This window comes from Lycium ferocissimum, chromosome 9, assembly GCF_029784015.1.
Source record: "Lycium ferocissimum isolate CSIRO_LF1 chromosome 9, AGI_CSIRO_Lferr_CH_V1, whole genome shotgun sequence".
Classification (NCBI taxonomy): domain Eukaryota; kingdom Viridiplantae; phylum Streptophyta; class Magnoliopsida; order Solanales; family Solanaceae; genus Lycium; species Lycium ferocissimum.
The window spans coordinates 44,028,854-44,135,652 of NC_081350.1; the positions used below are offsets into that span (position 1 = coordinate 44,028,854).

General features: G+C 32.9%; 6 protein-coding genes and 1 non-coding gene across 12 annotated transcripts; 4 read left to right on the forward strand and 3 right to left on the reverse strand.

Annotated features, from left to right (window-relative positions):
• Window positions 1-14,755: 14,755 nt before the first annotated feature.
• On the reverse strand, window positions 14,756-19,384 carry LOC132030998 (auxin-responsive protein IAA27-like). Its single transcript, XM_059420827.1, has 5 exons — window positions 18,813-19,384; window positions 17,232-17,440; window positions 16,255-16,396; window positions 15,306-15,367; window positions 14,756-15,120 (listed from the first exon to the last, which is right to left on the reverse strand). The coding sequence occupies exons 1-5, from the start codon at window positions 19,211-19,213 to the stop codon at window positions 15,086-15,088; spliced, it is 849 nt and encodes a 282-aa protein (XP_059276810.1). The 5' UTR covers window positions 19,214-19,384; the 3' UTR covers window positions 14,756-15,085.
• Window positions 19,385-33,104: 13,720 nt separating this feature from the next.
• Window positions 33,105-33,188, reverse strand: TRNAM-CAU (transfer RNA methionine (anticodon CAU)). The gene is given in 2 exon segments: window positions 33,105-33,140; window positions 33,151-33,188. It is a non-coding gene; the product is annotated as a tRNA-Met (tRNA).
• Window positions 33,189-47,280: 14,092 nt separating this feature from the next.
• Window positions 47,281-53,971, forward strand: LOC132030999 (protein NRT1/ PTR FAMILY 1.2-like). Its single transcript, XM_059420828.1, has 5 exons — window positions 47,281-47,711; window positions 48,546-48,763; window positions 49,574-49,815; window positions 52,263-52,571; window positions 53,077-53,971. The coding sequence occupies exons 1-5, from the start codon at window positions 47,615-47,617 to the stop codon at window positions 53,966-53,968; spliced, it is 1,758 nt and encodes a 585-aa protein (XP_059276811.1). The 5' UTR covers window positions 47,281-47,614; the 3' UTR covers window positions 53,969-53,971.
• A 1,449-nt stretch (window positions 53,972-55,420) lies between these two features.
• LOC132031000 (rac-like GTP-binding protein ARAC7) lies at window positions 55,421-58,433 on the forward strand. Of its 4 annotated transcripts, none has more exons than XR_009408154.1 (9): window positions 55,421-55,680; window positions 56,352-56,439; window positions 56,529-56,638; window positions 57,101-57,164; window positions 57,268-57,332; window positions 57,422-57,487; window positions 57,616-57,722; window positions 58,077-58,177; window positions 58,257-58,433. XR_009408154.1 is itself a non-coding variant. In XM_059420829.1 (8 exons), exons 1-8 carry the CDS (start codon window positions 55,582-55,584, stop codon window positions 58,105-58,107), a joined length of 633 nt encoding a protein of 210 aa, XP_059276812.1. In that variant the 5' UTR covers window positions 55,422-55,581; the 3' UTR covers window positions 58,108-58,433. The 4 variants fall into 4 exon arrangements, 2 of the variants coding, with proteins under 2 accessions (XP_059276812.1, XP_059276813.1); XR_009408153.1 differs by having other exon boundaries at window positions 55,422-55,680; window positions 58,074-58,177; XM_059420829.1 differs by having other exon boundaries at window positions 55,422-55,680; window positions 58,074-58,433.
• Window positions 58,434-59,835: 1,402 nt separating this feature from the next.
• Window positions 59,836-64,828, forward strand: LOC132031001 (cyclin-dependent kinase F-1-like). The gene is made up of 2 exons (XM_059420831.1): window positions 59,836-60,365; window positions 63,533-64,828. The coding sequence occupies exons 1-2, from the start codon at window positions 59,880-59,882 to the stop codon at window positions 64,457-64,459; spliced, it is 1,413 nt and encodes a 470-aa protein (XP_059276814.1). The 5' UTR covers window positions 59,836-59,879; the 3' UTR covers window positions 64,460-64,828.
• Window positions 64,829-70,619: 5,791 nt separating this feature from the next.
• On the forward strand, window positions 70,620-84,147 carry LOC132031002 (protein tesmin/TSO1-like CXC 6). The gene is made up of 8 exons (XM_059420832.1): window positions 70,620-71,529; window positions 74,729-74,839; window positions 75,669-75,846; window positions 77,047-77,403; window positions 77,707-77,807; window positions 77,882-77,976; window positions 80,038-80,460; window positions 83,697-84,147. The coding sequence occupies exons 1-8, from the start codon at window positions 71,210-71,212 to the stop codon at window positions 83,942-83,944; spliced, it is 1,833 nt and encodes a 610-aa protein (XP_059276815.1). The 5' UTR covers window positions 70,620-71,209; the 3' UTR covers window positions 83,945-84,147.
• An 893-nt stretch (window positions 84,148-85,040) lies between these two features.
• Window positions 85,041-95,749, reverse strand: LOC132031003 (peroxisomal fatty acid beta-oxidation multifunctional protein AIM1-like). Of its 3 annotated transcripts, XM_059420834.1 has the most exons (19): window positions 95,520-95,749; window positions 95,370-95,441; window positions 93,408-93,470; window positions 93,261-93,317; window positions 93,056-93,123; window positions 92,891-92,972; window positions 92,736-92,791; window positions 90,618-90,920; window positions 90,348-90,434; window positions 89,426-89,600; window positions 89,132-89,253; window positions 88,788-88,951; window positions 87,913-88,167; window positions 87,076-87,197; window positions 86,881-87,002; window positions 86,615-86,763; window positions 86,051-86,189; window positions 85,294-85,373; window positions 85,041-85,250 (listed from the first exon to the last, which is right to left on the reverse strand). In XM_059420834.1, exons 1-18 carry the CDS (start codon window positions 95,611-95,613, stop codon window positions 85,329-85,331), a joined length of 2,175 nt encoding a protein of 724 aa, XP_059276817.1. In that variant the 5' UTR covers window positions 95,614-95,749; the 3' UTR covers window positions 85,041-85,250; window positions 85,294-85,328. The 3 variants fall into 3 exon arrangements, with proteins under 3 accessions (XP_059276817.1, XP_059276816.1, XP_059276818.1); XM_059420833.1 differs by having other exon boundaries at window positions 85,041-85,373; XM_059420835.1 differs by lacking the exons at window positions 95,370-95,441; window positions 95,520-95,749 and adding an exon at window positions 95,191-95,214 and having other exon boundaries at window positions 85,041-85,373.
• Window positions 95,750-106,799: the final 11,050 nt, after the last annotated feature.

Below are 106,799 nucleotides of genomic sequence, written 5' to 3' on the forward strand. Positions count from 1 at the left end.
CTCAGGGTAGAACCCGAAAATCTTGGTTAAGGATAGAGAAGTCTCGTTCATGCCAATGCAATCCTTGATGGAGATAAAATAAATTGACATACAAGCTAAATATGTATCTATATTTATATATAAAATGCATAAATATCGAGCGCGAATAAATTTTTCGGGGAGGGTAGGGGAGCTGGCATGCAAAACCATATCAAATCGAGCTGTTACACGCTGTGATTTGTGGGTCATATATTATGAGTTGTTTTGTTGTGAAAAAAGAGAATAATCTCATTTGTTAAATGGACATGTGAACTCAAGCAATTACAACAAAAGAAACCATCAATTGCTTAAAAGGATGTCATTCTGTTGAATTTTTCTTTTCTTTTCCTTATTTAATTTTTATATTTAGATGGTCGTCTTTCCAAAGGATGTCATTTTTTAAGGGTCAATTCTTGAAGTTAATTTGAATTACTCAATATAAATCAAGATTGAACAACTTACAGCAGGTCAGGGGTTAGCAAAAAATAATGGGAAAAAAACTTAGTCCAATTAATCTTTATTTATTCACATTAACTCTTATGAGAGGATTTTCCTATATATGAGATTTAATTTAGCTCTTAAATTAGATGATTTTAATAAGAAATGAAAGACAAAAGGAATCGCCTACTTTGAACTTGCAGTTTTCCTATTTTATTCTGATATTTTCTTTAGTTTGAATTATAAACGTTAGATATAAAATTCGTGCGAGTGTGTGACTATATATATGCACACTGAAGTCAATTAGGCATAATATTTCGTTTGCTTTTCAAGTTTTACTAGTCAAACTTTGATCCCAATCTATAAATATAAAAAAAAAATAAAAAAATATAGGGTCTTCTGTATCAGTTATTAAAAAATCACTTTGTATATTATTAAATGGTTAATTATTCCATAAAAATGTGGTTTTCTTACGTCCAAGAAGTAGCCACGCCCTAACACCAATAAAGATAGTACTATATTAATTAATAATAATTATAAAATTCAAAGATTATGACTGACTACTGCGACCAATCCAGATGGTAATCTTAAAATCAGAATCTGCAAGAAGCATAAATTCCCTAATACCAAGAAACAAAAACAGTTATATATACATTTTTTTTTTAAAATGATATATTTTTTTCTTTGGATTGAAGCTAGAAGACATTGATTGCGTGGGGTTACTCAAATGCCTAATTGTAATGTACATCTTAGTAATATCAAATATCAAACATCACCAATCATGAGATGCTTATATAAGTAGAGAATGAAGGGTTTAAATTTTATGTACTAACGATGTAATATCTATGTAATTTGATTATTTAAAAACAATTTACAGGTTAACATTTATACTAACATGGATTAACTAGTAACCTGAATTTATCATGTATTGTAGCTAATGATAGGACTAAATGGAGAAAAAAATATTCAAACGGATCATATCTACTAGTTGTGAATATGTTTTGTCTTGTATATAGAGGACCTCTAATATTATTATTATTATTAGTATTATTGCTAATATTTAAGTTAATTAAACTTTTATTTTTATGTGGCATGATGATGGCACGAGTTGAGCTTAAACAGAAAATTGGGAATTCATATATCCGACCCCAACTTATTTATGATTAAGACATATATATAGTTATTATTTTTATTGATGGTGGTGTTGTTACTGTTGTATGAATTAGTAACCTGAAAAAGATGATGAATAACTTGTCCGGAACAAATCAAAATAAACTGATAATTTAATTGCTATGTATCTCTCTCTCTCTCTCTCTATATATATATATAGTATAATTTAAATATGGAGAATAATGCCTTAATATTTTTATCCTAGAAATTCTAGACAGAAAGGAAACATAAAGAGAAAATAGCTAGGGGATTTCTCTTTTCAGGTTAGCTTCAATAAAGGTGCCTCTTTTTCATTCCTTTTTCTCTTTGGGCTCCAAAATCACCATAAAATATCTACTTAGCATAATGTGAAAAGTGGATTAACTTAGACATGTAGAGCCCAAAGTTTGCCTCATAAAGCGTAATTAATACTTTAATAGCATTAGAGAATCACCTTTCTTTCATTCATAATCATGATTAAAAAAATATGCTTATGCAGAACCTAATCTTTTTATGGCGTAAAACATAATAATTATAACAAAGGATCAATAAGTACAATAATAAATCTAAACAAACAAATAAAGCAATCGTAGGAGAAAACAAAGGGATTATGTTGATTAGGTGGCGATTTGATCTTAGTTGTTAGTAGTAATGATTTGATTTGGAGAAGAACATAGCACATTTGGTACCTCGGTTATTGATAATTCTGATTTTAATCTCTATAATATCTAACTAAACACATCAAACCTTTAATAAATTGAATTGTTCACATTTGATCACTTTGCTCGTGAATACTCATAAATTTACCATAATGATTAATAGTTTCATAGTTATTAAAATTTTATTATTACTCTATATTTGACGGTAATATAGTTTTATACATAGTAAAAAATAATTATATTTTCTACATGGAGGCACAAAAATACATATTTTAATCAATTGAAGGTTAATTATATGCACTATATGTATTAGAAGGACCAAAAGTAAAATTTATTAATAATATAGGGACCAAACTTGCAATTATCTGAAAATATTAATTAGGAAGGAAATTTTAAAAACAAAGGAGAATATCTACTATAGATTTGTGGGCACATGCAAAACTACAGTATACATTACTCTACAGGATTTCCAAAACAAAATCCCTTGGAAAGAGAAAAAATATTTTAAAACATAAGAAAAGAGAATAACCCAACATCTCCATATCAATCCAACTAGACATCATATCAACCATAATCTAATAAAATAATGATACTCTAGTTAATAATGTTGTTAAACTAATCAAACCCCTCTTATAAATAATTGAGGGTCATTGTGTTTCTTCATGTCTAGGATTACATTTTTTATGTAACTTTGTTGTGTTCCCACCTCTATGAGAAAATTAAGAATATAACATGTAAATAAAATTAATATTAGACGGAATAATTCAACTCCAAAACTAGTTCATGAGATAATTAACCAAGACTATATATATTAGGGATTGGGATTCTCTGGCACGGATTGGACACATGATGTGTCTCCATGTCGCTTCAAAAAAAAATTGGACGTAGTTAAAATTATCCATGATGTGTACAACATAACATGGGGCCGAATTTCCAACTTTCAGTAAATTAAAAATATGAATGGGTCTGACTCGAATCACTACAAGAAATTAGGCAATTTGCCATAGATATATCTATGAAAAACTAGTGAGAAATCTCCGAGATTTCACTGAAAATAGACGGTCGCAAAACGTCTCGTCGAGAAATGTTTCCTACAGATTTAATGAAAAATTTTGCACAAATTTTCCACGGATTGTTAATTTTAATTCCGTGTGAAACTAATTAGTAACTCGTGGTGAACACAGTGATTCAATGAAATTTCCGACAAAATCTATGGAAAAAAATAAAATGAACCTTTGACTTAACTCGTTTAATTAATCTAATCTGAATTTCTGCTACGAGATTGAGTTTTGAATAACTTAATTCATATGCATTTGTTTATTAAAAAAAAAAAAAAAATAATAATAATAATAATAATAATAATAATAAAAAATATAAGTCGATGTTAGCTATAATGACCTACGCTTAAAAAAAAAATAGAGTACGAGGTAATTAATTAACGATGAATAACTTCAATCGTTAAACAGTAAATTGGGAAGGTGCTCATTTGTACCTGTTAACTTCTTTCCGAATGGACTAATTGGTGATGTTGTGGTCCACTTTGTTTCCTTTGTCCATCGTACATGTCATCACTAATTGTTAAACTGTTATCTTAGTGCCTGTTTATTAATTAACACAATACTATATGCTGTTTAAAATATAAGCTAGGCCTTGTTCAATGAACTAATCAAGTGATTATAAGTGAAATTAAGTTCACCTGCACCAAAAAGACAGACAACTATTAGTGATTAGGACTTGATGTTGTCGAGAAGAAAAGCAAAAATATAGTAATAAATAAAATACATTTAGAAGCTTTCCTCTATTTCTCTTACTACACAAGTTTAATGTGCTATTCAACTTGTGCTACACAAGTTAATCTAATTCAAGGAGTTAATTAGATTGTATATCCTTATTAATCAGTAGTAATATTTGGCGTTCAACAAAAAGTGGATGTCTATAATCTGTTGAATTTAGAAGAATTTTCGACATTTGTTAATATTGGACCTATTTTTGTTTAATTAGAACTCTATCTTTTTATATTTGTTGAAAACGGTGGCTGTAAGCAACAAAATTGAGTCTAATAATCGCTTCAAAATAAAACATAAAATATAGTTTGAATGATTGGTTATCAAAATATTTAAATCAATTTTTATTGACCACAAGAAGCTGAAAAAAAACACAATTCTCCAGAAATTAAATTATATATATTAGTTTATTTCCCAAACACATCAACCCACGCCCACCTAATTTGACATGAATACCAAACACATTCACAAGATTTGCATGCAAATGAAGGTATAATATTTTTGTATTGCCATATTGATAGGTCTTGGGATTGTGGAATCACGTGGGAGCATATATTTTTTTTGGTTTGTCCCCCTATATTTCCTACTTGTAATGGAGACCCGATTAATCTGGATATGTGCCAAGTAAGACCAAAATTAAGGGAGACAATCCTTAACCCTTAACAAAAAAAATTTCATATCCAAAATTCGAATCCAAAACCTCTAATTAAAAGTCTAGGGATCATATTCATAACTTATCACAACCCTTGATGGTGGTCATGTGGGGGCATATATTAGTTTAGATGTTACAAACAAGAGAAATAATTTAGTGCATTATTGATCCTAAGGACTTTAGAGATTCCTAGATCTCTTTTGTTAGGATTGCTGCCACTAAATATTTACTTAGTAGCCATAGAATCGAAGATTAATAATTTCATTTGCATTGACCAAAAATCATAAATAAACAAATAAAACTAAAAATATTCAATTAATTAAGTCCAAATGAGTCTATGTCTATGTATTCTTGTATCATATCATAGAATTAACAAGTGAAAATGGAATCTTGGAAACCACAAAGAAAGTCCTGATCCTGATCTACGCGTTAAGAAATGAAAGGCAATTTCAATAAAGAAATGAAGACCGTGTGTTTGGTTTGGTAGAAATCATGTGAAAAATATTTTTCAAAAACAAGTAATTTCCTTTATCTTTGACACTTTTCGCTTATCGAGAATCAATCTGACTAGTTTTTGAACCAAAATTTGATTACATTAATTTAAAGACATTAAAAAACTATATGGGAAGTACTAAAAATTACAACTTTTTTCATGTCAATATGATGAAAAATTTTTTAAAAATATTGATTAAAATTCACATAGTTTGAATCCCGAGAAACAAAAAGAATCACATACTAATTGAGAATATTAACAGATTTAGGTATTTCTTATAAAACTTTTTAGTACGAAAGATTAATAATGGAGTTTTGTTGTATCAAGTATATGGAATTAAGATCAACATAGTTACACTGCTAAAAATAGAGATTTTTCTCACCGACATTCTGTGAGAAATTTATATTATAAGACATGATTTTTTTTTTCCATTTCATTCTCACCGAACTAGCTCACTGGTAAAACGCATGATAGGAAAAAAGTTTCCTTTAAAAGGCCGGAAAATTTTCTAATTTTCCCGTGTTAACACTACTATTTAGATTTTTCCCACTAACATTCGGTGAGAATAGCCACTGAACATTTTTTAGTGGGAAAATAGTGATTTTGTATTACTGTTACAAGGAGAATGACTTCTTGCCACAATTAAATAAGGAAAATCATTTTTTAAAATTAAAATATAGATTCACCTATGCTTTTGGTAAAATTGGATAAGCACGAATAATAACCAACCCAACAACAAACCCAATGAGGCTATCTTTAAGCTCAACACAGATAGTACATGCCTAGAGAATTTTGGGGCAGTGGAAATAGGAGGTGAAATGAGAAACATCAATGATTGTAGTTCAACATGATCTTGCCCCCATCAAAATATATTCAGACTTATCAGAGGTGGCTACTATATATATATATATATATATATATATTTTATGGGATTAGTTGTCGCATTTTTCATATGAGATAGCTAATCTCATCATTTTAGTATAAATAGTGGGATAAAATAATCTTGAGACTAATTAATACCAATAATCAAAAGCAGGATAAAACAATCTCATAGGTTATTCCGGGATTATTATTCTTATCCCACCAACCAGACTACTAATATAATTAATGTCCACCGTATTATCAATATCATTTTTAAATTCTTATTTTATGATGTTGTTTATTCATAATTCGTTTATAATGATGGTGTTTGACAATTCGTTCGCACCTCGACTATTATCATCTACGTAGCATCTGCTGTACCGATTAATACAGACACGGATAATTCTACTAACCAAGGTAAGCTTCTTAGTAATTGATCAAACATTTATCAAAGAACTTGAGATCAATATTCTCTCTCCAGGCAACAACTCTATCAAAGAGTACTCAAAGCATGCACATCCGATCTAACAGATTTGGTCAAATATGTTTATCAATTAGGGTGTGTTTGGTATGGAAAGGTTTATTTTCTGACTTTTTAAATATTTTGTTGGTCAAGATGTATTAAAAAATATTTTCTCTAAGAAAATAAGTTTCTCAAAAATCAGAAAAATGATTTCGATAGTGGAATTAGAAAACATAAGTTTCACAAGTATCATTCCATATTGATTGTCTTCCCACACCACTAACATTCCACCCATCCCCATGCCCCCTTCCCAGGGGCGAATTTATATATTAAATTTGGGGCACATGAACCCATAGTCTCTCCGTAAAATTAGTATTTTATGTATATACTTTCTAAAATTGATATATTATTATCTGCCTGACTAATGTCCTTGACTTCCATAAGCTGTTTCGCATTATTTTGATACATGTCTACTAATATAATTAATGACATTCAAAGAGTACTTAACCGTTTGATATCAATATCATTTTTAAGTCTCTTATTTTATGATGTTGCTTTATTCTAATTCGTTTATTAATGATGTTATCATGTTTGACATTATTCACCGAGTCCCTCACTGGGGGCGGGTACGTTATATGATGATATGATGATACGATGATATGATTAGCAGCTGCTGTACCGATACGGTATATGTGTACACGGAGTCCCTACTAACCGGGTATGGTATATGATAATGATATGCATGATTTCATTAATTGATCAAACAATTGTCTCAAAGATGACTTGAGATCTTTATATATATTCTCTCTCCAGGCAACAACTCTATCAAAGAGTTTTTGTGATCCCCTCTTAGGACTTCTAAGCATGCACATCCGAGTGCTCCAACAGACTTTTTTAGTCTTTTGATGTATATATATGCTTATCAATTAGGGTGTGTTTGGTACGGAAACATTTGTGGGTTGTATATAGACTTTTTAAATATTTTTGCGTTGGTCAAGATGTATTAGATATATATATATTGGGATGTTGTAAGTCGGCTTGCGTGTATATAGTTGGGACGTTCCCAAAAATCGGCTTGTGTACTATGTTATCTTTTAATTGGTCGTGACTCCTCAGGAGACAGGTTACCTATATATATATATATGACGTTCTGAGATAACGTCTTGTCTTTACAAGTTTCCATATTATGTTTGGTTTCGGGTTGATTATAGCTAACAGGTCGGTATACGAGTGTCCAGCTCGAGCACTAGTCGAACGGGGTTTATGACAAAATTTGGGGAGTTCATCCTCGGAGTGTCTGAACCGTGTCAGAAGTCTTGTTTATCGGTGTGTTGTCCGTAAAATTAGATATTTAGGATGTTATATCTAAGATTGCGATAAAGACATGATATATTATACTAACTCTTGATTTCGGCGGAGAAGAACGACATCGACAGAAGAAAGTGACTGATACACCCATACTACAAGAAGGCTATATGATACACTTGGTTGAAGGTTGAGTTATTTACCTAGAGGAGTAGGGATCAATTTCCCACTTAATAGTACATTTTTTTCCTTTTTTTTTTTTTTATTTTTAGTGTTGTACCCATGTTCTAGAAATCCTAGATTCGTCTCATGCCCCTTCCCCTCACCTCGAGGAGTCCGGAACCAAAATATATAACCTCAGAAAAAAGTGTTTGAACCAAACTACCCCAACCAAAAAAAAAAGTTACAAAAGCGCTTTAGCGCGATGAAATTATCGCGCTAAAGCACTTAAGCGGGACGGCCGTTAAGTGCTTTAGCGCAGTAAGGGGTCCATTTTTTTTTTTTTTTTTGGCCCTTTTGGTTAACCCCTTTTTCATTACACTTTTTAACGTACTTTCACCATAGATAATCATGCTTCGGGACCAGAAACTTCAATATTTTATATAGAACCCTACTTATTTTTGTGCGATTAATAAGGTAGGCTCAATACATCAAGGATAAGAAAATCTTCGGATTGCCGTTTTAGTGGTTGAAAAGTGCTCGAACGCCATTTTTGTTTGAAGGCTTGGTGTCATTAACTTTAAGTTCTTTACGAATACTTAAACTTGTTCATTAATAATAAACCAAAAGTAGTAAAAATACAATCATCAAAAAAAAAAACTTAAAATACATTCATCAATTCATCCCTTGAGTTGATGAAAAACTAAACATACTAATATTCTTCAAAATAACAACATCATCATAAATTAAACTTAAAACTAAAATCACAACATTCTTAATCATGCTTGTTCTCTACTGAAAAAAGATGTGTCTTAAGAAACCGCCAATATTTTTCTGAGGACGATATTGAAGACTTCTATTCTGATGATGATTAAGAATATTGTGATTTTAGTTTTAAGTTTAATGTATGATGATGTTGTTATTTTGAAGAATATTAGTATGTTTAGTTTTTCATCAACTCAAGGGCATGAATTGATGTTTTTTTTTTTTTGACGATTGTATTTTTACTCCTTTTGGTTTATTATTAATGAACAAGTTTAAGCATTCGTAAAGAACTTAAAGCTAATGACACCAAGCCTTCAAACAAAAATGGCATTCGAGCACTTTTCAATCACTAAAACGGCAATCCGAAGATTTTCTTATCCTTGATGTATTGAGCCTACCTTATTAATCGCACAAAAATAAGTAGGGTTCTATATAAAATATTGAAGTTTCGGGTCCCGAAGCATGATTAATCTATGGTCAAAGTACGTTAAAAAGTGTATTGAAAGAGGGGTTAACCAAAAAAAAAAAAAAAAAAAAAAAAACAGGGCCCCTTTAGCATAGTAAATTCTTTGTGCTAAAGCACTTAACGGTGCCGTCCCAGTTAAGTGCTTTAGCGCAGTAATTTATTGCGCTAAAGGCAGTTTTGTAACTTTTTTTTTTTTTTTGTTGGGTTAGTTTGGTTCAAAAACTTTTTTCTGAGGTTATTTTGGTTCCAGACTCCACCGCGAGCTCCGCACGCCCGACCCTCTCACTACTCCCCCCACCCTCAACTCAACCCAACCCATCATCCTCCTCCTTCCATCCACCCCACCTACACCCTTAATTTTAGTGTTTGCCTAAATTGTACATAAATGCTCTTAGATAATATCTTATATTTACTTATCAAACACTAGAAAATATGTACGTGAAAACATTTTCCTTTATGCCAAACACATCCTTAGAGTATCTAGTTTAGAAAAATTCAATCTCCTGATGAGCTTGTTGTTAAAGGTGATGCATAATTATATTTCAATATGCGGAAGCAATTTTATATTTCAATATGCCGAAGCAATGAAACTAAGTACTCCTAAAAGATTGATCACTACAAATTAAAGCCTGCCAAATTAAAGTACTACATCAAGAAAGATTCATGAACACATGGAGTGACTCACGAGTGATGGTAGCAAAAGAAGCAAGTTGCTTCTTTAGGATGAGTCCTTTTCTATTTTTATTCAGCATGTGGGATATATTTAGTACTTTAAAATGGTATCAATGTACTAAAAAGGAAACTTCCTAAAAGAACTTTTTATTATCTTTTAGAATGGTGTTTGTGAAGTACTGTAACACTTGATCGATGATGGCCATAATGTTTGTTTTTTCAACACTTAAAGCTTTTGAATGATGAAAATTCTGATGTCGCTTTAATATGCTTTTCCAAATTGTATTAGTAGTATTAGCCAAGTTGCTTGTGAAAAGTGAAAACTCGCCATTCATGCAGCTCACGCACGCCATATAAGCAAGGGCGGAGTTAGCGGGGGGCGCGACAGATTCACCGAACCCTCTTCACTGAAAAATTATCTTTTGTGTAGACAAGGTCAAAATTAATTTTTATTAATTTTTAGGTACAGTGTATATTGTAAATCTTTGGATTCCTTTGGCATCTTCATGTGTTTACTTCTTCATAGTGTAAATCTCCTTAAAGAAAATTCTGGCTTCGTGCGATATAAGTTTGAGTTGAAGAATCTATGGTTTTACATTGTTTATTTGTCAAATTGTAAGATCTATGCTAATTTACTCTTTAATTTAATAAATATAAATCCCTTTAGTAGGAATATACCCTAAACCCTTTTAGAAAAACACACTCATAATATCCCAAGTTGGTTGTGTAAAAGTTCACAAAAGAGTAATAATTTTACTTCAATTCACTTATTGCTTAAGTTTAGAGTTAGATGCTCATATTTTTTCACATACGTATGTAGTATTAATCGGTAGCATAAAAAATGTTGAACAAATAGTTAAATTTTGTCAAATATACTGACTGTAAAAAATCAAAACTTTTACTGCGAACAAATTCATACAATTCAAATTCATAATTCAACTAGTGAGGTTATGCCCGGGCTACGCCCTGGCCCAACAACTATTATATGTGAGCAATCTTCCAATAGTCCTATGTAACAATCTTCCAATAGTCCTATAGGTTACATGATTTCCAATTTTTTGTATTAAGACAGTTGCATGTATATATTTTTGTCCTATGTCCCTGGGATTTCCAATTAATGTAAAGTGTAAGTTTTTTATGAAATAAATCTTATGATAACAATAGTAATTAAATTAAGCTTACAATGAAATCGAGTGCATACCTCTTGAATCTAAGATTTTATCCTGCTGAAGATAGAACACATGTGTACTGTGCATTAAGCAGCTTAGCCCTTTAGTAGCTTTTAAATAATGTTACAATATGGTTTTGCTCCTGGTTACAACAGAACAAAGAATAAAACCTTGATTTGAAGCCTTTGATTAAGTTTTCCCCTTTTGATTTCATATTGTAGTAATTTTCTTTTTAACTGTGTTATTTTTTTTTAATTTTTTCCCGGTGCAAAATTGAGAAGGAGCTTATTATCATCAATATATCTTACAACTAGGGCTGGGCATAAAACACCAAAACCGAATTATCGAATCGAACCGGGGATTTTGATAATTCGGTATTCGGCATTTCGGTTTTTGGTTCGATTTTCGGGAATAAAATTAAAAAAAATACGGTATTTGGTATTCGGTTTGAGATAAAAATACCGTTCTAAGTTTACGTCAGATTATAAGAAAAGATTTCTACTGCTAAGTTAATACTATTACAGAGAAAGATGAAGGTGCAAATATATCTTCTAGTTAAGCAGCATCCATAAACAAATGTTACAGAAATCATTGTTCTGAGTGCAAAAATTTACACTACATATTGAGCCTAACTTGATAAACTGTCCATCTTGTCAAAGATTGGTTGCTGCAGGCAATTTTCTTTGTTTTCAAAACCACATGATTCCTTTGCCCATATCTCCTATACGAAAGAGGCTGCATAAAGTGCTTCACTAGAGTTTTGCCTAGAGGATCGGATTTGATGGAGCACTCGTTATTTAAATTGAGAGACAATGCGATCGCGACATGGAAAGCAACAATTCATATAATCGATTGCTCAAGCTTGCTTAGAATTAAGACATAGTTATTTCCCATAACTGGTTGTGTTAAGGACACTGTCAGTTGTCATCCCTAAATTGAAGATCTGTGCTTTAGTTGATTTAACGTGATCATTGCAAACTAGAGGTTGGTTTTAATTTCAAATCTTTTACCTTTGCACTTGGAATGTTAGATATATGAGAAAAGGCAGGGATTGTTTCTTACGTGATTATGTTATTGGAAACATTTATCCTATCAAGCTCGTTAACGGAAGCTGTTATATATCTGGGCGAATGAGCTTGGCCAGTGATAATCTTTGACTTCAATATGGTATTATCAAATACCATACCGAACCAAAGTTTGATTTGCCGAATTACCGAATCGAAGATTCAAAGTTCGGTATTTGATATCTACTTTCAATCACCGATTACCAAATTACCGAACCCGAACTTTGAAAATACCGAACCGAATACCAAACGCCCACCCCTAAAATTGCTGATCTTTAATTTTTTCCCTTCGCTTAAAAAAGTGGCCAAAAATATCCCGAGGTTCTTGGTTCAAATTTTCGCTCAGTCAAAAAAAAAAAAAAAAAAAAAAACAAGGCAAGGCTTTCGCAAAACCTCCGCCTTAAGGTCTAACATTTGCCCAAAATTAGGCCTATTCGAGCTAAAGTTAAGCCTTAAGGCAGAGGTTTGTCTTAAAGCCTAATTTTAGGAAAAAGTTTGCCTTAAGGCCTAATTTTGCTACAAACAAAATATATATATATATTATATATATATATATATATATATATTTTTTTTTTTTACTAAGCTCGAGTTCGAACCCAAAACCTCGGGGTATTAGGCGAAGGCAAAAATTAAAGACCACCCCCGAATAAAGGCAAGAGTGCAAATTGCCCAATGTGTTGAATGGGGGCTTTTAAGAAGTAGCAAATGTATTGATTAGGGCAACTTACATAAATAACTATCTTCTAGTGCTTGCTTTCAATTCGTAACTACCTTTTTGTTATTTACAATTCGTAGCTACATTTAAGCATTTTCATTGTATTTGATGTATTTCAGTGTATTTGAATACACTGTTCAGTTGTATTCAACATTATCTGATGTCACACGTATTTGGTTATATTTGGATACATGCAACCTTAAGTGTTCTGAATACATGTGTATTCAAAATGTTGTATTTAAGTGCATTTAAATATACGACGGGGCTGTGTATTTTATTGTATTTATATATTGATGTATCCTTTTGTTTTGGTTGTATTTGATTGTATATAGATCATTTAAACAACACATACAGTCAAATACACCTAGTTTTCCCAAAAATACAATCAGCCAAATACATTAAACTTATATTTACACTCAAAATACGACGAAAATACACTCAAATTCCGAGATACAAGAAGGAGAAGAAGCCATGGATTCCGGTCAAATACAAAAAAAATACACTCAAAAAATGACGAATACTCTCAAAATACACTCAGATCTGATATACATGGAGGAGGAGAAGCCATGAATTCCGGCCAAATACAAAAACATACATTCAAAAAATGACGAATACGCTCAGATCCGATATATAAGAAGGAGAAGAAGCCATGGATTCCAGTCAAATAAAAAAAATACACTAAAAAAATAACGAATACACTCAAAATACACTCAGATCTGATATACAAGGAGGAGGAGAAGCCATGGATTTCGGTCCAATCTCCAGTCAAGTATAAAAAATGATGACTACACTCAGATCTGAGATCTCATGTTGTTCGTGAATTCCGGTTTCTCCGACGTGCGTGAATCTCCACGCGTCATCACCGAGTCTGAACTCCAAAACGAACAGCCACTCAACGCCACCAACAGCTGCACCGCCCTCCTTTCTGATTTTCCATCATTAGCCGCTGCCGCCACCACCAAAACAAAGACAAAAAAGCGATTCGCACACGTGGACCGGTTAGAAGCATTAAGATTTCCTCAGGTGTTAGGGTTTGAGATTGAGATTGTTTAACGACTATGTAGATTGAGAACTCTTTAAGTGATATGATTTTTCTAATTTTGGAGGAGAGAAAGGGGTGAGGGAGAAATACAAGCCATAATCCTAATGTATTTGGTATAGCTATGAATGGTAATTTACAAAATCACTGTAGCTACTAAATATAAATAAATTAAAAGGTAGTTACTATGAATAATTACCTCTTAGAGGTAGCTATGCCAAGTAATTATTACTGTTAATTAACCTTCATTCTTTGGTTCATTCCTTACACTAATGAAATTACAGGTAATTTGTACAAATAAGATAATTTAAGATCGTTGTTCTAATTTTGTAATCGTTTAAGGAATTTCTGCAAACATAATCTCGGCTCTATATATTCAGAAGAATAAAAGTTAACTTTTACGAGTTATGTCCAGTTGGTCATAACCTTGGTAAAATCTTGATTATAGATCATGTTAAACTTCTTGAAAGTCTTGCCGAATTGACAAATCTTGCCTTATTTACAAGTTACGTCGGCAGGCCGTAACTTTAGTATATTTTAATTCTACTTATCTGGTTTAAATTTGAATTGCTTACGAATCATGCCAGTCTAACAAATCTTCCCTGTGTTGTTCAATTGTTCATATGCTTTGCTGGAGTTGGCAAGACTTGGTACTAGTTTTGTTCTACCTACCTTGTTAATTTCACAAGTTTATGTAGAATTGGATAACTTTTTAGCTTCCTCAACAACAATTACTTCTCTATAACAAATGACTGAAAGGATTTATTTATATCCATTGAAAGTTTAGACAAATGTTTACAATTTAACCTCATATAGAAGGCTAATTTCCCTAATTTTTTTCAGTTTACTAATTCCATTGATTAAGGATAGATGCACATATAGATAGAGATAAAGAGACTTCTATAAACAAACAAAAGTAAGACCATTTACATATCTGTCATTTAAGCCTTGGAGACTCAAGCAGTTAGAATACAGAGAAAAATAGCATAACATTCCTACAAAGGCTAGAAACTAGAATACTCTTGCATATTATGAATACATATGTAACGCAAATAGTTACACTAAAGACTTGTAAAATAAAGAGAAACTCGAAATCCTGGTGCCAATCTTCAAATCTAAATTTGGCCTTCTACCTTAGCATATACACCTGAATTTCCATTTCTCATTGCTTATAGAGATTTGATTGACATGTTTCATCGAGAGTACTGCAGATTCTAACGATTTTTGCACTTCTCCGTGGCTCTCGGAGCTGCAGGAAACAGGACATATACTACGTGTCATATGTCGGATAGTACAAGATTCATTCTCCATTGTTTAGTTTGGGACATTTACTTTTGGAAGTAGTCTATGTACTAGAAAAATTCACATGCATTTCTCACATGATTTTGATAATTATGCAAATCACAAAGGGAAATGTCAGCAACATGTAATTACCTAGACCATTTGCATCTGAACTCTTCATGATCCTCAGCTTCTTGCAGGTCTCCGTAAACATCCTACAAAAGATCAATAATTACATAGTAAACATAGGTTATAGTTCAATGGCACCTTGGTTGCTCAAGTATCTAGATTATGGGAGAGGAGAAAATATAAGCAGAAGCATTCAGAATGCTAAAGATCAGGTACCCCGTGGAATTAGTCGAGGTGCGCACAAGCTGACCCGCTATATTGCTCGAACTTTCCAAAAATGTTGTCGCGCCAGTGTCAGGTCCTCCAAAATGGATTATTTTTAGAGGATCTGACATGCAACCGTCCGCATTTTTGAAGAATTCGCAACATAGCTGGCACTGACACCACGGTTGTAAGAAAAAGTATTCAAAATGCCAAATATCAGCTATCCATGGAATTAGTCGAGGTGCGAGCAAGCTGGCCCGAACACCATGGCTATAAAAGAAAAAGCATACAGAATGCTAAAGATCTTATAATTCAAAAACAACATCATAAATCTCGCATGATTTCAAATAGCATATTAGCAATGTCCGTTCTAGATATTATTGTTCACTACTAAGTCACAACCTATCCGTTTAAGAAGATATCTGGCAGGTTGACGGAAATGAGCAATTAAACTCTCTAGGACAAATATTTTAAGACTCGACGAGAATGATTCTGATCTAGCACATGGCCTGGTAGAAGTAGAAAGCCTCTGTTGGGATCTTTACTGACAGCAAAAATAGGTTAACGTAGATGATAAATTAATTAAGTTTGAGAGGCAAGTGTAAATTGTAGAGTGCGCGGGGGTTTACACCTATCCTCTATCATCAAGACAGGTCCAAAATCAGATTAATGCATTAGAGCTCTAATGATCTAACCTGTTCATGAGCTCTAAGAAAGTTTTCAGGAAATTTTTTGAATTTTTGAAGTCAAGATAAGATGTCAGACTTACTCCCATGGGACATCACCGACAAGCATCCAATCACCATCCTTGTCTTCATAGGTAAGAACGTATTCAGATCCATGTAAAAGATCCACCAATTTGCTTTCGTTTAATCCATCACTGACCGAAATGCCTTGAGTTTCACATTGACCTAAATAAATTACAGATAAATCTCAAAAGTTAACAGGCACTTAAAGCAGATGAAAAAAGAAAAGCACGTTAGTAAAATTTAGCTAGTGAAGTTGGTTAAAACAGCATATAAATGATAACAATTTTACTCAAATATTTACTTCAACCTTATTTAAACACCTTGTCATTCTTTAGCCTATCAAAGAGAAGCTTTTTAAAGATTTGCAAGCAATTAAAGACCAACACAGCCCAAACCGAGCAGCATGGTTAGCTTCTTTTAAGGGCGTAAATCCTTAATCAAGATAAAGAAATACTGAAATTTCAGAGAACTAAAAAGAATATAGTTTCAACTTGGCACAACAGAAGGTACCGATTTTGAGCTTTTCAAGGTCAGTTCAGTGACAGCATATAACAATTACTCCTCTAGCAGACGGTAAATTCAGTACAAAGAATTATATGGAAGTACAGAACAGAAATTGTGACCAGTCAAAGCTTCTCATCAGATACCATCAAATTCATTCGACATCTCAGAGTCGAAAAGGAACAAGGGATAATTACCTTTTTGGACCGTCCAAACGATAATAGCCGGCAAATGTATATGTTTTGTATATTAAGTTAAATATACATATAATTACATATTTTACACATAAGTATAAATATAATATACATAATCAGTGTATATGTTTTGAACATTTTGTCTAGCGCCCGTAATTAATTTCGGCCAACGGGCCAAAAATGAGAAAAGCCCAAATAACAATGTCACGAAGCGTTCGTGGAGATTCCGTCAACGGTAAAACTTATAACAACCCAAAAAACAAAGAATTAGCATGTGCTGCTTTCATAAAGCATTATATTACCGGCTTTGAAGCAACTGAACATTTTCTCCAGGGCTGAAGATAGATCCTTATAGCTGTTGTAGATAGTAAGATCAACTTTCCTCAGGTAAGGGGCACCATCCATGCTAACTTTGACATAATGACAACCTGCAATTTCCTCGGTCTTTGGAGGATTACTAACCATATTCTTCCGGGAAGATCGAATTGGTGGCCATCCTACTACTTGTGCCCTGACCAGACAATAAAAGGGGCTTCAATTCATTTGTGGTTCTAATGATCTTGCTTCTACAATTTTACAGATCAAAACTGAACAGCTAGATGCAAAAGAAGAGGAAGATTAAGCCTGGTTGGTAAGGACGGGCAAATTACAAGTATAGCAAACAGAAAGAAAAGAGATAACAGTACAAACAATTTATCAGAAATTTAATTAGCCAACGGTGTGGCCTAGCAGCCGTGAAAACCATGGGAAACCAAGATCTAACATCAAAGATACAGGATGCTAAGTGATTTTTTTTCCATCTGCCTAAGCACCCCGTAGAATAGTCGAGATGCACAAATACTGACCGGGACAACACCGTTGTCAATAAAAGTATCAGCGATTCAATTAAAGCCATGGCTACTATAAATCATGGGATTTACAACAACAACAGCTATGCCTCAACACAGAAGTTGGGGGTTAACTATATGAATCCTCACTAACCATTTCGCTCCATTTTAAGCTCATCTAAGACCAATATTATACCAAAACAAATAAAAACTACTAGAGGGTTGCTTTAGACTGACTTCTAACATAAAACTAGTCAATTTATGATGAATCCTCACAATACATAACAAATAATAAGATTCTCCAAGAAAAAAATTCCGATGGTTGAAGTTTGAGCACACAAAAAACAAAATTAATCTGCTGGACACAATCCTCAAAGGCAGTGAATCAACTGAAAAACAATTTCTTCAGTGTAACCTAAGGAGAGACAGAAAAAAATACTAAAACATACTTGCTTCATGCTATGCTATCTAGTCGACTATATGAATCTTCACTAACCATGACGCTCCATTATAAGCTCATCTAAGACCAATACAACAACAACAACAACAACAACATACCCAGTGTAAGCTCATCTAATACCAATATTATACTAAAAACAAATAAAAACATAGATAGTAGTAGAGGGTTGTGGTAGACTAACAACCACTCAACCAGCATAAAACTAGTCAATTTATGACGAATCCTCATAATACAGAATAAATAATAGGATTCTCCAAGCAAAAAATTGTGAGGTTTGAAGGTTGAGCACATAACAAACAACAAACACCAACATACCCAGGGTAATCCCACAGGTGGGGTCTGGGGAGAATAGGATGTACGCCGACCTTACCTCTACCTTTATGGAGTAAAGAGCACATTTCAAAAGAAACACAGTCAATGCAAAAGAAATACAGTCAATGCAGGATTGCAAGAGAAATAAGACAGCAAAGAGCAACACATAATAATACACACATAAGGAAGAAGGTTGAGCACATATAACAAAATAAAACATGCTTGCTTCATGCTATGCTTCTAGTTATAACTCATAAGGAGAGGTAAAAAAAAAAAAAAATTACTTTACAGTTGGAGCAACACCATGGCCATTATTATTAGTACTAGACACTAGAGACATTTTCTCTTGCACTTTTCTTGGTGATTTTGGAGTTGCCTCTTTCACAGAATCAAGAATCTTGGTTCCAACTTTGACACTATTTTTAGCCTCAGATCCAAAACCCCATGTACCAGAATTTCCATTTATAGTGTCAGAGAAACCCCTTTTAGCACCATAAGGGAAATTTTTCAAAACCCCAAGTGAGTTTTCATTCTTGTTTTTTGGTGACTCAGAACCAGGCAAACCTAGTCTTAGTTCAGTTGCCTTAAAGTTCAAATCTTTACTTTCCATTGAAGAAACACAGCTCTTTTCAGAGTTTTCTTTTGATATGCCTATGTAATTATGCTCCTCTATGGGTATAGACATCAATAAATTCAAGAAATGTTAGCTTTTAGAGTAATAGTGAAGTGCAAAGCTAGTGGAAGTATGCTCAAAATAATGAGTGTGCTTTGAGTTATTGATTGTAGAGAAGAAATCAAGAAAAAAAGGGTTGTTTGGCCTTTTTTCTGTAGCTTCTTTAATTTAATACTGCTCCCTCCGTTCAATTTACGTTAACATATTACTATTTGGCAGTCTACCAAATAGTTTTTTTATCACATTTTTGTTACATTTTTAAATTTTTAATTATCATGATTTATAGTCTTTTTAAGGGATCATTTGGTATGCAGATTGAATTATCCCGAGATTATAATCTCAGGATTGATTTATCCCATCTAGGAGATGGGATAAAATAATCCCAAAGTTAGTGGGATAAGGTGGAATATCTCATTCTTAAGATTGTGTTTCATTTTATATTCTATTGGATAGAAGGTATATATCAAATATGGTATAAAAAATTAGTGTTGGGATATAAAACTATACCACGACCAAAAATCCATTTATGTAGTTTCTAAATATATAAATTTCATTCTTACAAACTTTAAAAATACATGTCAAAATTTACGGTCAAAGTTATAAAGCTTGACCCTCACACTCCGAAAAGATTAGTATAAAATTGAAATGGATGGAGTATAATTGTGCTATTTCTGATTTCTCACCTATAAAAGAAATACACAGAGACACACACTCTGCTGTAGCAGAAAGAGATAGAACTGAAGAGGAATAATAATGGAATTACATATCACATACATACATAAGAAGGGGAGAAAATGACAAATATGGTCCCTTATATAGAGGGAAGTTCAAAGGAGTCATTTAATTATGTATTGAACAGTTTTGGGCACTTAAGTTTATCAAAAGTTGACATTTTTAGTCTCCGTCAAATATTTACCGACTCTATTAGTTAGATTTGATGGAAACTATGAGGAAAAATTAACTAGAACTCACATTTACGTGTACATTTTTTGTAGTTTTTGCTATTTTTATTTATTTTTAAAGTTTGGTGCAGCCTTTTAAGGTGTAATTTTTATTATTTTTTATTTAGTGTCTAGTGCAGTTTTTATTGTCTATTTAAAAAAAATCACTGTTTTCGTCAATTCTAACATTGTTATACATTATACAAATATTAAAAATACTACTAGCAATTTTTGACAAACTTGACTGGAACTGATAAGTGCGTATGTAAAGAACTGTTTTGAAACTACCCTCAAACATAAGGGACCATCTTTGTCATTTGGGAGCAAATTTAACACAGCTAATCCTTTCAGTTAAAAAGTGCTTTAACTTTCTTGCTTTCTTTTTCCCCCTTTTTTAACCACATCATTATCTTGTGGTAAATTAAAAACAACAAAAAGCAAGTGTGGAAAAAGGATAATGGTCTGAATCAATAATATTTTGGAAGGACCACCATTATTATGGCTAAAAGTGCCGTTTTTGGTATGTTTCCAAAATTGGTAACGTGAATTAACATCTTTAACTTCATAACAAAATCATAGTTGTTGGTATATTTCCAGAATTGTTGAAAATAAACTTTTACAATTTGAATAGAAGAAAATGATGCTATAAAGATTTCTCGTACGTTATTTTTAAATTTTTTATATCTAAAAATAAAAATCTAAGATAAATATTATAAAACTAAATATAAATTTGTCAAGAGCTCCAAATCTTAACATATATCAGTATTTGCTCGTGGGGTTTTCTATAATCTATGTACCATGATGAATAATATTATATTTCTTGGTTTTTTAATTTCTTGAATAATGGATCTTGTTTATGTGTTCCCAAAACCAGAAGAATTAATGTTCCTCCAATCTGCATGGTCGCACATGTTTGAAATATTAAAAAGTCTTGTTATCTATAGACTTTCACACACTATTTTCTCTCTAAATATCTCTATGACAAGCTTAATTGGCCTAATTTATTAGAGAGCAAAAGCATATACCAAAATATAGGGTCTGGTTTTAGGGGACAAGACGGCGTTATGTCTGTTAATTAATTCATAGGTTCATACAAGTTTTTAGGAACTCAAGATTGCATTTATTTAATTAAAAATGTCATTAGTTAGTGGATTTTTGTCCTTGAAGAGTGAATAACCTACAGTATGTACTTGTGGGTAAAAATTTCAATCAAAAAAACGCTACTCCTATGACGTTTCGAACATGAAATAGTGACATTAGTTGAGGAGGGGGAGTTTTAAGTTGTAATTTATTTGGCGATTTTTTTTTCTTATCATCCAATATTTAAAGTCAGTGAATTCATGTTGGGTAGGTCCACTAAGAGAGTAAAAAATTTCTTATCAAAAAATTCTTTATCCCTAGAAATCGAATTTGAAATCTGAATTCCAAGTGTCTCACTCGCACCCCTCACTAGTATTTGGCAATTATCAATTAATTCTCTTAATCCTTTGGAGTAAAAAGCAGGTTTGGTGATAATATAATCATTACAAATATTCTTTTATGTATATGAAAAATTTCACATGAATCCTTATGTTAAGACTCATCACATCAATAATATAATACATGAGGAATCTCAATATGATTAAAAAAAAAAAAAAGTTGTAACTTGTCATGTTATATACGATTTTCCTAAAAAATGCTCATTCACGAGTAGCTCAGTTGGTGGCAGAATTAAGATTATCACTAATCAGATTCAATATAAAGAAGAATACAAAAAAGAAGTCATGGATTCCACACCTACTGCATTTATATAAAAAATAATTTTAATCTTGTATAGACAGTGTAAATTTCAGGCAAAAAGGATTCGAGAATATCCTTGCGTTCCTAGCTTCGCCCTTGGCTCGATGCATTATGCTCTTAATTATTGTGTGTGTACGCGCGCATGTGTTTATTTGTCACATTGGTACACAAACTTGTGTTAGCGATGCGTCCAAACGTTAAAAATTGACAATTCATGATATTTCGATGACATTCCTCAAAATGTTTGGCCTGAATCCATTCAATAATTTTGTGTTACAAGAATGTTAGGGGAAAATCCCAATCAAACCTTATCAGAATGAGACAGCAGTGACTCTAAATAGCTTGGAATTAAAGTGTAATTGCTATGGTTGTTGTTATAGTTTATACTTTATACTTACTTGAGTACAATCCTTTTGTCCCATTTGCCCAAACGTGACAACAACAATAACAATTATATATGTGGTGGTATGTTATATGACACAGTCCATGTCGCTCAAATTAAGCTCTGTCTTTGTTTAATATTATAAAATATTAGTAGTCCTTTTAGCATCATAATTTCTCTATTTTTTACTGACATATAAATCTTTACCAAAACTAATTTTTTTTTTTTTAAGCAAACATTGAAACTAAAGTAAAGTACTAGCGTATGTAGCTAAAACTTAATCCCAACTCTCTTTTGTCAAGACTTAGCTTAATTATTACAACAATTTCTTAACACACACACATCAATCGTTTTACTTGCAAAGTTTTGCGCACAATCATGAAGTAGAAAATGGGATACAAATTGAAGGAATCTTTACTAAAGCAATCTCAAGAAATTATTCAGAAGAAGAAATAAAAAAAGAAAAGCAAAGAAAATGGAATCTTTTCCCCCTCTATATAAGGAAAAGCTTAATCAAGACTCAAGAGTAGGGAAAGTAGTCTGCTTATAGCCATGGAATAGCAAATTAAAAACCATACTCTGCATAACTAAAATACCCTACCCTATTCTCGAACCCTCTGCCGAGCTCGCTAAATATCTTGATAACATAGAGAAAATGGAACAAAAAATTAGTTATATGCCACGAGGAGTTTCAAGTAAAAAATTAAAAAAAAATGGAAATAGAGAGTTGATTTATCCCTCTGTTTCAATTTATGTTTATTTTTTTCCCTTTTAATCTATTGCAGAAAGAATATTACTTTCTATATTCAGTAACTTTTTAGTTACAATATCTCACATGACATGTTTAAGCTACAAGAGTCAAAGGATATTTTGACACATTATTTACGTATAAAATTACAAGATTTAAAAGTCTCATTTACTTTTTTTAAACTCTGTAATAAATCAAATGACGACACATAAAATGAAACTGAAACAGAGAGAATAATAAAAACGGTTAGAAATTTTTAGGAGTATAGTGTGAAGTGAAATATGCAGCAAGGAAAGTGCTATTACAACTACCAGTCACTGAGCGTGAAGTATGTAATAAATGGATGTCATAATCATAGGGGAAGACTTTAAGTAGTTAGAAATAGGGGACAAGATGAATCTGGAAATGACATGAAACTGACCCCATTTGAGATTTGATTAAAACGTGAGAAATCCTAACTTTTAGGTCCTACCAAGAAATATCATGTTGCCGTGTCAATATCAGCACAGCTACATCTAGCAGGAGCGGAGCTACAGTATTAGGTATAAGTCGAATGAATCGAGTAGCTCTTGTTTAAATCTATCTAATATCTAAAATGAGTTATAAATTCAATTACATATTTAGTATCCATAAATTTTAAATCGTAACTCTACGTACCTCTGACACATGAGTATAAATATGCGGTGAGAGACCACGGCCATCGGAGACTGACCTAATAAAATGATGGGAGTGATTTCAAATGAACTAGTCGTGTTCATCATATGTCATAAATAATGAAATCCTCAGAAGTACATTAAACAATAAGGGTCGTTTGGTGAGTTATGCAGGTATTGGATTCTGCATAACTAATACCACGTTTGGTAGCTAGTTAAGAGGTAACTTGTTCGTGTATAAAATTAACACGATGTTTGATTTGCAATTTAGAAACCCGCATCACTAATACATGTATAAGTTATAAGAGAATCTATATAGTATTTTATGTAGGATAAAAGATGAATAATTAATACTCCACATGAATGACTAAACGCTGGATAACTAATCTTTACATAAAATAATATATAGATTCCTTCATAACTAATTCATGCATTATGAATACCTAGATAACTCTAACCAGCTACCAGGAGACACCTAAGTCTACAAATTGAATAAGGTTTAACAGGTGCACAATGACTAAGATTGGAGTGTCTAATAGGTAGCATGCTCAATGCCTCAATTAGACGCGTCGCCAAATTTAGAGGTTGCGTATGTATTCTGCCTAAAATTACAAATTTTTCCCTAGTTTAAAAATGCCAATTATTCATCTCTTGTCTAGTGCTTTTGTGATATATCAGGAAGATAGCTGCATGTAATGAAAGGAAGGGGTTTTAATTGAATCTCTTCTTTGAAAAATTATACTACGCAAATTAAACAGGGAAAATATATTTTTCCGTATATAGATTACGTTTTGAGTCCCCTTGTAGTAACAAAGGTAATTAAAAAATTGCTTGAGGACATAAGTTTGAATTTTTTTTTTTTTTTAAATCTCTTTATACCCACTAGTTTCTTGTGATGGGCTTGTTGATTAGGAAACATGAATTGTATTATGGGAAGAGACTGAACTTCTACTGCTACTACTAGTGTCACAACTTTCAGCAAATGTTTTTATTACAGAACATAAATATAAATACATAAATATAAATATATACGTAAATATTGAAGTAACTAAATTTTCAGTTAAAATTCTGAACCTCATTATTTCGAAGTACAATGGATTTAATGATAGGAAGTTAGAATATTACGTATGTCAAGTTTAAAATTCTACATTTGCCTTTACTAATTATATAATCAAGACTTATTCAAGGATCTGATTTTCATATAAAACATTCATATGTCTAATCTCAACTGCGAATTTGTAGTAGTTGTCCTAAGAAACTAGAGTATCATAACAATCGGGAAATATAGCAAGAAGATTAATTGCTAGTGGATGTCAGTTGTCACTATTGGAATCTTAAAAGCAATTGAAAGTGCAACGTGCATTGTCTAAAAGCTCTCATGATCATGTCCAATCATCCCAACATGATATATATGATCTACAAAAGTTATTTGCAATTGAGCAGCTAGATTAATTGAATTTGGACATAGCCGCCATGATACTATTTTCAAAATATGTATGTGTCACATTTTAGTTATCAGAAGCGGATTCAAAATTTAAAGTTCGCTTAGGATGTTATGTGCACTCTTTTTTCAACAGCTTGCTAATCTAACAGCCTGCCAGTCCTCTTTTCCAACTCGCACTGCGTCATGAATGTCACATGATACGCTTAGTGGTGAACCTGATAAGTGCAGGTCACTACCCTAGTTTATCTGTACCAACCAAAAATAACGGTTATTTTCATCTTTACAGTATCTATTTACTAAAATCTAGTAAGTATTGATTCTAAGAATCTAAGTATCACGTGTGATTGGGAAATTAAATGTCTCAACCCCTCAGAACAAGAAGCCAAATACGGTGTGTCTCCCCTGGCCAAGAATGTCACATGATAAATCCAATGAATACTTGTCAGTACCTCCTTAGTGTACTGTGTAACATGAGTTTTTTTTCTAAAGCCCTTGCGTGGAAAAGGACCTCATGTCTCTGATGAGTCTGTATCAGTCTCGCAACCAAAAATTAATAATGGGTTCAACATAAAGCAAAACCTGCATGAATTATTGTACTTGTTAGCTTCCACTTGCTTCTTGTCATGAGACCCTTCAGTGATAATAAGCGGCGAAACAAGAATTTTTACTAAGGAAAATTAAAATATAAAGAAATAAATACACCAACACATCAAAGAGATTCAACATAAAGTAAATATACATAAAAAAAAAAAAAAAAAAAAATTACCTATCTGCATAGTATAATATTTCAACGAAGGTGTGTCAATTAACACCTATAGGACAAGAATAGCTTTGCCATTGGTGATAACTATGCATAAATAATTTTAACACTAAGGAAATACTTTTTCTATTTCATTTTATATGACGATCTTTGGCTATGCATGAAATTCATGAAAGAAAAAAAAACTCTGGTTTATATCAGGAGTATCCTTAAATTTGTGATTTGAGTGACATGACCAATTTACTACTATAATTATTAATACGGTAAAGGAAAATGAGAGAATGTCAAAGAATGAGAAGAGGATAATCACAAAGGCTCAATAATTTGATGTGATTCACCTCTTTGTACCAGAAAATCCAATAATGGTTAGAGGCGGGTTTGTGGGGTGAGGGGGTTTAAGCAAAAGGATTGAAGTAGAGGGACAAGAAAATTTTGCAGACTGATAAAAATTTAACAACCAAAAGACTAGTACATTTTTGTGGTAATGCCTTAACATTGACAATGCATGTGTTAGTGACTTCCATGACCAAAAAAGTGAGCTTTAACTTGGCGACGAGAAAAATTTTGTTAGAGATGTTCAATATTTAATATACATGTATACAAAATAATTCTTGGCCTGCATATATATGTGGCTCCGTCACTTCTGAGATTTATATATCTAACTAGTTTTAACATACGTGCGTTGCACGTGTCTTTCACGTCAATCAATAATAGATTGCATATCAGAAGATCGAATTATGTAAAATAATAGTTGACGTTAAAATAGATATAACATTCATTTAAATGAACAAAAACTAATGTTAGTACATAAATGTGACAGTTAAATAAAAAAATTAGTTTTCTTCATAGATGATTTTTTTGGTGTATGTTCCTTTTTGTCACTTTGATTACTTTGTCATGGCGAAAGCTCTAGTTGAGGACATCAATATTCATCTCGAGATTACAACATACAGTTAGCTATGTGAGAAAATATGTTGTAACAATTGTACAGTCCAACACTAAGAATTGTTTGAAGATGCATTTTACTTCAAAATCAACCTGAATACAAAACAAATTTATTTTTAAGTTGGTCAATTGATGAATTAGCATGAAGACACAAGATTAATATCTGACAACCACGCTTAAAACTAATTTTAATACTGCAAGGGCATTAGTACCTTTATTGTAGCCCCACAGTTCAAACCATTTTTTTTGGGTTGTAGTGGTGGGGCGGGGGAGAGGAACCACACCTTCCCACTAATATTCTTAAAGAGCTTATGATGAAAATGTGGAATGGTGACTTCTTCTATAAAAGTGCTCAACTCCTCCTAAATGTATTTATTTTTTAAAATTTTAATCTCAAGAAATCCATCAACAAAAAGAATTAGATTACGATTTAAGTCTAAATATCTTTTAATTCTAATATTTTTTCATGTTGACCTTGGTCTGATTTCATTAAATTCTAATCCCATTCAATCGGCATCAGTTGCCTTCTTAATGTATTTTCTTTTCTTTTCCGGTATATACCAACATAATAAAATTATTAAAAGTTTCAATTTGATGTGTAAAGAAAGTCTCTAAATCTTACACCGCCGTTAAGAATTGCAAATATTTTGGAGCTATAGTCCATAAGAGCTCAAATTAACTCACTAAGAATAATAAGAGTATACATAGAGCTAACATAATGACAAAAATAACGACCATCGAGTAATAAGAATATACAATCTTATCATGGTTCTTTGGGTTCCTAACACACACTATGATGCATAGTACCACCAAGCAAGCAGCTTGTAAAGTGAAACATAAAGCTAACATCTTCTGCTTTGCGAACACAACATTCAATATCTACAATCTACATTCTTCCTTCTGCTCCGCTATAGAACTTGAAATCTAAAGCATTGCATCGACCAACTAACTACGTCCATACATAAGGAATAAGACTCCTAGTCCTAGAGCTGTAAAGTATGAAATAAAAAAAACAAAAAAAAACTTGCTGATTCATAAAAAGATCTAAAAGGACTCCTTGTCCTACTCGGACTCCAATCGGTTTGTTTACTAAATATGCCCAGGAAATTCAGAAAAATTGCATTGTTAAAATAACAAAGGAAGAGAAGCAGCTGTAGACATTGAGAATTGAAATGCATAAATGGAATTAATCTTTGGATTTAAGAGAGAATTTATGTGATTAAGAAAAAGAATTACCTTAAACGGGACCGATATTCCATGCATGTAACACTGTTGATTAAAAAACCTAAATACAATGTAATATGACAATTACTCAAAAGATATTACAGATAAATCAAGCATGCAACATGAAGATCAAAATCTCAATAAATTAGCCATTATTACACAAAAGCAGAAAAATCAATATGTTTTACAAAATACAATTTAAAAAATGTAATTTAAACTTTCCTTTTAGAACTCTGAAGCAAACATCAGTCTTTCACGATGCAAAAGATTAAGAGAAAATTTTCAAAGGCTGGCTGCAATTAGGATTAAATACTTGACATGACTTTATTAAAATAAAAAAGGAAGCAGAAATTGAGAATTGAGATGCATACATGGAATTAATCTTTGAATTTAAGAAAGAATTTGTGTGATTAAGAAAAAAATTACCTTAAGCGGGATTGATATTACGTGCATGTAACAATAGTGAATTAGAAAAAACCTATGAACAAGCAATACGACAATTAGTTGAAAGATATTACAATCGAATCAATCGTGCAACCTGACGATCAGTATTCCAATGAATTAGCCTTGAGTAATCGATTTAGCATTAGCAGTAGCTATATCCATTGTAAGACAAAGCTATGACAGATTTTCTCTGCAACTTACCATAAAAAATAAAAAAAATAAAAAATAATAAGAACAAAAATTTAAAGATTTTAAAGGGAAAACAGTAAATCATAAGTTAGACAATCTGCCAGCATGGATTAACAAATATTTCTCATCAAACATGATTAAGAGACAAAAACCCAAAGAAATTAGGAGGCTGAGAGCATATCTATGAGGCATGATAGACATTTATTAGGGTTAAAGAAATAAACTCAATTTCAGAATACCGTGCAAAATTAATGTAAAAGGCATAGCATTTTATAGAAAATAAATCTTACTTGATTTAAAATCCTAAATCTTAGGACTTCTTATATAGTTCAAATAGCAAAGATTTAATGTAATATTTTAGATTATTTAAAATTTTAAATATTAGGAAAAATAGTAAATGATAATTTTGTCTATTGCAGAGTCTTTTAATGAAGGGCAAAAAGTTCAATCAACATTTCTAAGGCCCTTCATGCTTTTAATATAGTATAGATTAGATAAGATCAGTGTATTTTTTTTATTGGGTTAGCAATTTGCACTTGAATAGAGAAATACACAAACTAATTACCATAATATCAAAATTCAAATCACAATATTTTCCTCTTTATTTTATGCATTTATCTACTTAAAACTTTCTAAAAAGTGATATTAAAAGTCTGTAGAAACATGTTTGTTTTTCTCCCAGAGAATTAAACTTTCTTTCTACGTTCTTTTTATCTTCTACCTTTTCGTCTCATGCTCTAGGTTTTTGTTTTTAATAATTTGATTCTTAATATTATATCATAATTGATCTTTCTCTACTTTGTTTTTCACTATTAATGCTCTTTTTATGTAAAAAAAAAAAAAAAAAAAAAAAAAAAAAATTGTAGTACCCTGAAAGTTGTGTCAACCTGGAAAGACTGTTTTTTCTTATATAATGAATTCAACAAAGAGATGAGTTGAATTCTTTTCTAGTAAGTTAATTCAAAAATTTAATTACATGTTGTCAATATTAGAAAAGATTGTCTTTTGATTCAAATTCTTAATAGATTATTTCAAATTTAAGAGATTCAACTGTAACTAAAAAAATTATCAGTAAAAACATTATTTTCAAAGGAAATATGATTAGCATTTTAATTTTGGAATCTTTGTGATTGTATAATCGTTAGAGTTATTAACTTCTGCCAACTGTTTTTTCCTCTTTTTATATTCTGATGAAACATATTTAAATTATTTATTCTAATAATTGAGTGTAGTTCTAAATTTTGTGGAAAAAAATCCATGATGACCAAAAATATTATTTCAATAGAAACACAAAAATGTTTACCGTAAGGGAGACTAATGATTTTATATTTTGAAATATTGTCCCAAATGAATGTAAGTAAATATTTTACTTTATTTTTAAAAAGTAAATATTTTACTTTATTTTAAAATCTCGTCCATTAGGGAGAGAACCTTTTATTCAACTTTCCCATATATTTATCATATTGTATTGATTGCTTAGATAAATCTTAATCGATTTTAAAGTCCTAGTATATTAGGATTTTTTACATAATTCAAATAAATAAAGATTTAATAATTAGCGTTTTAGTTAATTTCAAAGTGCTAAATATTAGGAACTCTTACCTCTTTCAAATAAAAAAATATTTCATAAAATAATTAAATTACCACTTTGTCCAACATAAAATCTTTTTTAAAGGGTAAAAAAAATGAGTGGAATGTCGTGCTTTTAATATAGATAGATACTAATATCTATGAACGTGTTTTGCACATTAAGAATGACACGTGATGTTCAACCAATTATATATATATATATATATATACTTTATTTTAAAATCCCTCTATAACAACATCGATTTGGGTCCAAATAAATAAAGATTTAAAATTTTTTTTTTAAATTTATAGAGAGTAATTTCTATGAAAGTTATACAACAATTATATATATATATATAACAATATTTACCATTAAAATAATATGTGGCTGTTATAGGCAAAAAAGATGCATAAAAACCTATGCTTTTTATTTTTAATGTTGTAAAAAATAACAAATTATTTAAAATTTAAATCTCAAAGATATGAATACTTCACTAACTAAACATTTAAGAAAGTTAATACAATTTCAATAAATTCATAACTGAATGTATAAAGTTTTAAGCTCTAAGACAGACATTTTAAATCTATAGAAATATAGTATATTAAAATATCAAATTAAATATTTTTCCATGAAGCTCTTTTATTTATTGTAAAAAAACAATGATATTCATATGTATATTAAATAAAGTTATAGAAGACAATGATATTCTTAGATTACAAATATGTATTCATATGTAATATTCGTCATAAATATAGTATATTAAAGTATCAAATTAACTATTTGATCAAAATCTATACACTTATTATTGATAACCATATATATTCTATTTTTTATAAAGATAATTAACTACTATACCAAAAAAGCAGATAGCTGTTATATGGGGGGGTAATTTTACAAAGAGCGTACTGTCATAAAGTTGGCCGTTGCCATTATAAGTAATATGCTGTTATAGAAAAGTAAAATATAACATAAAAGATCGGTTCCAAAAAAATCTTAGCTGTTATAGAGAGGTGTTGTAATACACGGATCTTAGTTATAGAGAGGTCTGACTGTATATATATTCTACTTCCTCCCTCTTCCTACAATGCACAGTATAAGTGAGATTTGACATTATCCCAAGGGCAATTAACGTAAGATATGTTGTGAATATACTTGTTATCAGAAAAGTAAATACATTGTATGATATCAATAGTCAAATCTAAAACAACTCATGATTATCATGCAAATCTAAGTCTATTCATGCTTACCACGTAATTTGTGTTAGATAGGAGAAGAAATTTTGAAATTACCTGAAATCAATGATATTCACGCAAAAATAGGAAATTTCCAGTAGAATCATCTGTAACACAAAGATAAATTTAAAAAGTTGATAAATCCGATTAGCATTACAAGGAGAAAAGTAATACGCTAGCCGAAATCTTAAAGAGATAAAAATTGCAAGTTATATGCAATTTGCATATAAATGATGCATATCTAATCGTACCATGAAAAGGAAAAAAAAAGATTTATTTTAGTGTTTCAAGCGGCAAACGTGAGAATGCAATATGCTAATGAAACGTTTTATATAGATTGATGTGTTTGTGTCCAAGTGAGATTAATAAAGAAAAGAAGCCGCACGTTAGTATTAGACCTAAAACAAATTGTCCCTAAAATATAATACAAAACACCAGTTAAATAGAATTGTAGCTCAAGAATGAAACTTTTATTTATTACGTCGTTCAAATAAATAATTATATAAGGCAATATTTAATTGATTTGCAAGTGTAAATTATTAGGACTTCTTACATATTTGAAATAAGAAAAGACTTAATAACCACAATTTTAGTTGATTTCAAGTTTCTTTAAATAGAGATCCTAAATATATTACTTATTAAGTTTCCTTCTTATGCTATTGTTCTTTTTTCTTTTTGAACCTACGCCAATCTCACTTTTTCTTTAATAGGGATATTAAATAGTATAGTAATAAGTTTCTTACTTGTTCACCAATTAATTCCTTTTTTTTTTTCCCTTAACCTGCGACAATTGATTCATTAACGTACTTCTTCTTCTTTTTCCTTTTTTAACTTGTACGACAATTGGTTACCTATTAATTGTCATTAATTTATAAAGTTAAATAATTAAATAATGATTTGAGGAAAATAGTAAATGACGGTTTTGCCTATTGCAGAGTCTTTTAATGAAGGGCAAAAAATTCAATCAATATTTTTAAGGTCCTTTGTGCTTTTAATATAGTATAGGTTGTATCTATGTTTTGTATTTCACACTAGTGTATGAGGTTCAACTACGGGGCACTAAATTCTGTTAAACCTGTGAACGCATTGTTGAATTAGTCATTGCTATCCGGTGATCTTTAGATATAATGTAAAAATCTTGAAATTAAATCCATATGTATTTGTAGCTATTTATGTCTACTTTTCTCATTACAATCTATAAATAGAACCTCCTATATACATTGAGAGAAGAGGCAGCAATAAGAAAGGTCACAAAAAAGAAACCAAAAGGGGAATGGGGTGAGAGTGTTCAACTGACCATCCTTCAATTCATGTGTGGCTCCGCCACATCTGATAAAAAATAGATATACTTCTATCTATGCTTTGTTTTTTCACACACTTATATGATATTCAACTCCGAGACACTAGATTATTTTAAAACCTGTGAACCGATTGTTTGAATTAGTAGTTATTGCTATCTGGTGATCTTTAAATATAATGTAAAGATCTTGAAATAAAATCCATATGTATTTAATAGAACCTCCTACATACGTATTCATTAAGAGAAGAATTAGCAATAAGAAAGGTCACAAAATAGAAAAAAAATAGGAGAATGGGGTGAGAGAGGCTCGAACTCTCGACCTCAGGATTACTCTTAGCTATGAGACCTACGCGCTAGCCAACTGCGCCACCACCCCGTTCTTGTTTAGCAGTTCACAATATCTTAATTATATATTGTTGGACAGCTACATCTGTTTGATACTCTCTCCGTCTCAAATTATTTGTCGTTTTTTTAGTTTTACACGTCCCATAAGAAATACGTAATTATGAGGGTAGTTGACTAACTTTACCTTTATTTATGTCTAAATTATAATCTCTCTCCATAAATGTTTACTCTATTTATGTGTCATCTCCATTAATGATAGAATTCTATTAAGGGTAAAATGGAAAAAATAATTAATTGTGCCTAAAACAACAAATAATTTGAGACGACTATTTTTAGTAATCACGTCAGATAATTTGAGACGGAGGGAGTATTTGGCTAGAGGTATCTCCGGGACTATAAATGAGTGTTAGAGTACCATTACATTATGTATGATTCTTTAACAAACTATTTAACAATATTAACGGAAATTAATGATTTTGTAATAAAATCATAAAGAATGATATGTATTTTAGTGAGCGTTGGATATAATAATATTTAAAACTTGCCTAATTAAGCCCGAAAATTACGCCAAATTATAATTAATTTATCTTACGGAGGAGACGGAATTTTGATAAAAGCATGTGAACCCGAATACTCTTTGAAAGAGAGTATGGCCTCATTTGTTTTCATTAAGATTAAGACGTCTGAATCTGAATGCACATCTAAATGATTAAGATGTTGTCTCTAGATCTGAATACTGAATAATTCATACTGTTTGCTTTTCAACATCTGTGTGCACAATGTATTTATTTAAATATAATAAATATGCAATCCAAATAAAAAAGTAACTAAATATTAGAAAATAAATATAAATTTAACAAAATAAAAATATTATTTGATAAAAAATAAAACATTTATGTTTGCTAGTAATGATGGAGACGTTTGTAGTGGTGGTGCGGTGGGTCTGGGAGTCGGAGTGGGGGTAAGGTAGATGGGTGATGTTGGTGGGGGAGGGGGTTGGGGTGGAGTGGATAAGTGGGAGTTGGGGGGGGGGGGGTGGAGGTGGAGTTGGTGTTGAGTGGGGGGTAGGGGTTGGGGGTGGGTGGGTAGTCGTGGTGGTGAGGGGTTGGGGTGATGTTGGTGGTGGTAGTTAGTGCGGGGTGGGGTGGGTAGTAGAGGGTTGGGATGGGTGGTGGGAGTGGGGTGGAGCCAGTGGTAAAAATTAATCCATATAAAATACCTCTTAATGATATTAAGACTTTCAGATCTCAATGATTAAGATCTATTCAGACCAAATGAGTACTTTGATCTTAATGTAAACAAATCCATTTCATGACCTAAGGTCTGAATCATTCAAATTCAGACCTCCATCAAGTGCAAACAAATGAGGCCTGATACTCCCTAGATAACGTGTTTAGAAGATCACTCACTAATTTACTAGTTGGGTATATAAGACACTTTGAAAATGTAGGGTGTGTAAATGGTTGCCCGTGATAAAGAGGTGTGTCACAGGGATTTGTTCTCAAGGTTAGAAGGTAAATTATGTATTCTCTCAATTAACTACTCCCTCCGTCTCATTTTATATGAAGGTGTTTGAGTCGGCATAAAGCTTAAATAAAGGAAGAGTTTTAAACTTGTGGTCTAAAACAAGCAATAGAAATTTATGTGGCTAGAAATCATTTCATTAAGGGTGAAAAGGTAAATTTGAAGTTGAATTGTTACTAAATATAGAAATGTGTCATTCTTTTTGCCTTTTGGGACAGACTAAAAAAATAAAGAGTGTCATATAAATTCGGACAAAGGGAATATGATTCATTGATACTGACGTATGTGAAAGTATGTTGTCATGTATTCTCTAAATTGGTATAAATATCGGGTGCGTGTAAGATTTTGTCGATATAATATAGTATTGATATGACATATTGCCTATTTTTATTGAATACCTAAAATGACCGGACAAGGAGAGGAGAAAGATGCATATATTTCCTATAACAGAAAGGCACAAGCCCACAATAAACTAAGTGGAGGTCATTTATAGAATATTTTAATTTGAGGCACAAGATAAGAAGCAACATGATAACCACAAAGTGAAAGAGTCCTAAAAATTCAATCTTTGCATTATTTGATACACAGAAAAGTCACTAAGTCTTCCATTTTGAGTTTTGACAAAGACTTTTAAGCAGCCACTTCTTCTAGTGCTTCCTAAAGAAAAATGTTTCTTTAACTAATTTAACTTACCGATAACAATGTGTGTGTGTGTGTGTGGCTCTTTCTGGTGTTCAAAATTAAAATAGTGGTCTGAATTTCGAAAGTGATCACATAGTGTGAAGTTTTAAGTTCAAAATTGATACTTTCAGACTAAGCGTTTAATTTTGAAAAAGTGGCTAACTTAATACAAAGGTCGCAAAAGGTGGCCACTTGATGTAAACAACACTATATTGCTTTAGCAATTTTGTATTTGAAATTCATCGAATCAATTAATTCGAATTCGCATTGCATAAGTTTCTTTACGAAGTTAAGATGCTCCCCACCAATTAAATGGTTTGATATATTCATGTTTTATTGAGATTGATAATGAGGCTTAGAAAAAAGGGGAATTTTCATTATGGTGCATATGAACATGTGTAAGAAACAAATATATGGTTCTATTATGAGCACGAATAAAGAATTATCTAACATATTTTCGTAAAGGAAATAGTCGATAAAACTTAAGCCAAAAATAATAAATATATGATTACTTCTAAGTCTGTCAAATTGATATAATAATAGATAGCAAAATCATTTGAGATGCCTTCAGAGTTCACACTATAATTAGCAATAAATACTCTTTGCTTTTACATATCCAAAGCTAAGAAAACTCATCATTTATCAAGAGATTTATCTGCATTTACTTCAAATTTATTTTTAAGTGTTGATACATATTATTCCCGATGTATGTAATGTAATTAACATGTTTCAATTTTTATTTTCTTTTGATTTATTTTATGCAGAGGAATTCACCCTTTGATGGGTCAGCCAAAGGATGAACATATGGACTGGACTCTGCCTTGAAGTGGGCTAGTTTCCCAACAAGGGCCACAATGATACCAACTGATAAGATTTATTTTGAGGATCTTTAACATTTTTAGTAAAACGGCAAAACAAAAATAATCAAAAGACTTATTTCGTCTTTGTGATTATTTCAAATAAAAATTATCTACCAATAGGATTATTCGTATTGTATAGTCTCTTCTGAAGCCACTCTTTTTATTTTTTTATTTTTTGGAGATCCTATCTATGTTAACTTAGTAGGTTAAATTTCACCATTAAGAATAAGAGGGTGAACTTTTATATATTTTTTAGACAAATTTAGCTCACCTAGCGAGGACAAAAGTTAAATAGTAGCTTCAAAAGAGGTCAGCTGTATAAGTGCCTCAGATCAATATGTGAAATGGAATGGATCCTTCTTTATGATTTTTCACCCGGTATTTCATATCTATTGTAGGACGTCAATTAATCAAAACTCGCGTCACACATAAGCTTATTAAAATGAAATGGTTTTGAATAGAACAGTACGATTGAAAACAGAGAATTTATATAGCCAATATTAACTAATTAATTTGAAATTGAAGCGCAGTTGATTGATTGATATATTTGTTGTATCGTTTATGTATACCCTTGAAATTCGGTTTCACGAATTATTACTCTATGTGCGAAGTATATAATTAAGCTTAGATATTATTTTTTACAGTGGGCACTTACGATTTAAAACGATATGATACTTGAACAAAACATGCAAACTGAAAAAGAGGGTGGAGAAAAAGCAAACTAACGAACAACACGCAAAACTTGTCCTCAAATTCATTTATAGCATGAATTGTAGTCACTTTACAAGTTTGGCATGAATTTTATACAATCTAACTACTAAAAGTTAGCTTAATGTATGTTCCACATCTAGCTAGTCATTCGAAAAGCTTGTTCAACCTCGTTAAAAATCATCTAAAAAGGAAACAAAAATATTAGTCTTTTTCTTCCTCAAATATTTACTTTTAAGTGCTTGTAGGTTTGTTGAGTTGATTGCTCAGATGGTCATTCAATTTTGAGTGTTGGCAATCAAAATCTTTTTTTTTTCTTTTTTTTTTTTTGTCTTTCAAAAGCCACTTTACTTTACCTAGTTAGCTTCAATGGTCATCTTCACTAAATTTTGTATTTTCAAAATAAAACACTAATTAAGAATTTGACTCATTTATTAGAATCCAGCCCCACCCCAAACCGACCTAATACTGACCAGACCCAACACTTTTTATTCAAAAAATATGTTCAGGCCCTGCTCAAAGATAACTAGTTAAGAATGACGGAACATTTAACATTCCGTCGCACCCCCTTCAGTGGTACTAGATTGCAATTCTACTACTTTCCCCGTCCCAATTTATGTGATATAGTTTGATTATGCACGGAGTTTAAGAAAGAAATGAAGATTTTTACAATTTGTGGTCTAAAACAAGCCATAGATATTTTTGTGGCTGTAAATCATTTTATCAAGCTGTAAAAGGGGAAGTTTTAAGTTACATTATTTCTAAATATAGAAATATATCATTCTTTTTGGGACAAATCAAAAAAGAAAGTGTATCACATAAATTGACATAGAGGGAGTAGTATATAGTTTGGCTAAAGATTCTGTTATGCTAAATGGTAATGGCAAGACTACAAACTGTTTAGAGCTAAAGTTGAACATGACACTTCATAATTTTGGGACCTCAGCTAGAGTCAATTGTTGCTAATACTATTGCTCCATTTTTCCCTCTTGATTTTCACAAAAAGAAAATATTAGCGCTTGAGTCTTTTTTTAAAATGATCGAAAAGAATAGTGAGCCGAGTCAGATATTGGGTCTGTTTAGGTTTGGTTCGCATTTTAAATTTATCCAGGTTTTTAAATTTCACTGTCAAATATAAAACCCGGTGAAGATGATCATTGAAACTAATTAGGTGAAGTAAAATGGCTTCGAAACACAAAAGAAAGATAAAGTCATAAATGACTTTAATGCCAATTACCAAGGGTGGAGCCACGTTAGCTCCAGGGGGTATCCGAACCCCCTTGGTGAAAAATTACAGTGTATTTTCAAAGTTAAAATTATTTTATTATGTATATATAGTAGATGTTGAACTCCCTGACTTCTTCGTCTATTTACCTTTTAGAATTTTTGAACCCCCTAGATGAAAATCCTGGCTCCGCCACTGTCGTTTGGTCGATTATATTGGAGAAATTAGTTCCATTGTAAAGTTTTGCATTAGATAATAATATTCGGTTAGACTCATAATAACAAAATAATTAATCGCCGTATGATGAATGCAATATACTTTGATTGGCGATATTAAATAATGTATGCTCTAAATTATTCGTGAATACATATATGCGGGAAAAATATGAGATAAGAATATGTGTATCAGCAATGCGCGGGGTATTAAACTATATAAAGATTAAAAAAGGACAAAAGTGTAAATATACCCCTCAACTTGCGATTTAGAGCAGATATATCCCTTGTTAAAAAAGTAGTGCATATATGCCCCTCTCGTTACACAAATGAACCAAATGGTGCAAATATACCCTTTTATTCGAACAATTAAAAAAAAATTATTTAGCTTATTTTCAATTAAAAAATATCACGCGGCTTTAAAAAAATAATAATTCTATCCATTTTCTTTAGTAGACTTATTTTTTAAAAGTCACGTGACAATATTTTTCTAATGGGTTGTCTGGTTCGTTTAAAAAAAAATCTTTGTGGTTTAAAAATTACAAGTCTACCATTTTTTAAAGGGTCATTTGCACGATTACCCTTCAAAGGCACTGGTCTTTAATTTTTTCCCCTCAAATTGGTGGTCTTTAATTTTTGCCCTTTGTCAAATACCATGAGGTTTGGGGTTTGAACCCCGTCTCAGTAAAAAAAAAAAAAATTAAGCTTCTTTATGATTTTTCACCCGGTATTTCATATCTATTGTAGGACGTCAATTAATCAAAACTCGCGTCACACATAAGCTTATTAAAATGAAATGGTTTTGAATAGAACAGTACTATTGAAAACAGAGAATTTATATAGCCAATATTAACTAATTAATTTGAAATTGAAGCGCAGTTGATTGATTGATATATTTGTTGTATTGTTTATGTATACCCTTGAAATTCGGTTTCACGAATTATTACTCTATGTGCGAAGTATATAATTAAGCTTAGATATTATTTTTTACAGTGGGCACTTACGATTTAAAACGATATGATACTTGAACAAAACATGCAAACTGAAAAAGAGGGTGGAGAAAAAAGCAAACTAACGAAACACGCAAAACTTGTCCTCAAAATCATTTTCAGCATGAATTGTAGTCACTTTACAAGTTTGGCATGAATTTTATACAATCTAACTACTAAAAGCTAGCTTAATGTATGTTCCACATCTAGCTAGTCATTCGAAAAGCTTGTTCAACCTCGTTAAAAATCATCTAAAAAGGAAACAAAAATATTAGTCTTTTTCTTCCTCAAATATTTACTTTTAAGTGCTTGTAGGTTTATTGAGTTGATTGCTCAGATGGTCATTCAATTTTGAGTATTGGCAATCAAAATCCTTTTTTTTTTCTTTTTTTTTTTTTTTTTTTTTTTTTTTTGTCTTTCAAAAGCCACTTTACTTTACCTAGTTAGCTTCAATGGTCATCTTCACTAAATTTTGTATTTTCAAAATAAAACACTAATTAAGAATTTGACTCATTTATTAGAATCCAGCCCCACCCCAAACCGACCTAATACTGACCAGACCCAACACTTTTTATTCAAAAAATATGTTCAGGCGCTCATTTCATGAGCTCAAACCCGAGATAACTAGTTAAGAATGAAGGAACATTTAACATTCCATCGCACCCCCTTCAGTGGTACTAGATTGCAATTCTACTACTTCCCCCGTCCTAATTTATGTGATATAGTTTGACTATGCACGGAGTTTAAGAAAGAAATGATGGTTTTTGAAACTTGTGGTCTAAAACAAGCCATAGATATTTTTGTGGCTGTAAATCATTTTATCAAGGGTAAAAGGGGAAGTTTTAAGTTAAAATTATTTCTAACTATAGAAATGTATCGTTCTCTTTTGCACAAACCAAAAATGAAATTAGAATGATAAGATAGTATATAGTTTGGGTAAAGATTCTGTTATGCTAAATGGTAATGGCAAGACTACAAACTGTTTGGAGCTAAAGTTGAACATGACACTTCATAATTTTGGGACCTCAGCCAGAGTCAATTGTTGCTAATACTATTTCTCCATTTTTCCCTCTTGATTTTCACAAAAAAGAAAATATTAGCGCTTGAGTCTTTTTTAAAATGATCGAAAAGAATAACGAGTCCGAGTCAAATATTGGGTCGGTTTAGGTTTTGGTTCGCGTTTTAAATTTATCCAGGTTTTTAAATTTTACTGTCAAATATAAAATCCGGTGAAGATGATCATTGAAACTAATTAGGTGAAGTAAAATGGCTTCGAAACACAAAAGAAAGATAAATGACTTTAATGCCAATTACCTAAACTCGGATGATCAAATCTAGTCGCTTATTATGCATAGACAACATAGTCATGTAACTGGTTTTACAAGAGTCACAACAAATTTTTTATGCTAACACCAATGCGGCAAAGGAGTCGAAATTAGTTCCAGTGTAAAGTTTTGCATTAGATAATAGTATTCGGTTAGACGCATAATAACAAAATAATTAATCGCCGTACGATGAATGCAACATACTTTGGTTGGCGATATTAAATAATATATGTACTAAATTATTCGTGAATACATATAGGCGGGAAAAATATGAGATAAGAATATGTGTATCAGCAATGTGCGGGGTATTAAACTATATAAATATTAAAAAAGGACAAAAGTGTAAATTACCCCTCAACTTGCGATTTAGAGCAGATATATCCCTCGTTAAAAAAGTGGTGCATATATACCCCTCTCGTTACACAAATGGACCAAATGGTGCAAATATACCCTTTTATTTGAACAATTTTTTTAAAAAATTAAAAAAATATCACGTGGCTTTAAAAACCTTACGTAAGCCTTACATACGGCGGAAAATGGCAAGTGGCGACATGGAAAGGCCATAAGAGTAAGTCTGAATATATTTGTTCTGTCGGAAACAGAAAGTTCTGGACGGCGGGGATGTGATATATAGTCGTATGCTTTGTAAGGTATTGTTGGTATTTGCTGCATACAGATTTCGAATGATAAGAATTTGTAAAGGTGACATGGAAGACCGAAAAAGGTAAAATAGTAATTGTACAAGAAAGGATGTGTTACGAATATGCCTCGAAATCTGAAACCTTGATCGCTCCAGTATTATGTAATAAAGGCCATACGAAAAAGCGTACGCGATTATAGCAAGATTAAGGCACTGAATTCCACCAAAGTTTCGAGTTAGCCGTGCTCAGGTGGGAGCAATTCATGATGGGTGACCCCGGGAAGTATGCAAGAAATTCCAAAGATTAGGCTGTAAAAGAAAAATGAAAAACCAGTAATGGCCTAAGTGAAATTAGAATATACGAGATGGAGACCATAAAAGGCCACGTAACGCGCAACGGGCTAGACTAGAGAAAAGATAGAAAGTACGTCACGGCTCCGAATTGGATAAGGACGGAAGTATTTTGTGGGTTAGTTGATACTAATTATATGTGTATATGTATATGAACATGTATGATATCTCATATGTGAGGGTATCGACGAAAGTAAAAGGAAAAACTTATGATAAGAAATCTTGCTATGTTGTACACGGAGTTGAAAAGAAGAACTGTTGGCATATAAGGAGCCCTTAAAGGGGGGGAGACTATATTATATTAGACCAAAAAGGGAAACCTATGACATAAACCGAGGATTTGTGTAAAGGCTGAGAATAAGTAAGTGGAGAATGGGCATAAAGAGAAGAACGACCACAAACGGGACCCCCGAAGTGCTATAAGACCTATAAGATCGGTTGAACATTCGAGGACGAATGTTCTAAAGGGGGGGGGGAGGATGTTATATCCCGTATTTCATACATTCGGATAATTCGAGAAAGTCGTGGCAAGTTAAGGACAAGATCATTTTCAAGAATTATTTTAATGTACGAGTTGCTAGGAATATTATTTATGAACATTAGTAGTATGGAAAGATTTGGAAAGGCCATGGTAAAAAGAGAAATTTGCAAAATGACCAATGGAAATAATGTGGAAGTGTTAGGGGTAAGTGGTAATATTGAGAAAAGTCGAAGGGCAAAACGGTAATTTTACACAAGGTTCATGAAAATTCCAAAGAGGCCATATTGGCCATGTGACAAAAAAAGGGAAAGAAAAAGGATGAAAATGATGACAATTAAGTCATCTTTTAATTTCAAGAAAATTCTAGAAAAGGAAAGAATGGGCATGTGACTAATTGGGATGGAAGGACTTAAGTGTAAATATGAATAAGTGATGGAAAAAAAAAGGATAAATAAAGCATAATTCTCTTCATCTTTTAGAAGATGAAGAAACTTGAGAAAGAGAAGCGGGAGACATAAGGCCATTCCTACCATATGGAGGAAAATGGACCATGGGAAATCTTGAGCAAAAAAATTTATTTCTCCTTGAATTCCTACTAATTCGAGGGTCCTCTCCAACGTGGGATAATTATTTGAGCAAGAAAGTTACTCTTGGTTGCAAGTTCATGATCCAAGACAAGAAGAGAATCAAGGAAAAAGGTAAGCATTAGCCTTCTCTTATATGTATGGATGGTTGTATATGTGTGGTATGTAGAAAATGAATGAAATTCATGAAACCTTGTGTTGAGAACGCGGGCCGTGTATGCGGTGATGTGGCCGTGTGCATGTGTGATTTGTAGGAGCAATGATTCAATGATTCTACTTAGTATTTTAGTTGTTGTTGTCGAGAATTCTATGTTGACAATGAAAGTGCGATGGTTTTAGTTAGAGTTGTAAAAGTGGAGCTTGGCCGTGTGGTGTATAGGTTGTGTAGGAAAATGAATAAATTTCTATGTAGTAATTTGATTGTTGTTGATATGTATTCTATGATGAAAATGAGAATTTGATGGTTTAAATTGCATGTTGAATGGTTACGGGTTGATTTGGAAGCCAACATGATTTTGGTGTCGTTTCCTTATTTATGAGAATAATGTTGCTAATGTGTGTGTTGTTGGGATAATTGATGAATTGGGAAGCAAGAAATGCATTGTTGTTGCTCTTAGGGGAAATTGGGAAGATAGTATGTGGTTGGATTATTGCGAATAATTGTTGGTATTATTGTTGATCCGTGGCCGAGTTCCATTCTCGGATTTTCTCGTGGTATTGTTAAACCGAGATAGAATCTCGGGGATGGTGCATCTATTAGAAATGCCGCCGAAATTTTAAGAATATAAGTGAATTTATTTGAAAGATTAAGACAAGTATTGATTAAGATTGAATTCTTAAAGCTTTGTGATTAATATTTGGTAAATATGACCAATTGTAGATTTTGGAGGAAACGGGATTTGAATTTGGAGAAGCGTAAGAGACAAATAAGGTATGTAAGGCTTACTCTTTTTTTTCTTTGTCATGTCCTAGTTGTAATAGGCTTGATTACAAGTCTCGGGGACGATTCTACTCTTAGAAATCCGAGCTTATGTTTGACCCTTTTTCATTCAGTATAATTGAATTAGGTATATTATGTTTAGTTAAGAAAAGTGGGTTTGAACATATGTAACTTCCACCAACGGAATCGATTACCCGAACTTTCGTAGATGACATTATAAGGCCAAATGTTTATAATTTACGTATGCCACCTCGACTTGACCCGAGGTGGGCCCACAGTTCCCGAGACCTATTTGTATTGTTCTATTTGTCCTTTTACCGTACGATAATTAAGGAAATCTTTGACTATTGTTCCGAACTTGATATAAGTATTCTGGTTTGACTATTCTGATATAAACGCTTCGGTACGAATGATCTGATTTGAATATTTTGATATAAGCATTCCGATGTAAATATTCCGATATAAGTATTCTGATATAAGCATTCTATTCGATATATATATGTTCGACATAAGCATTCGATCTAAGTATTCTCGGTATAAGCATTCCGATACGATAACTCCGATATGAGTATTCGGCATGAGCGTCCGATATAAGTAACTCCGTTATGTATTTGGATATGAGTCGTCCGATCCGAGTATTCTAATATGAGTATGCTCTATAAGCCTTAATGTTCTTCATGTCCAATCTTGGAACGCTTAAAAAGTCCGAAGAGGTTTCTGTACTACAAACGCTCATAACTTCCGATACTAACTCGGTAGAACCCGAAATTCGTTTCTGAGCCTTCGAATGTCGGTAAATGTACGTATTCATCGAGTCTGGATTTATGTGCATATGGTTTCTCATGACTCTGCTCGTGCAAGGCTCAATGTATCTGTTCACTGCGTCCCGGGCCAGGATCTGTTATCGTGCGCATGCCTCTGTGTCTGTCCACTGCGTCCCGGGCCAGGTTCTGTTATCGTGCGAGTTCCCCTGCACGGTTCACCGCGTCCCTCATAGGCGGGCCGGTTCGTTGTTTATGCTTATGATATGATGATATGGGGACGGCGGCCAGGATGGCATATGTTCTGTCTGTTCACCGCGTCCCGTACTAGAGGGCCGGGTTCTGTTACCGCGTCCCTCACTGGAGGGCCGGGATCTGTTATTAGCATATGTATATGATAATATATGGTCTGTTATGCATAATTTGTGATCTGAAAGTATGCATTTTGATATTCTGGATAAGATATGCATTTTCTGTACTTCTGATTCTGATAATGACTCTGTATGTCTTACTCCTGCACTTCTGATTTTGATAAGGCTCTGTCTATTATGCCTCTCGTATTTTAGGTTCGACCACGAACCGTCCGTATATCTCTACGCATGTCCGCTCGATTACGAATGCGTCCGACACGCCTTCCGTACGTCCGACTCGATTACGGGTCTGTTCGATATAGCTCTATACGTCTGCGTCCGATATATGACCTCATCTGAGCATTCTGTACGTTCGGTATTCCGTCCGATATATGACCTCGTCTGAACATTCTGTACGTTCTGCCCTCCGTCTGACGCGTGACATCACCGTGCGCTCCGTATTTTCTCGCACCTCTTCGACATGCGATCCGTAATTGTAAAATAAGCATTTTAGTACTGCTGACTTACTTACCTTCTCGTACTCCTTTTCCGATATACGAGATGTGTATGTCCGATTTGTGTCGAAAAATAAGCGTCCGATATTTTGACTAATGTATTTATCTTTTAGTCCCGTTTGTTTCGCTTATGGTTCGTTTTCCGTATTGCATGCCTTACATGCTCGCACATTTTCCGCATCGACCTCCTCGTTTTCGGGGGCCGCGTTTCATGCCACGCAGTACTCCCTGCATTTAGCCGAAGTTATTATAAGCGTGTTCCCAGCACAGAGATGGCAAGCTCCATTCTCCCGTGAGGGTCGCCAAGTCGAGTTTGTTTGTTATGATTTGACGATGATGTTAGAGACTTTGTAGACGGCGTCGCGGGTATTGTTGTCGGTCCGTAAGTTGGCTTCGTCACAAATTGATATGTCGGTCCGTGTTATGTATTGAATTTTGTATGATTATAAATTTGTTCGATTTGAAGGCTACGAGAAAGAATATTTCGAAAAAATTTTGCTATGTATTTTATCTCATTTGGTTTAAGAAGTTTGGCGTGATTTGTACGCAAGAAGAGTCCGAGGGTTCGCTAGCTAAGTATGGTCGGGTGCCCATCACACCCTAATAAGATCAGGGTGTGACAAAAAATAAGTAAGTCTATCCATTTTCTTTAGTAGACTTATTTTTTTAAAAGTCACGTGACAATATTTTTCTAATGGGTTGTATGGTTCGTTTAAAAAAAAAAACGTTGTGGCTTTAAAAAACACAAGTCCACCATTTTTAAAGGGTCATTTGCACGATTACCCTTCAAAGGCACTGGTCTTTAATTTTTGTCCTTCGCCTAATACCATGAGGTTTGGGGTTCGAACCCCGGCTCAGTAAAAAAAAAAAAAAAAATCGCAAGGCAGAGTTTCGTAGCAAAATTAGGCCTATCTGCCTTGCGAATCCAAACCTCTGCCTTGCAAAGTTCCTTTTTTTTTTTTTTTTGTTACTGAGCTGGGGTTCGAACCCAAAATCTCGGGGTATTAGGCGAAGGGAAAAAATTAAAGACCACCAATTTGAGGGGCAATCCACACAAAAAAATACTTTTTAAACGAAGCAAACCGGACCCACCAAAAATAAAGTATAATGTGGCTTTAAAAAAATAAGCCCACTCAAAAAAATGGATAGACTTATTTTTTTAAAGCCAGGAGACATTTGTTTAATTAAAAACAAGCTAAATGATTTTTAAAAAAATTCTGTAAGCGAAAAGGGTATATTTTTCCCATTTGTGTAACGGCAGAGGTATATATACACAACTTTTTTAACAAGGAATATATATGTTCTAAATCGCAAAATCGATGGGCATATTTGCACCTTTTCCGTTAAAAAACGCCCATTTAAAGCGTGTAATTCATGCACATCCCTATATATTACAAACTAGAGAGATATTTCTGGAGTTGCCATAATTAGAGAAACGTACGTAATTAATTAAGTCAAAAAAGCTAGACGAACAATGAAAACAAATTAAGATTAGTTTGAAAAGAAAATTAAGTTGATGCCGTAAGTCCGTAACGTTAACAATATGTTCATAACACACTTCCAAAAAATTGAATGACTCATAGGACAGCGATTCATTGTCATCATCTTAGCTGAGATTACAAAGCAGGTAGTGATCATTCGAAATTAATGACGTCTTGGTAGGTCCTACGTGTTGCGAATCCGGATTAATCAGATTAGCGAGTCTTGAATATTGATGTAAAAAGCTAGAAAAAATTAAAGTTAAATATATATACACCTTTATTATACATAATTTTTTACATTATCAGGCCACTCGAAAAGGATATCTATGGCCTACAAGCAAGCTTCTTATGAGATTTGTAATGTTGAAAATAAGGCATGTTATCTGTTATAATAGGTAAGAATGACCTGTTGGTGTAAGAGTTACTTACACTGACAATTGTATATAAATTAAACTCGAAAAAACATTATTGACAGCATAAATGTAAGTCATGGCATATTATTGGCAATATACATGTAGCTTTATTATTTTGTTGAAGGGGTGCATTCTGTGATACCAAAGTTTTTCCATCAAGACAAATGGCATTGTGTTTTGTCGAATTTTTGGAAAAGGAAAATTTCAACTTATGAAGGAATCCGTTTGCATAAGGCAAAAACAAACAGTTAAAAGAGGCTGAACAAAAAAAAAAAAAAAAAATCTCATTAGCTTAATTTCATCATCTTTCTGAACGAAAAACTCACCCTTTCTTTACTCTCTCATTGTCAAAAGTTTTGTATAGGGGAACAAAAAAAAAAAAAAAAAAGACTCTTTCTGAATCATAGTTTTGTGGTGATGGAGAAAAAGGAAAGCTATTCAGAAATAGTGAAGACTTCTGAGGATGTCTCAGATGTTAAAAAAGGTGGCCTTAAAACCATGCCTTTTATTATTGGTAAGTATTTCATCTATTTTTTAGCCTTTTGGTATGGATTTCTTCTCTTGAATTAACGGTATGTTTGGTATGACAGAAGTCATTTTTCAGTAAAATATTTTTCACGAGTATATCATTTTCTTGTGTGTAGTTAAAGAAAAAAAAAAGGTGGGGAGGGGGGGGGTGGGGGTGGGGAATGACTTCCATGATCACTCTTGGGCGGAAGTCATTTAATTCCTTGTAGCTATCTTAATTTTTAACTTCTGCTTATTTGCACCCACAAACACTTAAACATAATTATTACTGTTTCGTACTAAAAATATCCATTTAAAGACTCTCCAATTTACAAATATTATTATTAGTCTTTAGTATATTGTTATACATTACGGAAAATTATTATTATTATTATTATTTACATGAAAAATTAGTATATTTTTATATATAACGGAAAATATTTTCCCCCTCCAACCAAACACCAAGAAAGAACTTCTAAGGAAAATATTTTACATGAAAAATGACATCATAACGTCTTCTTGAATACCAAACAGATGCTCATGTGTGAAACTACTAAATATTGGACTCGTCTTGTAGAGTTCTATTTCAAATACGGTAAAATTTCGATGTCTACAACGTCATACCAAACAAGCTCATGAAACTACTGAATACGTGAATTTTCAATGGGTGTTCTCGTCTAAACGCCATTTGGAAATATGATTTCTGACGAATAGTTCATCGAAAATGTTTTTGACAACCTAATTTTCGTCAGAAATTCGTGTTTTGTAGTAGTAATACATAATTTCTTCTCTTTTTTTCTAGTTAAAGATTATGATTTATGGTTTTGATTGATGATGACAGCAAATGAGGCATTCGAGAAGGTTGCAAGTGTAGGACTACATGCAAATATGATTTTGTACCTAAAAAATGAGTATCACTTAACTAATGCAACAGGGACAAATATTCTTTTCTGGTGGGGTGCCATATCGAATTTCACACCTATTTTTGGAGCTTTTCTTGCTGATTCTTACTTGGGTCGGTTTTATGTGATTACTTTAGGGACATTCATCAGCCTTATTGTGAGTATACATTAATTCTCTTCTTTTACTATTCTAGTCCTTTGTTACTTTAATTGAAATTTATTATCTCAGAGAACGGTCTAGGACAGATTCTGTGTGTTCAATGAAAATCATTATTTTTTATTCTAATTATGTATTATTAAAAGGATAGTTTGCTGCACGAAGCATCATGCATTCACATAGAGTATGGGAAAGTGTTGCACCCCAGGGTCGTGTAATGTAGGTAGTCTAATTTGACACACTACTAACAAATGGGAATTTCCGTCGGGCATTCCTGATGGTATTGATCGTAAATCTGTTGGAAACTTACTGACGACCCAAATTCCATTGGATTTTTCTACCAAACGCCCGTCAGAAATTCCCTTTTTTATAATAGTGGCACAAGGATTATTGATTGATTCCACGGCTCAAACTATATATACAATACAAAAAAAAAATCAGGATAGGCGTGTGGACAATATTTGGTTTCTATATAACCATTTGGACGATATTTGGTCGAAGTTGAAAAAAAGATTTCTTAAAAGAGTACATATTTGAAAGTTTAAAATTATGTTTCAACATGAATTTCACTTGAAAAAAGAAGTTTGATTCTGTCCGTAAAAATATTACCTTCACTTGAAATACTCCTTAGACAAGTTTTAAAATATTTCACTAGTATTTCAAATAATGAAGTTATTTAGCGAATAATGGACATATCATTTATGGTCAACCATAAACTCACTCTTATTGAGCTCACTGGCTCTATATATTCTGAATTCGCCTCTGTGGTTATTATCCAAATCAAATTTAACAATATTTTTTTGCTTGTAGGGAATGGTGGTCTTGTGGTTAACAGCAATACTAAAAGAAGCAAGGCCATATCCTTGCAACTTAGAATCTAGAAATTGTTCAAAACCAAGCCTTGCCCAATTTTCATTTCTCTTTTCAGCATTTGCATTGATGTCTATTGGAGCTGGTGGAATTAGGCCATGTTCATTAGCCTTTGGTGCAGACCAATTTGACAATCCTAAGAATCCCAACAATGGAAGGATCTTGCAGAGTTTCTTTAATTGGTATGTTATGCATTTTTTGTTTTGTTTTGAAAAGAAAAAAAAAATGCATTTATTATAACGTCACGTTAAAAATTCTGGTGTCCTCGTTTCTTTTTGAGAAATTTATGTATGCTTTTAGTTCTTAAGATACTGATAATTTTTTTTATTGTGATTGATCTTTGTGATATCTGACTAAACATATTTAGGAGCCATTTGGACATGGTTTGAAACCATGAGATGAAACCATGATTTGTTTGGAAATGCAATTTGGATTTCTTAAGTTGTATTTTTTCTTATAGGCATAAAAACCCCACAAGTTGTGAAAACTATCAAAATATTCTCAATTCTTATACAATCTTACTAAATGAGCAAGTCATAGTTCATAACAAAATTAACACGCTACTAGAAGGCCATTCTAAAAATTACAACATCAATTGATCAAACTTTAGTTCAATAAAAAAGAAAATTTAACATGAATAGTAATGTAACTACTCTTTAATATAATCCTCCCACATGGTAGACATAAATAAAGGTTGGTAAATGGTTGGTGGGAGTAATTGTTAAAAATATCTACCAACTTATGGGTATTTTTTTTTTACAAAATATAAACTTATAGGTCTTTTTTTAACAAAATATAAACTTATGGGTCAAGTTTTATATTTAAAATTTCTGAAACCATGGTTTGAAACCCCAAATCATGCCTTTTTGAATGATTTCGGATTTCAAATCATGGTTTGAAACCATGAGATGAAATGCATGTCTAAACGCTGATTTCATCTAATGGTCTGGCGAGATTGACAACGATGTCACACACCGTATTGGAGCGGGATGGATGAAATGGAAGCTCGCATCGGGAGTGTTGTGCGATAAGAAGGTACCGCCTATTATAAAGGGAAAGTTCTACAAAGCGGTGGTTAGACCGGCTATGTTGTATGGGATGATGGAATGCGGCCGCTTAAGAAAGCGCATGTCCAGAAGATGAAGGTAGCTGAGATGGGGATGCTGAGATGGATTTGGGGGCATACCAGGAGAGATAGGATTCGGAATGAAGTGATTTGGGATAAGGTCGGTGTGGCCCCTGTGAAAGATGCGGGAAGGGAAGTTGAGGTGGTTCGGCCAAGTGCAGCGGAGATGCGCTGATGCGCCAGTGAGGAGGTGTGAGAGGATGGCAGTGGTGAGCCTGAAGAGAGGGAGGGGTAGGCAGAAGGCACAGGAGAGAGTGATTCGGCAGGATATGGCATTACTCTAGCTTACCGAGGACATGACCGGTGATAGGAGGGGGTGGAGGTCGAGTATCAGGGTAGAGGGCTAGTGGGGGGCCGAAGGTTTCCTTTCTTGCATTAGGAGTATTTTATCCTGCTTCTATGTGTTGGTCTTGCCAATCTTTGCTATTTTATAATGACTTCGTTGCTTTTGTTATTTCTCATTTTCGCATTGTTTTTATTTGCTTGTCCGTATCTAACTCTTTTCCCTTGTTTGCCTTGTTTTCTTTTGGTGAGGGTCTTTGAAAATGTTCTCTACTACCTTCCAAGGTAGGGGTAAGGTCTGCGTACACTTTACCCTCCCCGGACCCCATATTGTGGGATTTAACTGGGTATGTTGTTGTTGTAAATCGCATGTCCAAATGCCTACTTAATCTTCATTAGCTGAAATTTGTACTTTCTGATCATCTACTTGTGAGTCTTTAGAAATCTACTGAATTATTAACCGGAATACTAGAAAAATCAGAATTTCCAACTAACTTTCCTTAGAACCGTTTGGAAATTTACTCGTTGCAACGGTCAAAGGCGGATCCAGGATTTTTAGTTAGTGGATTCCCAGCAAAGATACTTCGGAATACAAAAATGAGCTTAATAGGTAAAAAAACCCACAGGAGGGGCTCTATCCTGCATCTCTAGCACGGATGCGCCTAGTTACTTTTTGTCACTGAGCCAAGCATCCATATTGTTATTGAGTTCCCATCTAATTATTATTATACCTTGAATATATTTTTCTATACAATTACAAGGTGCCGGAAAAGGTTATGGGTTCCCGGGAACCCCCACTAACCATTGTGGATCCACCCTGGCAATGGTTACCGATGGATGTTATCTGTCGGAAATTGATTTTTCTAATAGTGTGTTATACCATTTAACTACCTAGTTGTCATGTTAACTTTTTACTGTTACTTCATATTTGAGGATAATATAATTTTAAAAATACTCTAGAATATATAATATGTTTTCTACATAAAGGGACAAAAAAATCAAACATTTTAATTATTTAAAATGTGCTAATTATAATTAGTTATATATCACGAGGATCAAAATTAGAATTTATCAATAGCTAAGTGACCACAAGTGCTATCATCCCTTTTTTTAAAAAAAAAAAAATTAAAAAAAATCTCCTTGTTTGTTGGTCTTGGTATATGTTCTCTATTTCTATTATTTATCGTGAATATTATTTCTGTATGCTATTTTTTTCGACAGGTATTATGTAGCAGTAGGGATATCAATATTGATTTCAGCAACTGTCATAGTGTATATTCAGACACAATTTCACTGGGTGGTGGGTTTTGGAGTGCCCGCAGGACTCATGTTTTTGGCAACAGTTTTTTTCCTTTTGGGTTCTGCACTTTTCATTAGGATAAAACAAAATAAGAGTTTGTTTACTGGATTTGCTCAAGTTGTTGCTGTGGCATGGAAAAACAAACACCTTGCTTTGCCTCCTGTGGATTCTAATGGATGGTATCATCATGAGAAGGGTTCAAGATTTACTTTCCCAACCCATAAACTAAGGTATTTTATTTGAAATATTTTGGTTATATATGAACTGTCGAATCCCTTAGACATAAGGAATTAAGGTATATTAGTGTAGTAGCCAAAGGAGTCCAAAATTGCTTCAGATCATATGTTCCAAACCTAGGTATATGTTTTAATCCCCTACGAACTTCTTACTCCGTATCTGATTGTAGTAAACTCAAAAATAAAATGGTGTCAAACTAATTTTATTGTGGCTAATTACGTGCATGTCAAACTTTAATCAAGTGCATTTTGCGGAAGGATTTAAGTCACAGCTGACATTATACAAATTATTTACATTATCAATGCAGTTTAGTATATCATATAGTTGATTAATTATCATTTTTGTCATGTACAAATTAATGTTGTTGTGATTGTGTAAATTATTTTGCACTGTCAGTGCATAAAATGTGAACTCTTTGATATTGGTTTCATTGAATCTTGAATTACAAAGGTTGATTGTCTCATACTCATGAATCTTTATTTTTTTTTTCATCCATAGGTTCCTAAATAAGGCATGTACCATTAGAAACCCAGAGAAAGACTTGAACCCTAGTGGAACATCTTCAAATCCATGGAACCTTTGCACAATTCAACAAGTAGAAGAATTCAAAGCATTGCTCAAAGTAATCCCAATTTGGTCCACAGGCATTATAATAGCAGTAACACTAAGCCAACAAGCCTTTCCAGTGCTACAAGCAAACACAATGGACAGACATTTAATAAAAGGAAGTAATTTCCAAATCCCAGCAGCTTCTTATGGTGCATTTGGAATCCTCACATTGACAATATGGATAGCCATCTACGACCGAGTCCTCGTGCCCTGGATCTCCAAATTCACCAGAAAACCACGAGGTCTCAGCTTCAAACAACGTATGGGGATCGGGCTGTTACTTTCCTGTGCGGCCCAAGCAGCGGCCGCACTAGTTGAAAGAGAAAGACGTTCGCGAGCCCTTAGTCAGGGGCTCGCAGACCATCCACTGTCAGAAGTGGACATGTCAGCAATGTGGCTAGTTCCGCAACATTGTTTAACAGGAATAGCCGAGGCGTTCAACGCGATCGGACAAATAGAATTTTATTATTCTCAATTCCCTAAGAGCATGGCTAGTATTGGAGTGGCGCTATTTTCACTAGGCATGGGATTTGGAAATTTGGCTGGAAGTTTAATTGTTGAAATTGTTGATCATGCTTCAAGAAGAGGAGGGAAAGTGAGTTGGGTGTCAAATAATTTAAACTTAGGTCACTATGATTATTATTATTGGGTTATTTGTTTGTTGAGTGTTGGGAATTTTTTCTACTTCATTGTGTGTGCTTGGGCTTATGGATCTGATGAAGATAAGAGAATTTGGGAGGAAGATCAAGCTGAAAAGAAAGGAGAGATTGTTATGTTATAGACATTTTTAGTATCAAAAATTATTTTTCAGTTTCTTGATTATACTCTGTTGTAACTTAATCCTTTTTTTTCTTTTTCTTGTGCACTCATGAAAAGTGTGAAAATGACATCAAAGTATGTTTACATTTTATATATAACTTCTTCTTTTTTATTAATTTTTAATGTAGGACTCCTTCGTACATCCAATACATTCCTTTTTGGATCCGTTATAGAAGAGTTCTACTAATTATAAAAGGCTAAAGCCTGTTTGGATTGACTTATTTTAGGTGCTTTTAAGCCAGAATAGCTTTTAAGCATTTTTGAAGTGTTTGGATAAAATAAAAAAAATGCTTTTAAGCACTTCTTTTTAAACCAAAACAACAAAAATAAGTAAAAAGCCATGTTTCAAAATTAAACATACGAACTTTTAGGCTTATAAGTCAAAAGTCATAAGCTCATCCAAACGGCTCAAAAATCTTGAATTACAAGTCAGGTTGTCAAAATTAAACAGTGGACTTTTTAAATTTGTCTACTTTGGTTAGAGGCCCCAGAAACGGCATTTTCTATTAACGGTCATGTGATTTGTAATATTTTATGTAGTCTTTAGATATGGACTTTCATTTCAAAAAATTTAAGACGTTCATGTTTAAATCACTTTAAGAATAGAATATCGTTCCTTGTATTTATGCCTCAGTCATTCGTTTTAGACAGAAAAGCAAGATTTTTAAGATTAAAATTTCGCATACGAAATAGTAACAAGTAAGGAGCAATGCAATTTAATTGGCAAATGAATAAACTTATCTACATTCAATGATTATATCAAACTACAACAGTTTATTATAATCAAGTTATAAAACTCTTCTTTTGGTACATAATCAAGTTATAATCTGAGATGAGAATGTGTGTAATAATTAACAAACTTAATTGATAACAGTGCATGCATATAAAGACGTATTCTATCCGTTTCAGTTTATATGATACTATTTTCTTATAAGTCAGTCCGAAAAAGAATGACAAATTTCTATATTTTGAAAGCAAGTAACTATATATATTTTTTCATTTGATCCTTAATGAGAAGCTTTCTAGTCAAACGGATGTTATAATATGTTTAAGACCACAATTTTCAAACGTTCATAATCACACAAATACTATGATATGTTTAAGACTATACATTTTAAAGTTCTCATTTCTTTATTAAACTTGATATCATTCAAACTATATCACATAAATTGGAGCAATGAAAGTATTTCATATATTTATTGAAATTTGGTAAACATCACATGCCAATAAATTTCTCCAATGTGCCCAAATAGAACCCAGCTAGTTATCACCAAACTCACCACGAAAGCCGTTTGTAGCCGTTAGTAACATGCATGATTGATGGTCCCATTTTTTAATAAAAGTAACCTTTAATTCTATCATCTCGAAAATTTTCAAATTTATTGAGAAGCTTTAATTAAAAGCCAAATCACACACCTATATTGACCCTTCACTTTATTTAATGTTTTCTTTTTGAAACACAAAAGAGGAGTGAACTAGTATATACATATCCATTTGTTTTTCTTCTTCTTTTCTGCTCTTCTTGAATCCTTCTTTAGAAAAGATTTTGTTTCTATACAACTTTTGTAGTTCAAGATGAATGTGTCAAAGTTCATCAAATGTGTCACTGTAGGTGATGGAGCTGTTGGAAAGACATGTATGTTAATTTGTTACACAAGTAACAGATTTCCCACTGTGAGTTTCTTGTTTGTTCCTTTCCATACTAAAGAAGCCTCTTTTTTTAGTCTTTTTTCTTATAACCGAAAAATTCTTGACGAAGCATAGTTTAAAACTCGGTGGATAATGAACCTGACTCCTTTAGGCTGATCTCCATTTAAATATGAGACTCTTATCAGATTTCGAACCCGTGATATGCGTCTAACATACACATCACACATGACACATTGCACTCTTACTGCGTAGAAGTAGCGCCCACTAGCCACTTTTCGTCTTGTCTTTGAAAATAGCCATTGCCATGGAATTTCGTATTCTGCTGCTGAAGCTCCATGACAATGCGGTGGAGTTTCGCATGTGAAATTTGGAACTTCATGAAGTAGCTATTTTTCAATTATAGGAGCAGAAAAATGGCTAGTTGTGAATATCACCCATCTTATTACTTCAACAAATCCCTGAGGACCTTTTTCTAATAAGCAAATTAAATACCTCAGTATTTTTATATATGCACCTTTGTTTTATGGTCAGCATATTTATGCATTTTCAAATGTGGGATTTCATGTTTTTTTCTCCAGGTTGTTATTTTGTCTTGGGAATTGATTTTCTTGATTTGCATTGAAGCATCCAGCTAGTATACAATGCAGTTAGTCTTGAAAAAATTGCATGTCTTTATAATTTGGGCATTTTTGCAGGATTACATTCCTACAGTGTTTGATAATTTCAGTGCTAATGTGGCTATGGATGGGAGAATTGTCAATTTGGGATTGTGGGACACTGCAGGTACTTCTTTAAATAGATTTAATTTCTTAAGTTTTGATTTGGGTGCTTAAGTATTTATCTTATGGATTTTATATTTGTGTGTTTGAAAGGTCAAGAAGATTATAGCAGGTTAAGACCATTAAGCTACAGAGGTGCAGACATATTTGTATTAGCTTTCTCTTTAATTAGTAGGGCAAGCTATGAAAATGTTCTCAAAAAGGTACAATCTTTTAAAACTTCAATTGCTTAATTTCATAAGGAAAATAATCTATTGTACGAAAGTGTCTTAATTTTATCATTTGTTATACTTTGGACCATTCATACCCTTGTTGTGTGCAAATAATCTCGTATTTTCTCTTGAATTTAACAAAGCTCCAACCTGAAATAGAAGTAATTCCAAATCATTGTCGTAAGTTGAGAAGTACATTTGAACCTTTTTCCTAAAGTATTTTGACATGTGCTGGAGCTTCAATAAAATCAAAGGGCAAATACAAAAACAATTTGCTAACAGTAAGGGTATAAGTAGGCCTAAATTATAAAGCTGGGTAAAATTAAGGCATTTCGTAGAGTAGAGCGGTATTTTTTACCCTTTTCCTGTTTCATAATAAAACCTTTCATTGAACAAAAATATGGTCACATCTGCAATTTTATTATTGAGTAGCTCTTTTTACTCTGTATGCAGTGGATGCCTGAACTTCGTCGTTTTGCACCTGATGTTCCAATTGTACTCGTTGGAACAAAGTTAGGTAAGCATCAAACTGATATAAATTTAGTAGGATTTTACTGTATTTCGAATTCCTAGTATCAAAACCTGAGATTTTGTGTCAATGTTTTTACTTATATGTACAGATCTTCGAGATGACAACCAATATTTAGCTGATCATATGAGCTCAAATGTCATTACACCTGCCCAAGTGCGTGTCGCCGTAGCAATATCATTTTCAAAATGCTTAATATAGATGGCACATCATAAGTATAACTCAATTCGCTTCAATTAATGCAGGGTGAGGAGCTAAGGAAACAAATTGGTGCTGCAGCTTATGTAGAATGCAGCTCTAAAACACAACAGGTATTTCAATTAACCTTATGGAAGTACATGCTATCGGCTAGACATTTTTTTGACATTTTGCTAGTATTTACGAAAGTTGTGTTATTGAACATCCCGTTCACTAAATTATTTTGTATGAATTTTTTCAGAATGTGAAAGCTGTTTTCGATACTGCAATCAAGGTTGTGCTTCAACCTCCTAGGAGGATGGAAGTGGCAAGTAAGAAAAGACACAGAAGCACAGGTTGCTCAATTGTGTAAGTGTAAACATTTTCTTATTCTGTGAAAGCTATAGTACTCTTTATCCATATTAGTCACTCCCTCTGTTTCAATTTATGTGACATAGTTTGACTAGACACGGAGTTTTAAATAAAATGAGAGATTCTTGAAACTTTGTATTTAGAGCCAGAATCTTAGTAGTGACAGACTTTAGAGTATTGTCTACTAAATGCACATTGTTGATCTTTTTTATGAAAGGCATTCTTACTTAAATGTTGAACCTTTATCAGCTCTCAAAAGTATTGTCTCAATGTATTAACAACTCCATGTTATGTTGATTCTCTATCTTCAACTTGTTCAATATAAAATGTCTCGTTTCTTTGCCATAGCAGGGGGATCGTATGCGGAGGCTGTGATGCTTAGGGAAACGTTAGGTGGATTTCGATGTTACATTATCCTATAGACTATTGAAACGAGCTTGGGACTGAGGCGTGTTCGAGTTCATCATGCAGGTTGTTTTTGTGGCACCAGAGGCTGGAGCTCATCAGAAGGAAATTAGCATTTCCTCCTTGGTGTGATGGCTCTAAGCTTGAAATATCTTGATAAAGCATTAGTTTTGTACCATAGCTAGCTTGTACAAAAGCATTGACAATTTGTTGATTCCCTCAGTCATGTCCTTTAAATATGTATGTGAGAATATTTGACAATGCGTGACCTGCTTTTAGTTCAGCTGACTGTCAATTTATGGTGTTCATACTTTCCAAAAATACCTCAAGATATGTATCGCATCCTCCAAATGTAGTACATTTTTGGAGGATCCAACACATACTTCTAAACAACGCCAAGACTTGGATCTAATGTCTGTTCATATAATTTTTATTTGCTCACACAATATTAGACTAAGGTACCACGTTCGCAATAACTTAAAATATTTAAATCGTGATCTTGCTAAAAAAGAATTAAGTCCGTCAATTACAAGAGAAATAACAAAAAAAGGGTCAGTTACTAAATACAACTAATACAAACACGAACAACAAGTGGAAATTTCACTATTATTCCACATAAAAAATGAATGACATCTTTTTATATTTAGTACTCCCTCCGTCTCACAATAAGTGTTACCTTAGCAAAAAACACGCATATTAAGGAACTAATAATGCAATGTGAAGTTTACTAAATTACCCATATATAATAAACACAAATTACTTTTTCCTCTTAGTTAAAGCATGCACAAGTAGTAATACTTTTTAACATTGGGAATCCAATAACACCAAGTTCCTACGTGATTTTTTCAATCATCATTTAGATGTTAATTTAACTTTTCAATTTCTGTCTAAAGGTAGAGTTGAAAAAACTAGTCAACTTATGTCTTGGTTTCCTAAGGTAACACTTAATATGGGACAAATTTTTCTGGCTAAGGTGACACTTATTATGGGATGGAAGGAATAATAATTTCACTTTAAATTTATCATTTTAGCCTTAATAAAATGATTTATAGCCACACAAATATCTATATTTTTTGGACCATAAATTTCAAAAATCTTACTCCCTCCTTCCTAAAAAGATTATTTTAATTTCCTCATTAGTTTGTCCAAAAAGATTGACACATTTCTATATTTTGAAAATAATTTAACTTTATGAGATGATTTACAACTGCAAAAATATCTAAAACTTATTTTGGACCACACATAATTCTGAAATTCTGTATCAAGTCAAACTAAGTAGGCGTTTGGCCATAGAAACCAAAAAAAAAAAAAATCACTTGTTTTGGAATTTTGGAGTTAGAGTTGGAGTTGTGTTTGGTCATAGTTTTTAAAATTATATTTTTTGTTGAAATGTAGTTGTTTTGATTGTGAAAAAGTTAAATTTTTTGAAAAACAATTTTTTTTTTTTTTTTGGAATTCCAAAATATCACTTCAAGTCATATTTGAAATTTTCATGACCAAATGCTGATTTAAAAAAAAAAGTGAATTTTTTTTTCGAAATAAAGTGAATAATTCTTATGGCAATCTTTTGACACAAAGGGAATATTACTTTCCTCCGTTCAAACACCCTGGTTATAAATGGGACTGAGGGATTAATATTTATGCTTAATCCATTCCAATTTCAATCTTCTTCTTCAAAAGTCAAAAAACACACCACCCCCAAAAAAAAAAAAAAAAAAAATCCAAGAAGAAGAAATCTCATCTCACAATATGGAGCAACCATCAACAAAGAGTTGGAGCATCTATACCCGACCCGAAATCACAACAAAATACGAAATCTTCAACCGTATCGGTGCCGGAGCATATTCCGATGTATACAAAGCTCGCCGGAAATCAGATTCCGTTACCGTTGCACTTAAAGAAATACATGATTACCAATCTGCTTTTCGTGAAATTGAAGCATTACAAACATTACAACATTGTCCAAACGTTGTCGTTTTATACGAGTATTTTTGGAGAGAAGATGAAGATGCTGTGCTTGTATTGGAATATTTGGATACGGATTTAGGGTGTTTGATTAAAGAAGCGAAGAATTGGGAAAATGGGTTGAGTTTTGGTGAGATTAAAAGATGGATGGTTCAGATTTTATGTGGGGTTGATGCTTGTCATAGGAATTCTATTGTACATAGAGATTTGAAGCCTCAGAATTTGTTGATTTCTAATGATGGGATCCTTAAATTAGCTGATTTTGGACAGGTGAGAGTTGTATCTGCTTTTTTACAGCTCCGTCTCAAATTATCTGTCGTGATTTCTAAAAATAGCTGTCTCGAATTATCTGTCGTGATTTCTAAAAATTGTTGTCTCAAATTATTTGTTCTTTTAGAAGTTCAAGACTAAATTAATTATTTTTTTCTCATTTCACCCTTAGGTGTTGTTTGATAGTTGGTTAGAGTAATGCATGTTGTATTAGTAATATATGGATTAGTTATGAGGGAATGTATGTATTGTTTATGCAGAGATTAGTTAGTTATGCAGGGTTTAGTTATTCCACCTTTAATCCAGCATAAAATAATACATTGATTCCATCACAACTTATACATATATTAGTTATGTGGGTTTTTAAATTGCAAACCAAACACCGTATTAATCCATGATTACCAATCTGCCCTTTGGGAAATTGAAGCATTACAAACATTACAACATTGTCCAAACGTTGTCGGATCTTACGAATATTTTTGGAGAGAAGATGAAGATGGTGTGTTGGAGTTAGAGTATTTGGATACGGATTTGAGTTGTTTGATAAAAGAAGCAAAGAAACGAGAAAATGGGTTGAGTTTTGGTGAGATCAAAAGATGGAGTCATAGGAATTCTATTGTACATAGAGATTTGAAGCCTCAGAATTTGTTGATTTCCAATGATGGGATCCTTAAATTAGCTTATTTTGGACAGGTAATCATTTTTTATCTGTCGTGCTTTCTAAATGTAGTTAGAAATTATTTGTTGTATTAAAATTTTAAAATACAATTAATTACTCCCTTTATCCCATTTTATGTGGCACACTTTGGATTTCGAGAGACGAACAGTTTAATTTTGCCTGTAAATTCAGGCATGAAAGCATTTTTTTATCTGCTTTTTGTATTTGTCGTGCTTTCTAAATATAATTATCTCATGTTATTTGTTGTTTTAAAAGTTCAAGATACAAGTTAACCACTCTCTCGTTTCAATTTTTGTTTGTCTAATTTTGACTTTGCGCCGAGTTTAAGAAAGTAAAAAGGACTTTTGCATCTTGTGGTCAACTAAAGATGAATATACCAAAATGCCCTTTAATTCTGTGGTCTTAAATATGCCACGTGAAAAGTTGAAATTAAAGAGTTGTCAAAAAAAGAAAAGAGACGTTCTTTTTTAAACAGACTAAAAAGGAAAATAGGACAAACAAATTGAAACCCTTCAGCATTGTCCAAACGTTGTCATTTTATACGAGTATTTCTGGAGAGAAGATGAAGATGCTGTATTGGTATTGGATACGGATTTTGGTTGTTTGATTAAAGAAGCGAAGAATTGGGGAAATGGGTTGAGTTTTGGTGAGATTAAGAGATGGATGGTTCAGGTTTTATGTGGAGTTGATGGTTGTCATAGGAATTCTATTGTACATAGAGATTTGAAACCTGAGAATTTGTTGATTTCTAATGATGGGATCGTAAATTAGCTGATTTTGGACAGGTAATCATTTTTTATCTTTCGTGCTTTCTAAATATAGTTGTCTCAAATTATTTGTCGTTTTAGAAGTTCAAGATTAATCATTTTTTTCTCATTTCACCCTTAGTGGTTGTTTGGTGGCTAGTTAGAGTTATGTATGTATTAGTAATACGTGGATAAGTTATGAGAGAATCTATGTATTATTTTATGCAGGGATTAGTTATTCATGTATTTGTTATTCCACCTTTTATCATGCATAAAACAATAGAGATTTGAAGCCTGGCAATTTGTTGATTTCTAATGATGGGATCTTCAAATTAGCTGATTTTGGACAGGTGATCATTTGTTTTCTGCTTGTTTTGGCTGAAGGATGTTAAATTAATCAATTGAATATTTGAGGGCATTTAATGATATTTCTGATTTATTTGAGCTTAAAAACAAGCTTTCACTTGGCTTAAAGCTCGCGAAGGTTTGAATTTTAATATTTGATTCTCTTATAATTTTCATTTTTTTATTACTCCCTCTGTCCCAATTTATTTGGTACTTTTCGCTTCTCGAGATTCAAACTGCATAAACTTTGACTAACCTAAACTTTGACTAACATTTTTAGATGTATTTTTTAATTGATATGAGAAAAATTGCAACTTATAGTACGTTTCATATAGTTTTCAAATATATAAATTTTAATGTTAAAATATTGAGTTAATCTAATCCAATTTAGCTTCAAAGTTTAGTCGAATTGACTCTCGAAAAGCGAAAAGTGCCACATAAATTGGGACGGAGGGAGTAGTAGAATTTTGATTGCAATGCTTACATAACTACAGGTGCAGATCGCTTCAATTACAACTTCTTAAAAGACCACTTTAAACAAGAATCTTAGTAGGCGTTTGCATATAGATTTGGTTGAAACTTGGAAAAAAAAAAAGAATTTGTAGTGAAGTTGAAAAACGGTTTTTGGAAGTTGAAGTTGTGTTTAGACATGCATTTCACTTGAAAAAGAGTTGAAGTTCTGTCAGGGGGCAAACTTCTGACTTGAAAAACTCATCTTCAAAAACTTACCAAAAGAATCATTCTAATGTATAACCAAACAATGTTCTGAAAAAAAAAAAAAGGAAAAAATTATCTATGTCCAAACGGGCTCTTAGGATATAAATCTAAAGATATCCTCTGAGGTACCCATTCAGGCATTCACTAAGCTCCTCATTTGAGTTAGTAGCTTTATACAAAAAGGTGAATCGGAATATAGAATCACTATGTGTGATCTTATTATATATTTATACATTTCCCGTTTGTTGCAAATGTAATCCACGTAGACCTAGCCAAAGACAGGACACAGTGGAAGATACTAATTAGTTGAGTATATGTTTTAGTCATATTACTATGTTACTTTAGATCCTATGCTTTCTAGAAGTCTTTTAGCCTTGTAAGAAATTTATGTGTCAGTAGAAATATAGAGAACTTATTTGTATAATTTTGGTCTAAGATGAGTTTAAATGGAGAAACATGGTCATTGTCGATTCATATTGCAGACCCTAACTTGTTTGAACTGCAGCATAGTAGTTGTTATTGTTGATTGTATGTGTACATAGTCCCGACCAAAAGCAATAGGTTCGATTGATCCCCTCTGGCTTATATGCGTAACCTTTTTTCTCACAATTCTTGGGCCCATGTGGGTTAATGTTCTTTTCCTTCTCAATACGTGATTTTGCTTCTTCTTATCAACACAGGCTAGGATACTACTGGCCCCCGGGTTCGTAGCTAATGACAATCAACAGCCATATGTACAGAGCACTCCTTATCAGGCAACTATGGCCGGTCCATCACATTTCAAACACATCTCAGATGTGTCTTCTGAAGGAGGTCTATTTATTGAAGGGCCTCTGGTTCAAGCAGACCGTCCTGGAGAGTCGGATGAGTTGAGATTCAAGTCCTTCGATGACACTGATAAAGATAGTAATATTCAAGATGGGGACACTTCCTGTCTAGCTACAGGCACCATGAGTAACGTCGAGGAAGATCTCTTACCGGGTACATATTCCTATGATGTTGACGATGGCGAACACGATTGTTATCCTCCACTTACGTCCTGTGTCGGAACTCGTTGGTACAGGGCACCTGAGCTACTATATGGATCCACGAATTACGGGCCGGAGATTGATTTGTGGTCACTAGGTTGTATTTTTGCAGAGGTTTTGCGTTTGGAGCCACTTTTTCCCGGAAATTCTGACATAGATCAACTAGGCAGAATTTTTAGCGTTCTGGGGAACTTATCTGAAGAAGTCTGGCCTGGTTGTGCAGATCTTCCTGATTACAAGATAATTTCATTCGGTAAAGTAGATAAACCGACTGGTTTAGAAGCATGTCTATCCAACAGGTCGACTGACGAAATTCTTCTCGTCAAAAAGTTGCTGTGTTTTGACCCAGCTGGTAGAGCTACTGCAATGGAATTACTCCATGACAAGTATCTGAATGAAGCTCCTTTGGCGGTCCCATCGTCTGAACTGAGGATTCCCTCCAAACATAGCTCTCAGTATGAAGATTCGCCTGATGAATTGGGTGGTCGTAGTGATCTAAACTCTGACTCGGACTTTGATGATTTTGGCCCAACGAAAGTTTCGACCACCAATCATGGTTTCTCAATTCAGTTTTCTTGAGCTGGAAAGTCCATTTTTTTTTCCAGAATTTGTTTTCTTTTTGCCCAAAATACCGTGACCTAAACTGTCCTCACAGAATGGTTGAGTTCCTGCGTGCCATGGGATGATCACGCGATCGTCTTTTTCTGCAAACTATCTATAACTCTGCAGCACTTCATATATTTGTTGGAGGAGATTCTTCTTAAGGTTTTGCAAGTTGTAACAATTGTTGCTTCCACTGTTGGAATAGCAATAGAGAAACTGAGACATATATATGTACTATAATACTATATATTATCATTGTTTATGTGCTGAAGGAAACTTCTTAGGTTGTGCTACTCTACTTGAATAAAATGGTCCCTGTGCTTCAAGGGCATTCCTTTTCCCAAATCTTTTGGTATTAAATTTTCCTCAAAGGTTATCATCAGCATATGTTGCTCGTCTCAGACTCTCCAAAAATATTGTTGTGTACCCCTGTCGGATTCTCACTGCTTTTGGAGTATCCCATATGCACCAGCGTCATTTGTAAGAGTCGAGCAACAGAGTCAGTACCTTTGCTTGCAGCCTCTAAAGCACAATAGAGTAAAGAATTATGTAAAGCAATTTATTCCTTACAAATTGCAGCCACTTCTTAGTCTTAAAACTCAAGATTTTGCTCTCATTTTGCACGGGAAATTTTATTTTCAAATTGCCATGAACTCCTCAAAATTTGAAATGTGGAAGTGATCTTGTTTTATTCAAAACACTTTATCTTCCTTTAGTCATGTTAAAGATGTTCTCAGAAACTTTTGTTTGGTGGAAGAAAGTTTGTGATTTGAAACAACACATGATTGACATATTTATACCCTGGTAACATTCATTTATTTCTCTTTCTCTCACTTTCCTTGGTAGGGAAAACAATTTTTCTTCTCAAAATAGTCCCTCAAGTCTGAGGTTTCACTCAAAATGATCCCTAATGTATGGGTGGTTTGCACAAATCGCATCTTTTAGTATCATCGTTTAAATTTTGACCCCGTTTTTAAAAGTATTGCAAGAATATAATCGCGGCCAACATTAGGTAGTAAAATCCTAATGATCGCCGGAATCTTAAATTGATAGGCAAAATTTGCCCTGTCATTAAACGTAGAGGATTCTCGAAATCTATGGCCAAATTCTAACGATCATTCGGGATTTAGCCACAAATCCTGGTGATTCCAAATTGATGGATAAAATTTGCCCTGTCAGAATTCATGGTGGATTACGACCACAACACTTGCAAAGAAGATGAAGGAGGAGGATGAGTAGCAGCAGCGCAAGTTCTACATATGTCTATATTTGCATTACTCTTCTTAACGGGACCAAAAGTTAAATATCGATCCTCAATGAAATGAAAATTCGTACTAAATGTATCACATTCATGTTCAACGTCAACTCACCCGACGAATTTACCCAATTTAGCTCTCCCTAAAAAGGAATAATTTCCATTTTCGAAAGTAAAATTCGAGATTTTTGATTAAGGGCGGTCATCTTTCGTCTTTTCCTCTTTCACTATTTACTATCGATTTTTCAAGAAAAAAGAAACAACCACACATTCTTTGCTCCCATTTGAATTCCTAGTTAATCACCATTCACCAACCATGCTCATAATCAAGTAGTAGTAAAATTAGACAAAAGTCAACATTTACCCTGTGTGATAAAAAATAATCACGTGTTCTCGAGCCCACACATTTCCCGCTCTTCTCTTCCCAAGTTAACATCGTGCTGAAAGCCATGACACGTGTCATAATTCCATTGGTTACTGCATTTTATGGGTGTAGTGTCAGCTTATATAATGCTACTCTCTTCATCATTTCAAGAAAATGCAGATTAATTAGGAATTGAAGATTCAACGCAGCTAGACGTTCTTTTTAAAAAGAAAATTAAAAAAACAAACTTTATATATATTCATAATGTACGAAAAAGGAAGTTACTACTCCTGAAAGAAGTGTCTATGTTTTGACTGATACAGAATTAAGAAGAAAAAAAAAAGATTTTTTGTAACATACCCAAGGTGCTCTTAGTTTTCACTTTTATTTTATTTAGTAAGCATTTGGCCATGAAAATTACATATTTTTCACTTTATTTGAAATTTTGAAATTGGAGTTGAAGATGGAGTTGTGTTTGGTTATAATTTGTAACATATCAAAGGTGCTCTTATTTTTCACTTTTTATTTTATTTAGTAGGCGTTTGGCCATGAAAATTAAATATTTTCACTTTATTTGGAATTTTGAAGTTAGAGTTGTGTTTGGTTATGGTTTTTGTAAAGAATATTTGTTTGTTTGAATGCACTACAAGTGAAAAAAAAATGGAGGGAAATGTGAAAATATGGTTTTAGAAGTTTTTCAAATTCTAGATATAATTGTATTTGAGATTTTCATGATCAAACGTTGGTTTTCAAAAAATTCTGAAAAAGTGAAAAAAATTCATGGCCAAACGGGTGTTTAGTATGATGATTATCATAATTGAGAACTCATATGGTAGACCTCAACTTGTTATGACGTATTTATTCCTATACAAACATATCATTAAATATAAAATAGGAAGTTTAAAGTTTTTTCTCCGTTAACAACATAAAAAGAGAATCACATAGAATGAAATATAGTACATCATAATTTAGTGTGTTTGGTGTTGAGGGGGTGTATTTTATTTTCTTTTGAAATTGTTTTTAATTTTGGTGCGTTCGGTATTGCGGCAATATTTTTTTCTTTTTGAAATTATTTTCTAGTATTGTACGAGGATGCTTTATGACAAAACAAAAAGTACTTAGGATGCTATATATTTCCTTTAAGAAATAATTTTCAATGAAATAAAAAAAATAGCTTCTCTCACTTGTGACATTTTAATTTTCCTCTAGCACAACCTCTATATAACTTGCTCTAACCAATAATTAGATATTTACTTCTCAAGAGTTTTATCAAAACACTGTTCAGCCGTTGATATTGTTATTAATTGTTAAAAATATTTTTTCTTCCAACTAATCAAACACGCTGATTATAAATAGAAATTAGCTTCTTCTTTTTTTTAAAAAGAAAAATCATATTTCTTCAAACATAACACACCCAAGTTGCAATTTGTAATAACTCAATTTTCTGATGAATTAGAAGAAAAATTTTAATGGTACTCTTTATCAAATAGTAGTAATGAAATTGTCATCTTATTTAGATGATGAAGGAGCATGGGGAAAAGACAAAGAGCCCGTGTGGCTTAGCTGATTTTAAGTAGATGATAAACATTAGCGCTGATGAGTACTTTTAAGTGTTGAAACTGATTTAATAAGTAAGCAGTTATGTGTTTAGGTAAAAGTGCTGAAACTGATAATAAGCAGTTGAAGTGTTTGACAAAAAAGTGATGATAAGCATATTTTTCTGTTAAAATGACTTTAATGTCCTTAAAGTTATTTAAGGTAATAAGAACATAATTTTACAAGATTTTAAGTTCCATTTATTTCAAATACGAATAATTTTTGTCTCGCTTTAGTTTTACTACAAAATTGATTAGATAAAATTATTTTTATTTATAAATTATCTTATAAATAAGCTAAAATATAATCATAAGCAATAAAAGTTCACAACAAAACATATCTTGTTTATCATCACTGCAAATTATATACTAATGCTAAAAAGAATGCACTGGAACGCAAGCATAAGTAAAAAATACATATACGACATTATTTATCAAGAAGGAAACAAAAAAATATGAGAGGTTCAAGAAAAATTTGAAAATGCACCAGGATGCATCTTCATAAAACAAAATGCAAGAGAAGAGATAAATTTATTACCCCAAATAATACTAATGATAGAGCTGTTGTTAACGTTTAAGGTATGGATAGGTTTGGAGAATTTGCAGAACAGATGCTAACGGGTTAGGGGTCTTGATTTAGGAAGATGTATTTAAGGGATTGCATAAGATTATTAGGGATAAAATTTTAAAAGGATTGGTCAAACCAAAAGTGCTCATAAGCTATAAAATCATAAGCTGGGGATGACCAACTTATGACTTATGACTTATGTCTTATTTTGACTTATAAGCACCTAACTTATAAGAACTTTTAACGTCTACCAAATGCGTAGATAAGTTAAAAAGTGCTTATAAGCTGGTCTCAGCCAAACACTCTCAAACATGCATTCTAATCCTCTTGTGATGACGGTCAGATATAATCCTATAAGGCTTCTATCAATTAAAGCCGTTAGATTAATTCTCCCCTTTTCCTTTTGTATATACGTACACATACACACACATATACGATTGTCTGTCGGTATTTTCGATTGAATTTTTATTGAATTAGGTGAATAAGTTAAGTGCAAATTTAGTCTTGTTTTGGAGCAACCGTTAATAGGAAAGGTATTTTTAGAATTATTGGATAGTTGAGGGCATTTTTTTGCCAAAAATATAACGACAAAGATATTTTTAAGCCAATAACCTAACATTGTGTAAATTTGATTTATTTCAAATAGTTCAGGGGTATTTTTAGCCCCTTTCGCAATAATTAGAGGGTCATCTTACTTAGATTATGAAGGAGCATGCACACTTTCTAATAATCTCATGATCAACGGTGAGATATAGTCCCACAACTAGAGCTGTCAATATGGGCTTGGCCGTGGTACAATTTACCAACAACCCTTTATTTAAGTAGGGTTGAAATTTAATATTTCTTTGGCCCGTATAGAAGTGAGGCTCAAAGCCCGGCCTCTCGCCGCCTCAAGGGTTGGGTTGAGGCCAGAAAAGAATAATAAATTAATTAATTTTTTAAAAAATATAAGTAAATTAAACAAAAAGATAAAAAGTAGTGAGAAAAAAAAAGAATGTATTTACTACTAAGTAGTAAATTAGAAACTAGAGTAATACTTTTTAGTCTTAGAATTTATATTATGTTTAATTTCTTTAGAACGTGATCTGAATTAGTGATAAAAAATAATAATTTATATTTGTTCTCTTAAATTTTTTTCTTCTATGATATGAATTTGCGCAAGAATGGGTTGTAGAAGATTCTATTTCATATTACAAACGTCTCATTTTCAAATTGTACCAAAAATCACTTAGAAAATATTATTTCGGAAGAAGAAAAAAACTTAAAAAAATTTCGTCTAGCTCTAGGCCGCTTTTTAGGGTCAGGCATTTGAAAGCCGCCATTTTTGTGCCCTTCAATTAGGGTCGGCCCGTCCCTGGCCCCATTTATTTAATGGGCATACTTTTGAGAATTTTGGATTGAGTTGGTACAGGTCCCATATTAACACCTCTACCCACAATGCTTCTATGAATTTATGCCGTTAGATTAATTCTCCCCATATCAACCGCACGATTAAAATCGTTTACAAAATCATACCGTCTAGTAATTACAAAATTGAATTTCAAAAGCTAGAGAGAGTAGGAAAAAGACATATATGCTTATTCATGTTTTTCAATCGAACTTTTGTTGAATTAGGTGAATAATTTAAGGGTAAAATCGGTCCTTTTTTCCTTGTTTTTGAATAAACGTTATTAAAAAGTTTTTTTTTTCCAGCTATTTGGATAGTTGGAGGGCATTTTCGAGCCAAAAACATAATAGGAAAAACATTTTGAGCCAAAAATGTAACGGAGGATAAATAAGTGTCACCTTAGCCAAAGTCTTTTGTCCAATAATAAGTGTCACCTAGGAAAACAAAACATAAATTGACTAGTTTTTTTCAATTCTATCCTTGGACAATAAAGTAACATTTAAATAATGATTGAAAAAGTTACATAGTAACTTGGTATTATTGAATTCTCAATATCAAAAGGTTTACTTCTTGTGTATGCTCTAATCAAGAGGTAAAAGTAATTTATTTTTCTTATATAGGGATAATTTGATAAACTTCATATTGCATTATTAATTTCTTAATATATGTATTTTTGGCTAAAATAACACTTATTATGAGATAGAGGGATTATATTTCAAATAATTCGGGGTATTTTTGGCCATTTCCTCAATAATTGAAGGGTCATCTTGAAGGAGCACACACGCATAACGCATTCTAACGCTCTACTGATGAACGGTCAGATATAACCCCACACAACTTCTATGAATTTAAACCGTCCGATTAACTCTCCCCTTATCAACCGTACGATGATAATTGATACAAAATCGTACCGTCCAATAATTACAAAATTGAAATTTCAAAAGCTTAGAGAGGGAGTAGTAGCAAAAACACAAAGGCTCTCTCTTCTTCTTCTTCTTCAAAAAAATAAAAAATCCCTTCTTTGTATATACACACACAATATACACAGATATACGCTTTTGTGTGTGTGTTTTTCAATCGGTTTTTCGTTTAATTAGGTGAATTTTCAAAGCCAATGTTCGGTAAATTTTTTGAATTTCAAATCTGATTAGCGAATGACACAACTTAGCGTAATTTTTTTTTTTGAATTTTTCAGTATTTTTTTTTTGGCTTAATTTAATGGATATTTGCAGTGGATGATAACTGAAAACTGAATTTTCAAGTTTTATTCAGTTTTGAGATTTTTGAATTTTTTTCAGCAGTTTTTTGGTTTAATTTGTTGAAAATTATGGAGAAAAATCGTGATATTTGCAGTGTTTGATAACTGATAAGTTAAATTTGAAATTTTATTGGAAATTTTGAGATTTTTTAGCAGTTTTTTGGTTTAATTTGTTGGATATTATGAAGAAAAAAAAATCCTGATATTTGCAGTGATTGATAATTGATAACTGATAATTGAATTTTCGAAAATTTGATTTTTTTTTTTTCAGTCGACAATTTTTTTTTTTTTTTTTTGAAATGGAGAAAAGTGAGGGAGGAGAGTCATCGGAGACAGCTGTTACCTCCGCCGTAGCTACGGCGGCGGTAGATTTTCCGGCGAAGAAGTTAGCTAGACAGCTGGATTTCACGGTCTTTGGTCAAACTCCGGTGACAGCTGTGACGGAGCCAGGTCAGCATAGTCAAGTGGGCCCACAAATAGTGCCAGTGAAGTTAACAAGGCCACAATTACAGTTACAGTCACTGCCACATCAGCAGCAACAACATATGGTGTTGATGCCAATGAAACAAAGTGTTGCGGTGGCAAATTCAACTACTAGTCTTCCTTTAATTAGACCTCCGTAAGTGTATATATATATATATATATATGCTCGGGAGTTTAAGGAATAAAAAGAGACTGATTGAATCTTTGTGTAATTTGTTTGTTTGGTTTTGACTAGGATGTTTGAATTGTCCAACTGTTACGGAGTTTAAGGAATAAAAATTTATAGCTTCGATTGAATTTGTTTGTGTAATGTCGAGTTTTAAGGAATAAAAAGAGACTGATTGAATCTTTTGATTCTAAATTAAAAATGTGTATAATGTACTAAAATGTCATTTGAATCTTGTGTTTTTAAACTTGCCGTGTAGAGTGTTTGAATTGTCCAACTTACTATTTATAGAAAGAGACGGTCTTTTTGGAACAGACAAAAGAGAAAAGTAAGACATTTAAATTGGGATAGGGGAATCATTTAAATCTCTTTGTGAAAAAAAGGTGTCTTTTGAGCTTATTTTACTGGAATTTGATAGGTTTAGAGCGAATGGTGGTTGGAAGTTTGTTATAAACTGTATAATTTGTTTGGTATCTGCTAAAGAATGCATCTTTGAGCATGTAGGAAGATAATACTCCCTTTGTTTCAATTTATTTGTCTGGTTTTGACTTGATACTGAGTTTAAGAAAATAAAGGATATGTTTGAATCTTGTTGTCTTACATTAAAGGTATGTAGAATATATCAAAATGACTTTTAATCTTGTGGACTTAAACATGTCATGTGAAAAGTTGGAATTAAAGAGTTGTCAGGAAAGGAAAGAGGCATTCTATTGAAACAGAGGGAGTATATGGTTCGTTTTCGTTTTTTTTTTATTTTTTAAAACAGGTGTCTTTTCAGCGCACTGAATTTTGATAGAATTAGAGGGAATGGTGGTTGAAAGAATGTTATAAACTCTATAATTTTTTTGTTTTCAGCTAAAGAATGCATCTTTGAGCATTTAGGAAGAGAATATGAGATACCTTAGGGCTTTGGTAGTTTGGTTCATTCAAATTTCATTGAAAAACGTTTATTTTGAGCTCATTTAACTGAAATATGACAGGATTCGAGGAAAAGTTTGTTATAAAGTATAAACTCTATAATTTATTTGCTATCTGCTAAAGAATGCATATTTGAGCATGTAGGAAGAGAATATGAGATACCTTAGGGCTTTAAGGTTCATTCAAATTTCTTTTTTAAAAAAAGGTGTTTTTTGAGCTTATTTAAATGCCACATCAGCAACATATGATGTCGATGCCGGTGAAACAAACAGTAGTGGCAACTGGTCGTCCTACAATTAGACCTACTTAAGTGTGTGTATATATATATATATATATATATATATATATATATATATATATATATATATATATATATATAGTTTGTTTGTTGAAAAAAAAAAAAAGGTTTCTTTTGAGCTTATTTTAGTGGAATTTGATAGGTTTAGAGGGAATGATGGTTGGAAGTTTGTTATAGAATCTATAATTTGGTTGCTATCTACTAAGTATCTATGGTTCGTTTAAGTTTCTTTGGAAAAAAGATGTCTTTTGAGCTTATTTAACTGAAATTTGATAGGATAAGAGGGAAAGGTGGTTGGAAGTTTGTTATAAGCTCTATAATTTGGTTGCTATCTGCTAAGTATCTATGTTCCATTTAAGTTTCTTTGGAAAAAAGGTGTCTTTTGAGCTCATTTCACTGAATTTGAGAGGATTAGGGGAATGGTAGTTGGAAATTTGTTGTAAGCTCTATAATTTGGTTGCTATCTGCTAAGTATCTATGGTTCATTTAAGTTTCTTCAGACAAAAAAAGTGTCTTTTGAGCTCATTTCACTGAATTTGGGCGGATTTGAGGAATGGTGGTTGGAAATTTGTTATAAGCTCTATAATTTGGTTGCTATCTGCTAACTATGTCTGGTTCATTTAAGTTTCTTTTTTGAAAAAATGTGTCTTTTGAGCTCATTTCACTGAATTTGAGAGGATTAGAGGAATGGTGGTTGGAAATTTGTTATAAGCTCTATAATTTGGTTGCTATCTGATAACTATGTATGGTTCATTTAAGTTTCTTTCTTGAAAAAAGGTGTCTCCTGAGCGCATTTCACTGATTTTGAGAGGATTAGAGGAATAGTGGTTGGAAATTTGTTATAAGCTCCGTAATTTGGTTGCTATCTGCTAACTATGTATGGTTCATTTTAGTTTTTTTTTTTTTTTTTTTTTTTTTTTTTTGGAAACAAGGTGTCTTCTGAGCTCATTTCACTGAATTTGAGAGGATTAGAGGAATGGTGGTTGGAAGTTTGTTTAAAGCTCTATAATTTGTTATAAGCTTTATAAGTTGTTTGCTATCTGCTAACTATGTATGGTTCATTTAAGTTTCTTTTTTGAAACAAGGTGTCTATTGAGCTTATTTTACTGGAATTTGACAGGATTAGACGTGATGGTGGTTGGAAGTTTGTTATAAACTCTATAATTTGTTTGCTATCTGCTAAGTTTGTTAGGGTTCATTCAAGTTTCTTTTAAAAAGCGTTACTTTTGAGCTCATTTCACTGAAATTTGACAGGATTAGAGGAAATGGTGGTTGGAATTTTGTTATAATCTTTTTAAATTGTTTGCTATCTGGTTTAGTTTGCGTGTTTGAGTATGTAGGAAGAGAATATGAGATACCTTAGGGCTTTCATTCGATGGCAAAAGTTTTACAGTCTGAAAAAAGACGTTTCTTTTGAGCTCATTTCACTGAAATTTGACAGGATTAGAGGAGACGGTGGTTGGGAGTTTGTTATAAACTCTATAATTTGTTTGCTATCTGCTAAAGAATGCATCTTTGAGCATGTAGGAAGAGAATATGAGATACCTTAGGGCTTTGGTTCGATGGCAAAGGTTTTACAGTCTGAAAAAAGATATTTCTTTTGAGCTCATTTCACTGAAATTTGACAGGATTAGAGGGAATGGTGGTTGGGAGTTTGTTATGAACTCTGTAATTTGTTTGCTATCTGCTAAAGAATGCATCTTGAGCATGTAGTAAGAGAATACGAGATACCTTAGAGCTTTTGGTTCAATGGTAAAGATTTTACAGTCTAAAAAAAAGTTTCTTTGATCCCATTTCACTGAAATTTGACAGGATTAAAGGGAATGGTGGTTGGAAGTTTGTTAAAAACTCTATAATTTGTTTGCTGTCTGAGTTGTAAAGCTGTGACGGAGCATTTTTATGTTAGCTTAGACTTCATATGGTCTATATGATGCTAATACTCACTGTCTTCAGGAAACCAGAATCTCCAAGAGCACGTCCAAGGCAAAGTGCTAGTGAAGTAAAAGATGGTACTCCGAAAAAGCAAAAGCAGTGCAACTGCAAACACTCTCGATGTCTAAAGTTGTAAGTATGCAGAACTTATGTAGAAAATCTCAAAAATAACTAAGATCTATTAATTGATGGTAAATACATGAAAGTGATATCTCTGAAATGACTGTTCTTCTATTGTCCTTTGGCACTGATAAGCTCTGAAATTTCCAATTTTGCCTTTCTTGCTGGAAGGGATATACATGATGTAATGACCATTAGAAAATTCTATAACTTTTGAGCACCCATTCTCTCCGGAGCTGGACTTATCAATTTTTGAGCACAAAAGCACAGATTTATCATAAAATCAAGTAGACAACTATCAGTGTTTCAGTAACTACCCTCCAGAAAGGAAATTTCCAAAGGAGGAAAGCAATTAAAGAAAGAAGAGCTATATGTTAACTTAATACCTTTGTTCTAAATCTTAAAATAGAAAATGAAAGAAGAGTAGCAAGTCCTGATGATTTGCAGAAGAAAACCTATTTTTAAGGTGTTCAAGTATTGAATTATCATGATTTGCCACAGAGAAAACTATCGTCAAGGTGATCCAACCAAAGAAGTATATTTAAAAGTGTTTCAATTCTATGCATTACTACACTATTAGAATCACTTCGGACAAAGTATGGGTGTTTCGTTTGGACGTCATGTTTTTGTATGATAAGATTAGGAGATATATAAGGTGTTCGTGTTCTATCAATATATAAAGTGTCTTCTAATTGACTACTTTATCCAGATGATTATTTGTTTTCTTCAGTTACTCAATCTTTGTCAGATGTTTTGCTGATAGTATTTGAATGAACAACACAGCATCGGATCTTACGCAATGTGATTTTTTTTCTTTGCTTTCTTTCTATTTTTGTGTCAGGTATTGTGAATGCTTTGCATCTGGCATATACTGTGATGGGTGCAATTGTAACAATTGTCATAACAATGTTGAAAATGAGCCTGCTAGGCGCGAAGCAGTTGAAGCTACTTTAGAGCGTAATCCTCATGCATTCAGGCCTAAAATTGCCAGCAGTCCACATGGAGCTCGAGATAATACGGTACTTTTTAAAATTAAGTGGACTCACAGATGATTTCTTAAAATTTGAATTATTCATAAAAAGAATATGGACTAATTATGCTAGAGATTTGAAGATATAGTTAAAATTTGCCGATATGAAAAAGTAGTAAATGCAATATAATCAATATTTACTTGAACCTTCCGAGCTTGAATTTGCTGATATGAAAAAGTAGTAAATGCAATATAATCAATATTTACTTGAACCTTCCGAGCTTGAGATGTCACTTAGGATGATTTTTACTTTGACTTTGAGCTCGAATTGAGCTTGTAAATGTAAATGCCTTTATTCAAGCTTGCATTTGAATAGTGAAATGTTGACTTAATTTTACAGGCTGTACCTTATCTATCTATATCTATATTCTGTGTACTACGTGTAGGAGTAAGAAAAGGTGCTTCTATGCAAGGTATTCTCATAGCAATGCACCCTTCGAATATTAGTTTTGATAGAGAAAGCATCACATCAAAGTTTAAATTTTGAATAGTTTAACAAACTTGAATTCTTGGAAGTATTATAAAGATGTCTGGAGTCAAACATTTTGGGACGTCCCAAAATGAGAAGAGTGTTGTATAAATTGGGAAAAAGGAATAGTTTCTGTTATGAACTTCTGTATGATTAGTTTTCAATCATCTATTTCCTTCTGGGAAGAAAAATAGAAAAAGAAAAATCACGAAAAGAAGAAGCAAAACTTAACGTATCTAGTTTGCTCTTTGTGTTTAACCAAAGTAAATGATCCAAAATCTGTCAAAGGAAAACATTTAACAGCTATTTGGTTGTGTTGTATGTTGAACAGCTAACAGTCTAGTTACTGAATAATCCTTGTTGAAATAAAAATGGGACAACCGTCACACTGAAGCATTTTAGAGCCAGATAGTAGTTTAGTCAATAGTCATAAGTGCCTATTATTATAATAATCTAACTTTGAGAAATTTATCAAATATGGCTCTACAAAGGGGTTGATCTAACTACGAAATCAACTTCGTTCACTCAGTATGGTGGTATATCATTCCAGAGGAAGCAAAGGCAGTTGCATCATCATGTTATACTATCTTCTTATTCTCTTTTGTGAAGTTTTGCTCGATTTCTGGAATTACTTGTGCATATAAGGATGAAATGTAGCTTCTATATTTATTTTTTCTTGATCTATTTTATCACTTTTGAATTGCGTTTAAATCTTTTTAGGAGGAAACTGGGGATGGCGTAGTCTTGGCAAAGCATAACAAAGGATGCCACTGCAAGAAATCAGGTTGCCTCAAGAAGTACTGTGAGTGCTTCCAAGCCAACATTCTTTGCTCTGAAAATTGTAAATGCATGGACTGCAAAAATTTTGAAGGAAGTGAAGAGAGGCAGGCTCTTTTCCATGGAGATCATGCAAACAATATGGCATATCTCCAGCAGGCGGCAAATGCTGCTATCACAGGTGCCATTGGATCCTCCGGTTATGGATCTCCTCCGGTGAGCAAGAAAAGAAAGGGCCAGGAGCTGTTCTTTGGGTCAACAATTAAGGACCCTGTTCACAGGCACGGACAACTCCAACAGGTAAACAATGTTTTTTACCATTGAATCGAGGCATTTTTCAACTGTTTGATTGGTGAAGAATGTTTGAGTTCCTTTCTCATAGTATAATCCACCGGGCAACACTGCATTGCTGATAATAGTTGATTGCACTGAAGGGCATGGTTTGCATCAGAGAAAATGCATTTAACTACAATGTGAAATTCTTTTTCTGGATTTATTCTTGTCGATTGGTATTTTTGCTTAAGTGACAACTTGCAGTTTCCTCTGCTGTATTTTCTTATTAGAAAATAATTGATGGATGAATTAACATACTGTATTAAGCAGGCGAACCATATTAAATCTTCTGCCCTACCTTCATTATCTTCAATGCCTGGTCCATGTGTTGGAAATGCTGCGACGGTGGGTCCTTCCAAGTTTACTTACAGGTAGCAGTAACTGCCCCTAAGAAATTAACCTTTACTGCTCATTCAGAAAACTAAATGTCATGTCATGGTTGAAGGTCTCTGTTGGCAGACCTCATCCAACCACAGGACTTGAAGGAACTTTGCTCAGTTTTGGTTGTATATTCAGGAGAAGCAGCGAAGATGCTGGCAGGTATATATGGATGTCTTTTAAGTACTTTTGATTAAATGTGAGACCAATACTTTTGGTGCATTTTGTGTTTTTATATCGACTTTGTTTACTTCAAAATTATAAATTGAGTTTCCGGAAAGTATGAAGTCATTAAGGTTTTTTCCTGGGCATAATTTGATCTTGGTAGAAATTTGTTTTTCTTTCATAACTCCATAAAATGGCCAAATCCAGGGTTTTAGGGTCAACTTCACCATAATTGTCTCGTTCACACATCAATTGAATCACTTCACCATTATTGTCTCGTTCACACATCAATTGAATCACTTCAAATAAAAGTTTATTATTGTTGAATTGTGTGACCAACTCATCTAAAAGCTTAAGCATTTAGAGCACTTTTTTTTATTTATTTAATTATGTCCCTTAACACGCTTCCCTCACGTGCGGCCTGATTCTTTTTCATGGCCAAGCACATAGAAATTCTTTTTGATAATGGGTGGCAGTGAGACTCAAAACCCAGGACCTCTGGCTACTCTGATGCCATGTTAAAACGTGTGACCATCTCATCTAAAAACTTAAGCTATCAGAGAGAACACTCCTGTTTTTATTTAATTATGTCTTTCAACAATTACGTTTGAAAATTACATAAAAGATACTCCCAATTCCCAAACCAATATTAGAACTTTAGAATAACAAAATAATTTGAATAAGTCATGGTTAAAGAACGTCGTATTATCTATGAGATAGCAAGCACACAATTTTTGTTTTTTTGGTGGGGTGGTGGAAAGGCGGAGGGAGTAGTTGGAAGATATGAAAAAGATGTAAAGATTTCACATTAAATTCCGACAGTACAAAGTAGTGTTATTATGTATTAATTTGACTTTTTAAATTTGTAATCATTTCGACATTAGGAAAGAGGTCAATCTTTGTTGGATAGACTAAACAGATAATCAGTCCAAACAAATTTGAAAGGAGTATGAAATGATACTGGTCAAGTTTATTCCAGTTTTATGTTTAACAGTTTTATGTTTAAACCAAATTTAACATTCTCCTAGGGGAAAAATGAATTAGTTTGCTCTCGTCAAAAAAGTGAAAACGCCAAGTCATCACAATGGAACTCATTTTTTTCACAACAGGGGTGTCCAGACCAGCTTGCGCTCTCTTCTGCTAGTTCACCTGATACATGCTACCTCTCACAAGTATTGGGATGGAGTAACTCTGCTGACTAAGGCTTAGGCAAAGAGGAATAGATCACCCGTTTTTTTTCTTTCTTTTTTGTCTCTTCTGGGATTTGATCCGCGGTCTCCCTTAGCTTTTTCCACTTCATAGTGAAACTCATTTCTTTCTTCCTCCGCCACCTTGTGTTTAAGTGAAAGCTCTTATGCTATAAACATGTTGTCTACTTTGGAGCATCTATAAGATCTAAAGCAGAATTATTTGAGTTTCTGCAATCAGAATTAGGCAGAAGGTACATTTAGGTTCTACAGTTACCAGACATGCATTTTGGTACCTTATCTAAATATAAACCATAATGTTCCTAACTAGAGCAAGAAATTTTTGGCCAGATCTACTCCAATCTGTTACAGGGAGACTACGGGCTCAGGTACTTGTGCATAAGCTGGTATCCAGACTGTTCGGCCTCCTTGTGCATCTGGTAGAGGACAACAGATATATGAATTTAGTATGACTTTTTAATTACGCCGATTTGGAGAAAAAAAGATTTTATGACGAACATCAAATTGTTTATCAGTTGTGTATAAATAATGTCTTCGCAAATAGATCTTCTCGAAGAAACATGAATGAGGAGCTTCTTTTCAGATTGGAAGAATTGTAACATCATAAATTGGGTATAATGAGGAGGTCATCGTAAATGGACTAGATCTACATAGACCGTCAACCTACCACAATTCTCTTGTTTATGGGCTTGGGACAGGCAATGCGAGTTCACATAGGATGCTAAGCTTGCATAAGTCAGATCTTATGTTGGAAAAGTTGAGATCTTTTCAACATTTGTGTGATATTATTACACGTTTGCAGTATTTGGTGTACAGTCATTTTACTGTTTATGTGTTGGAATGCTTTCAGATGAAAAGGATGCTTCACAAAAACAGGCTGAGGGCCAGACGGAAGCTTCCCTTGCTTCATCAACTCAGGAGCGACTACAAAACCAGAAAGATTCTGGTACTGAGAAGGATATGCTTGAGTGTAGTTCAAGTGGGGACCAGGGTGAGAAAATCAGCATGGGAGAGTCTAGTTTGGGTGGTGGTGATGTATCAAAAAGGCGGCCAATGTCTCCAGGGACTTTAGCACTAATGTGTGATGAATCAGACACCATGTTTTCAGCTAACGTTGCTTCCTCTAATGATCTAGCAACTCTTAGCTGCAATACCTCTTCTCAATTGCCCCATGGGCAAGGCATGACGGAAACATATGCAGAACAGGAAAGGATCGTGTTGACGAAATTTCGTGATTGTCTTAATAGGCTTATTACTCTAGGAGAAATAAAAGGTAAATTTCTCTTTCTTTTCTGTCTAAATCTGGACCTGATTCACTGAATAAGTACCTGTTGACAATTTAACTGCCTCGGTGAAACCAGACATAAGCCCAAAGTACCTTACTATGATATGTTCAATGGCCTCTGGTTAAACTGTTGTTTTCTAGTGCAAAGGGGAAATAATTTCCTGTTAGATTCCTCCGTTAGACACGAGAAATGTAGTATTAACAGGAATAGAAGAGCATAATGACCTGAAGAATAGATGGTAGCTGATAACTGCAATTCATTAATTCCCAAGTATAACCCAAAAATAAATTTAATGTGGTTAATCAATTCTCTTGGAAATAATAAAATATGCAATTATCTTGACCAGCTTACCTGAGGTACATTGTATAATGTTGGACATGTTTACTTTTGTAGCCTTTAGTGTTCTGACTTCTGAGAAATAAAAGTATCAAATATGAAAATGGATAAGGTGCATGCACATTCAAGTTTTAGTCGGTTTTAATGTATTTTGAAGGACTATTGTGAAGTGCACAAATCCATATAATCACCCGTCTCATACGGGTACATCAAGTCAACATAATTGTGTACTTCACATGGTTTATGATATCCCACGACCAGACTTCCTGCATACACCACAAATTAGCATGTCCTTAGCTACTGTATGTAAAGGAGTGGAGATTGAGGAACTCCATTACTCAGTAATCCTTTTGAAGTGGAATATCCCTTTTCCTGAATAAATGGTAAGCATAGTTCCTTTTTTGAGGAAAAATCTGCTGTTCACTTCTACTTAACACCTGGTAACTGGTTTTTTCCTTTTATGTGTAAAGTAGGAAGTCCATTTACATAATCGTAAATGTACGGGGTTGGAGCTACATTGTAAGCATTTCATCTATAGACCTTCCAACAAACTCATGACGTTGTTCAAATCATTTACCTCTTCTGTTCACCCTAAAAGAATATAGTATCTTCAAAGCATCTCCTATTTCCTTCTCTCCGGAGTGACCACAGTATGTAAGCGGCAGTGGTATCTCAATTTTTTCTTACTGATTGGGACTTGTTTCCTTTCGACCTAGAAATACTTTTGGAGATGCTTTGAAGGAACACATCACATATTTTTAGCTACTTCACAGTGAAGGAGCAAGTGACGGATCGTCTCTTCCTGTCTGCCATGCGGCAATCTGTGCACAGTCTTCTGTGTAAGTTAGCTATTCTAGCTCCATAATCTGCTGTCCAATCAAAAAGGGATACTTTCAGAGGCACAGTCTTTCTTATTGCTTTCCAAGGAACGAATTCAGTTTCCTCATTCCTTTGAAACTATTCTAGAGTAAAAAGAAAATAGCAAGAAGCTGCCCTTTTGTCTCCCTCCCATGTAATTGTATCTGTCTCATAATTCTCACAACCTGCTTAAAAGCTGATTAATGAACCGCATTTCCCAGTCGTACATCCTATCAAGAATTCAAATAATTCTACTGGTTGCTAATTTTGTGCAATCACAGAATCATTCATTATTCTTAGCTCCCGTAAGAGGATTGAGACAGATTTTGGTGCCTAAGTAGATAGTCAAATAACTATTCTTAGGTTTAAGAAAGAGTTACATGATTAATTAAGATGTAATATATAAAATTAAAACAGAATTGTCAACATTGAGGAGCACTACCACCATGATATGTGATGAGAGATAATCAATTGAGTGAAAGGCAAGTTATATAGAACGAATGTGAGACCAACAATGTATAATAGGAGAGAAAGTTGGGTCTGAAATGCTGAACATACCTGCCAGAGGAATATCATAGAAAAAATTACGGAATTTAAGATAGATGTGCGGTCAACAAGACAGAATAAGATTAGAAATGACCATATTCGATGGAGGGTTCAAGTGCATATATAGAGATAAAGCCAGATAAGGTTGCCTAAGACAATTTTGTTACATCCTACATAGACCTCTATATGCACTGGTTTGTAGGCGTGACAATATGAAGATTAAATGTGATAAAAGAAGAGATAGACCCAAATCACACGGAGGGAAATAGTCCCAAAAACTAAAATCTCGCGGAAGTCCATGTAGACTTATTTATTAAGGATTGATAATAATGTATGTATCTCGAGTGGTATTTTGATTAAATGTGTAAGTTTAATGGTTGAGAATAATGTCCCTAATAAAGAAAAGGTGAAAATAATATCTAGGTGTATAGCATAGTTTTGTGCGTAGTGTAAAATTGAACAAGTACACGAGGCTGAATCTATTTAGAAGTGCTAGAATGCCTACAGGTTTAGAATACTTTTTAAGTTTTTCTTTTTGCTGCACGTACAGTTTTAATGGCACATCCTTTGTGTTGGGTCATTTATGGAAATAACTTACCTTTAAAAAAAGTATATATCGGCGAGGTATTGGTTGAAACAGTGATATGGAGTAGGAGTAAGATAGTTATGAAGGACATGACTTCTGCCCATTAGTGAAGGCATTCATAATTTCCATGTTGGTTGAACATGTTTTCCTTAGAAAATATTTTTCTGTAACCAATAACCAAACATCACAATGACTTATTTACAGAAAATATTATGTCATACCAAACACATCCTTAGCTAAAAAGACAAAGTAAAGGATCCAAACAGTCGATGCAATTGTTTGGGATTAAATGGTCTGGAAAAAGATACGTGGATTGAAATGGACCTAATGGAATGATATGGATTTAGACTATTCATAATGTCGACACAAACTGATCCGGGATTGAGGCTAGTTGATTGTTGTTTGATTATATTGATTCAGAATCCCGGTCAACCATAAATCTGCAGAGCTCTCCTGCTACCAGCGCCGTCTTGGCTTTTTTCTTTGTATATCGGATCAATTCCACATGACCGCACTTGCAGGGTTATGGTGAATTAGAACATATTTCTCGTTCTTCTCTTTTATAGAAATTATTTACCTGGCTCCTTAAAACAAATCGGAAAAGATGCATTGCATTAGCTTTGAATGTTATGGTGATAATGGGCTTTTAGTGCTCCCTACCAAAGGTGACTCCATTGCTGGATTGGAACCCAAGACCTACGGTTAAGGGTTGTTAGAACTATTTGTGATGTACTTTAGTTACCATTACAGACTTGCAGTATAACTTGTTTCTTATGCAACTACATATACCCTCCACCCCGCACCCTTCCTCTGTTCCTTTTTTTCCCTCTTTGTTGTTTACCACCGTGTTTCATTTGGAATCACCGTTTGTTACTAACCTGCTATTTCAAATTACAGAAACAAAATGTTCTTCAATGGTGCGAGGTGCTGACTCCGTTGATCAAAAAGACATGATTGGTAATGGTTTTACTATGACTGAAACGAGGAACCAACATGATTCCTTTAACAACGGCGTTGCCAAATCTGCTCTTCCTCAGCCAAGAACAACTCAGATGTTTAGTGCAGTAGTAACTACTGCTAATAATAACTCACTTCCTAAAGTTCATCGTCCAGATGAGAATGGGGATGTCAAGCCAAAAATCTGAAAAGAAAAAAAAAATGTAGTTAGTTTTAGAATGAGATTTGCCTGTAACTGCTGCATCTTTGTAATGTTAGGCTTTTATTCATTCATCTTTTCTTCGATGTAGCAGCAAGATTCATTAAGGCGCGATTTGTTAGAACTAACAAGCCTTGTAACTTCTAGCACATTTGCTTTAATGCAGTATCAATCAAAATTGCATTTTGCTTAGCTTTTCCTTAATGTATATCTGTGAGCTAAACTGCACCCAGGGTGTCAGATGTGCGGGTAGGACTGAATTTTGGGGGATTATAGCAAAATGAGTCTATAAATACATCATGATCTAATATGCGTAAAGTTTGCTTTTGGTCAATTTGAACTAAATCGTGATACCTCTGGCAAATTTCACATTGGTAAAATGGGAGAGATGTTGGGTATATGAGGAAGCGTCTTAGACCTTAGTTACATGTTTTAAAGTTATCAGGACCTAGCTATTAGAGTTACTTTGCATGCATTTCCACACTAGAGATGTGGTCCTTGTAGTTTCCACGTGGTTGCTCTCTCTTACTTGGGTAAGTGCGATAGTGATGTTTTTGGCTATTGGACTTAATGTGAAAACTTTAAGTGAGATAAAATACCGATGTAAATTTGTCAAATCCATAACATTTTTTAGTGTCTTAATCCATGATTTAACTTAAATTAGTAATACTGTTCTAAGATGCATCATTCAGGCATCTCTTTGCTTGAGTCTGGTAAAGCCTGTTTTAGTAGAGTTTGATGATTCTAATAGTGGCTTATCTAATGGAAGATTGCAGCTTCGGAAACTATTTTATCATAAATCAATGGTTAATCGTTAGTGAGAAATATTGCCCCAATTTGCTGATAAATGAAATCATACAAACAAAACAACTATTTGCACGAACAAAAATAGCATGTATTCTTAACTTACTAACTATGCTTGCTTATTGAAAATTTTCAACTTTATGAACTGATTATCTACTTCTAGAACACGTCAGTAATAACCAAATACGAAATAACATAATAAGAGTTGGAATACTTTCCAACATTATTCAGAAAATTTCAATAGTCAACCCCACAATCTTGGACTTGAAAGTCCCCCCATCTTTACCAAAGGAAGTAACATTATATATGCACAAACAAGAAGGACGATCAAATAATTCTCAATCATGATCCTTGCGGATTGGATCATATAAATATACACAAAGAAACTCCAGATATTTGAGATCTTTTCTCTTTGAATAAGATCTCAATCCAACAATGGTTCCATTAGATAAAACATATGACCATGATGATGAAGAGGTCAAAGTAGGTGCCTCCCTCCAAGGAAACTCTACATTTCTCTATTCCACCATGTGCTGTTTCCACAGTATCTGAAGACATAAATTCATCGCTCACATGCGTGACCTTGATGCTGAAGATGTAGAAGCAGGAGCGCTCTGCAGGATAAGAAATGATGTTATCAGTAAGTAAACATTTGACCCATGCACATATCATAAACAGCAAGCCACAGAGCTCAAAATGTGCACGAAATTGCCAACAGGCAGTCATAAGTTGCCCCAAGTTGTACAGATTATTGATGAAATTGACCAATAAAGAACCACCATAAAAAAATTCCTCATGTATCAATCTGTTATTCCAATTTCCAACTATCTTGTAGTTACAACGAATATTGGAGTTGGCCTCCTCTTTTGTTCATGCCTATCCAGATTCTGTTGATCCAGCTGACTTGACTTTAGTGTAAGATGGAGTTTTGGTTTTGACATAAGCAGCTCCGTGACCATGGAAAACTTAAATCATATTTCCTCTTTGCATAATCTTTCTTCCCCCATGAACTGAGCTAAAACTAAGATGGTTCAAACCATTGTGCCATGACTAACATCTCTGCTTTATGTGGTTTGCTGAAAGTGGAGGCTCATAAATATGGGTGATGTATTTCCTATTATTGACACATTGAATAATCTAATAGAGTAATTAATAGTTACATCTTCCAAGATCATAATAAGAGAAACTTCAACTGTATGTGCATATTGATCGTGTTACTAACAATTAATAGCATAAGTTCATTACCAAATTGCCTAGCTAAGATACAAAGGGACAGGTAAAAGGATCTTACCAAGGGAATGCCCTTTGCTGCTCTCTCTTCCAAGAACTTTGATGGCTTGAAGCAATTACCATATAATTCTGACCACTTGAGAAGACTTTTATATATATGACCAGCCCCAACAGTATCTGCCCAGAAAACAATACCACCTCTGCAGAAAGAAAATCATTGTAAGAAGGACTTGTTCGGAGAAAAAGTGCTCTAATTTCTGTGGAAATAACCCAATTAAAAAAAAAAAAAAAAAGTAGCAAAAAGTTTAGAAAAGCTGGTGATCTTTTTTCTTCTCTAAATGCCATGATTTTTGATAACAACTTGCAGTTGTAGACTGTCTATTCCCTCCATCCTTTTCCATTCCTCTTCACCAATTAGTTTTAACAATGCCATTGTCTCTTGGGTATGTCGTCTCTATTGAGCATGCAAGATTCCACCCCGTTCACACCAACCCAAACTGGATAGATTTTGTGTTTGCTCCCGTTGTTCACATTTCAGAATCAGTAGTTATCACGAGCTAGCAAGGAGTAAATATTTGACTTATCATTGGAAGCAAATGATGCTGATTTCAAGTAGAGTACCAACCTGTAAGATGGGAAACTCATTCCAAGTACAGAAGCGACATCAAGGTCCGATGCTCGGACTACGATCCCTTCATCCAGAACACGACATGCCTCATTCACAACGGGAAAGAGTATCATCTCAACAATCTCTTGATCAGTGACAGATATTGGCTGCAACAAATTGATAAAAAAGACAATGGTTACTGTGAGGGGATATCGAATTGACTAATCCTTGAGAACCAATAATCAAGTCATGATTTGAGATTTGCATTTGTTAGCCAGTGATACCTTTCCTCCAGGCATAATATTAGTGAGCCTTCTGGACTCCTCAACAATTGGAAGCACTGAAGGATCAGGTTTTGGCTTATCTCCCTTCTTGTAAATGTAGTATCCTTTTCCATTATTTTTACCTGCGGCACCGTATCAGTAGGAAAAACAATACCTAGAAAGCAACTAAACAGAAGATGAAGCATGCAATATTACCATTTCGCCCACTCTTTATTAGAAGGTCAAGCAATGGAGACTTAAATGTTCTATCAGGAAACGCCGAAGTATAGCCTTTCCCTGAGGCAAGAGCTACTCCATATCCAGCTAAATCCTGAAGCCTACAAAATGTTAAAACAGATTACTTTACATACCTAACCAACTTAACTATTGCTTGCAGTAGGCAGACTACTGCATGTGGAAAGAAACCCAATTAGATTGTTGATTCTCCCAGAATCTAAAAGGTGCAAATTTACCTCACAGCTGCTTTTACTTCCCAAGAAAATAAATAAGACAATAGTACCTCTGACCAAAGTGAAAGGACAGCATACTAATCCCCTGCATATGATACAACATTCTTTCAATCTCTCCTCCCCTCTTCCCACCCATCCTCTCTCAGTGTCTGTCGGTCTCTCTCTTGGTTTCTTTGGGAGTGTGGGAGGACGGCCTCAAATTTCTCCCTCAGAAAACAATTTCCTTTTCTGCGGTTCCTTATTTATTTACTATTACCATGTCCACCCACCTTCCACATGTAGGCCACCCAATGCCAAAGCCAGAACCACAACACTCAATCTCAACATCAGTCCGCAAGACGCTCCAACAATACCAAAAATTGCAAATCAATATTTTACTACTTTCATGTATACATAATTTCATCTTCTGAATGAATCACCACATATGATTTAGGTGCATTTAAAAATTTGAATAATGTAAGTACTTTAACCATATAAAGCAGTGTGAGTGAAAGAAACCACAACCAATAGCATTTGCAGACTGCATGAACTACATTGCTATTTCACACATGAAAAAAATGATAACTTTGTGGAAGAGAATTACTGGAATGGACCGATAGGGAGACCAAAGCTAGTGATTTGTGAATCAATCCTGTAGATATCCACTCCAAGATTGGCGAGTATATCTGCGCTCTGGGCGTATGGAAAGAATGTTCTATTGACAGCAAAACCAGTACAGTTTCCCACTACAACAGGTACTTTCTTTATTGTTTTACCAACAGCCATGAGGTCAAGAATTGCTTGGGCTGATGTCTTCTCCGTCCGCACTATCTCCAGCAGAGGCATCACATGAGCAGGACTGACCATGGGAAAAAATCAATTAGCAATTGCAACAAAAAATTGCTCCAATAGAATCATCACAAGGATTTTCTATTTCAAAGAAAGAAAAAAGGGAGCAATTAGCTTTTGTATCAACTCCACCCGTGATCCCCCAAACCAAGGAGCCCAATAATGGGCCTTTCCCAAATTGCTCCATTGGTCACTCCCCAATCATATAGTTGGTGGTTGAGGGGTCTTTATTGCTGGGTTCTCCCTCCCATGTTTGATTGCTAGGCAGCAGTACGAATGGCTTTCGCTTAGTATCTCCCCAATTTCACTTATCAAAAGAAGAAAACAACAAAGACGAATTGAAGAAGGATAGTCCAAATTTTTTGGGGGCAAAACCTAAAAATGGAAACTATGTAAAGATGTCAAAGATAATCTCACATCCCATATAGCAATATTTCCACATTATTCTATTTTCCAGATTATATGGACTCTTCTCTTTTATGCAGTGGTCATATTCCCCTAAAAAAAAATGAAGTTTATAATAACTTTCAGCCTTGAAAATCAGCTGTACAGGTTCATAGAGGTCAATTTCTCCTGATTAGTAGGTTTCACCTTTATTATAGAACTAAAGTTACACGGAAAGAATTAAACCTGAAAAAGTGGGCCCCTATAACCCGATCTTGAGATCTCGTCTTTTTCCCAATTATGTTGAGGTCGATAGTAGATGTATTGGTTGCCAAAATACAGTGGGGAGGACAAACCTTCTCAATATCAGTGAAGATTTGTTGTTTTAGCGGAACATTTTCAACGACAGCCTACAAACAAGACAAGACTGTTTCAAATAAATTACCAATTTCAACAGATTAAAAACACTAAAATTCTGGTCATCGGCATTTTTATAGCACCAGGAAAATAGAGAAGTGATGCAAAGAAGCAAGGAGGGAAAGAACCATTCTGCGGAACATTACTTGGGAAGATATAGGTTCAGTACTTACCTCAATGACCATATCCACATCCTTAAATTCTGAGTAATCCAGTACCCCTTTAACCATTGAGAAAGCTTTGTTTGCTTTGTCCTGCTGCAACTTCTTTCTCGCTACCAAACCTCGGATATTTGCTGTAACATAAGGTACTCCACGTAAGTTTCTAACTTCCAAGACCATAAGATGACTGTCAAGACAATTATGAATGGTCAAAGGGCCTCACAAACTCGCAATCTATCACAACATATTATCAAGTCATCAACTACTAAGATTATAATAAGTTCCTGCTGAAAGAGTATAAATAACCTTCAACTGCTTTTATCCCCTTCTGAAGATACTCGGGATTAACTTCCTTGATAATAACAGATATGTTGCTCAGAACAAGAGAGGTAGCTATGCCTGAACCCATTAATCCTCCACCTATTATGGCAACTTTCTTCACCGGCCTTGGTTTCAGACCAATATCAGTTACATTAGGTACCTGAACCATTTAGGAATTTAAAATATAATTCAGAAATATGATAGAATTGATTGTCCCATGGGGGAGTAGATATCCAAGTAACTTTTCTTAATAAAGTCAAACTAGCCCTAGAGCAGGAACGCAAAAACCACAGAAGTGATCAGAAACAAATGTAATATAAGTATATAACAAGTTTGAAATACTTAATTATATACAAGAATCCAGGGTCTGTGTTACTTCTCATTCGTGAAATCATACTGATAACAAACTTTCATTAGCAGATGCACATCAAGTAAAGACATCCCAAAGTGAAACCTCAAGAATATCAAACATTCAAACCTACCAAATCAAGTTTGTGTTATAGAGGAACAACAGATGAACACTTCCTTGCTTCTCAATCATGTGATCATCCATATCAATGAGAAGCTTTGCGTTAAGACAGACAGTTTTGCACACAACAGCTAATACATTAATATCTTTTAACATAAGATAAGGAATGATAAGAAATAATTGTAATCAAGTTTACTAAGCTGAAAATTAGAACTTCTAGAGTCATTCCAGAAAATGGGAGGCAAAGCTAAAGGAGTTAACAGGAGGATAAGATTTAAGCTTTAAAACTGCAAAGGAGCGTAAGTTCTAGTCATCCGCATTAATATTATGGTTCATTCTTTCCTACTCAACAAAGATACCTCGAAAGAATTTTAAGCTTCAACATAGCATCAGCACAAAGCAGTTACCATATGCTCCATGGTGAAGCATATATTGTACCTTTGATGTAGCCCGTTGGGAGAAAAATACATGAACAAGACCTCTTGCCGTATCTGATAATAGAAGGTCCTCAAATGCTTTAGCTTCCTGCAAAAGACTCAAAACAAGTTTGTTAATCCATCTGATTCATTTGTCTCAAATGGCTAAAGACCAAGTTAGCTACCTTCCATGACACTATTTGCGATTGTCAGGAGTTAACAAAAATGGGTAAACTAGACTGTTGTCCTTTTCTGAAGAGAAAGGTGTATTAATTGACCAAGCAACATATACCTTGATAACCCCATTATGTCCACCATGGACTATGCCTTCTTCAATTACATCAAGGCATGCCAAGTGCTGAGGCATATTCCGAGCTGTTTGCTTCACTTGTTGCCTAGCCAGCTTCAGTACTCCACGTGCTTCTGAAATGGAACCAATTTTGTCGGTCCTGTGAAGGGGACGCATCCAAGGTTTGCGCCTTTCTGCAATATCAAGTGCCCACTGTCTAGCTACTTTTAACAACTCTGTGGAAGGGACAATAGCATCAATAAGACCTAGCTTCTCCCCTTCTTCTGACATTATTGGTTTGGATGTCTGCAAAAAGTTGTTCACATTAATTAGGCTAAAGTCCCCACAAATTAATGTTTTTAAATTGATTTACAAATTTGAGTTAGAAGGAACTCAATAGTTCTGCATGTATTGCAAACTCAAAGGAGGATAATGCGTGGACAACTGATTAAAGTTAAAACCCAGCAATCACAATCAGAGAAAAAGCATAGCTTGAAGTAGTACATGTAATAAGGATATGATATTTTTGCCCCTTCGATTTCTTATCCTTTTTTGGTTGTTGTTGATGTGCTGTGGAATTACGGCACATTTGGTGCCTTTTTACTATAAGTTTTACTTGTTTTTGAGCAAGTCTGTGTTGTTTTTATGTGCTTTTGTTGTGTTTCAGAAAATTGATGACCAAAAGGCAATAAACAAGGAAATTCACCAGAAGTCCCTGAAATTGGAGAAGTACGGACTGTACATATTTGTACGGGCCATACATGAAGCCGGACCTAGTATGGCAAGAAACAGAAGGCCTGAAGTTGAGAGGTTGACGTACGGGCACAAGGGACGGAGCGTACATTTATGTACGGGCCGTACTTCAAACCGTACTTTGATGAAAGAAATCACTGAAAACAATATTATACGGACCGTACTTTATTGTACGGGCCGTATAAGCAGGCGTACTTCTTGACCTAGATTTGAAGAGAAGAGCCCGTACAATATTTGTACGGGCCGTACTTTGTCCGTCGGGGCAGTATTGTCATAAAGAAATTTCCGCGTTTTGGACCTTTATAAATAGTTGTTTAGGGTTTTGTGGGTCAGATATCATTTGTTTTGAGACTCTTATTTCCTGAGCATTGAATATTGCTTAGTTTTTGGAGCTTTTGAGAACAAGATTATTACTTTTTCATCTTCTCTATTCAAGTGTAAGCATCAATGACTTCTTTATTATTTTGTTCTTCGTTCAATAATATGAGTAGCTAAATTTCCTACTAAGGTTGTGGACCCAATAATGAGTGTGATGTGAAAGGGAGATTACTTTAGAATATACGTATAATGGGTGGTTGGTATTTGTTTATTTCTTATTCTTTCATGTTGGTTAGTGGTTGCAAACATTGACTAAACGCCATAAACCTTTGCTTTGCTTGGGAAAGTGAGTTAGGGTTGGTAGGAATAAATAACAAGAACTCGGGGCGTTAACCTTCGTTTGATAAACTCACTTAGGAATAAGAAGAGTTTCCTTGGCACAGACTAATCGTTCTTGAATTCAACTCTTTTATATTTGGGAAAATCATAAAAATAAATACTTTCTAACTATTAGGAAATATTAGGAAGTAAATTAGAGATTAAGTGCATACTTACAACAATCCATTACAAGTATATCTTGGGAACACCTATAGCATCATATCACGTCTAAAGGGGACACAACCTTTATTCCAATTAATTACAATCAAATCAAAATAGCTAGTAAACACAAAACTCTTTTACAAACTTACCGGAATACGAAATTAGACCACAAGTAAGTACTTCACTACAATAGTAACCTTTTCACACCCTATTCCCGGTGGGATTCGACCCCAACCTAGTTGGGTTACTATATTTGACAACGTCCGCTTTACGCCATTTAGTAGGTGTAATTTGAGCGTATCAGCTATCACAAATGTGGCCCAGAATCACCATCTAAAATTTTCTGTTTAGGATGACGCACCTGGTAAACAAATTATTTCTCTGACAGTTATTTTTAAAATGAATTAATTGCCAATGGTTAACACAAGGATCTAAAGAAAATTTACCCCACACACCAAGACAACTTGTCACAATTTTCAGCTTTTTTAATCGGGAAGATGAATGACTTACCATCATCATTTCGATGGCCTTTGACAACCCTATAAGCCTTGGAAGACGTTGTGTACCTTGAGAAGAAACATTATCTCTATGCTCAGTAAAATCTAGAAATGGAAAAGAAATGTAACCTAAACGCAACTTCAATGAGCAGTAAGTGACAGAGTTACCTCCAGCGCCAGGAATAACTCCGAGGCTAAGCTCTGGCAACCCAAGTTGTGTTCTTGGCGCAGCAATGCGTGCATGGCATCCCTACCAAAAGCGTGCATTACAAAATTCAATCACCAGAGAAAAAGCTAAGCATATGGACAGCACATTTTACAGAGACCACAAACCAATGCCAATTCCAGGCCACCTCCAAGACAAAGTCCTTCCACGGCAGCCACTGCAGGCTTCTTCCCATCTAAAGTTACAAATCGAAATGATCGACAGAAGTATAAATAACAATTGACACCAAAATGACACGATGAAGCACAGCGAGAAGCTACAGTAAGCCATCTAATGATTTGAAATCCTAACTTGGACCAACAGTTCTCTTACCTTCCATAGTGTTCATCACGAGATCAACAGAAAGATCAGGCAATAGAGAAATATCACCTGCAAGCCATCCGAATTCCAATTATCAGACAAAAGGTTCAGGGGGACACAATAACGAATTGCACAAAGACAAAATGAATGTAATCCTACCTGTTTTATGAACCTTTTCGAAAACATTGATGTCAAAACCACCAGAAAACCTCCCACCATTCCCTGCAGTAAAATAATGAGAACATAAACAAAAAGGAAAAGGAAGACCACATACATAAAACAAACAAAAGCACAAAGGACATGAACCATGAAGCAGAAAAGGAAATTACTACCTCCGTTTCAATTTGTTTGTCTTACTTTGTTTTTAGTCCGTTTAAAAAACATTGTCTCTTTCCTTTTTTGGCAACTCTTTAATTTCAACTTTCCACATGGCATGTTTAAGACCACAAGATTAAAGGGTATTTTGATACATTTTACATATCTTTTAGTTTAAGACCACAAGATTCAAAAGTCTTCTTTACTTTCTTAAACTCATTGTCAAGTCAAAATCACACAAACAAACTGAAATAGAGGGAGTAATACCTTTTTTATAAGGTACAGAAAAGGAAACTAACACTTCAATATGTCTTGTCCTGAAGCTAGAAAACAAAAGGAACAACTATTACACTCGATTCTCGAACTAATCAGTGTCCGCTATTCAGACCCAATTCATTCCAATATCCAATACTGGTAAATCATTTGTACTTTAATGCAAATTAGATGTTTGCTAAAACTAGAGGTTCTCTAAATCTCCCGAAGTTAAAGTAAGCGTACCACTAGACCTTAATCCCTACTAGTTAGTACTATTCATGTAGATCCATTGCTTCCATCATGTTATGTTGTTAGCTAAGCCTACATTAGCTAACTCCACATTGACTCAAATATATCATAGGAAATTTCATTAAACACAAAAGTAGAACTGTGTAGCAATCATCATTGAAATTCAACGAAGCATCAGCTTCACAATCCAAAATTCAGAAAATCTAACTAAATTCCTAGAGCTAATCATTATTTACTGGACTAAATTCTATCCAAAATCAAACATAACTAACGAAGAAATAAAAAATTACATAAACCACACCTTCGCAATTCTATCCAAAATCAAACAATCCACTATCTGATTGTTTTTTTACTACACGTTAGTCCTATTATCTTCTTTGCTATTACTGCTTATTGTTACTGTTTATTATTACTGATGCTTTTTCATCTCTCCTTGAGCCGGGGTCTATCGGAAACAACCTCTCTACCCGACAAAAGGTATGGTTAGGGTCTGCACACACTCTACCCTCCCGCACTCCACCTGGTGGGATTATACTGGTACGTTGTTGTTGTCACCTTCGCAATTCGTAATTTAAAAAAAATTAAAAATTTAAATAAACCTCACCCCCGCAATTTGTAATTAAAAAAAACTAACTAAATTCCTAAACTAATCACTATTTATTTGATACTAAATTCTATCCAAAATCAAACATAACAAACGAAAAATTATAGAATTTATATATATATATATATATATATATATATACACACACACACACACACACACACACGAAGACGAAAAATCAACCAAATAGACAAAATATTAAAATCTTACTAAATTCCTAAAACTAATCACTATTTACTGATACTAAATTCTATCCAAAATCATACATAAAAAACGAGAAATTAAAAAATTTAAGAAATTAGCAGTAAGAAGAAAAAATCAATCAATAAAACAAAAAAATAAGAATTTTTCCAGTCAAAAACAATAGCTTCGTAATTAAGAAAATCAAACTAAATTCTTAAACTAATCACTATTTACTGATACTAAATTCTATACAAAATTAAAAATTAAATTTTTTATGAAATTAACGATAAGAAGAAAAATCAATCAATAAAATAAACAAAAAAATAAGAATTTTACCAGTCAAAACAATAGCTACGTAATTAAGAAAATCTAACTAAATTCTTAAACAAATCACTATTTACTGATACTAAATTCCATACAAAATCAAACATTAATTTTTTTATGAAATTAACGATAAGAAGAAAAATCAATCAATAAAATAAATATATAAAAAAAAAAAAGATTAAGAATTTTACCAGTCAAAACAATAGCTTTAACATCATTTCTCATAGCTGCTTCATTCCATTTCTCCTTTAATCCAGCAAAAACTACAACCAAACAGAGCCTTAAATCAAAATTCCGTTTAATTAAATAAATCAAAATTAGTATATGAATTTAACGCTTACTTTGAATAGCAAGAGCATTAACTGGTGGATTAGAGAATTTGATTATTGCAACGCCGTCGTTTCCAACTTCCATTGTTACTTTCGGTTCACCCATTTTTACTGAAAATAAATTATTTTTTTGGAAATTAAAATGAAGAAAATTGAAGAAGAAAGTGAATATGTATATGGAAAATTTAGTGAGGATTTGATTAATCTGAAATGGAAGATGGTGACGTGGTGATAATGATGTTTTTTTCTTTTTTTTGGTAGAAAGGATTTTTTTTTTTTTAAGTACAAGAGTCAAAGTTATGAGTTGACGCAGCTAAAATAAAATAACAAAAAAAAAACGTGGGGATTATTTTACAAATAAAAATATTTTGTTTTTTCTTGTGATTGGGATTATTAGACGTTCAAATTATCAAAGGATTGTAATGGAATTGTGGGATTCTAGTCTCATTGGATACGACACGAATTCGGGTATAATCGGCCCGATACGGATATGAACACTGAGTTCACGCTATGCGTAGAGTCCGGAGAAGGGTCGGACTACAACGATCTATTGTATGGGACTCTAAGTGAGAAAAGAAAAAAAAAGATTTATTTTTTTTAGTATAGAGTCAAAGTACAAGCTGACGCAGATAAAATAAAAATAGCAAACAAAACGTGGGGATTATTTTACAAATAAAAATATCTTGTTTTTTCTTGTGATTGGGATTATTAATTTAAGAAAGAATGTTCAAATTACGAAAGGATTGTAATGGAGTGGTGGGATTCGAGTCTTGTTGGATACGACGCGAATTCGGCTATAATTGGCTAGATACGGGGTATCGGATTAATTTGTATCCTTGTCGTTAGCTTGTTATATTCGTCCTTGTTATACTGAAACTACCGTGTAAAATGGTAGACTCTACGTGTTCAAATTTTTCGAAAAAAATATCCAATTTATCTCTTAATTTTTATTACAAATTAAAATTACCCTCAAGTTGAAGTTCTGTTAGGTTGAGGGCCCAAAAACAAAATTTTTGTGATGACGGCTCTATAGTCACTTTCACTTCTGCCATTTTTACTGAAAAAATAAATTTATTTCCTGGGAGAGAAAAAGCTCAAAAATATTTTGGAAATTCAATGAAGAAAATTGAAAAAGAAGGGATCGCCTTGATGTGATAATGATGTTAGTGGAGACACGAGTCAAAGTTGACGGGCTCACTCAACCAATGAATCTCCAAAAAATATTTTTGAAAGGTCTTTGTGTCATACTTATTTTGGTCACAATGACTTAAATGTGGGTAATTCAATAGATTCATATGAGTATCTAGGTTAAATTTAATAATTTATGCTTTATTTATGTCATTTTTACCATTTTCTCCCAAAGTTCATTAATTCAAAATTTGCATGGAATCCTCTTTCATCAATTCAATTTTGGGTTTTTTTCCAATAAATTGAGAATCTCAAAAAATGCACACATACTTTTCTTTCCATTACTAAAAAAAAAAAAGAAAATCATTTCTATATTAAAAAAGACTATTAGAATTTTTCCATACGTGGATTAGTTAGTTACTTGTAACTTAAAATTAATTCTTAAAGTTATAACTTTAAAATAATGACATATGTTAGTCATTTTTCCTCTAAAAAATTTTAAAATGAGAAATTTTAAGAGTTTAAGCTATAAGTTGAATTTTTTCAAATGTAACTTTATTGTTCTTTCACCGTCATCGCGTAAGAGAATTCAAAATTTTGACAGTCACGGGTGGACTATTACATTTATAGTGAATGATTTCATAGTCTAAAAATATAATAACATTTATATTCAGACGGTTAGCGATTGATTCAATTATTATAATAGATTTTGGTTTATAAATATGCAAGCAATCAAGAAACCAAAATTTGTTGAATTTACAAGAAAATTCTCTCCCATTTTTTTCTAATGAATAAAATTTTAAGATAAATGGTAAATAAATTCGTTCTATTTTTAAAATTGTGCATTAATAATCTCTTTTTGTTAATATTATATTTTAAAAATATTAAGATTACTAAAAAGTACACAAAGGCATTTTTTGACAGCTATCACACTTTTACATAATCAAATAAGAAGAAAATAATTGCACATTAACTAATTAAACTCACTCGAACTATTAACAAGTTCGATTAAAATTTTCAACTCTTATTCTAAATTAAGGGTGAAGGATAACTTGTACCGTAGTATTAAAGAATAGAAGAACAAGAGGAAAAAAAACATTATGCAAAAAAAGAAAAAGAAAAATGTAAATGAATATATAAATTAAAAGTTTGAAGGAGTGAGAGGACAGAAAGCCTGATACTTAAAAAAAATTTGGATCTTGCTAGTGGAGAGAATACAACAAGTTATTTCGCTAGGTAAGTAAAAATAAAAGTTTGAAGGAGTGAGAGGGTAGAAAGCCTGATACGTAAAAAAATTGGATCTCGCTAATAGAGGCACTTGTTTTAGAATTTAAGGCATTGGTAACCGTCACAATTACATGTGAATCCGTCTTTGTGTTAACAACGCTTAGTTTATTTTTCTTGATTTAACATCTTTTTACTTATATTTATCAAATTTTCTAGAATATTTTCTAAGATTTGATTTATATTTTTTAAGATAAATACCTTTGCATATATAGCAATAACAGAATAACAAGAAACTTACTTTTACTACTTTTTTTTTTCAATCTATAGTATTCAAATTAAAAAGTGTAACTCTATTTTTAAAAAAAATTATTATTATTACATGGGGGTAGGGGAAGAAGAAATGGGAGAGGAGATTACAATATGGGGATTCAAACCCTCACCAACAAGGTGAAAGTTTAGGTAGTCAACCAACTGAGCTACTAGATCCCTACAAAATGTAACTCTACTTAATTGATGTATTATCTAGATCGAATACTTAATTTGAAATAAATTAAAATTTTCAAACAACACGATGAGTCTTTGAAGTGCGAAAGAAAAAAATAATCATTTGAAATGCGAAAGAAAAATAATCATAATGTTCTAATTCGGCCATCCGATGATTAATTAGTTGAATTACATATTTAAATTCATTTTTCAAGACAAATTCAAGTATTTTTGTAAATATATTAAATTAATTTTTGTTTTGATAAATTATTTATACTTATTCAACATATTTTATAATACAAAGATATGAAAGAATTATTTCATTGCGGCAAATAATCGTTCTTTATACAAATTCTCGAATAAAGTTTTTAAGCAAAACTTCAATAGGCGAGATGTGATATTGACCAGAACTATATATGAATTTCTATTTATAGTTAAAACTCTAGTTCCGCTTTTTGTCAAGAAAATATTGGTATAGTGATAATTGTTTTCTTTGGTGGGAGGGCTAGGAGTAATTTTTAACGAGGAAAAAATTAATAATATAATTAATCATTCTTTTGTCGGTTTTTAATATAATTCTTTTAATATTAGTTAGTCTTACAAGATAATTATTACCATCATAATTAATAAAGGAAATAAAATAAATTGCAAACAAATATTGGGATTTAAAATTTAAAGTATACTTTTTTTTCTTCCATTATGTATGCCAAAAAAAATCTAGTAAAAGTTCCTAGAATGTTTATAAAGTATTTGATTTCTTTTATACTATTATATAAAATTTTGGACCTATTCATTTTCATATTACCTCCAATTATTTTAAGTGCTAGGAGTCAATAATTATAAAATGAACTATGTATTTTAATAATGATGATTTTTTTAAATTAAAGTTGATGAAAAGGATCAAGCGAGAAGAACATTCTAAACATTATGTTATTTGAAATTTTTCTATTTATTTCTCCTTGAAATTTTCAAATTGAAATCTACAAAATATTTTGACTTGAATAAGCATAAGTTAGTGTATTTAATAGTGTGTTTTGGAGGGAAAATTATTGGTGGGAAATTGATGGTAGCAAAAATTCTATAAGTAAAGGTTATGATGGTCTTTTTATAGGTGTGGCCAAATTTGGGCCAAACTAGTGTGGTATTTTAGCAGCTTTCAAAATATTTACTCCTCAACAAAAGGATTTTGGGGATTATTTTACAAATAAAATAAAACTTTCTTGTGTTTTCTTGAGATTAGGATTATTATTAATTTAAGGAAAAAGTCTAAATTTATCTTTTACTCCCTGTTTTAATTTAATGTCTTAGTTTGACTGCGCACACGTAGTTTTAGAGACTTTTAAATCTTATAGTCTTAATTAAGATGTGTTTAGTCCTTTAAATTTTGTGGTCTTAAATTTGCCATATAAAATTTTAGAATTGAAAAACTTATTAAATTTATCTTTTACTCCCACTATTTTAATTTAAGTGTCTTAGTTTGACTGTGCACGTAGTTACAGAGACTTTTTAATCTTATGGTCTTAAACTTGTCATGTAAAATTTTAAAATTGAAAAACTTGTTAAATATAAAAATAGACACTCTTCTCGGCATGCACAAAAGAAAAAGTAAAACACTTAAATGGAACGGAGGATCGAACTCTCCGGATTCAGTCTTGCTTCACTGGGGTAGAGCTACACTATTCAACAAAGAAAAAGGAAGATGCGCTAATTCGATTAGATGACAGAGAGATTCGATTCACAACCTATACCACTTTTGACGGAGTGAATAATATTTTAGATTGTATTGCACTTTTGATCCATTGGTATCCTTGACTTCAGCAAGTCCTTATGTATTTGTTTTCGACATTAACCAAATTTCAACGTGAACTAGTAGGTTCTGCTTGTTCAATTTTTTTGAGAAAAATATTCATTTATTTGATTAATATTACAGTCAAATTAAAATTTTGTTACGTCGAGGGCAAAAAAAAAAAAAAAAAAAACATTTTCTTAACCACGGGGTAAATTACTCAATTTCAAAGAGTAACTTTGACCTTCTCGTTTGTTTTTTAATGATGGAACGAGCTTTTTTCGTAAATGTTAATAAAAGCAATTTTTAGGGAGTGTTTCTACCGTACTATAAATGAGGAGTAGATAAACAACAACGGACTTATCTTTTTAACGGGAAAAGCAATTATTGCCATAAAAGGAGTTTGGTTGGCTAAAGAAAAAGAGTGTTTGTTGACATACCACTCTAGACGTCAAAAAAGACAATAAAATGCTATTAATACCAACAACACCAAGTGCTTACCACCTATGAATTTAACCGAACTCAGTATTTTTGTCATAAAATATAAATATGCATACGAAAAATAATAATATATCAACAAATATTATCTTTTGATTTCATTATTTAAAAAATATATTACAACAACAAGTGCGTAACCACCTATGAATTTAACCGAACTCAGTATTTTTGTCAAGAGATAAAAGAGATAAATATGAAAACAAGACAAAAGGTCTAAAAAATAATAATATATCAACAAATATTATCTTTTGATTTAATATATTTAAAAAATATATTAAATCTAGTAAAAGTTAAAATGTAACCTATAAAGTTAAAATTTTGTGGATTCGTCAAGCGATCTCAAGTTATAATAATAATTGAGTTCACAGTGAAATATTTAGTAAAATTTCATATATATAGAGTCAAAGCAAAAAATATTAAATTCAGTTAACCCGACCTTTGGATCCACGCTCTATGAACTATATATATATATATATATATATATATATATATATATAGAAAATCTTTAAAGATCGATACACTTAGAATTTTTTAATACTTAATGGCAAGAATACTGTAGTTTTTATCAAAATTTTAAATAATCCTACTCAGTACTTCCTCACTCCTTAATGTCTTCTTATGATATAGTTATATCTCTAAGTTTCTGTTTATCTCCCTTTTTTTCTGTTTTTTATTTATAAATCTGGACTCTGTCCAGTCATGAATCTTGTTACAATGTTCATGTCGTTCTCTTAACCTTTGTTCTTAATAACCTTCTTCTTTAACCACACCTTGGACATGGCCAACAGTTAGTCCTTCATCATTTTTGGACATTTTAACAGCAGCTTAACACCTAGGAATTTACAGGTTAATCCATCAAGTTTATGTAGAAATTAAAAGAATAACCATATACTAAGAGTAACAGATTCATAATAAATTACATAAATAACATAGATTTAAAATAACCATTGTAATAATGTACATAATAGGGAGAGTAATACAGAAGCATAGTTATAAAAACTTACATGACTTAAAGACGGAAGGAGGTTTCCCTTTCGGGGAACCCCAAAAAGCTACTTCTCACTCTAGGAGGATTATTGAAAAACTAGTACTACTTTACAATAGAAGTTTATATTACAAGGGTTTTGCTTAGGAAAAGGGGTTGAGGCATTTGATGAAAGAGAAGGAGAATATGGAATTTTAGCTTGTGGTGTTATTGTTGATGTCTTCGCTTCTCCACAAATGGTCTTATTTATAGGCATCTGGCGGACTTCAACTGTGGATTTCAAAATATTAAAGAATCTTTTGAAGTTTAGCCGGGTGCTCTCCGTGAAACTTTCAGAAGAAACTTTTGCATTATTGTCCTTTGTTGATCTGTCTGTTGCTGTAGCTACTTTATTAAAGTCACTTTAATTAAAGCTATTTTATTTACTTTGTCTTCTAGGCTTTCTCACCGAATCTTCTTTTTCTTGTGTCTTTGGCTATCATGATTACTTCTTCAACTAATTTCTTTATGTGTCTAGATTGTGCAGTGCGATAGAATTAAAACTCATCCCCTTATCCCTTTGGTATCAGAGCTAAAATATTTTTGGACCTTAAAGATTAATTTTTATATGCAGACCATTTTCTGCTAGACAAAGAAGACCATCAATTGCTACTAGACAAATTTCTATGAGACAATATAGTTTTACTAAATACATAAGTTTCCACTATCGTATGATATACCTAACTTGTCAAAGACTTATAAACATTAGAAAAACTAGAAAATTTCTTACTGAATATGTTAATTATTTAGATACAGTTCATCGTGAAGCCTTAGAAACTAATATAGACGTTTTAAGCTTTAAAAATAATCTTCTTTGGGAAATACAGTTTACCAACGATGAAATATTTAGAGCAAAAGAATATATTAGATATATAGAACGGAAGGTACGTTTTATTCCATTAGGATAATATATGCAAGACCACTATTTAGAAGTTAAACAAAAACTAAATAGACTATACCCAAAATATATTAGATTAAGTAACTCTAAAGCCAACCAACAGAGACTACAAGAATTAATAGATATAATATCAGAGTTAGAATATAGATTACTAGGATACGTAAAATCTAGGAAATCTCTCGCAGGCAAGTACCAAAAAGACTTAAACCATATTAATTATAATTATATGAAGAGACATCCTTTTGCAAGACAAATATCAATTAATTATTGGTATTTACATCAGGATAGAGAACGAATACGAGAGTTAAGAAAAATAGAAAAAGCTTTAAGTGCATTTTTAGAAGTAATAAATACAGAAGCATTATCATCATTAATAGTAAATAGTTTCTTATAAAATATTGTACACGAAGAGACCATATCTGCTATAATTTGGGAATTACAAGATATAAAAGACGATAAAGAAAGATTAAAGACAAGGATTAAGTTTCAAAAAGAACGAAAAGTGTGGATTCCATTAGGATAATAGATAAATCAGGCAGAATAGATACATTAAAGAATTTAGAGTATTTAGACTTAAGAGTATATCCCGAAAAGAAATGTAGATTACTAAAAGATAATAATATTATAAAGTGTAACTTCAGCAACGGAGAACATATATTACATACTAAAGATAAGCAATATAATACCTTAATAGATTTAATCATAAGTTTTAGTGGAAAATCTCAAGAAAATAATAAAAATATAAGTAGAATATTAGACGTAATAGAATCTTCACAAACTAAACAAAAGAAGAACTTAGAAAAATTAGAATAGAACTTTGATTTCTTAAAATCACAAGAATTAGAAATAGATAGGAAAATTCAGTTTTTGAATAATAAGTTTAACTTAGAAAAAATACCTACCAAAAACGAAATAGAGAGATTAGTTAAAACTATTGCAGAGAAACCAAAAGAATTAGAAATAAAGACAACTCAATTAGTAGCTCAGATAACACAACAAGTAGAAGTTTTAACCGGTGATATTAGCAAACTAAAAAAGGCAATAGAAGAATTAAAAGAAATTTCTCTTTTATGAGTTAATCAAGCTTAGTACATATAGAAGCCTTACAATTAACCGAAAAATCTATTGCTTTCCCATAGGACTATAAAGACTATATTCCTAGCTCTAAATCAGATCAATTAATTCTAAAACAAAATATTGCTATAATAAGGTTATTATTAGAAGTTAACTCGAAATTAGATAAAATAATTAAAGATAAAACTAGTATTACAAAAACTCCAAGGAATACAGAAGTAGACGAATTAATAGAACAGTTAAAGAAAGTAGAAATAACCCCTCAAAAAGAGAAAGTTAAACTAGTTAGAAAACCACAAAAATAGACCTTCTTTCCGTTAGATCGAGAAACGAAGGAGAATCAGAAAGACCCAGAGTAAGTTTTTCAGACAGTAGGATAGGTAATAACCTTTTGTCAAGAATTCTAAGTAGAAGAAGACCAGAAGAAAACCACCAATTAGATGATGTAATAGACATAGATAGAGACATACAAATTTTTCAGCAAAATCAATTAAGACTACTTAATCCAAAGATTCTATATAACATAGGACATTTCTCAAGCACAACACAGTTATATAGACATTATAGAGAAGAACAATTATCAGCTATAGGAGATAGTGTTGCAACGATAAACTTGATTAATTCAAAATCAGTAAGACAAATAAAAAATACTAGACGAAGTTTAATGCATATGGGATTAATTGTAATAGGATTCAAATGATTAACTAGAAAGAATCTCAGAACCAAGGTATTAGTGGTAATTTATGATGATAGGTGGTCAGATCTAAGGAAGTCAATAATAGGATTAACAGAAGTAGATATGACAAATAGTGGAGGAATTCTTTATATAAGCACCCGGCAAAACTTCAAAAGATTCTTTAATATTTTGAAATCCGAAGTTGAAGTCCACCAGATGCCTATAAATAAGACCATTTGTGGAGAAGCGAAGACATCAACAATAACACCCACAAGCTAAAATTCCATATTTCCCTTCTCTTTCATCAAATGCATCAACCCCTTTTCCTAAGCAAAACCCTTGTGATATAAACTTCTGTTGTAAAGTAGTACTAGTTTTTCAATAATCCTCCTAGTGTGAGAAGTAGCTTTTTGGGCTTCTCCGAAAGGGAAACCTCCCTCCGTCTTTAAGTTATGTAAGTTTTTATAACTATGCTTCTGTATTACTCTCCCTATTATGTACATTATTACAATGGTTATTATAAATCTATTTATTTATGTAATTTATTATGAATCTGTTACTCTTAGTATATGGTTATTCTCTTAAGTTCTTAATAAACTCGATGGATTAACCTGTAAATTCCTAGGTGTTAAGCGGCCATTAAAATGTCCAAAAATGATGAAGGACTAACTGTTGGCCATGTCCAGGGTGTGGTTAAAGAAGAAGGTTATTAAGAACAAAGGTTAAGAGAACGACATGAACAGTGTAGCAAGATTCATGACTGGACAGAGTCCAAATTTATTAAAAAAAAAAAAACGGGGAGATAAACAGAAACTTAGAGATATAACTACATGATAAGAAGATATTAAGGAGTGAGGAAGTACCGAGTAGGATTGTTTAAAAGTTTGATAAAAACTACAGTATTTTTGCCATTAAGTATTAAAAAATTCTAAGTATATCGATCTTTAAAGATTTACTATACCTCCTTATATATATCCTTATATATATATGGAGTAAAATGTTAGGTGCCTTTGTCTTTCTTTCCTAACTCCTCCATTCACATGAGGTCCTGTATGCTTATATATATATATATATATATATATATATATATATATATATATAAGCATGACAGGACCTCAAATGTGAATGGAGGAGTTAGGAAAGAAAGACAAAGGCACCTAACATTTTACTCCCTATTAAGTACGTAGGGCCATATTTGGTATAGTATTCCCTCCGTTTCAATTGTGTATATGCACATTTGATTTGAAAAAAAAAAAAAAAAGTTTTTTATTCATGACCAACAAAGCAAAAATTGGAGGGCAATTTACACGATTGTCCTCATTCGGAGGTGGTCTTTAATTTTTGGCCCTCAAATTGTTGGTCTTTAACTTTTGGCCTTGCCTAAAATTCTCCGAGGTTCTGGGTTCGAACCCCGGCCAAAAAAAATAAAAAAAAAGGGCAAGGCAAAGTTTCATAGCAAAATTGCAAAGTAAAAAAAAAAAAATTGCCTTAAGGTTTGTAGACTTTTGCCTCAAACCTCTATCTTAAGACAAACTTTTGCCTTAAGGTAAATTCTGCATTAAGGCTGCCTCTGCCTTAAGGAAAACTTTTGCCCGAATAGGCCTACTTTGCTACGAAATTTTGCCTTGTGATTTTTTTTTTTTTTTTTAAAGGCGGCGGGGTTCGAACCCAGAACCTCGGGGTATTTTCGATCACTTTTTTAAGCGAAGGATAAAAATTAAAGACCAGCAATTTGAGGGGGCAAAATTTAAAGACCAGCGCCTTTGAAGGACAATCCGTGCAAAAAAATGAAAAATGGATAGAGAGAGAAAGGGCCGAGGCTTACTTTTTGTCAAGCAATTGCTATTGTGAGATGTTTCATATTGAACCATAATAGTTGAAAAATCTGAGAAAAAACGAGATTGAAAACCCGACTTTTGAACCAATCCAGGTACACCCCTAACAAAAAAGGTAAAACCAAAATTATTTTGTTTTATCTGAACTGTGATTCCCTTTGGAATAAGAAATATTCTAGTGTATAGGTAATAAGAGTTCAAAAATTGTCTTAGGTCACAAGTTCAAAATCTATATGTGAAGCTCTAGTATTTATTTAGATTTTTTTGTATAAATTTTTGACTCTGTCACTAATTTTAGGTGTGGTACTAGCACTACATGCCCGTGCGATGCACGAGTTGAACATGTCTATTCACTTTAATTAGCTAATTTTATTTTGAAAATAGCTTTTAAAAACATTCTAATTGTTATTATATATAGCAACATATACAAAATGTATTTTATGTACCATCACTTTAGTTTAATTAAAAAATGGAGTTTAAAAATTAAAAACATATGATGGAATTAAGTCTTTGAGATGGAAAAAGTCGGACTTTTTTCTAATTGTCATGACAATGAAAGTTGTTCATCGATGTGAAAAAGAAAATTAGTAAGAATATGAGGGGAAATTAATATTTTGATTCTAGATTTTTTTCTTTTAAATTCTTTAATATCTTATATGTATA

Excerpts from the sequence above, each read along its gene's own strand:
- LOC132031000 (XM_059420829.1), top strand. The coding sequence starts at position 55,582 with ATGAATGTGTCAAAGTTCATCAAATGTGTCACTGTAGGTGATGGAGCT. Across the intron at positions 55,681-56,351 it reads CAAGTAACAGATTTCCCACT|GATTACATTCCTACAGTGTT; the intron begins GTGAGTTTCTTG and ends GCATTTTTGCAG. Across the intron at positions 57,165-57,267 it reads ACTCGTTGGAACAAAGTTAG|ATCTTCGAGATGACAACCAA; the intron begins GTAAGCATCAAA and ends TTATATGTACAG.
- LOC132031003 (XM_059420834.1), bottom strand. The coding sequence starts at position 95,613 with ATGGGTGAACCGAAAGTAACAATGGAAGTTGGAAACGACGGCGTTGCA. Across the intron at positions 95,442-95,519 it reads TAATGCTCTTGCTATTCAAA|TTTTTGCTGGATTAAAGGAG; the intron begins GTAAGCGTTAAA and ends GTTTGGTTGTAG. Across the intron at positions 87,003-87,075 it reads AATAAAGAGTGGGCGAAATG|GTAAAAATAATGGAAAAGGA; the intron begins GTAATATTGCAT and ends ACGGTGCCGCAG.
- LOC132030999 (XM_059420828.1), top strand. The coding sequence starts at position 47,615 with ATGGAGAAAAAGGAAAGCTATTCAGAAATAGTGAAGACTTCTGAGGAT. Across the intron at positions 48,764-49,573 it reads GGACATTCATCAGCCTTATT|GGAATGGTGGTCTTGTGGTT; the intron begins GTGAGTATACAT and ends TTTTGCTTGTAG. Across the intron at positions 49,816-52,262 it reads TTGCAGAGTTTCTTTAATTG|GTATTATGTAGCAGTAGGGA; the intron begins GTATGTTATGCA and ends TTTTTTCGACAG.
- LOC132031002 (XM_059420832.1), top strand. The coding sequence starts at position 71,210 with ATGGAGAAAAGTGAGGGAGGAGAGTCATCGGAGACAGCTGTTACCTCC. Across the intron at positions 71,530-74,728 it reads CTTCCTTTAATTAGACCTCC|GAAACCAGAATCTCCAAGAG; the intron begins GTAAGTGTATAT and ends CACTGTCTTCAG. Across the intron at positions 75,847-77,046 it reads ATGGAGCTCGAGATAATACG|GAGGAAACTGGGGATGGCGT; the intron begins GTACTTTTTAAA and ends AAATCTTTTTAG.
- LOC132030998 (XM_059420827.1), bottom strand. The coding sequence starts at position 19,213 with ATGTCTATACCCATAGAGGAGCATAATTACATAGGCATATCAAAAGAA. Across the intron at positions 16,397-17,231 it reads GTTCAGTTGCTTCAAAGCCG|GTCAATGTGAAACTCAAGGC; the intron begins GTAATATAATGC and ends TAATTTATTTAG. Across the intron at positions 15,368-16,254 it reads GTCGGTGATGTCCCATGGGA|GATGTTTACGGAGACCTGCA; the intron begins GTAAGTCTGACA and ends GATCTTTTGTAG.
- LOC132031001 (XM_059420831.1), top strand. The coding sequence starts at position 59,880 with ATGGAGCAACCATCAACAAAGAGTTGGAGCATCTATACCCGACCCGAA. Across the intron at positions 60,366-63,532 it reads AATTAGCTGATTTTGGACAG|GCTAGGATACTACTGGCCCC; the intron begins GTGAGAGTTGTA and ends TTATCAACACAG.